The sequence below is a fragment of the Phascolarctos cinereus genome, unplaced genomic scaffold (genome assembly GCF_003287225.1).
Source record: "Phascolarctos cinereus isolate Bilbo 61053 unplaced genomic scaffold, phaCin_HiC Scaffold_9;HRSCAF=440, whole genome shotgun sequence".
Classification (NCBI taxonomy): domain Eukaryota; kingdom Metazoa; phylum Chordata; class Mammalia; order Diprotodontia; family Phascolarctidae; genus Phascolarctos; species Phascolarctos cinereus.
Window position 1 is genome coordinate 1,361,494 of NW_027556402.1, and position 144,179 is coordinate 1,505,672.

Here is a 144,179-nt window from a genome sequence, read left to right on the forward strand (position 1 = left end):
AATTTTCTCCACGAAAGAGAGAGCAAAGATGGAAAAAAAACCCCTTCCTTTTCTTTGAGTCCCAGATGGAAAGTGGCTGAAACTCAGATTAAACACATCGGCCAGCAGCCGGCCCAGCAGGTGAGACAAGTTCTAAATCAGAGCATGAAAGAGTTGGTCTACAGAAAATAGAAATCAGAAAGCCTACAGAAATCAATCATGGGTAATGGCAGGCTTTCTGAGAAGCACCAGAAACCACTTTGGAGGGGCCAGCTGGAAAGCTGCACCTCTGGACAATGAAGATTGACTGACTCCTTGGGGACCAGGTGGCTTGGAGACAGACTCTGGGGACGCTCTACTGAATCTCGGCTTCGTCGAACTATGCTGGGTCAGCAGAGTCTTGAGCTGTGCTGCCTTAGATGAAGAAGCACAATTTAGGGGTCATTCTGACCCCTTCAAAGCAACCTGAGATACATTAATTGTGAGGTGTCATTGGTCATGCTTGGTGCTAACCGGGTCACTGCTCAGGGGCTGCTTTGGGGTCCTGGTCTGACACAATAGCAAATACTTAGGAAGTGTCTGCTGTAGAAAGAGCAGCATCATGGAAGTCCAAGGGAGGAGGTCTTCGCTTAACAGAAGGATTAGGGTGGGCTCCCCTGCAGGTGGCACTTGAAGTAATAATAATTATAGTAATAGTAATTATAACAATGGGACAGCTAGGTGTCACAGTGCATAGAGCACTAGGCCTGGAGTCAGGAAGAGTCATCTTCCTGAGTTCAAATGTGGCCTCAGACACTTATTAGCTGCGTGACCCTGGACGCTTAAGTCATTTAACCATGTTTGCCTCAGTTTCCTCATCTGTAAAATGAACTGGAAAAAGAAATGACAAACCACCCCAGTATCTCTGCCAAGAAAACCCCAAATGGGGTCATAAAGAGTCAAAAAATGAAACAACTGAACAACAACAATGATAATAACAACAATAATAGCTAGGAATTCTGTGATGCTTTAAAGTTTGTAAAGTGATTTACAAATATCTCATTTGATCCTTAAAACAAACTTGAGAAGTACATGCTATTATTATCCCCATTTACAGATGAGGAAATTGAGGCAGAAAGTGATGAAATGATTTGCCCACATTATTCGATGTCTGAGACTGGATTTGAACCCATGTCTTCCTGACTCCAAAATATACTGTGCCATCTAGTTACCTCTAAGGAGGGTTTTTCATATGGGCCAAGGTACTAGTCAATTATGAATTCAACATATATTGCTGGCAGGGAACTGTAATATGGGTGTAAATGCCCAGTCTAGAAGACCATGTGACACCAAAACCACATTGATATTTGAAGGTGTGAAAATTATCTGTAATACTCCAAAAGCTGGAACACAAACATGGCAATTTATCTGAGAATTTGGGACTTCCATCAGCCAACTTGCCAGCTGGGTATGTGAATACCACTTTTTACCTCAGTTTTCTGAGGATGGTTCATGAAGGGAACAGATAGCAGACAACGGACTGTGTAAAGTCATACTAGCTAAGAAGAAAGGTGGGAATGTCAAGGGCTCCCAACATCAGTTTCTTGAAGGAACTCGACCATCAAGATGTTGGCAAAAGTTGAAGCTGTGAAATGGGGTACTGTCCCAGACTATCATGAACCCCACAAATGGTGCCAGGAAGCCCTGCCTAGGGCACAACATTGTTGGCTATGTATGCTCTACGTGATACCTTTAAATGGGTCAATAAAAGATCCCAGATCTGCTAAGAAAGCAATTTTACTGACTAAAATGACTTCATGCACCAATGAGAAGTGTAAGATTGTGTGCAAAGAAAAGGGCCGATAACTGGCACCCCATGTTTGGAACATAGAAGCACCACAGAACCTTTGAAGCTTGTCTGCATTGATTTGCAATCTTGGGAAGGAGATTGCAAGAATCTAAGTCACAAAATGGTGGTCACTGACCATTTCACAAGGGATGTATAGGTCTGCTGAAGCAGGGAATAGAAAGCTTCCATGGATAGTTGTTAAAATATGGCAGGAGAATATTATTCCTTGTAATATGTTCATTGTTCTATCTTTTAATTGACACAAATCCAATCTGCTCCTGCTTTATTATTTTTTAATCTCGTATGTTTCTTTGCCTTGTATTAGTATTGTGCATCTACTTCATAGTTTGTTGACTATATTTAATGTTTTCTTAGTGACATGTACCTAATCTGGCTATTTTGCGTAGCTTACCAATGTTATCACCACTTTGGTTTTGTTTGCTATTATGTGTATTTGTGTTATGTAGAGTTGCAGGTATGGCTGAGCATGTGGCTGTGATATATCCTGTTTGAGATGGTAGACCTGGAATTCTCTTCTTTGTAAAAAGTAAGTTTCTTAAGAGCAGGAATTTTCTCACTATTTTTCATTATATGCCCAGTACCCAGCAAAGTATTGGTTCTAATATGCTCATTGAAAAGAATCAAATTGAGTTGAACTGAATTTTTTAATTGCTTCTGGTAGGAAGCAACAAAGATGGAGATATGGATTTCAGTACCAAGGACAGATCCATGGCTTGGCCCAAAAACCTCAACTACACAGAAGCTAATTACCTCATTTGTGGAGGGACATCTGACTCATTGTGTCTTCTCCCTTTGGCTTCCTTTTTCATGGCCACTTTCACAGAATATTGGAACTACCTAAATGAGGAGATGGGAAAATGATAGTAGGTGAATCTCACATGAATTAAAACCTGCTATTTGTTAGATCTGGTAAGAGATATGAGAGGAAGGGAGTTGGAACTTTTGAATTAGTTGAGTCTCTTACATATATGAAAGGTATAAAGAAAATCTCTAAAAATGTGTCAAAATGGATGACAACTCACATTCATATGAGTAAAAAATACTACTATTAGGAGAAATCTTTAAAAATTGACACAAATTAAGAAATCTTGACAAAAACAAAAACAAAACTGAGAACCATGGGACATAGATATTCTCTTTCTGTCTCTCCCTCCCTCCCTCCCTCTCTCCCTCTCTTTTCCTCTGTCTCTATCTCTGTCTCTATCTCTGTCTTTGTGTGTGTGTGTGTATGTGTGTGTGTGTGTGTGTCATTCATTGAAAACAAAAGATGTAGACAAGAAATTGATCTGGGGAGTAAACACTGGTGGAAGGTGGTATCTGAGAATAGCATTAGGATTTCTGGACTAAGGCTTGAAAAAAGAGGCAGCAAGAGAACCAAGAAGAATAAGTACCATGCAAACGCAGAGAGGCCAGAGTATCCAAAAGAAGAGGGTGGTGAACAGTGTCAGATGTGGGAGAGAGGTTCAAATGTGGTGGCCCCTTTGGGGCTCAAGACCAGTGACGGGCACCTCCAGCTCATCATTGTGAACTGTACCTCTGTGCTCTTGTTAGAGTCTAAACGTATCTCTATCCTGAGGACATGTACTGCTGCTCTCTGTCCCTCAGAACTCCAACAGTCATAAATGAAGTTCTACATTCAGAGAGCTTTGCTCCGGCTTGTGGATAAATGCCACAGGCTTATAGCGCATCCACACCACTACTGTATCATCTCACCAGCAGGTTTTGTGGCCATGCTTTCCTTGTGATTCCCACTTCAAAAGTCCAAAAACTGTTCCATTGAGGTTTTCCATCATGAGGTTGTAGACCTGAATGAATGAAACCTTCCATTCTCCTCTTTTTAGAAATACTACTTTTGTATTTAGTATGTTTGTTCATTTGAAACTTAATACATGACATTACATGTCATAAAAGTAAGACAGTATTTGCAAAGCACTTAGCACAGTGCCTGACACATAAGCACTTGTTCCCCTTCTGTCTTCCCTTCAAGACTGGGATAGAATTTTCCCAGAAATGTTTGGTGTTTAAAGTATCATTTACTATTATGCAAAGATTTTCCCAAATGCTTTTCTACTTAGGCTAACACTTTCCTTAACATTGAATCATCCTTTTTTCTGGCATAAATGCAACATAGTCAGAATGTATTTCTTTAAATTTTGGCGTAAACTTTGGGACGATATTTTACTTAATAATTTCCATCAATATCAATTAGTAATGCTTGTTTTTATCTCTCTGGATCTACTTTTTTCCTTTTTTGCCTTGGTAATCAGAAACATATTAGGTTCATTTAAATATTTTATAGAGTACCTTATTTCTCTATTTTTAAAATAATTTATATAGCTTAGGGATGACTTGTTCTTTTGATAAAATTCACTTATATATCTGTGTGAATATGGGATTTTTCCACCACATGGGAGGCCTGTTTAAATTACATGCTTCCCATTGTGTCAACTAAAATATTTTTTTATAGCCATTCAGCCATTTGTATTTTCAGTTGTATTGCTGAATAATTCATGATAGTAATCTTCTGAAATTTTCTTTTTTGAGAAACTCCATGTTGGCCTTGCATTTGTTAATCTGATCAAATCAGCTAATTTTGCCACCTTAAAAATAGCTCTTTGTTCGGATAATTTCCTTTAAAATATTCATTCCTTTTATATTGCTATTTTTATCTTTCTCTTCAACTACCTAATTTCAAAACTACCTCTTTTGTTCTTGTTTGGGGATTATTAATATATTGTTTTTCTAGTCTGATAAATTGTATGATGAATTCATCTCTCCTGTTTTCTCTCTCATTAATATTTGTGGTCAAGGACTGCTTTAACTGTACACCATACATTTTGGTGTATTATGTTATCATTTTTGGTACATTATATTATCATTCTTTTAAACATATTTATTGATCATTTCTAAGATTCTATCTTTGATCCACTGAGTGCCTGCAATGTCATCTTTCAAAAATTCTCCAATGAGGTCTGAATCTGTTGTCTTCTTCTCAGTTTGTGTCTTGCTCTTCCTTGCCACCATGGCAGCTTTTTATGCTTAAGTTCTCTTTTTTTTGTTTGCTCATTTTTCCAGCCTATTTCTTGACTTAGAACTTTAGGTTAAAGTTGGGCTCTGCTCACCTAGGAGTGGGGAAGCAGTATCTCAAGCTTCAGGTTTTGGTGCTGCTCTTTTCAGAGCTAGTTCTGGGGATCTGTAAGTTTTTGGTGCTTCCAAGAGGATGTTCTCCTGGGAAAGAGGTCATCCCTGCTCTCCTGCTCTGCATTCTGGGCTTTATCCAGGAAGGTCTCCTGCTCCCCTGAAGATGTGAGTTCTAGAGTTCCTCTAGCTCTAGAACTGGGGCTAGATCTCTTGCTCTGCTGCAGCCACAAGAGCTAAAGTTTGATTTTTTCCTCTATTAGATTAGATTTTATATGTGTGTGTGTTGGTACATATGTACACATAAATATGTATGTACATATACATATATACACACACATAAATACATATCTGTGTATGTGTATATACTTTTTGTTAGCACAAGACAGGCAACTTCATGTTTGGGTTTTAATAGCCCAGAGTTATTTGGAGCTACTATACAATCCTTCCTACAACCATCTGTACACACAAAACATAGTTAAAACTTGCATTACATTGTAACAATCAAATCTTAACCAGCTTCTAAAGCTGTCACTTATGTTATAAATATACTTTTACTGATACACTCTTTCTTTAAAGTTTTCTTTTTTTTTTCCAGCTTATCCTAAGTAGGAATGTGATCATCTTCTCTTTTTCACTACTCACCTCCTAGCTTTCACCCAGGATTTCAAGAAATAATATTTTGCTTTTCCTCTTATTATTTTCCTTCAGTCCAAATTGTTTGCATGTCTGTTTTTTTCACAGGTCCATTCCCAGTATTTAAAAAAATTATCCTTATGCTAGTCAAAATTTAAAATCTACAGAAAAAACCCTTACCATTTCTTTCCAGCATGTTAATATTGAAAATGCCTTTAGTCCTCATTTGCATTCAGTTCAAGATTATCATGTTCATGATTCCGCTCTTCACTTGGTCCATTCCAGGCCTTCACTTTCACATAAGGAAGCTCTTGAGCTTTGTTGCTGAACTTTTAAAGATTAATTGAAAAATAACCTTTTCTGATGGTGGTATAGTCTCAATTTGACAGGTGATCTGAAGGCATAGGCTCATTTCTCTTGCTTTTTAGAATATTCTGTGTCAGTCTTTTTGTTAATTTATAATCACCATTGAGTAGACTTGCGCAATTTAAATTGGTACTTTGGGGCATGTAAATTATTCTCTCCTTGACCATGGGGCATATCAAATTGGCATTTCACTTCTGAGTGACTTACATGCATAGTTCCTCCCTATTGGCATCCTGTGAGTTATTATTATTTTGCACTCTATTCTCCATTTCCAAAACCTCCAGGCAATTTATTGTGTTATATACTGGACTACATTATTAAAACTATTTTTCTGTATATTATTTTTTCCCATGGGGGAATTTTTTTCAGTTTTTCATCATTGAATTCCATTGCTTTGTTATTTGATATATGGAAATCTGTTTTATTTGAGTTTTGCAAAATAAAAAGATAATAATTTTCTGAATTTGTCTGTTGTTCTATTTCTAGTTTTTCCTCATTCTGCCCAAGGCCTTTTGCTCCTCAGAGAAGAGAAGAGCTTCATTGAAATTTTCTTGTACCTTTCCTGCATTGTCATTTCTCACATTCATGTTCCTGAAGTCTTCCATTAGTAACTTTATTTCCTACGTTGCCCATGCTAGAGCTTCCTTTTTGTGTCCCATTGTCACTGTAAGCCACTTTTGATTTCTCAGTATATACAAGCTATCTCTTGCCTCCTGGACATAACTTTTCATTTGTAGCATTTCTTCATTCTCTTGAAGATTCCTTTGTTCGTCTCTCTTTTAGTTTTCTTGTAAGTTGCTTCTTTTCTGATTTTTTAAAAAGTGTTTTTCTTTTATTTTCTCCTTTTTTGGGAGGCAATTCGAGTTAAGTGACTCACCCAGGGTCACACAGGTAGCAAATGGCTGAAGTCAAATATGAACACAGGTCCTCCTGACTGCAGGGCCAGTGCTCTACCAATAAAAGTGCTTTTCTATCATCTTCTTTTCTTTTTTGTTTTTCTTTCATTTTATTTAATCTGTTACTGTTTTGAGGTAGTACAGGAGATCATAGATTAAGGCTTGGAAGGGACTTCTGATGCCTTCTAATCCAATGTCCTAATTTCATAAGTCAGAAACCTGAAACCCAGAGTGTTCAATTGGATTCCATGAGGTCATATAGGCAGCAAAGCTGTGGTTTGAACTTACTTCCCTTGACTGCTAGTCTGACACCCTTAAACAGAACCACTCCCTTCACAATCTTACCTGAAGACCAGTGTGCCTCACAGAGTGGCATTTATTCCACTTGTCAGTTTAGAATTATTCTTAAGACAATTGTATGCACCTCTGCCTGGCTCTACCTAGCAATGGGAAGACCATAGGAGGGCCGTCCTTGAGGGACTTTTCAGAGGAATTCTGTAGGAACTAAAGATGAAGCCATGGGCACTTGTACATCCTTCTAAAGCTGACTGATCCTTTCGATGGTTGGTGTCCATAGGTGTATGGCCAGGAGTGAGTGGTGCGTGTTTGGGTCAGGGGAATGAAAATATGTGAGGAAGTCTTTCTAGGTGGTGATCTGTGCTAAGTTTCCTTTTGGTGTTTGGGTTTATCTATAGAAGCATGGCTACTAGCACAGAGTTGTTAGGGGCAGCCTTTGAGCTGGACCCTCCAGAGAGACTTCCTGACATGAGAAATGTATGGACTAGCACACTCTCCCACCTCCCCTGCTCCTTTAGTGGTGGAGTGAATTCAGGAAGGAGCCCCCAAGGAGGAGTGATGAATCTTTCCCCTTTCCAGAGGCCATTTGGAGTATTTGTGGATGGAGCTTTAATTGAACAGAGCAGCAGCATGCATTTTTTTCCTCTCTGCTGAGACTGAGGAAATTCTGTTTACTTCCAGCCCTAAAAAAAGTTCCTGAATGCACCAGGCCCTCATTTTCCTCTTCGTTATAGAATATAATTAGGTAGCTGAGCTACTCTTCTCCTCATCTACCTTCCACTTAGCAGGTAAATTGCTTTACATCAGATTTCATTAGCTCAAGCACTGTGTGAGGGATCTGACCATGTTCAGAGAGCCCTGCTCATCCGTGCTGGTGCCAGTCCTCAGGAGAGGTTCTGAGGACCTCAACAAAGCAAATGCTTAAACATGCTTTTTATGAAACAGAGAACTTTGAAATAAAAGAATTTCAAAACACCACAGCAGTAAAGAAAGCTGCTGCCCAGGTTGGGTGAACAAGGCCCTGCACAGGGAGGGAAGGAGGGAAGGAATAAGCATTTGCGTATTATTGTCCATGTGCCAGACACTGTGCTGTCTTAAGGAATGAATGATAATCTTTCAGCTGATCACCCCCCAAGACCCCATCTCTTCAAAATATCATAACCCCTGAATATGATGCAGAGACACCCCCCTCCAACCCAGGACCTCAGTGTGATCATATCTGTGAGTGAAATTCGCAAAGGTGTGATGGTAGATGTTTAGCAACTGACTCTCTCACAAAATGCACAAAGGACACACTTTTAAGTGGAATCTGCCTTATTAAGATTTGTTCTATTATTTCCTTAAATCTAGATAATCAACAAGATAACCAGCTGAGCCCTAATTGGTCATGTGTGCTGATCTCCAAGGTGCAGGCGCTCACACTGAAGACTGAACAGCCAGCTCATGAAAGCCAGTTCAAGATGGCTCCAGCACACCTCTTCCTGAAGGACGTTGGAGAGATTCATGGCACGTGTAAGTAGATTGCAAAATTTCAGTTCCAATCAATTTTATTCAATAAGCAAGCACTCACTAGGTCCAAGGTACTATATTCAGTGCTGATATACAAAAAAAAAATTGACATCTTGTAGACCTGAGTTCCAGCAAACATAGAATTGAATTTCAACATGAACAAGTCCATAAATAACTAAGATACTGGAGAGTGGGATTCTATCAAAAAAGAGGGACAGGAAACTGGATAAGGCAAATTTCAGGAAGGAGAGAGCATTTCTATATGGGGCGTTCATGGAAAGATTCTTAGCTTTGTAATTGGACTTGCACCAGAGAGAAGGACTTCAATGGAGGGAGGGTGTGTGTGTGTGTGTGTGTGTGTGTGTGTGCATGCGCGTGCATGTGTGTGTGCGTGCGCGCGTGCATGTGTGTGTGTGTGTGTGTGTGTGTGTGTGTGTGTGTGTGTGTGTGTGTGTGTGTGTGTTTTGGAAAGGGAACATTCCAGGCACGGTGGCAGAAAAAGGTAGGAAGAGAACAAGGAACACAGATGAGTCTAGCTTAGGTGGAAAGTGGTATGCCAGAGGGGAGGAGACTGAAAGAAGCCCACAGAGGTAGGTTGGAGTCAAATTGTGGACGGCCTTTGATGAAAGACAGAATCAAGGGTTAATACCACATTCGTTAGGTGATGTGCAGACATGGAAGGTTTTTGAGTGACATGCTCAGGAGGAAATACAATGTGACAACATACACCTTGACATGAATTGATTTAGTCTATTACCCCTCCCAAGATCCTTTGCACTTTTTAGAGAGCTTGGGCACAGAAGAGGTCAAAGGAATGAAACTAAAGGTAGAATTTAAAATGTTTGGGCAGATAGGGACTAATGCCCTTTAAATCATAGCACAAGGGAGTCCCCTCCCTTGACTTATAAGATTAGTCCTTTGGCCATGAAGGAAAGCAGAAAGATCACTGGTCTTGGAAATGGATTGGCTCTGCCAATGTGCTGGGTAGATTATTGGCTGGGTGACTTGAGCAAGGCACAGAGCTTCATTGGGCATCAGCCTCTTCACTGGCATTCTTGCGAATGCAGGATTGTCAGGTTGTTTGTAGCTCTCTGGCTCATGGTCCCAGGAGCTTGGGGCTTAGGTGCCAATGCTTTTAGGCTCCAAGATCACCTGACACCTTCACCAGCCCCAGAGCTTACCATATGTTTTATGTTTTTAAAGTCAATGCCTACTTCAAAAGGTTATTTATTATGAGGGAACACTTGCAAAGTTCCAGGACATGAATAATGCTGGGACACCAGCAGGGTCTGTTCATCAGCCCAGGGAGCCTCCTCCACCAGCCGTCAGTCTGTTGGTGCTCTGAAGATGGGTCCTATCGAGTTATCTGTGTCTCAGAGAGTTTATATGGATTGCCCAGAGCCACCCAGCTGGTAAATGTCAAGGGCTGGATTTCAGACCAAGCCTTCTTGGGCCCAAGGCCAGCACTTTAGACTCATGGCATGCTTCCTCTTTGTAAATCTCTGTAGAAAAGTGAGTTGGGAGGGAAAATCCTGCATAGATGGAATGTCCTGCTCAGGTAAGTTCCATTGATGTGGGGATGAGATTGGGCTCTTCCAAATGAGGTCTGTGGAAGGAAAGCTCTGTCAGGTTCAAACTAGCCAGAAAGTTTTTGTGTACAAAGGTTGGCCAATAAGTCCAAGTTGTACAGAAAAAAAATACTTTCATTAAAGGTATTTGTTGTATGAAGTTTGGATTCAGTAAAAGAGCTGCACTTGAGGACCTAGAGGGCCACATGTGGCCTCAAGGCTGCAGGTTTCCCACCCCTGTTCTAGAACCATCTCCAAGATGCTCATGGGCAGTCCAAACTCTTTTGACCTTTCAAAGCTGATGATGTCATTCAGTGATTGAGTGGGGAGGGGAGATAGAGGCTTTTTCTTCTCCCAATAGATTCACTTTCAGGGATCTGGCTCCTCTGCTCTCTCCCCTCTGACCAGCTGCTTGGATGTCTGAGTTCTGAAATCTCGCTATTTTCTACAAGTCCAAGATGGCAAAACTGAGTCTCTTCAGCCAATCCCAGTCTACTTCCTCTATAGCATCACTTCATTTCTCTCTTTCCCAATTGACTTAGGCCTTTTTGAACTTAGTTTGATAGACTTGATTCATTCATTCATTCATTCATTCATTCATTCATTCATTCATTCATTCATCCATTCAATAGTTATTCTCACCTCATCAGTAAGATCTTGTTTAGTTTCTTTATGGTAAGGGGTGTGTGTGTGTGTGTGTGTGTGTGTGTGTGTGAGTGTGATGGACCTATTCAATTAAGCCCTACTCTTGCACTGCCCTCATTCTGTCGTATTTAGTGTTCAGTGGACCATTTTCAAAGGGGGAAAAAATGACTGAAGAAAACGAAGACAGGTAGTGGCTGTCACCACACGCAGAATGCTGGCCTTGAGTCAGAAAGAACTGAGTCCAAATCTACCCTCAGATACTAGCGTGGAACCCTGGGCAAATCTCTGTTTGCCTCAGTCTCCAAATCTGTAAAATGAAAATAATAATAGCCCCTGCTTCCCAGGGTTGTTGTGAAGATCAAATAAGATAATATTTATAAAGTGCTTAGCAAAGTGTCTGGCACATAACAAGTACTATATACATGTTAGCTATTATTATTATTTTATCATTCCTCTTTGTGATTGAATAAAAGCATTTACATCTAAGTCCATCTTACTTAGACTCAATGGTAGCATCTTAGGGACAATCTGGGGAGCAGACAGGTTGACAGCACTAGGATTGGATTCTTCCTTTTCTGACCGTTGATTTTTCACACTAGGTCTCTCTATTCTAAAAGCCTTTAGTTCCATGTATTTGAAATGTTAATAAGTATTTGTCATTACACAATCTATTCACAATGTTGTTTTGATCAGTCAGTGTTAAGTCCAGGTGATGGTGGGTGATGGTTTTCTCTGGGACAGTTTGTTTGTTGAACCCTCAAGGACATCTTGGGTTTGGCGTTTGCAGTATGGGGATGTACCATCTGTCAGTTTATGAAGGCTATTGAATTTCTGGTGTGTGGTTCTGGCCACCAGCTCATGCCTTTCTCATGTTTGGTAAGTGCTAAATTTTGCTGAGTACTTCTAGGGAAATGTTGCAGTTTCTAGCATTTCCCTGCACAAAGCAGTAAATTAGGTTCCTTAAGGATGACTTTTCCATAGTTTCTTATGGCAATGACCTGGCACGCTCACTATCTTCAAACACTTCATTTCCATGAACAAAGCCTCCCAACAGTCTGGAGCACAAAATGCTCCCAGCATGATAGTTACTCAATGAAGATTGGGGATTAACAGACAAAGGGATTAATGACTTGAGCGAGGACTTTGGCAGGAATAATCAAGCAAGGGCCAACTTTGAGTCAATCAATCCTGATCTCTTTCTGAGGTGGAATGAGAGTGTGATAAAGAAAGAAAACTGAGAGGAACAGAGTTACTGAAAGAAAACCACAGGCATTAAAGCTGAAAGGACAAATGACACCTGAGCCGATATTGTTCCATTTTCAGAATGTTTCATCCCATCCTCTCCCATCCCATCCCATCCTATCCCATCCTATACCACATCATCCCATCCCATCCCATCCTACCCCGCCTCATCCCATCCCAATCTTGATTCAGAAACCTCTAAAAATGTACCTTCTATAGACAAAACTGTGCTGGGTGCTAAGGGAGGTACAAATTTGGGTAGGTCAGAGGCCTCTCCTCAAGAAGTCTTGTAGATGACATGATATACACAAAAGATCATAATACAAAGTCAAATGTCAGAAATGTGTGAGAGGTGCAAGAAAAGTGGATCAGTTGAAATCATGTATGTGAAGCGCATTTGGCTATTGTATTTAACGGACTAATCTGAGGTCCAAGGATGTGCCCTTCGATAGGATTTATTTATTCATTAATTAACATAAGTTTTACTGATTCCATTTGTCTTTGCCTCAGTTATTTCCTGGTGGTAGGGGATGAAAGACCATTATTCTGCCTTCCAAAATGAATCCTCTATTCCAACCAAATGATTGTGTGTGCGAGTGCATATACCATTGTTCCCTGGGAGTTGCCATCCTCTCTCCAGTGAGAAAGAAGCTGTGTGTATTTCCTTATCTTTTCTTTGACACTATCATTGCTTTTTAATTTCCTCAGAATTCAACTTTTCTTCAGTCATCTTTTCTCTTCCTTTGCTGCAGCAAGTGCATTTTTCTTTTGGGTATAATACTACTAATAACTGACATTTATAGAGTGCCTACTACATGCCAGCACCATCCTAAGCACTTTACAAATATTCTGTCATTTCATCTTCACAACAACCCGGGCAGGTAGATTCTGTTGTTATCATCCCTATTTTATAGTTGAGAAAACCAGGCAGATACACGGGAAGTGACTTGTCCAGGGTCACACAGACACTATCTAAGGTAGAATTTGAATTCTGGTCTTCCTGACTCCAGGCCCAAAGACCTATTCCCTGAGGTGCTGCCTAGCCTCCTGCAGTAATTGCATGGCACATGAAGTTTTTAAAAGAGCTTTACTTGTGTTAATGCCTTTGATCCTCACAACAGATTCTGCCTATTTTACTCTGCATTGTCAGGCCACTGTGTTATCTGCCAACATTGCTTTTGCAGCCTCCCCTCTGATGCCGATTATTTAACTCCCCCTCCCCACATCATTGCTACAGAATTTATGTAACTATGTTCAAAATAATGGTGATGATGGACAGGACATTTGCTTTTCCATTATTCTTACTGAGAAATATTTGAATGTTTCTTTATTTAAAAAAATCATGGCAGTCGGCTCCTTCCTTGCTGCCTAGGAACACATGTATGCCTCCATCATCTTTAAAAACAATAGCCCTTATTGATCTGACTATTGTTTCTAGTTGTTGTCCTCCCTTCCATGGCTAAACTCCATGAGACCCCAGTCCTCCTTGCTTCCTCTGCTACTCCTCTCAATTTCTTCTAAATTCTCAGCTATCTGGCATCTGACCTCATCAGTGAACTCAATCTATTCTCTCCCAGGTCACCAATGGTCCTTCAATGGGCAGATCTGATGTTTTTTTGTCAGTACTAATCCTCTTGGAGCTCCGGGCAGTCTTGGACACTGTTGACCACCCTCTTCTCCTAGATACACTTTCCTATCTAGGTTTTCATGACACTGCTTTCTCGTGGTTCTCTGTCTCCTTGGCTACACATTCACCCATGTCACACCCATTAACGGTAGATATCTCCCTCTTCTCCATCTCTACTATCTTGTTTGGTGATCTCATCATCTCCCATGGGTTCTACTGCCATCTCTATGCTGGTGACTCTCTGATCCATTTATCCAACCGTAACTCTTTTCCTGAGCTCCGTCTCACATTGCCAACTGCCTGTTGGACATCTTGTTGCCCTAGCACCATCTCAAACTGAATATGAGCAGAACAGAATTTATTAGCTCCTTTCCCCAGTCCTCCCTTCTTCCCAACTTCCCAATTACTGATGAGGACACCACCATCCTCCTGGTCACCCAGCCTCAATATCTCAGTGTTATCCTTAACTCTTCATCTATATTTATGCCACACATCAACTCTATTTCAACTCAGTATATCTCATCTTTGTCCCATTCCAAGCACTCACACCACTTTATGCTGGTGTTATCTCAGGCCTGGACTATTGCAATAGCCACTGGTGGGTCTACCAGGTTCAGGCCCCTCCTCACTCCAGTCTATCCTCCCCTTTGCCACCAAAGTGATTTTCCTGAAGAGCAGATCAGGCCATTATACCCCAGCTACCCATTCAGTCAACTCCATTGGCTCCCTATTGACTCCAGAGTCTAAGAGAAGATCCTTTTTGTCATTCAGAGCTCTTCATGATCTACCCTCCTTGATTCTTTCCTACCTTTCCAGTCTTCTTACCACTTACTCTCCTCCCCATACTCTTTCATCCAGGAACACTGGGTTCTTTGCTGTTCTTCAAGTCAAATGCTCCATGTCTCATCTCCAGGCATTTCCTGTGGCTGGCCCCCATGCCTGGAATGTGTTCCCTCCTCAGACTTACCTGGCTTCCTTCAAGTCCCAGCCCAAAACCCACCTGCAAGGAGCCTTTCCTGGTCCCCTTTAATCTCAATGCTTTTCCTCTGAGATTTTCTCCCATTTAGCTTGCACATGTCTTGTTTGTCCCCAGCTGTGGGCATGTCACCTCTCCCATCTGACAATGACCCCGAGGTGGGTAGGGATTGTTTTTACCTGTCTTTGGATCTCCAGTGCCTAGCACAGTGCTTGGCACTCAGCAGTGCATAGAGACTGACTATCTCTTCATCTTCAGGTTTTTTTTTTTTGCAGGGGGTGGGGTGGGCAATTGGGGTTGCATGACTTACCCAGGGTCACCCAGCTAGTAAATGTCAAGTGTTTGGTCTGAGGCTGGATTTGAACTAAGGTCTTCCTGACTTCAGGGCTAGTGCTGTATCCACTGTGCCACCTAGCTGCCCCTTCATCTTCACTTTTTAACAAATTAAAGAGGAAAAAAAAGTTTTCTATGTCTGTAATTGAGTATGTAACCTAAATATTTGGGGGAACTTTTTAATGAAGACTTTTATGCATCTCCTGATGTGGTCATATGATTTTTCTGGTTTAGATGATCTATTCTGTTATAAGATGTCTTAGGGTCTAGCATGCTTGCACTTCAGTTACAGATACAAATTGGCAACAATTTTATAATTTTTATTAGATATTCTATTGGCCAGCATCTTAGTGAATATTCATCATTAACACCAGCCCAGAATCATCTTTCACATTGCTCTCTTCTTTCCTGCAGTGACAAAGATAAACAGGATTTGGCCCATAGAAAGAGGGGCAATCTGAGAACTTTCTCAATTTCTGAAAATAATTTGTGTAGTAGAAAAGGGGTAGTTTTTTTAAAATCATTTGATAAAATTCACTTTTAAACTAGTTGAACATGATAACTTTTTTCTTGATGGGTTATTTATGTAGTATTTGATTTCTCTCTCTCTCTCTCTCTCTCTCTCTCTCTCTCTCTCTCTCTCTCTCTCTCTCTCTATATATATATATATATATATATATATATATTATATATATATATATTCTTTTTTTCTTTTTGGTGAGGGCAATTGGGGTTAAGTGACTTGCCCAGGGTCACACAGCTAGTGAGTGTTATGTGTCTGAGGCCGGATTTGAACTCAGGTCCTCCTGACTCTAGGGATGGTGCTTCAATTTCTCTTTCTGAAATCAGTTCATTGATATTATCTATTTCCTGTTTTGAGTATTTTGTATTTTTGTAACTATTCATCTTATTTCATTTAGATTCTCAGTTTTTCTGGACTATACCTCTATGCAATAATAGTTCTTCATAATTTTCTGTTTCCTCTTAAATCATTGTGATTTCCCCTTTTCTCATTTTAAAAATGATTTATTATACTTAATATTAAACATTAATAAAGCATAACTATTAAACATTTAATATTAAATTTGACATTAATTATAATGCTGATATAATTTTAATATTAAACACTTAATTTTAAACATTAATATAACCAATTAAATTGCTTTGAATCTACTTATACTTAAACTATGAATTTTCATGCAAAAAATGTCATAAAACCCATTAGCCTTCCTACCCCCAAGTCATCACTAGGATTCCTTCGTGCCTGTTCATTCCCAATCATTTTTCTTGGCATAGAATAATAGCCAACATTTTTACTAGCACTTTAAGGTTTCAGATTATATACATACATACGTGTGTGTGTATACACACATATATTAATTATACACACACACACATGCACACGTACACATATACATATCCTCATTTGACACTCTTATTATCTCTATTTTACAGATGAAGAAAATGAATCTGAGAAAGATTCAATAACAGCCAAGGTCATATACCTTTTAAAATTCTGAGGCAGAATTTGAATTCATCCTTCTTCCCCCAAGACAAGTATTTCCCCCCTACTTTACCACCTGGCTTCCTATCAGTTATGGTAATCATTTGTATTTTATCTTTCTGTCTCTACTTTCTATGTTTGATTATTTCATAAAGACCTTATAGTTTTTCTCTATATTCATTTTGTTTGTCAGCCTGAATTGCACTGCAGGATTCCATTAAATAAATGGACCGCAATTTATTTAGCTATTCCCTTATTGTTGCACATTTAGGGGGATGACAGATTTTTTGTAATTACAAACAAATACTACTAAGGAAATCTTTTTTATTTTGTTAATTTGGATTTCTCATTTCCAATTTCAGTTATCCAATGGTTCATCAACTTTATTGTCCTTTCCTTTGTTTATTGAAATGTTTTGATTTGACACAAGAGATACCTCCCAACAAATACCTAAAAGAATGTTCTCCTAAATACATCCTCTGAAAAGAATGAAACCAAACAGCCTAATGGTGTGGTTGTGGTAGTCGGTCATTCCTCATGAAAAGGAAAGATGGAGGATATAACTGGCATTATTGGGTGCTAGCATCATCTCAGGGTTCATCAGACCTGAGTGTCGTTCTATTCTCACATTGACTTTATTAGCTTGGGTGTAGTCAGTTTGTGTCTTGTCCTGTTGACTCCACTTTCTTCACTTGGTATCATTTCATACATCTCTTTCCTTCTGTCTCTGAATTCCTTGCGGTACAACAATACTCCATTATTTTTGTACTTCACAGTTTATCTATTCCTCAGTCATCAGGTATGTATTTGGTTTCCAGTTTTCCGTTATTGACACGTTCTATTATAAAACTACAAATAATAGTAATGTGTTTTTTTTCCTTATGCATCTTTTTTTTTTGCTGTAATTAACCTCCATAGAGTATAATCCTATTAGAGCATCAAAGGGCATGAACATTTTAATATTCTTTCCTCTGTAATTAGAAATTGTTTTCTAGAAACTTCAGACCAATTTGTAACTACATGAAATGAATGTGTCTGACCTCCCACAGTCTTACAGACATTTCATTTTTCCATATTGTACTAACTGTTCTGATCTGATTGATATAAGACAACCTCAGTGTAGTTTTACTTTGCATCTCTGATTATTAGTGAATTTGACCAAATTTCCACATGGTTATTGGGTTTGCATCATACTTTTTGTTCATGTTCTTGGACTACTTTCTATTTAGAAATGACTTTTAACCTTACTGATTTTTCCTTTTTCCTTATACTTCCATGATCTCAAACTTTTACAAGTGAAGTTTAAGGCAAAGATTTTCCTCAATTCATTTCTTTTATTCTGATTCCTAGATGTATTGATTTTATTTCTGTAAAAAAAAATTCTGTGTAATTGAGATTCATACATCATTTGTAATTTCTTCTATGTCTGGCTAGAAATTCTTCTTAGAGGAAATTCTGGCTAGAAAGTAATGGCCTTCCATTCTTTTCTGTTTTTTAATAACCACTTTTATAGTTAGACTATTTTATCTATTATTTTATTGGAATTTATTGTGGTTTATGACACATCATACATATCTGATCATACTTTTTACTAATTTGCCTTCCAGATTTCCCAGCATTTCTTTTAGTTTTTGCAGTTTTTTTAAATTTCCTCTTCATTTTTTTCAGAATTGTCTCCACATTCCCTTTGGCTCCTTAGTCTAATTCTTACCTCTAGATCTAACATGGGTTTTGTCCAGAGGACTTCTGTGATAGGTAGACCAGACCCAGGATTGTCCCCTGTTAGTCTTAGGTTCAGTGTAGATACCCACTGGTCATTCAACAGGTACCAGAAGCAGGTTTACTTAGCCATAACACAGAAGAATGAGTCAGCTCCCTGCATCAATAGAGTTTCATGGACAGCTTTGTTATTTTCAAAACAAAACAAAATAAAAACTACGCTAACTTACAGGGCAGAGGGAGAGGAAACCCTGGTGCCCTGAAAGATAGTGATGCTAATGTTTGTGACCAGGAGACTTCACATTAATAACAGGCAACTCATCAGGCAAAATCCATTGTCATACACTTTGGTCAGTTAGAATAATAATGATAATAATAATAATAATAATATTAATAACAATAATAGCATTTATATACCACTTTAAGATTTGCAAATCAATATACACACACACGTGTGTGTGTGTGTGTGTGTGTGTGTGTGTGTGTGTGTGTGTATGCATTCTTAATCTCTGGTCCATGGATCCCCAAAGGTTTTTAGTTAAATTTCAGAGGATCCATATTTATAAACTTTGATGGGAATATTTCCTTCAACACAAAGTCTACAGTCTCATTATTACACCCAGAATCCAGGTAAAGAGAAGGGTGGGCATGGAATTGGAGTACCATAGTAATAAGGCACAGAGGTAGTGAATACATGTGACTAAGGCAGACACCTCAGGATGTGCAGGTTTGCCAAGTCCTTTCTTTCTCCAGATAGCTTTCTCTTCTTTTGAAAGGGTCTTAATGGCGTTCCTTTTTTGCTTCTTAATATAATGTAAGATAAGGTAATAACACCATTCTTTATCTTTTTTTCTTTATCTCCCATGATATTCTTCACTTTTTATTCTTCCATATGATTTTTTAAAAGTATTTGCCTAATTGTAAAAAAGATATCTCTTTGTTACTTTGTCATTTGGGTATTATCATAATTTTGTTTTACACTATTGGCACAGTCCATCCATGAACATTGACTACCTCTCCAATTTTTAAGTCTTCCTTTACTTCTACAAAATAATTTTTGATGTGTTTAATGTGACTCATATGTAGTTTAAATCCCTAATATTTAATGCATTTTGCTGTTATATCAAATGAAAATTTTCTTCTTATCTCTTCTGCTGAAGGGTATGCACTGAGAAAATCAGATAGTCAGGAATTGAACTCAGGGCATCTGATTCCAAATCCAGTACTTTGATTTTGGGGGAAAATTTTCCAAAATGCTGATAAATTTGTTGGTTTATTTTACATCCTGTTACTTTGATAAGCTATTGTTGGTCTTTATTACTCTTTTATTGATTATCTAGGATTCTTTAATTAAATCATCCAATTATCTTCAAATGCAGGTAATTTCATCCTCTCTTTGCCTGTGCTCATTCTCCTAAGTTATTTTTACTGACTTTTTACTATAGTTAGTCCTTAGAGCACTAAATAAAATAACTGTAGATTGACCCAGCAATAGCACTTTTAGGGCTGTATCCCAAAGAGATCATAAAAATGGAAGAAGGATGCACACGTACAAAAATATTTATAGCATCTCTTTCTGTGGTGGCAAATAATTGGAAATTGAGGGGATGCCCATCCATTGGGGAACAGCTGAACGAGTTATGTTATGTGAATGTAATGGAATACTATTGTGCTATGAGACTTGTATGGTCTGATGCTGAGTGAAGTGAGAAGAACCAGAAGAAAATTGTACACACTAACAGCCATATTGTGTGATGACTAACATTGATATACTTAGTCCTTGTCAGCAATGCAAGGATCTAAGACATCCCCAAAAGTCTCATGATGGAAAATGCTATCCACATCCAGAGAAAGAACTACGGAGTTTGATTGCAGATTGAAGCATACTATTTGCTCTTTTTTTCTATTTTGTTTTCTCTTTCTTGTGGTTCCTCCTGTTGGTTCTAATTTTTCCTTACAACATGATGAATGTGAAAATTTATAAAACAAAAACAAATACAAAAACAACAAAAAACTATCTCCATTGCTTAGCACAGTACATGGCACATTCTCAGTGTTTAATAAATGTTAATTTAAAAATGGAAAAAATAAAATAACAATAGAAAAAGTGATTATGCTTTTATTATCCTTGATTTCACTAGGAAAGCCTCCAATGTTTTTCCATTGCACATTATGCTAACTCTAGCTTTTCAAGAAGCCTTTGATTAAATCCATTAAGTGCTGCCATGGAACATACGTAGTAGAGCAATCATTTTTTTTACTCTCCCATCCCAACAGGGAAAATGGTGAATTGTCTCTGCTGAATTGTCCCAGACCAAGCTATTTGTATGTTTTGGGTGTGTGTGTTTTGGGGTGGCAAGGTAACCTTTCCTTTGGTCACTACTTCTTCCCTGTCCCTTCCTCTTCAGGCCAGAGGCTGTGGAGACTCCTGCTTTCTGACAACCCAACTTGTTTCTAGGCTAGGGGCAAGATAGATCTCATTTAACATGGCTCACTTTCTCTGCTATTGTAGAGAAGTCCTTTAGGACAAAAAAAAATAATAAAATAATAGCATTTGAGAGGCCCCAGTTACAAAATATTCCTAATGATTGGTCAGAGATTTGCATCTGTTCTGTTTAAATTCTGTATGTTTCCAGCCAGCCACTCTCTTCCTCCATTTCTGTTTTGCAGAGGACAGACTCATTACATGGATATGCAATACACATCATTCATAATAGACTATGGATTTTGTACAATGGGAAAGTTCTTTTAAATATGCAAACTCAATCAAAAGTTGTAAAAGGCTTTAAGAACAGGGGGAAAAAACCTTAGGAATAAAATTCCTACCACTTGCATGTGGAGATAAAACATAGAGGAAAGGGTAATTTTAAGCATGTTACTAATTCCAGTACCTTCTCTATCGGATTCCTTGAAAAGGCAGAATAGCAAGCAGGGGAAATTCCAGCCACGTCAACATCCATTATCCATGCCAATGCAAATTGTTTGAAGTGCCGATCTCTGGGAGGTCACCACTCTTGTGAGTTTCTTGCAATTACTACAGTCTCTCTCCTCTGTCTCCTTTTCCAACTCCAGATAGGTACCCAGCCCTTCTCCTTCTGCACCCTCACGTCCCCAGTCTCTAATACCCATGAAAGGTGATCCAAGCCTACTGCTACATGATCCTATTAAAGGAATATTTATTTCATTACTAAATTTTTTTAGTATTTTTAGTATAAAAAAAACCACTGTGTTTGGTTGAAGACTTGCCCCTTTAATCTAGAATATAATCAAATGGGTTTTATTAGATTTTTTGGTTTCTTATGTAAATTATATTAAATTTGTCCTAATGTTGAAAAGACTTTGTAGACAGAGAGACAGATTTAGAAGCCAGAAGACCCTATATAAATTGCTTTTCTTTTTATTTTGGAACAATAAATTTAGTTTTTGTTTGTTTTTAACATTCTTTTAAATTTTAAGTTCCAAATTCTCTCCCTCCCCTCCCAAAAGGATATTATATACATGTTAAATCATGTAAAACACATTTCCATGTTAGCCATATCACAAAAAGCAATGAAAAAAAAGCAAGAAAGTCATACTTAAATTTGCATTTACAATTCATCAGTTTTCTCTCTGGAGGTAGATAGCATTTTTCATCATGAGTTCTTTGGAATAATCTTGGATCCTTGTATTGATCAGAGTAGCCAAGTCTTTCAAAGTTGATTATTATTACCACAACAACATTATTACAACATTACAATGCAGTTGATCATTATTACAACATTTCTACCTGTGCACAATGATGTCCTGATGCTTCTCATTTCACTTTGAATCAGTTCATATGTCTTCCCATATTTTTCTGATACCACTTCCCTTGTCACTTCTTTGTGTGTGTGTGTGTTGTGTGTGTGTGTGTGTGTGTGTGTTGCACTGTAATTTTATTTATTTGTTCCCAATTACATTGTAATCTCCTTCAGTCCTCAGGTGAGTTTATTTTATTTTATTTTATTAATTTATTTTGATTTATCAGCAATCACTTCCATATGCTTTTGAGTTTAAAATTTTTCTCCCCCTTCCTCCCCTCCCCAAGATGGCACACAATCTGATATAGCTATACATATACATTCCTATTAAACATTTTTCACATTAATGATGTAAGTAAGAATTAGAACCAATAGAAGGAACCATCAGAAAGAGGAAATAAAACTCCACAGAAGAGAAAAAAACTAGCAAATAGTATGCTGCAATCTGCATTCAAATTCCATAGTTCTTTCTTTGGATGTGGATTGCATTTTCCATCTCAAGGCCTTTGGAGATGTCTCAGAACCTTGTATTGCTGGGAAGGATTAAGTTTATCAATATTAGTCATATAATGTGGCTGTTATTGTGTAAACATTCTCTTGGTTCTGCTCACTTCACTCAGCATTAGACCATACAAGTCTTTCTAGGTTTTTCTGAAGTCAGTCTGTTCATCATTTCTTCTAGCACAATAGTATTCCATTACATTCATATACCACAACTTGTTCAGCCATTTCCCAATGGACGGATATCTTCTCAATTTTCAATTCTTTGCCACCACAAAAAGGGCCGCTATAAATATTTTTGAATGTAGATCATTTTCCTTTTTCTCCTATCTGTTTGGGTTACAGACCCAGTCATCATATACGTAGTTTTATAGACCTTTAAGGATAGTTCCAAATTGTTCTCTAGAATTATTGGACTAGTTCATGACTCCACCAACAGCTTGTTAGTCTACCTATTTCTCCTCAACTCCTCTGGCATTTGTCATGCCTGATAAGTATGATGTGGTACCCCAGAGTTCTTTTAATTTGTATTTCTTTAATCAATTGTGATTTAGAACATTTTTATATAACTATAGATAGCTTTAATTTCTTCTTCTGAAAGCTGCCTGTTCAAATCCTTTGAGCATATATTAATTAGGGAATGATTCTTATTTTTATAAATTTAATTCAGTTCCCCATATATTTGATAAATGAAGCCTTTATCAGAGAAACCTGTAAAAATTTATATTACCTTTTAGCAAAATGTAGTTTCCCTGAATATCTCTTTTAATTAGGTTTATTTTTGCTTTTGCTTTGTCTGAGATCGTGATTAGTACGCCTGCCTTTTTTTCACTTCAGCTAAAATGTAATAGATTCTGCTCCAGCCTTTTAACTGCGCATGTCTTTATGTTTCAAGTACATCTCTTGTAAGTAACATATTGTTGGATTCTAGTTTCTAATACCTTCTACTATCCCCTTTCATTTTATGTGTGAGTTCATCCCATTCATATTCAGTTATGATTACTATTTATTTCCCTCCAACATATTTTCTTCTGTTTATCCTTCTCTCTCTTTTTATCCTGTCCCTCTTCAAAAGCTTGTTTTGTCTCTGACCACTGCCTCTTTTAATCTGCCCTCTCCTTTATTATCCTCTTCATATTTCTTAACCCCTTTCCCTCCTATTTCCCAATCAAATGAGATTTCTATACCCAACTGTGCATGTGTGTGTGTGTGTGTGTGTGTGTGTGTGTGTGTGTGTGTGTGTGTGTATTCTTTTCTCTTAGAACCAATTCCAATGACAGTAAGGTTCAAATATTGGCAACCCACTCCCATTTTCCCTTCCATTATGAAAGCATTTCTTTGCATGCCTCTTTTACATAAGGAAAATTTCCCCATTCTACCTCTACATTCCCTCTTCTCCCAAAGTATACCTCTTTTTCACCCCTTAATTTTTTGTGAGATCATCTCAACATAATCAACTCACACCCTAAGGTACTGGGGCAGTTTTCCTTGATAATTTATTTTTCCTTTTTTTTTTCCTTCATGATTTCTTGATCATGGCTTTCACATAATCCAAAATTCTTAAATTACCTCTCATCAGTCTATGTTCTAGGTAAGTTGTTTTTTTTCTGATGAAATATTTCAGATTTTCTTCTTTTTTATTTTTATTTCATTTTATTTTATCATCTCATAATGTTTCATGAAATCATGAATCAAGCTTTCACTTGCCCCACTCTAATTTTTAAAGAATTATTTTTTTCAGTGAGCTTTTATACCTCCTTTTCCATTTAACTTGTTCTGCTTTTTAAGGAGTTCTTCTTTCAGTGAATTTTTGTGCCTCTTTTATCATTAGGTCAACTGGTTTTTTTAAAAAGGTGTTATTTTCTCTCTTTTTTTGTATCTCTTTTACCAAGCTGTTAATTCCCTTTTCATAATTTTCTTTCATTACTCTCATTTCTTTCCCCAATTTTCCCACACCACTCTAAGCTCTTTAATTTCTCCGGAATTCTTGTTAGGCTTCAATCCAACTAGCATTTTTCTTTGAGGCTTTGGTTGTAGTTGTTTTCATGTTGTTGTCATCACCCGATTTTGTGTATTGGTCCTCCTTGCCACCATAGTAGCTTTTTATGATCAAATTCTTTTTCACCTGTTTGTTCATTTCCCCAGTCTATTTCTTGATTTTTAACTATATGTTAAAGTTGGGCTCTGTTCATCTGGAGGTGGGGAGGCATTGTGCCAAGCTTTAGGTTTTTCCATGCTGTTGCTTTCAGAGCTGCTTCTTGGGGTTCTGCAAGTTTTGGGTGCTTCCAAGGTGGTATGATGTGGGGAGAGGTGTAGTCACCATTCTCCTGGTCTATGCTCTTGCCTTTATCCAGTAAGGGCCCCTGGTGTCCTGCAGCCACAAACACTAACATTCCTTTGGGCCCTGAACTGTGACTAGGTCTCCTGTTCTCCTAAAGCTGCAGGTTCTAGTGTTTCTTTCTGTGTTGGAACTGTGACCAGGGCTCCTACTCCCTTGTGATTGATGACAAGAAATCCTATCTGCCCTGAAATTGTGACATAGAACTGCTTATTGGCAATAGAGTTGCCTATCAGTGCCAAATGTACCCAGTGCCAGCAAATGGTCACCTGTAATCTCATTCTGACCAGTTGTCCAAATCCCTTACCATCTCTGGGCTGAGAGGTCCCAGAGCTGCTGTTGGTGCTGTTACCCTGTGCGTATACTCTGGATAGACCTCTACCCCAGTGTCACAGACCTCTCCTGTAGACCTCCCAAGTTGTCTTGTGTGGAAAATGTCTACCTCTGACCTTGCGTTGGCTCTGCCACTCCAAAATTTGATTCAAGGAGTTATTTGAAGGTTGTTTGGAGGGGTATGTTGGTAGAATTCAGCTGGGTTGCTGCCTGTACTCTACCATCTTGGCTCTGCTCCTTTTCTTTTTAGGATGAATGACTGGGATTTAGTGCAATGGGCATGACCAAAGCTCATCTCAATCTCTTGACCATTCAGGTCAATAAAACCAGAAAGGTCATTAGAGTACGATGTAGTGAAAAGAGATTTATGTGCTTAGGCCAAGGTCTTGGGTGCCAGCCTGGATCTGACATGTAGTTGGTGTTTTCATGGGTGAATCCGTTGCTCTCCTTTCACCTCATTTTCCTAATGTGTGTAAGATGGAGACAACAATTCTCACTATACCTGATATGAGCCAAGCTCTTCTCCAATGCCCCAAAGTACTAGAGAAATGATAAGGACTTTTTACAAACTAGAGTCTGGTGATAATTTCCATCAGCTATACTAGTTAGTCAGTAAGGCACCTAACATTTATTAAGTACCTACTAGGTGCCAAGCACTATGCTAAGTAAGTGCTGAGGATACAAAGAAAAGCAAAGAACAGGAATTCATATTTGACTTAACATTTACTCAATGACTACTATTTGCAGGGTCCTATCTTTGGTACTAGGGATAGAAAAGCAAAAGCAAATCAGACCCTGTCCTTAAGTAAATTCCATTCGCTATTCAACCAGAAGAGTCAAATTGACGTGCCCTTCAAAATGTAGGTGGCGCCCTTTAAACAATTGGGTCATAGAGCAGTGCCAGGGGTGTTAAAAGGAGCCAATGGCAAATGGCAAAACCATCCACCAGGACTCTCTAGGCAAAACTTCTTCTATCAGTCTCTTATACCTCTATAAAATATGACATGGTGAAGGATTTCCATGCCAAATTGGAAAAAAGAAGTGCTTTTGAAGGAGGTCCTTGTGCTCAATTTAGGAGGAAGAGGATGGTGTCACACCTTGCAGGTGACCCCAGCATCCTCATTGTGGTTACAGTTTGTCACACCCCAACCTTTGAACAAGCACTTCTCGAGAGACAGTTCTTTTCCAAAGCAGAGAACTTCATTCATCCATATGATACCAGTACCTGCAATGTCCCAAAAAACTGAATCAGAAAAGACTAAGTCAGCAGGTCATCCTTGAAAGAAACAAAAGCAGCTAAACATGTTTATGCCAGGTGCCACCAACTCACTCTGTATATGTGTGTGTGTGTGTGTGTGTGTGTTGTGAGTGAGGGAGAGAGAGAGAGAGAGAGAGAGAGAGAGAGAGAGAATCAGAGAAAAGAGACAGAAATAGAAATACAGAGACAGAGAGACAGAGAAATCCTATGATCTTCCATCTCCGTTTCTTCTTCTCTTCATAAAGACTCAATCATTTGAGGACGTACTTACCTGAACTCAGGAAGGGAGACATGGGAAATACAACTCAATGGGGTTCAAAAAAGATCAATATTGCTAATGAATATTGATTCCAAAATTTAAAATAAAATCATGACAACATAGAGATGAATTTTGCCTGTTATCAAAGGTCTTTTTTTGTATAAATTGATATATTCATGCAATCTGGGGTATTGTTTTCTATTATGATTAATTATGATAATTGTTTCCTTAATACTAAAATATTCTTGCATTTTTGGTAGATACTCAAGTATAGCGAATAATTAGGTATGTTAATGTAGTTGGGGGGGAGGTGGTCAGGATTTTATTTTAAATTTTGGAATCAATATTCATTAGCAATGTCAATCTATAGTTATCTCTCTTTGCCTTATCTTTCCCAGGTTGAGAAGGAAGAAAGGAAATAAGTATGTATTAAGTGCTCATTACACGTCAGGCATTGTGCTAAGTGCTGGGGATACAAAAACAGGCAAAAAGAGAAACAGTCCTTGTTTTCAAGAAGGTTACAATGTAATGAGGAAGACAATATACAAAAGGGAGCTGAAAGGTGGAGTGGGAGTGCCAATAAAGCTATATGGCTATGTTTTTAAAGTCTGGAAGTCTGGAACAGGATGAGAAGGAGAATGAAAGCATGCCAGCCTGGACCCCATTCACGACATGAAGGCCCCAGAAGGAAGTTACCAAGGGGGAGCCAGAGACACAAGGCTAGTCTAGGTTGAGAAAGTAATTGGAGGCTTCTCGGTGGGGAGGCCCCAGGTGCTGAGGTATTAGAACTACAGTTATGCCTTCCACATCTCTACTTTCCCCATCACTGTTTCTATATATTGCAGGTTGGCATAAGAAATTAAAAGGGGGTCTTGGGGGAGTTCTGCAGAAGTGGCAGATAATACGCAAAAGCCAGCAGATGACAAAAAAAGTTTAGAAACTGAGAAATGCATAAAATATAGGTACAGCATTATTATTATATAATATCAACATATTTTATCTTTTAACACCATACTAATTCAGACTTCTGTGGTATGAAGGGAAGGCCAAAAAGTATTCCAGATCATGGGGGTGCCACACCCCAAACCCCTGTGATATGGAAGAGATAACTGTATGTTTATCTCACAAAACAAATTTGGTAGAATTTTTTTTTAATTTTAGGCACAATTTGTGTAGTATAGCCACTAATTATTTTCTAAAACTTTGATATAATTAACATGTAAACCCTTCTGGGCCAGAGTGTTTCCTCTTCCCTTTTATAATTCCTTTACAACTAATAGGATTTCTTTTTATGAAATTTGGCAGTTCTAATATTTCATATTTCATATTCTGTTAATGGGCATTTTATACTTTATACATATCCCTGTATTTCTTTTAAAATCTTTTTTTGTGAATTTTAGCTTCTGATAGTTATTTTCTTTCATCTCTGTTGTGATTTTCTTTGTCTATTTAAATTGTTTTTGGTAATTTGATTTTTTCCCTTTTAATTAGATTATCTAATGACTTTATCAGTTTTTCAGTCTTTTCAAAGAACAAACTTGTAATTTTTATTAGTTCTATATTCTCTTTGTTTTCAGTTTATCTATTACTTCTCAAATTTTCAACATATCCTCTTTTGTGATCATTTTAAGCTTATTCATTTGTCAATTTCAGAATTACAAAATTGCATATATAGCACTTAATCCTATTTTTTTGTTTTCTTTTTTAATTTTAGGTTTTATTTTATTTTGAACTTGAGATAAAACAAGCATTTCCATGACATAGTATAATAGGGGAAAAAAAGATGATTGTACATGAAACTACAAATCTATTATGTATAACTTCCTATTCCTTTTAAGTATATAATAAAGTTATCATATAATTTTTTTCTTTTTGTTTTTTTTCCTTTTTTTCTCCCCCTCCTGCCCTAGAGATTATTAGATACAAATAGGTGTGTGTGTGTGTGTGTGTGTGTGTGTGTGTGTGTGTGTGTGTGTGTGTGTGTAAAGTTGTTCTATGCATACTTCTATTTATTAGTTCTTTCTCTGGATATAGTCTCTCTTCATATATACTTTATAGTTAATTTGGGTATTTAGAACAGTCAAAACAACTTATCCACTCAAAGTCATTCTTAAAACAATATTGTTGTTACTCTATACAGCATTCTCTTGGTTCTGCTCATTTCACTCTATTTCATGCAAGTTTCTCCATGCTTTTCTAGGATCATCGAGCTTGTCACTTTTTATAACACAGTAGTATCCATCACAATCATATACCACAACTTGTCCAGCCATTCTTCTACAACCTCATCTACCACATTGCTGCCCTGAAAAAACTCCCGCCCTGGGATCTGGCTGTCCTGATTGCTTCTCTATACCAATGTTTCAGGAAAGCCCCAACCACATGTTTTAATTACCTACCTTCTCTTTATCTCTATTTTCCACAGCTTTACCAATCTCATTGCATGGATACCCTTCCTACCTAGCTGTTCATAAAATCTGGTGTTACCAGCATATTTGCCCTTGCACTCACCTAACAATACATTTCCTCTCTCCCAAGCCCTGTGCTGGTGCCAGGGATACAAAGACAGAAATGAAATGACCCTTGCTCACAAGGAGTGTTGTAGTGTCCTAGGGGCTACAAGGTGTATACACATAGATATAACAGAGGGGTGAAGGGGCTCTTCACCTGGTGGGATCAGGAATGGCTTTGAACAGGAGGTTCACTCAATCTGAGACTGAAAGGAAGCTAGTGATTCTAGTTTCAGAAGTGGGGATATGGAGCAAGTCAGGCAAAAACATGGCAGCAAGAGTTGGATTTCCAAGCTTGGCAAAGAATAAATAGGTCACATGGTATGGAGGGAGTAATGGGGAAGAATCCAGCACAACTCACCTGGAACCAGGTCATGAAAAGCTTAATACTAAATGGAAAAGCTTATACTGGATCCTAAAGGCAACAGGGACTCACTGTAGCTTCTTGAGCAGAATTACATGAGCCTTGAGGAGACCTGTTTGGCGGCTACATGGAAGATCCTTGGAAAAAGGGGGAGCCTGGAATCAGGATGACCAATGGAGAGGCTATTCTAATATTTTAGGGGAGAGGTGACCATGACACAAATTGGAGTGGCAATGTGTGAATCAAGAGAAGGGGCCAAACCCAAGAGATGATATGGGGGTACAATTAAGGATACTTGACCATTCACTGAATATGGAGGCCGTGGGAAGATTCCAAATGGAAAAGGCACAGAATGAGCTGGGAAGGCTCAGATCAGGGTCAGACCAATTCACCAGACCATCCAGCTGATCCACTGCCCTCATCTTGGTCATCATCTTATATGAGAATGTGCCAAATTATTGCAAGATTTGTCCTGACAGAATCCACGATTTGTTGGGTGTGTATGAGCTCAGAGATGGTGTAGACTCCATCCAGAAGGAGTCTTGTGGCGTCATCTTTGTCTTTGCTCCTGTATGCCTGGTAAATTAGGGTCAGTTTTGGACTCATTAGAATCTTCATATTGTCCACAGGCAGCAGCAAATAGGAGGTGCAGGAGGAATGTAGTATGTGGTCTTGCACCTAAACCTTTACATGCAGCTTTGTTCTCTCTCCATTGTAACAGCTTTCCTGGACCAGCAGAACCCTTTGAGGTTCTGAAAACCAAGAAGCAAAATTCTCATTTTGTTTAAAGATGTGCCTGAATCAACTCTCAGACTTGGAGGAATGGGAGGAAGGAGGGCTTCCATTTCCATGATTTTAGCTGCTGGGGAACCGGGCTGAGGTGGATGTAACCAGACCAATGTCTATTTAGAACCCAAAAGTAATCCTGGGACCTCCCATTTCTTCCTTCAAGTCCCACCTAAAATCCCACCTTCTATAGAAAGCCTTTGTCTGCTCCCCCAAGTGCAAATGCCTTCCCTTTACTGATGACCTCCAATTTATTCTGTGTGTCTCATCTGTACACGATTGTTTGCATGCTATCTGTAGGATTAAACTGTGAGCTCCTTGAGGCCAGGGACTGTCTCTGGGCTTGTTTTTTTTTTTATCCCTAGCACCTAGCACAGTGGCTGACGCTGAATAAATACTTGTTGACTAACATTTTAGTCCAAAGTTCAATATTCCCGAGGAAAATGTCTGCCCCCAAGTGAAATGCCATTCCTCCACCTTGAACGTCATCCATTTCAAGCCAAGAAACAATCTGGAGCAGGCCCCAGGGTGGTGGATAATCCCTAAGCAGGAAGAACAGGCCTTGCAAATCACTGAGTTGGCAGTCTGGTTCATTTATTCAACTCAGGATTTCACTGCCCATTTCAGTCTATTTGTTATTCTTGAATCTATGCCTTGAGCTTGTTTAATTATGCACAGCAACCCACTGGAAGCAGCTCTGAGCTTAGAACACTACTTCTTATTTGCATATTTCCAATGATCTTTGTTTGAACCCCAGGGGCTGTCTCTCCTCATCTTTGTCAACAATTTCATGAGTAAAATGGTCAGACCTTTCTTTGTCCCTGGTAGCTAGCCACGTGGTGAAGTTTCTTTGTTCGTGGCTGGGCAGGTCCTCAGGCTACAGGCATGCTATCCACCTCTGGAGCAGTAATTGAACCATTTTTCCACTGGCAGGACCTGCTAGAGCTTTTCCTCTATTAATCTAGCCCTTGAGAGCCCAGGGTCACCATCAGGGCCCAATGAGACTCAAATATATAAATCTCTTTGACATGAGTGTTTCTTCAAACCATGCAGACAGAGCTCAAGCTAGGCATGAGTTCACAACAGAGAAGTCACCCAACATACTGAGGTCTTCCTTGATTTCTCTTGACATGGGGAGGGGGAAGGTTACCAATAATGCTATCTTCTGGTTACCCCTAGCTATCACTGTGTGATTGAGCCCTCTTCCTTTTCACTTATGCATTTCTTTGCTGACATCCCTTATACAACTTTGTCAAATGTTCTCGTTTGAAATGTGTTTTAGACTCTCCATGCCCACCATATTCCTCTCCATTGTCCTTGGAATGAAACTTGATTTTTTTGGATTCTATAGTATTCCCTGACTCAAAGCCATGCAATAACACTGGAAGGATCTTTGTCTTAAAAAGGTGAGCTGCTTCAAGGAGTTTGGGGTCATGATAATAATAATCATGATAATAAAAATTGCTACCACTTATGTAAAAGGCAGCTAGATGTCACAGTGTCTAGAGCACTGGGCCTGGATTCAGGAAGACTTATCTCCCTGAGTTCAAATGTGGCCTCAGACTCTTATTAGCTGTGTGACCCTGGGCACATTCAACCCTGTTTGCCTCCGTTTCCTCATCTGTAAAAATGAATTGGAAAAGGAAATGACAAACCACTCCAGTATCTTTGCCAAGAAAACCTCAAGCTGGGTCACGAAGAGTTAGATGCAACTGATAGGACTGAACAACACATTTATGTGCATGGTACTTAAATACATTAATTATATCAATTAGCCCTCTAATTTTCCCATTTCACAAGTGAAGAAAATCAAATGTTCATGTGACTATTTCATGAATTTTCATCCTTAAATTTCTTCGGGGTGACTTTGCTTGGCTGAGTCTCTTTTCAAGGATAGGGAATCCCTTGGCTGCTACATCCCTCCATTAGGGTCATGCTTTGGCAAACAGGCCAGGATTTCCCCAGCCTTCCTCATTCCTTCCCTTCCCAGTTCCTTTTCTGTCCACTCACAGCTTCTTAGGGCTTGCCTTGCCCAACTCCTCCCTCTGTCTCATGCCTCCCTCTCTCCTAACCCCAAAGCAAATCAGTTGTTAGGCCATGTTATCTTTACCTTCAAAATTTTTCTCATAAATACTCCCTCTTCTCCTCTGGTGCCCCCATGGTGGTATAGGACCTGATCACCTCATACCTGGACTATTGCAATAAATGCTGGTGGGTCTGCCTGCCTCAATTCTCTTCCCTCTCCAGTTCAATCTCCATTCATCTGTCAAAGCGATCTCCCTAAAGCACAATTTTGACTATTTCACACACCCCATCCTCATTCAATAAACTCTAGTGACTCTCTCACTTCCAGGATCAAATATCATAAATTCCTTCATTTCTCTTTTAAGCCCTTCATAACTTGGCCTCTCCTCTTTTGCAGTCTTCTGACACCTTGCTCCATGTGTGTACTCTTTGATCCAGTGAGATTGGCCTTTTGTTGTTCCTAGAACACAGCATTCCATCATTCAGTTCTGTGCCTTTTAAGGAGCCATGCCCCATGCCTGGAATGTTCTCTCTCCTCATTTCCATTTCCTGACTTCCCTGGCTTCCTCCAAGGCCCAGCTAAAGTTCCACTTTCTGCAACAAGCTTTTCCCTGCCCTCCTTCATCTCACTGCATTTTTTCTGAGACAACCTTCAGTTTATCCTGTTCATACATTGTTTATACATAATTGTTTACATGTTGCCTTGCCATTAGACTATGAGCTGCCTGAGGGCAGCTGCTGTCTTTTGCCTTTTCTTTGTATCCCCAGTGCTTTGTGTGGTTGTCAGTCAACAGTAAGCCCTCAACAAATGCTGTTTGGCTGGCTGACTCATTGAGGAGGCTCTGCCATGTTTCGGGGTTCAATGCCATCCACAGAGGATCACCTAAAGGACCTCATCCTCCATGGATAATCCCTCCTTGACTTGCACTGCCTTGGATTTCCTTCTTAACTGTGGCAAACATGGCTGGCAAACACTATCCCCCAGTTTTATGCCTTGTCTGATGTCAAACATTGGGAAGGGGGAGGGCAACAAACAAGATTATTTCTGTTGTTTTATCTTTCAAAGAACTTTGTTGAATGTTCTATCTGGAAGGGAAACACCTTGTTGGGCAAAGTCTTTATGCCAATGGTTTTCTCTACCAAATGGTTTTTTATACTCAATGATCCAAAAGCCCAATTCAATCTTGTGTTTTCGCCATCTTTCAGCCACTTGTGTGACAGTAAAGATGTAGCTTGCTGTGGAATATGGCTTTGGAAAACCAGCCACTTCCTTCTGTAAACTAAATTAAGTCAGAATTTAATCTGATACCCAGGGACTGTAACTCAAAGGCAGAAGGCAAGGATGATGAAAAAAATGTTGGAAAACAGTGAATCAGGAAGTAAGGAATGAGAGAGGCTGGAACAGAGAGAGCATGGAGAAGTCTTATGCTGAAACATGGCACATACTGTCCTCAAGAAGATTCAGGACACATCCAGCACAATATTATAACGTACCCACAAACACACACCCAGGCACAGAAGTTAATTATACTTTAACCCTCAACTTTAACACCTTATTACTGAAGCGGCAGTCAGCCCTGAATCAGCCATCAGTCCACTAGTAATCAGAAGCCAGATCACTGTTGTTAAAGAACAGATTAAAAAAGAATACAAAGCTAGAAGAAAAAAATAAAAATGAGAAAAAGATATGGCATGAAACTGCAGTGACTCCAGCCAAACCTCTTTTAATCCAGGGAGGAGTGGGAGCAGATAACAATGTACGTGGCCATAGAAACAAAGATGGGTGCCACGTAATCCCCTCTGCTGCCCCTGTTGTGAATGCCAGGACTCAGTGTTTTTTGAATGCTGTTCATGTATTTGTCAAGTGGAGAGCTCTCCATGGTGGGAAATCTTACATTAAATAGAATTAAATGGACTCACTGCTCAGATATGAAGAGGCAGAAAAGCCACACAGGAAACATCCAAGAGTTTTTCTGTTTTTTTCAGGGGATTAAGCAGGAGGAGGAGACCTCTCCATCCTCCCTATCTGGCTTCTGTCAATCAGGAAGAACTATTCTCCTTTAAGACGAAGCTGGTTGGAATCAGCGATGTGCTAAATACAGATAGCAGACTGTTCAATGTTCATTGTGAGCGTTTATGCCTTGGAAATAGGCCAATGCCACAATCTAGGGCTTGTTTGATTGTTTTGTTCAGTGTCTAGACTTAAGAGAATAATGGAGAAAATGTAATAACACAGATTTAACTGAAAAACATGTCCTGCTTACTTTTTTCCCCCTAGAGAATCAGTTGTTACACTCATTCATCTATATCTATCTATGGACCTACTGTCATCTCTCTTATCAATCTGGCTGGCTGTCCCACCCACCCATCCATCCATCCTATCCTATCTTCTTCTATCTATATATCTATCTATCTATCTATCTATCTATCTATCTATCTCTCTATCTATCTATCTATCTATCTATCTATCTATCTATCTATCTATCTATCTATCTATCTATCTGTCTGTCTATGTATCTGTCCATCTAATCTTAGTTGCAACAGATTTCCCATAAAGGGCTTACCACTTCCGAAGTAGGCATCCTTATGCACCTTTTCAACCCCAGAGTAGCCCAAACTCTTACACACAACCAATCCATTTCGCATCTCCCAACGGTCATCACAGACAGTGCCCCAGTGGCCATTGTGGAAAATCTCTACCCGGCCTTCATTGGGCTGGCTGCCACCCACAAGTCGGACAGTTTTGATTGGAGCTGCAGCTGTGAAAAAGAAAATCCCCATGAGACATCTGCAACTTATTTGATACCAAGAGTAACTATTTTAGCCAAATTCATTAGTTTTGTATTTGGATGTGGATGTGGAATTTGCAAATGTCCTCATTCTGGTCAAATTTTGAACTGCAAACTGTGATTGATTAGAGAATGGTCAATTGTACAATTAATTTCCTTCTGTTTAACAATTTAAAACAGTTTAAAGAATCATAAACAAAATAAGTTTTAAGCACAGGATGAGAATGAAATGGAATTAAAAAAAAACTTGAGGGCTTTCCATGAAAAGGAGGATTGATTGCATTGTTTCAAAGAAGATTCTCTCTCTCTCTCTCTCTCTCTCTCTCTCTCTCTCTCTCTCTCTCTCTCTCTCTCTCTCTCTCTCAACCCCCCGTCTTTGTCTCTCTCTCTCTCAGTCTCTCTCCCTGTCTCTGTCTCTCTGTGTCTCTGTCTGTCTGTCTCTCTCTGTCATTAAAGCTATGGCAGGTGAAAGATGAAATGACTGAGAAAACAAAGGTTTGAGCTTCTAAACTTCTCAGTTTCTTACATAATGAATACTAACTGTATAATAAACCAGGACCATGTCTCCTTAGCTTGGGCACTGGACCCTGACTATAGGGAGAGACAGATCTTTATGCATTAAAAACAATTTAATCAAATAAGACCACCTAATTAAAAGAAAACAATTAACTTGGATAACCAGGTGATCTGATTTCTAATTGGAGGAAAGATTAGAAACTGTCCAAATTGGGAGGGGGAGAGCAAACAGGTGCAATTGCCTGCAATCAGAACAAGAGGTGTCTCACTTTCCCCCTCCCCCAAGTATGTATGTATTCAAGCAAAGGAACATGAAAACAATAACTGATCAGACAGAACAGGGCCAGTTTTCAGATAAGACATGTGGCGCTTGAGTTATGTAATTGTGAGAAAACCTCTTGCATCAATCTTTGGATTTGACTGAGTTTCTAATCAGCATAATGTTGGTTCTTGGTTAAGGGTCTCTAAGCAACGGGGAGAGGTGGTCCAGTTTCCCAACCATGCAGGGCTAGGTTCAAACAACGCAATAAGGTTTTCTCCCAATTCTCACAAGTGAATACAGTTCTCTCACAGGACAGAAATAGAACTAGACCCATAATGGAATAGAAACTAAGCTAGAGCCATATTGAGTCACAAGATGGAGTCAGTGTGGTTCTGTTAATTCTCACTGCCACTTTCTGTTTTAATTCCCTCAAAGCCTTGCTGTTCCCCATGTGTGCTGCTGACTAACTGGTCCCCATACCTCCATCCCCCACCCTTTGTGATGAATTGTCCTCACCACCACGCCATTGAGTAAACATTGTCCCAGGACATTCTCTGATCAGTGCTCTTCCCTGCTGCAAACCCTTCATTTCTATGTTAGTGTTCAGTTGTTCAGTCCTGTCTGACTCTTTGTAACTCTATGGATCATACCAGGGTTTTCTTGGCAAAGATACTGGAGTGGCTTGCCATTTCCTTCTCCAGTGGATTAAGGCAGACAGATGGTAAGTGATTTGCCCAGCATCACACAGCTAGTGAGTGTCTAAGGTTGAATTCAAACTCAAATCTTCCTGAGCTCTATCCACTGAACCACCTAGTTATAGTTATATGTAAACTCTTGATCCTTTCATTCCTTCATTCAACAAATATTTATTAAGCACCTACTCTGTACCAGGCACTGTGCTAAGTACTGGGGATACAAAAAAGAGGAAAAAGACAACCCCAACTCTTGAGGAGCTCACAGTGGAATGAGCCTGACATTCAAGGCTCTCCCATCACAACGGGACCCCTAGATGCCTTTGTGTATATGTGTAGAGGAAGCTCAGTGGCACAAAGGATACCATGCTGGACTTGGAGTCAGGGAGATGCGAGTTCAAATCCACCCTCAGACATGAACTATCTGTGTGGCCCTAGGCAAGTCACAACCTCTGTCTGCCTCAGTTTCCTCATCTGTAAAGATAATAAGGCACCTACCTCCCAGGGCTGTTGTGAAGACAAAATGAGATAATGCATATAAAGCACTTCACAAACCTTTAAGCTCTCTATAAATGCTAGCATAGTAGGTACAAGGTTGCTGCACACACTGAAGGCCAGGGTCCCAGCTGGGAGCTTGAGTGCCCAGTCAGAGATACAGGGCTGCATGAGGATGGGCCAGTGCTTCTTGAATAATGGAATTAAATTAGTTCATTGCAGAGTAGCAGAGGGCTTCCTTGGGCACAACACTAGGATAACTTTCTCTCAAGTGTCTTTCTTGAAGAAGGGTCCACTTACCAAGAACAATAACCAAGTTCCTTTGATTACTTTAAGAAAGCATTTCTTAACACAAGGGGCTATAATTATCAATTCCAACTGACTACAGTCCAGAAGTCTTCTGGGGGAAGGATCACAGCTCTTTGCATAAGATTTTGTGAATGTTCCATGAAAGCAATGACCCCAGTTCTTCAAGGAGCTGAGATCTCCTTAGGGTGGGCACTGACTACACTAGCTTAGATGACAGTCCTTGTGCCACTCCTTATCAGAAGGTTCCTTTCCATTGCCTCTAGCTAGTAGCCTCTTTGGCATCCTCAGGGCACAGCCATGCTGTTGTATGAACAGAGCATGAGCTGGAGGACTCCACTGTGGCAGGAGCAGTTGGAATGGAATGTTTTCTCCACTGGCACATTTTTCTGGAGCCCTCAATCACAACTTTGTTCTGGGTGGTGAGAACATGTGTTTTACAAAAAGGGTAACCCAAAGCACAAGAGTCACCCCACTGGCCTTGGGGTGTGTGTGACTAATTATTATTGTCAGAGAGCCTGTGAGGCACCAGAACTCTGCACCCATACCCACTGAAGGCTGATAATGAATGGAATCAGATATAGAACCACAGATCTAGGACTGGAAGGCTCTTGGAGGTCCCTGAGTGTACCATGCTTGTTGGAAGATGAGGGCTTTTTCCAAGGTCATTGTTAACATCTGTGATGGGATTTGAATCCATGTCTTCCTGACTCCCAAACCTGCCCTTTGTTTCACTACAGCAAAGCTAAAGGGGTCCTCAGAGATCAGCTGAGCCGACCCCATTTGATTGGTAGAGGAGGAAAGGGAAGCTTAGAGCAAGGCCTGTTTTTGCCAAGGTCACTTGGCTGGAAATGGACAAGAATTTGAATCTAAGTCAAAATGAAGATAAAACATGTCTGGAATTATCATGTCAGTCAATTGGGAAAAGAATCAGTTCCGCCTCCCAGGTCTCAGTCACCATCTCGCACAAAAGGAGGTCTGCCTTATAAGAACCATGGCTTCTGCTGGGCAGAAGGTAAAGGGCAGCAGTGGAATTCTCAAAGTGGACTTTCAAAGCTCAATTAATGGAGAGTCATGAAGATTAAGCTGTCCTTTATACCTAGGCTGGCCTAGCTTTTGGCACAGACTTGGCCAGTCAAAAATCTCCTTAGCAATGGAAGTTCACCCAGCTAGCATACCCTGATATTAGAGGTCCTTCATGCCTGGGAAGCAGGAAAACCCCTCTGTAGACTTCTGGATCTGTCATCCAAGGAAGCCCAGTTTGGGGGGTGCAAGGGAGCCATTTTTAGCTTCTTCAAAAGGGGCTTATCTTGGCCTGGCTTTGGAACCTGGCTACTGATACCTTCTAGTGCTGGGAAGTAAGGCCAGGCCAGATGACACTGGAGTGGTGGGCCATAAGGAATTGTTCTCCTTACCTCCATATTCACTGATGGGGGAAATCTGCTGGGATAGCCAGAGAGTCAGTCTCAGGGTAAGAAAATGGTGGCGGGGGGGGGGGAAGGAAGAGAACAGCCATGACTGACTCCTTCCAGCAGGGTAAGGTGCTGAGGGTGAAGGCAAAGGCTCTTTATTCCTTCTCTCCCTCCCTGCACTGGCCTCTCCTACAGATGGAGCTAGTATGTACTGAGGGACCTGGCCCCAGAGAGCTTCCCCAGCTGGCCTGACATAGAATCAGAAGTGGTTAATTTGGTTTGACAAGAAGCCCTCACCATGCCTCCTACCCACACTCCTTCCTAGGCTGATTGCACAAGGAACTTCATTTGGCAAGACCTTATTTATAGGGTTGCAAAAACTCCTCCCCTCCCTCTACTCCCCCCCCCATGCCAGAATGCTCCCCTTCCCAGTTCAACTGCTGCCAAAAGCCCTTCCTGATTCCCTCAGGTACCAGCCCCTTCCCCCAATGCTGGATGTAGATCATGTATGTATGGTCGAACAATTCTCCCGGCAAGCTCCTGGAGGGTGGGAGGCTTTTGTTTGGTCTTCAGCACCAAGTACAATCAATGCCTGGCATGCAAGAGGCAGGTGACAAATATTTATTGAATGGTTATAACCCTATGGCCTAAAAGACAGAGATGTTAACCATTCACACCTTAGACTGAATGAGTTCAATCTCTAACCTTTCTTGATGGTAAGCTGCTCAGAGGGAATCACATTTTTTTTTCAGTTTTGATATTTAGAGAGAGCAAAAGGCAGCAAAGTTTTGGAGCCTGGAGCATTGGAGGGAAGGATACAGGGGGCAAGTTTTGGGTAGCCAGAGGACTGGAAGAGACTGGGGTGGTGGAGGGGAGAGAGAGAACCAGGAGGAAGAAGAGTCTAAAAGGGAGATGAGAGGGTATTGGGAGCTATCTTCCCCTACTCAAAACCTTCCCCCCTCCAGAGGGGGAGAAGCCCAGGCCCCCTAGCCAAGATGCCATTTAACTCAGATCAGTTTACCTACCCCCTTTCTCTTCCCCACCCCATCATCCTTCCTGTTCTGTCTAGAGGTACGAGCCTGAGGGAGAAAGGCAGCATGGAAGAGGGGAACATTGAGATATGGAGCCAGAAAACCATGGCTCAAATCCCTCTTCTGTGACCTTATGACCAATGTGACCTTGGAGAAGTCCCTGGCCTCATTCTTCTCCAGGGTATAATGAAGGGGGTTGGACTGATTGAGCTCCAAAATCCAGAGTGGCACCAGGTGCAAGATGAAGAAACACCCCTACCCTGAGAACAGAATCAGTGAGCTCCCAGCAGAGAACTGAGAGACTCTTCTAGAGCCCTCCTGAAAAGGGGGTGAAAACATGCCCCCAAACCATGGGATTGTCTCACTTGGCCATTCTGTAAGACTGCAGAGTAAGGGCTGGTCCACACCAGGAGGGTGACACAAGGGTGAGGGTGATTCCTCATTGGGTGTTTCTTAAATGAACACACACACACACACACACACACGCACACAATATACACATATACATATACATACATACGTGTGTATGTTTAAGACATCATTAGGCACAGGATTTGGGGCAACCTAAGCCTTTCTCAGTTTAATCTGAGAGTGTCACAACCACAGTGGGCAATGGTGGAAAGAGCTCTGAGGGGACTGGGGCAGGTGGGGGGGATACCAGGGTTCAAATCCCATTGATTTTTTTTAACCTTATACAAGCACCTTCTCATCTCTTGGCCTCACTTTCCTCATCTGTAGTAATGGGTTTTTTGGGAAAGATGACCTCTACAATCCTGTACATCTCTAATCCCCATGAATCCACGTGGTTTTCCTCTCTTGCTGACTCAGGGTGGATAGATTTGTAACATCCTGAAATGGAGAACTAAGATAACTCAGAGACAACTTTTATTTTTTTTAAATTCCCCTATGCCTCAAAAAAGTGTGTATGTCTGATAATTTGGGGTTTTAGTTTTCTAAGGTAAAGGATTTGTCCCCCTTTAAATGGACATATTTCAATAAGTTTTATTTAATTCAATAAACATTAATGAAGTGCATGATATGTGCCCTCTGGGATCCCTGTTCCTTGGTTAAGAAGCCTCTTCTTAAATCTCTCCACCCCGTGTTCTTTCCCTCTCCTGACACCCTCAGAAGCCTGTCTCTCCCCAAAAGATAGCCCCTCCCTCCCTCCCCTTCCCTGCCTAGTCTCAGGGGCACCTTCTCTCCTGTCCCTGAGCCACTGGTCATGCAGGCTGACTTGGCATGTCCCTGCTTTCCATGATGACTTCCATACTCTCCTTCTGCTGACCTTTCCTCCTTTGAGGTTCATTCCACCCAGCTCTACCTCCCAGTCCAGATACTGGGGACAGTGTTTGGTCCCCAGGTTATCCCTCCTCTGTTCTCAAGGAATTCTGTGCCTGGCTCACAGGCTTCCTCTCTGTCTCAACACCTTCCCTTATTCCAGAGGGCTTCAATGTACACATTGATGTCTCCCAGTTCCTCACCCTCACCAACTCCTGTGATGTACCCATCAGCCACTCCAGGTATGGTCACATCCTTGATCACTCCCAAATGTTCTACTTCAAGAATTCTTAAATTCCTTTATCTTTTTGTATATCCTTTTATCGAGCCTCCTCTCATTCCATTTCTCCCCATGTCTTATTCTTCCTCTCTCAATTCTTTAGCCTCACTATTACCTCCAAGCCTTTAATCCATCAGTAATCTTCTGCATCATCACCAGTGTGCTGCAGTGCACACAGTGCCAAGCCTGGAGTCAGGAAGACCTGAGTTCAAATCTTGCCTCAGACACTTACTACCTGTGTATTCTGGGGCAAGCCACTTAATCCTGTTTGCCTCAGTTTCCTCATCTATAAAAATGAGCCGGAGAAGGAAATGGCAAACCACTCCAATGTCTTTGCCAAGAAAACCCCAAATAGAGTCGCAGAGAGTCAGACATGACTGAAAGTACTGAACACCAACTCCAAACTTGAAACTATACTTAACCAATTCAAGTTGATCCATCTTCAAGCCTCGAATCTGTAACCGCCTTGCCCTTTGGTCACTAGCCCTGGACCGTGCCTGCCGTTGGCCCTCTCTGCTGCTAGGCTCCTGCCGCTCAACAGTCCTGGAGAGATCACACAGTGGAACTGAGTGGGGCCATGACAAAGTGCTCTGATCTCAAGTGGGCCCCCACTGCAATGAACAATTATTTTCCTCCTCCCTAACTGACTCTCCATCGCACTCCTCATAGTGATCGGATCGACTTTTTCTTCTTGCCTCAAGGTCCTCACGTGGAAAGCTCTGCCTTCATCCCAGCTCTTCATCAGATAACGCATTGATGCCACTTCTCCCTCCCATTCTCTTCTCTCACTCTGGTATCTGATGCTTGATTAGATGCTTGCTGATTGACTGACCGATGCAAAGGCTGTCCTGTATCCAATCTCTCCCGCCTCTGACTCCTTCTCCATCTCCTCTCCTGGATCGTAGTCCATATCCTGCCTCTCAAAGTGGTGGCTATGCTTTAGAGTCTGGGAATTCTCCCTTCTCCCTGATCTCTCAGTGGCTTCAATCAGAGTCCCTTGCAACTCGTTGGCTCACCGTTCACTTTAACGCTAACAGCTCATCTTATCCCCCACATAAAATCAATAGTCATTATTTGAACATCCCTTAGTCTCCAAAGACTTACATGATTTTTTCCCCACTTTGTGAGTTTTACTATCCTGTCTTAAAACAGTTACATGCAAATGAGCCAAGGGACCATTCGGCCCTGGAGCTCTCTGTTCTCAATGTGGTCCATAATTTAATTCTGGGCCTTTGAAACTGCTTCCTCATGCTCACATTTTTCCAGTTTTTTAATAATAGTTCATCGTCTGCCTCTTTAAACCATAAAATCTTCACATACATACGAGTGATCACCCTACATTTTACATAAGGTGATTTATGTCTCTACATTTATGCTACAGTTTACTTTCTGTCTCAAACTGCTTATATCCCATCTGACAACTGTGTTTCTTTATACAAATGTTTTAGCAATTTTTATTAAACCAAAGGTATTTTACTACTCCTTTAAGGCGTTAAAATGTTCAACTATGACAAAAGCAATATCCTATTTTCTTTACCATTCTATGTAGCTCTTTTCTTTACACAAAATCACTTTTAATGTTCAGGATGTGAAAAGGATATAGTAGAAAATGAATAAAAATAATGTTGTGGGTGGAGAACATTTACAGCTAGAGAGATCAAGAAGTGCCACTTGTAGGAGCTCACCTGAGCTCTTTAAAGGAAGCCAGAGAATGCTACAAAACAGAAACGAGCAGGCAGATGGTTCTAGGTCCTGGAAATAATGAAGGCAAACCAGATGTGATATGGAATGTCGTATGTGTGGAACAGGAACTAGGTCAGTTTGGGTGGAAATGGAGGAAACGACAAGGAGAAATGTGATAGCGGTGCAGAAACATGGGTTGGATTTTTAATGTTGAGCAGAGGAGATTGTAGTTTATCCTAAAGGAAGTGGGGAATGATAGAAGATTCTTGAGCAAGAGAGTGACATGGTCAGATCTGTGCTTCAGGAATACCACTTTTACAATTGTGTAGAGGGTGGCTTGGAGAAGAGGGAGACTTTTGCAATATTCCAGGGTGTTGGCATGTGAAATGGCAGGAAGGGGCCAGACTGAAGAGCTGTTAAGGAGGGGCAGCTGATTAGAGGGAGGAAATGAGGGACAGTGAAGAGTCGAGAATGATTGTTGTTCATTGCAATTATCCATGTTGATGTTTGGTCTCTGCAGCTCCTGGTGGAAAACAGGAACATGACAGACTGTGCCCCGTGACTGAAATGCTCTCCCTCTTCATTTTCCATCCAGAATCTCTAACTCCCTTCAAGGTTCAGTTCAAAATACACCTCTTACTCAAGGCCTTCACTACGACTGTATTTTATAAAGCCTTATCTGGGCAATGCTGTTTTCCACCAGGAGAATCTAAGTTCTTCAAGAGAAGGGACTTTTGCTTTTTATCTTTGTATTTCCAGCACCTAGGACAGTGCTGGCCCATAATGGGTGATTGGTAAATGCTTGTTAAATTTAACTGAAGCACAAAAAGGAAATCAGATAATTCTTGTGTAGTTTTAATGGGAGGACTAAGGAAGTAGCTTGGATTTGAATGTCTTGCCACTGATGACCTCGCCTCATCCCCAGTGAGTTTTAATAGAGCCATCTTGGAGAATTAGCCACAATAACAAACACCATGTCAGAAGGCAACAGTGCTCAGGGCACATTTCTGGAAGGATACTGACCACCTGGACCAGGTCCAGAAGAGGGCAAGCAGGACAATGAAAGCCATAGAGACAATGAGGATCAGTGGAAAGAATTGGGACTGTTTAAACTCAAGAAGAGAAGACATGGGGCCAAGTATGTGCTTGGGAACAACTGTCTTCATGTATTTGAAGGGTTGTTATGTGGAATTGATACAGTTTAGGAAATCTTTACTTAGCGTTTTCTACATGGAAAGTACATCAAGCTAGAGATACAAAAAAGACACGAGAATCATCTAGATGGACATTGTTGCAAAAGTCTTTCATCATGAACACTTCTGGCCTAGCTAAATATTACCAACAATCCTAATTGGACAGATTGACCCTCTAAGAAGAGAGATAAGACATGGCTAGGAGCTAAGGCATGCACTTAGACCAAGGACAAGGTAAATGCTATTCTTAATTTCTGTTTTGTTGTTTTTGTTATTTACTTTTTCCTTCCATTCTTGAGCTGTGAGCTGTCTTGCCTAGGTTTCCAAATCCTAAACTTCTTCATGTATATAGATAAGTGACCTATCAGCAAGGGCATCCATGAATTCTATGCCATCCAGTTACTCCAAATTTTCCCTTATTTTCTTTACCATCTCCCTAGTTAGAATGTCCAAAGATCCCAAAGCTTATATTTTAGAATAGAGACAAAGAAAATCCTTAGTCTCCCCAACAATTAAATGTTGGAAAATCCAAAGTGAGATTATAAATCTGGAGAGTAGCTACTAACTCCCCAAATTTGACATCTTAGATTGTAAAGACCTAGAACCCTTGTCATCTCATGTGCTTACTATCCTGTACATGGATTCATCACAGACTTGGGAGAAAAATTGAAGGCAGGCACATTACAAGGCTCTCCCTCATTATTATTGCTCAGTAGTAGACTGGGCTACATCTCAGTAAAGCTCTTAAATGTATAAGTTATGAGTGTCGTGTTTACCTTTCCTATCCTGGTGAGGATGTGGGCTACTGATCACCTCTGACTTACAAAGCATTTGCTATAAAAATATTGATGGATTATGCAGGAGAGAATGATCAACTAACTCTGCAGCCTCTCATTCATCCTTTGAACCCACCCAGGTCAGGTATGAATAGACACTGTCTTCTCTAAACTTGGCATCATTCTCATTCTGGGCTCCAGCTGGAACTTTCACCTGAGGTGCTATCCTTTCCTCCTACAAAGAGCAGGGGCTCTTCCATTCCTGTTTTAGCTTAAAGCCCAGAAGCTTAAGACTCAGCTTTTTCAGTGAGGGTGGGAGGTCCTTTACAATCTCAGACCAAAGACTAGGGAAAAAAGAAACCTTTAATTGTCCCCCCCCTCCCTTATCCTTAATGAGAGTTCCCAGTGTCCTGGCTGTATTCAGCTTTTCTCTCCAGAAGAAAAGTCTCAGAATTTTTATGCAGTAGGGGCGATGAGGGAAGACTTGAGACACCTCCTATGGAGCTAGAAATAAGTGCCTTGAATCTTAGTGGTGGGACCCATGTTCTAGTCCCTTAGTAAATGAAATGGAAGGCTAGTGGGTCCTGTGTGACCACAGGTGTGGGGAAACTCTGGCCCTCTGGGTCCTTGAGTGTGGCACTTTGAATCCAAACTGCACAGAACAAATCCCCCCTTTTTTTAAAAAAAGGATCCCTTTGACCTCTTGAGGACCTAGAGGACCAATATGTGGCTCCAGGGCCACATGTTCCCCACACTTAGAAGCCTCTGTCATTGCAGACTCTGCCAAAATGATTGGCTACCCAGCCTAGCAAAGCCATTGACTCTCTGGACTTTAAGTTGTGATGCTGAGAGAGCTTCAAGGCTCCAGGACCTGGTCTCTTTGTAGATCTCACCCAATACCAGTTTCTTTTTTTTAGACTTCTAGGGAGAGTGGGAGGGGGAATTCTTTAACTTCACCTCCCCCCCCCACCACAATGGTAATCACACAAACATGATAGCAAGAACATCCACTTGCCTAGGAGAATATGAAATTTTCTGCTTTGTCTCTTTCCCCAAGCTCAAGTCACCCCATGGTGATCCTGAGAAACAGATGTTTCCAGCTCTTTAAGTAGCCTTGTCCAATAAGAAGTCAGAGCTTTTTACCCAAAGGGAGGTGGTTCCTTCAGCAACTTCTCATCTCCAGGAAGATCCTATAGCTGAAAGAACTAAGAAAATCTACATCTTGTCATGCTTGATCTGGAGACCTGGACTTGTGAGCTGATTGGTCAGTGCAGCTCTGAGCTGAATGTGGCCTACCTTTGGAATAGTACTAGAAAGCTGGATAATAGGGGCTGAGTTCTTATTATGCCCTGTGGAGGGTTTTTGTTTGGTTTGGTTTAAGCATTTCTGCTATCTCCTTTGTTGGTGGAGTATCTCTTCTAAAAGGGGTTCTGTTAACCTACTTTTGGGAGACTCTGATCATGAATTATAGCCAGACTTTATTTAAGAGTTTTACCCAGGGCTCTGGTCTGGAGAAAATGAGTCAGAAATATCAAGTTAAGCCTCATTCCACTCTCTTTTGGGTCGAGCTCCCTCAGGACTAGACAAAATTGTTGTGAGTCCAGAGCAGGAGCCCCTTTGTGGAAAGAGTGGGGGTTGGCATTTAAAAATCCATTTACACATTAATTTCCAGTTGTCTCTGGATAAAGCAGGGAGTGAAAACCCCAAATCTGAATGTCAAGTACTAGGGTTCAAATCCTGACTTTGCTACTTTCTACCTATATGCCCTTGGCCAAGTCCCTTGCCTTTACTAGACTTCCATTTCCTTATCTGTAAAATAAAGGGGTTGAATAAGATCACAGATTTGGAGGTAGAGGACCTTGGAGGCCATCCAGTCTAACTCCATCATTTTATAGATGAGGAAAGTGGGGCTCAGAGACATTCAATGGCTTTCCCATGGTCACATAGCTAGAGGCAGAATTTGAACCTGGGTCTTCCTGACTCTCCTTCTAGCTATGGCACTGTGCTTCCTCTCTGACCCAAAACCTTTGTTCTGAAGAATGGTTCTCTTACTTACCTAGATTGACCAGAATTAAAGAAATATACTATATTGGAAAGAATACTGCAATTGGGGTGAGAGACCCTGTGTAGAACCATGGCCTTTGAACCCAGTACCTGTGTGACACTGGACAAATCTCTAATCCTTTTGAGGTTAAAAAAGAAAAAGGTATGACGGTATCCTGGCTGGAACACTGGCCCTAAAGCCACATCAGATTCCAGTCCGACTTTGCCAGATCAAATAATCAATAAGTCAATTCTCATTTACTAAGCATTCATTTGATGCCAGGTCCTTGCTTTGCTGGGCACTGCAGATTCATCAACAAAAGTGCAACAGGCCATTCCTGCCCTCAAAAAGCCTTTACTCTGTGGGGGCGGGGGGATGCAACACCCTCACATGGTAATAAATACAAGGCATGTACAGAGCAAACTCAAAGCAAGTGGAGAAAAGTCACTAGGAGCTGGGGTCAAGAATGCTCATTTGAAGATGGCATCTTAATTGGGAGCTTAGGTGGGACCTACGGATTCCAAAGGGCAAAGGTGGAGGGGGTGTGGGTTCCAGGCACACAGATGGGGCAGACTGTCCAAAGGAAGGGAGAGGTACGCAGCGGGTCATGTCCAGTGATCCTGAAAAGGTGGAGGATCCAGGAGGTGGAGGGCTTTAAATGACAGAGGAGTCTGCAATTTAATCCTAGAGTCAATATAGAATCACTGAGTTTATTGAGAAAGGGTTTGGCTTCATCAAATCTGTGCTTTAGGAAAATCACTGACAGCTGAGTGTGAGGATGAATTGGATTGAGGAGAGACTAGGTGCAGTGAGGCCAGGCTACTGCAACAGTGCAGGCATGTGTTGATAAGGGCCTGCACCCAGGGGTGCCTATGTGACTGGGGAGAAGGGGACACATAGGGAGAGGCTGGGGTGGGAGAAGCAAGATTTGACCACAGATTGGATGCAGAGGAGGGGTGGTGGTGAATGAGAAAAAGAAGTGAAAAATGACTTCGAGATTGTAAACATGGGTGACCTGAAGGATGGTGGTGCCCTCTCTAGTAATAGGAATGTTAAGAGGAGGACAGGGCTTGGGGTAAAAGATAAATTCCATTTTGGAGATACTGAGTTTGAGACACCCATGGGATCAAAAGCTCAGAGAGAAGAGAGCTTCCAGGAAGAGGATGGCCAGCACTGACAAAGGCTACAGAGGTCAAGAAGGACGGGCCATCTGTGTGTCCCTAAGCAAATCCCTTCCCCCAGCTGTAGGCCTCAGTTTCCTCTTTTATAAACAGGGGGGCTTTTGACCCTTAGGCCCCATAAGCTCATGCAATGACATGTTTGCCAGCCAAGAGAGGGGAGAGACAGAGATAAGCAATGACGTTGAAGAAGAGAAGAGCTTGTAGATTACAAAATCACGTGTGAAACACACAGCCCTAACACACCCACACTCCCAGTCTCATTCCATTTGAGAGGATTCATAAGTACAGAAGTAATTCTCTTAGGCCATCATGGAGCCTTCCAGCATGAGTGGCTTCCTGGGAAATGTATTTGAAGAAGACTTCAGGTAAAAAGCTGGGTCACCAGACAAATATGAATTTAAAGGGAAGCTGAGACACCACAAACCTTGTTGGAATCTGTCCCAAGAGAGGGTGTCCTTTCAGGGGCATCTCGTCATTGGCCTTGGAAATGATCAGAACACTGGACTTGGAGTCAGGAAGACCTGGTTTCAAATTCTGCCTCAGATACTTGCTAGCTATAATTCTCTATGCCTCAGTTTCCTCATCTGTATATGAAGAAGGCGATTTTGATGACCTCCAAAGCTCCTTCCAACTTTGAATTGCAGATTCTATAATTAATAAACTGTAGCAATAACTGGCTTGTAGGGGCAGCTAAGTGGTGCAGTGGATAGAGCACTGGCCCTAGATTCAGGAGGACCTGAGTTTAAATACAGCCTCAGACACGTAGCACTTACTAGCTGTGTGACCCTGGGTAAGTCACTCAACCCCATTGCCTAAAAAAACAAACAAACCAAAATAAAATAAAATAACTGGCTTGTGATAGAGCACATCTCCTAGGAAAGACCTTTATCAAGGTTGGTCCTGAAGTGCAGAATGAAGGCTAGTAGAACTCAAACTGAAGGAAAAGTCATGGAGTTCAAAGGTCAACCCCTTAGTGACATGTGTCAGGTGCCCAAGATGGTGCCCATTGGCTCTGGCATACTCTGCAGTGCTCAGCCCCCCTGGGTCAGAGCTGACTGCAGCAGAGAGTGCATCAATGCCGAGGGTCCTCTGAGCCAGGACAGCTCACACCAGGCCAATGTTGTGGCTGGATAAAACACAGACCCCTCTAAACCAGAGAGAATGTGACAGGCCACCAGCTTTCTTCCATCGCTACCATTTAAAGTGCTTACCCTTCTTTCAAGGCCCAACTTAAATGGTACCTCATCCAGGGCCCAGAAATTCTCTCTCCCTTCCGGGCACACTCAGAATATGGCCCAATCTTGCTATGAACCTATCACTTTCTCCTTCTTTTGGATTTGGGATAGTCTTTCCCGGACAGCTCAAGGACAGAGGCTGTGTCCTGTTTATCTTTGTATGAGTCACTGCTCAGTGACCTTGGCCAAGTGACCTTCATGAATCCAGCTGTCCACCCTGTGACATCTTGCAGCCCATGTTGCTGACTTCTCCCCACTTGGAATAGAACCTCGAGAAAAGATGAGCTGAAAAAAAATGGCCCCCAGTCTCGGGGGAAGTTAATCCACCCAGCTTTGGACCTCTTGCCTTGGGGAAAACAAGGTGATTAACAAGTAAGTGGTGCAAACTCTGCTCTAGCAGCTCCTTAGAGCCAGCTGGCTTTACCAGCTCCTGCTTCACATTCCAGCTCTCTCTGGACATCTCCATTCCCCACCCAGCCCACCCCGCAACTTCCACCTCTAACTGAGCTCAGTGATTCACTCAAAAATCCATTTATCTCTGCAAAGCAAGTACCTCTTAACTGCCGTACTGAGGGAAGGTGATGTCTAAGAACTCAGGCACCAGGAAAGGCCTAGTGTTGGAGGAGGCCAAAGAGCAGATGATGACAGTATGGAAGCAGCAGGTGAGACGCCAGGTTTAGGGAAACCAAGGTAACCAGTTTGGCTGACACCTAGGATGCCTCAAGGATAGAAAGGTACAATACATTGGAAAGGTACTCTGGAGCCCATTGTGAAAGGCTCCCTATCTGTAAAACGGGAATGATAACACCACCTTCCTCAGTTTGTTTGTTTGTTTGTTTGTTTTAAAGAGGAAAGCAGTTTGTAAACCTTAACAGGCTAAGGAAAGGAAAGCTACAGATGGGTTGACCTAGCCGAGTACTCACAGTAAATAATTGCTGCTTGTGTAATGCAATTACAATGCTGGGAATGTTCTAACTCACTACATAAGAATGTAAGTTCCTTGGGGCATAGATGCTCTCTTTTTCATCTTTCCATCCCTATGGCCTAGGAACTGTCCAGTCACAAAGTAGGTAATTAGATCTGCCTGCTAAATGCCAGAGAGTGCCTTTTCCGGTGAGTTTGGCTAGAATAGGGATCTTGGAGACCCAACTCTTCCCTGCCTCTGTCACCAAGGGGAGGTTACTTCCCTTCCATGACTTCCATCTCCCTAGCAAATGAGGGGCTGGATGCTATTATCATTCAGGTCCCCTCCTAAGTCATCCTCTAAGCTTTTTTCCCTTCTTGTCTTCCTCACCTCAGTTTCCTTATCTATAAAATGTCACCTTCAACACACAGAGGGTTCAGATTTTTGAGAGCCACTCTGGACCCAAGGAAATTTGGAGAACTTTACTTGCCAGGGTGACCAGGACTGGGGCAAGTCTCGTCCTAGTCTGGCTGCTTGGCAGTGTTGATGGTTGATATGTATTCAACATGCAGATGCCAAAACTGACTGAAGAACCCTGGGCATCTCATATTCTGCTCAGAAGTATGGACTGTTCTCTGGAGTGTATGGGGTATTCAGAAGCACTAACACCTCTGGTGTGAAGACTCACCTTTCTAGGGCTATGCCTCCTAATTTGGTGTCCACCTAATTCATCCAATTCTCACCTGTGGATCAAAGAAGCTGTGATATGCACAGTAAAACCATCTCAGCAGATGAGTTAAATGAGGTTGACCTCAAACCCACTGGTGAGTTAGGGGGATATCTACCCCAAACCTGTGAAGACTTCCCCTAGTGGAATGGGCAGATGAGAATAACCTGTTCCAATGGCAATGAAGGCAGCTAAAGCAGGTGCTGTGGAGTGCTCAGAGCTTGGGCAGACATTGAAGATACCAAGGTCACCCACTTTCTGCTGGGCCATTGCCAAGCCATCTTGACTTTTACCTTGTGATTGGACTTTAATGACTTTGGAAGAGAGAGTGAAGCTGAGGACTTTTCCTAACTCTGCCTCACTTAAATCCAATTCACATGCAAGTTAAGACATCATCCATGGTGCCACTGGTTCTCTCAAAAGTGAAGGACAACAACAACAAATGTTCTCTGAGGTTCTTTCATGCATCCAGATACCGAAACATCTCTGGGCAGTTGTTTGCTCCTTCCCTTTTCCTCCTGATGATGGTGATGGTGATTTTCTGATGTTGATGTGATAACCCTAACTCATATGCCTACTGAGCTTCAACATTTACAAGGGTTTCCCTTGCAATTAGCTGAAAGTGAAAGGAGTTCAAGTTTTATCATCTCCATTTTTCAGATGAGGAAACTGAGGTTCAGGGAGGTCCACAGTAACATGATTACTAGGTGTCAGGGCTGGGATTAAAGCTTAGGTCTCTTGACAACTGATCAGGATATTTTCAGCTGCTTTACAGCCTAACCACCATACTTGCCAGCCAGATGATCTAATTTTCCTTCAACTTTCTCCCCAGCAACTTCCTGGGTATGTATTTTTGTCCTTGAGCTCCCCTGACACACGTTTTATTAGTCTGACATTTTGTTCTGACCTCTGTTGATGGCTTCTGCCCTTTGAGGTGTGCCTTGTTTAGTCTTTCCCTTGATTTATGTCTTATACTCAACAGCTGCACTCAAACTAGCTCTGTGATTTGTGATCTGGCCACACTTGCGTTACCTTATCTACTGCAAAATCTTGGCTTATTCTTTGGAATCTCTCTTTTTTCTTCCATGCCTTTTGTTTGGTTTCCATTACAGTAATGTATTTCTCTTTCATTTTTAGTCTGATCAAAAAATTACAATAGTGACATAATTTAATATCAAATTATTCTAATGATGAAATGAGGGTCTGAGTTCAAACAGATTAAAAAGGTTCTCATTGAAGCTTCCTCCTAAAGCCAAAATAGAAGATTTAGGGGCTTTGCTGATGAAGGTATTGGGAAGGCAATAGTCTGACAATTATTGAGTGAGTCCAGCCAATGTGGCGTCTAGTCAGGATAATGTCAGACTCAGCCTATGTTTAAAAAAAAAAATCAAAGCATTCCTTATCTTCCTTCCATTTTCAGAGCTTAGGGCATCCTCTTTTGCACTTCCCTCATCCCTCAAAAACTACCCAAAGCTCAAGATACTGTGTAGACTTGCATCCACTCAAAACCATAGCTGATGAGCCCCTACCAATGTGTTCATTTTTATTAGTTGGACAAAAGATGCAATTAATTCAAAGTAAAGGTATTTAATGAAATAGCATGGTAATAAATGCCATAATAGAATACTCTGACCGTAAGTGCGGCACATGCTCTCCTAGAAATATGTACACCACTAGTGGGAAGAGTAGAAATGAATAGGGATTTAAGGTAGAGGAAACATATGGCCAGCATATACACATAGAGGGACAAAAGTGGGGATTGCCAATGCAAATGTGTGTGTATGCACACAAACGCACACACATACAAACACACACACACACACACACACAAGGGTATCTGTCACCTGTGACACTGCTGGGCCATCAATGTCTTCTGGTTTTCAACACATGACATCAGATGTTGTTATATCTTTATTATGATGTGGAATGACACCTCAATGCTCCTTGATGGGTGTGGTGTTGTGTTCCCAGATATTCCTCCCTTTTCCCTGGATTCTTTTTGATGCAGCTTGTAGTCTTCAGCTAAAGTCTTCCCATAAGAGAAGGAATTATCTCTGTGCCAAGCACAGAAGCTAAACATTAGCTCTTATAGTGAGAAGAAAGGCCCTCATGTACTATTCACTAGACTATAGAAAAGAGACTTTCTGTAAGAGAAAGGTTTGTCCATTCTCAGAGTCTTAGCACCAGCCCTAATCCCTCTCTGAACACAAACCAACTGGCCAACTTAGGTCCCTCAAACATTTTAGACATTCTCCCTTTCTAGCAAGATCAACATCCTTAAGTAAAGCCTCTGTTTGACTTAGAGTTAGAAAGTCCCCATTAACTCTAGTCCATTTTGGATTGTTAATCTGAATCCCTTCTCAATTAGGCATAGGAAGGTTTGCATTCTAGAAACTGAGAATTAGCATTGTGTGGTTCTGAAGCATCCCATCCTCTCTCAATACCCCACCCCTCCCCAAATTTTCTAAGTCCACTATACAGTGAACAGGCAGGATAAAGAAGGGACCAAATAACTAGGGAGTACCACAATAAAGTTATCTTTTTTTTTTCAAGTGGTTGCTTTTAACTTTAACTGTGTGTGATAACAAATCTCCAAGGCTTTTAGCAATTTTTTCAGTTCCTACTTCTTCCTTTCCCTTTCCCTTTCCCTTTCCTTCCCTTCCCTTTCCTTTCCTTTCCTTTCCTTTCCTTTCCTTTCCTTTCCTTCCTTTCCTTTCCTTTCCTTTCCTTTCCTTTCCTTTCCTTTCCTTTCCTTTCCTTTCCTTTCCTTTCCTTTCCTTTCCTTTCCTTTCCTTTCCTTTCCTTTCCTTTCCTTTCCTTTCCTTTCCTTTCTTTTCCTTCTCTTTCCTTCTTCCTTTCTTCCTTCCTTCCTTTCTCCTCTGTATTTCTTTGACTCTGACTCTCTGTCTCTCTATGACTCTCTCTCTCCCTCTCTTCCTTCTTCCCTCTTATTTTTCCTATATATGCAGCATCTCTAATTTGAATCTTACTTTCTCAACTAGCTCTGAACTTGGCAAAAGGAAACAACATAAGGGGAGTGCTCACCATGATTCTGGTCACTATGTGCTTTTGCTTGAAATATTTGGACAATCAAAAAACATGTTTTTGTTCTTTTTGAATGATCTGGTTAATTGTCTTAATACATTGCCTTTGCTAATGCAGAGCTTGCTCCCAGAACCAGTAATAGCAACGCTGAAGTAAACTCCAGCCAAGGTTGCCAGTTTCTTACCCAAGACTTTGCTATATTCCAAAAGGAGTCTGCAGTTGTTTCTGGTCATGTTACTCGTGCCCATCTGAATCATCAGACTTGCACTTGGTTGGGAGGGTCTATGCCATGTCATAGACACTTGGAGTGGAAAGACAGTGAGCCCCTCCCTCTGCTGCTGTTATCAAGCCAACCAAAAGGACCTCAATGCCTTTCTGCAGGGATTTATCCTCCTTGTCTCTAATATACACAACTCCTCTTGTCTCTTTGTTCTCAGAAGATTAATGGGTAATTATATAACAAAACTACCAAAAGTGGAAAGCATCTCTAATGAAGGAAATTTCAGGATCTCTTGTGGTATTCCTGCATACTTCAGAAAACAGATGCTAGAGCCTGCCTTTAAAATCATATATGGATGTGTTAATGTCCATTCAGCACTTTGAAATAGAACCCACAGCTTGGGGTCAAATATCCCTTTTCCTTCCAGGATAATAGTTCTCAAGCTCTTTCTTTTGGTACCATTAAAAAAAAAAGACTATTTAATTGAGATGATTTTGGAGTATGATACTATTTTAGTGACATGGGATTTTTATTGTTTTCAAAATGTGTTAATAGAACAATGGATATACCTTTTCATGTCAGGATAAGAGGATGACAGCGTGGGGAAATGGGAAGGGGGAGTTCCCAGGAGCATATGTAAAGCTGAATCAGAAGGCCAATAGTTAGAGCCAGGATGGCAGGCGCAAGAGAGAGGAGATATTGGGAATCAGGAATTAACAAGGCCAAGGCCAGACCTTGTAACAAGTAGGGGGTCAAGGGGGTGGAGAGTGAGAGGCAGAGGCAAGGCCCACTGAAGCATCACGTAAGGAGGATCTGAACTCTCTGGAAGCCATGAGTGCACAAACCAGAATGGGACCCTGGTCTGGCCCATTGATTGATGGGCTCAGCACAGGAGCAGGAAGAAGCATCTTGGACTAAGAACCACAGGTATCAGGCATGTCCCCGGATCTGAGAGGTGGCTGCTGACTGTCAGGGCCCAGTCTCCTGATGTTGAGAAAAAATATACTTTGCAGAATGTGTTGTGTATCCTTCAGACTCCAAAGCAAAATAGAAAAGTTCATTCCATGGCACCAGATGTGGCCAACACAACCCCCTCCTCTCCAGTGGACACCATTTTGGGCATCCAGCAAGCCTGATGGGTAGGTGTGAGCAGAAGGGAGGAGTGGGGGCTGGAATTCTGCCCTTGGGTTGGTTCAATACCAAGTTGTCTAGCTGGGCCTCCCTCTCCTTAGATGGAAAGGAAGTAGTTTGAGCTAAATTCTCCTTCCTGAGGTGGAGGTGGGGGCCCCTTCCATTTCTAAAGGATGACCCTAGGGACACCATTTTCCCATTCCACAGGGAGCTAGGGTACACAGTGCAGAGAGCACTGGGCCTGGAGTCAGGAAGACCTGAGTTCAAATGTGGTCTCAGACACTTACTAGCTCTGGGACCCTGGGCAAGTCATTTAACCTCTGTCTGCCTCAGTTTCCTCTTTTGTAAAATGGGGATAATAGTAGGCCCTACCTTTGAGGGTTGTTGTGAGGATCAAATGAGATACTATTTGTAGAGCACTTAGCACATAATAGGCACTCTATAAATGTTAGCTTTATTATTGTTATTATTATTATTATTGCTGGAGGTCAGGCATTGCTTCCTTTTTTTCTCCAGCCTCTCCTCACAACCACAGGAAATCCTAGGGCAAAAGTCCTGGTCAGTCAGTCAGTCAACAAGCCTTTAATGAGCACCTATTGTGTGTGCGGCTCTAAGCACAATCCACCAGGAGAAATTCCAAAGGCCACACCTGCAGAATGTCTCCTGGGCCTGATTGAAATCCTGCTCCTGTGGACCAGGACTCCTAACCTGGGGGAGGGGGGCAAAGTTTTCTCTTTCCTGTTTGGTATGGGAAAGTCCTACTTTCTGGTCAGTATTCACCTGGAAGCTTGGAGGGCTGAGGCTGCAGAGGCCACTGGGGAGCTCATACTCCTGTCACTGCCCAAGAAAGAAGGATCGTGTTTCCCCATCCTTCTATAAGGAGCTTGGAGGGAACATTTCTAGGAATCGGATTTTCAAATAAAATGCAAATGGACAATTTCCATTCAAGCTGGGTCAAGCTGCCTCACGCCTTGGATTTCTTCAGTCACCTCATTATCATTTAGAGAACTCTGGCTGGTGTGGTAGACTTGGGTGGAGCCGGAATGAGCTCCGAAAGACTCTGCCTAAAATCCCTACCACAGCTCAGCCAATGCCCGAGGTGACTGCAGTGAAGAAACCCAAGCCAGAGACGGACCCTGACAGATACTTACAGTAGTGTCTCCAATTCCCCTTTTCGCCTTTTTGCCCTTTCGGGCCAGGAAAACCTTTAAAAGAAATCCATATTTGCTTTAGAGGAATGGGGGTGGTGAGGTGTGGGTGGGGTGGGGATTACAAGTGGGAAGGTGCTTACAGCACCACCAGAAGGACCCTAATCAAGGGCAGACCTTCAGAGCCTCCCAGAGGGTGGGGAATAACTGAAGAGGCAGACAAAGTTGGCTTCTCCTCTGCCCCACAGGGCCATCCTTCCCTCCTCCTGACAGCAGATGGGACCCAAAGCCTGAGCCTGTCCCCTTCCTTCTGTTACTCAAAACACTCTAGCCCTAGACATGGTTAATATTAGGGAGATAGAATGGCATTTAGGTCAAGGTCTGGACTGCAAGGCGGCTGTGTGACCCCAGGCAAGTTACGTAACCCTCTGGGCCTCAGGTTCTGTATCTATAAAATGGGGCTAATAGCTGTGATATTGATCTCACAGGGTTGTCTCGATCATACTTTTAAAAGGTATCACAAACTTTAAAGGTTCTGCATGAATGTCTGCTATCATTTTATGAAGCAGTGAGTACAGCACTGGGCCTGGAGTCAAGAAGACCTGGGTTCAAATCCAACCTCAGACACTTACTAGCTGTGGGACCCTGGGCAAGTCACTTCTCCTGTCTGCCTCAGTTTCCTCATCAGTAAAATGTGGATAATAATAATAAGAGCACTGACCTCCATGGGTTCTTGTAAGGATCAGAGGAGATAAGAAATATAAAGAGGTTTGCAAATTGGAAAGCATAGTATAAATGCTATTATTATTATTATTACCATCATTGAAAGCAACCCGTGCCTCCAGATCCCTCTCCTCCTGGGTCTGGAAGTCATCGGAAGGTGACTTCAGTCTCAACAGGGCCTCTGGCCCTTTGACTAGGCTGTTTTCTCCAGGAGACTTTCTGCACATGGCAGAGCAAGGGAATAATTGGGGAAGGACACACGAGGTTGAAGTTGCCTTTAAGCTTTCTTCAGTTAGCCATGGCTCAGAGGGTCTAGACAGAGTGCTGGGAAGAGCACATGTTTTTGAACCAGAGGACCTGGGTTCAAATTATGGGATCATAGATTTAGAGCTGAAAGTGACCTTAGAGGCCATTAGCTCCAACCTCCTCATTTTACAGATAAGGAAACCGAGGCTAAGAAAGGCTCAGTGAATAATTGCCCTGGCTCACATAGCTGTCAAACTCAGGTCTTCCTGATTCTCATGGGCTCCAGCATTCTACCCACACAGATAGTAAGTGTCTGAGGTTGGATTTGAACTCAGATCTGACTCCAAGCCCAGCACTCCATTCACTGAGCCACCTCATTGACTTCAAAGGTGATGCCATTTGCATCCTCAGTATACTCATCTAGAAAATGGGGATAATAATCCTCACCACCTCCACCCCCCAAACCCCTCAAAGGGATATGGTAAGGAAATCCTTAGAAACTTGCAAGTGCTCTAGGACACAACTATCACCAGGATCACTGACCACTACCCTCATTTGTGCCCAAACCGACACTCCAGTTGTTTTTTTCTCTCCTTCCTTCTCCTCCCCTCTTTCTTCCCCCCAACTCCCATATTATGTTCCATGTGTTTCGATGTGGTGGCTGCACGATCACAGTACCTTGTCTTCCCACAATCCCTGGATGTCCAGGATTGCCTTGGTTCCCTTGAGGGCCTGTCAATCCCCTGTCACCTTTTAGACCTGGAAGACCTGAGGAACCCAAGGAAGAAAAAGAAAGTGACCCAATGTCAGTAATTTGTCCTGAAGAGGTCAAAGCATGCCATGACAACTCACCAACCTGGGAGTCTGAGCTGGGAAGGGTGTACATTTCTAAAGGCTAACATGTCATGCACATATAAGTTACAACTGGCATATGATAAGTAGGAGTACAAGTGGAAAGAAATCAAGTGCAGAACCCCCAGCTCCCATTGTCTTTCCAAACTCCTCGGACAGTTTCACTGAGTAAAGTGAGCCTCATTCTTCTTGTACTCAGATGTTTAAGAAAGAGAGAATTCAGCTTCCTAGCCATTAAGAGTCATCTAGAAATGGAAGGGGCTGCCTTGGGGGATCTGTGGAATGCAGAGTTAATAGCAAGACTTTTCTGGATGACATTTTTCAGTTGGCAATATAGCTATGACCTCCCACCCCCAGATCCCTGAGAAGATTTCTAGACATTATAACCCCATTTATTGGCTTTTTAAGCTGAATGCTAGGAAGGTCAGGCAGGTGCCAAACTCATGCTTTTCATTTGAAAAAAGTTTTTTTCTGATGAAACCTGGACTGGTCAATACATTGATTACAGGAGAGCCTAAAAAAAGGCAAATAAAGCATAGAGAGAATCCCAGAAGATTAAACACACAATTTTGGTTACATAAAGTTAAAAAGTTTTGCAGAAACAAAATCGATGCACTTAAAATTAGAAGGAAAAGTTAACTGGGAAAATTCTTTCAGCATTTTTTTAAAGGCCTAGTACATATAAGGAATTAGTACAAATATATAGGAAGAGCCATCCTCAATGGAAAAAATGTCGAAGGATATGAACAGAGAGTTCTCAAAATAAAAAAAGGCAAGCTCTCCACAATATGAAACAATTTTCAAAATCACTAATTATTAGAGAAATGCTTAAAACAATTCTGTAGTTACAACTCTTAGCCTTTCCCACCCAGGTGTGTCTTCTAGACTTGGTCTTGCCCCTGCACCACACACTCCACCCCACCTCTACACACTCCTCCTTTGTAGCTTCCTTTTAGGTGCTGGTTTTTCCCATTAGTTTCTCAGTTCCTCTAGGGCAAGAATTATTTTGTTGCCCTTCTTTGTATTCCCAGTGCCTGACAGAGTAGGTGATTAGTAAATGTTAGCTATTAATAATAATAATACATATTTATTAATTAATAGATTGATAAAGATGACAAAAAATTTTTTGAGTGGATGTGGGAAAACAGGTGCACTAATGCAATACATTGTTGGCGAGGCTAAGAAGTGATCCAATCATTCTTGGAAAGCTGTTCAGAACTATATCCAAGAGTTTGCTGTGTATTCCCTTTGACTCATCATTCCCACTATTAGTGTGATACTCCAAAGAAATCAAGGATAAAAGGAAATGACCTATATATCAAAAATACACATAGCCATTTTGTTATAGAAAAGAACTAGAAACTAAAGGGGATGCCCCAGAATTGAGGAAGAGCTGAACAAATAATGGCAAATGAATATAATGGGATTTTCTTGCACCATAAGAAATGACAAAAGTGATGGATTCAGAAGGACCTTGGAGGAGTCATATGAACATAGTGAAATGAGCAGGAATAGGAGAACAATTTGTGCAACATATATAAATCTGACCTTAAGCTCTTTGGGGAAGGAAGAAGAATGTCTGAGGGTCAGTGGATAATAGCCACCATGACGTAGACTGGGTGAGAGTATGAGTTTTAGTGCAAATGGGAGAGGGAGAATTTGGAAGTAGCATAGGGGGCAAGGTGGTATTCTGATTATCCACAGTGACTGTGGGTCAGGGATTACGAGAGAAGGCACAGCCAGTAATGGAAAGGGTGACAAGAGATACCATAGCATCAGGAGGGAACTATGTCTCAGTGAGGGCTAGAAGATGAAAGAAGTCTGAAAGAAAGAATTTTAAGATAAAAGGAAATTTATTCATTATGTTGCAGGCATTCCAAAGGGCACAATGCAAAGGAAGACCTGCAGTGGGATATTGTCAGGGTCTGGGGGTAGGTGTAAGGTTGAGATCAGTAGAGGTAAGTGAGTGGGCAGCTGGGGATGGGAAATGGAGTTTGTACATTCATAACTGAACCTTCAGAATCACTGGGATGAGGTGAATATAAGGGGATGGGAGCATGCTAACCACTGAGGAATGAGTCCAGGCAGAATATGAGTGGATGGAGAGGCCCAGTGAGGGAGGGAGGTGTCACACTTCCCTCCCTTGATGAGGAGGTGAGATTTTGTGGCCTGGGAGACCCATGGAACAGGAGTCAGGAACAGGCACAGCTCTGCACAGGAGCCTGGCTAGGAGGTGAGTGTACTTTGTCCGTCCTAAAGAAGGCTCCAGAAATGAGGATCTTGCCTCCCTTCCATGCAGCCTGGTGCCAAAGATGTCCCTGGAGCAGGGCTTGATGGAAAACAGTGTATCTAAAGAAGCCAGTTTGGCTGGGATATACCATAAAGGAGAATAATTTGTAATCAGCCTGGGAAGACATATTGAAGCCAGATGTTGATGGAATTTAAATGCCAGACACAGGCACATTTGCTCATGTGGCCACACCTCTGCTTTAGGAATTTTAATTTGCCAGGGATCTGGAAGATGCAATGGAGGAGGGATATATTAGAAGCAGGGAGAACAGTTAAGAGACTATTGCCACTGTGAATGGAGCCTCTGTGAATGGAGAAAAGGAGAGGGTTGCAAGAGGTGTGGAGGAGGAAGAATTGATAACACTTGACACCTAACTGGATGTGGAAGGTGAAAGAGTGAAGAATTGAGGATGGCTCCAAAGGCATGAACTCAGAAAACGAGGAGAATGGTGGTTCCCTTAACAGAAACAAGAAAGAGAGGAGCAAGGGTGGTTTTAGGGAGAAAGACAGGAAGTTGTGGGTGAGTGACTAATTTGAGATACCTAAGGAATATCCAGAGGGAGCTGTCCAGTAGTCTGTCAGCAATGTGAGACTGGAACTATGTAAGTCAGGGAGGCTTCAAGCAATCTTTCACACTCTCCTCATACCAGCTGGGATCAATGATGGAGCAGACTTGGGGCAGCTGGAATTACCTTTTGCCCCAGAGATACTGATCTGAGACCCAGCACTGGACTCTTTGAGAAAAGAGCATGTGGAGACAGCTCTTAAGCTCTGGCGGGAAGCTTTGGAGACCCCAAAGCTTCCATCTGAGCTCATTGTTTCCATGATCCCATTTGAGGGTGGGATCTGTGTTACTGTTATCTTTTTATCTCACAGTAGTATCTCCAAACCTAAACGCCTTCCTTGCATTCAGCAGGCACTGGAAAAATGTCTGTCAAATTGAATCCTGAGTCACTCTAATGTGTGTTAATATGAGCTCCTTGATACTCATTCAGAATGGTTTGGATTCTCCCAAAGCATATCTCTCCCATATATAAACATATATACATATAAAATATTGTAAACATATGTACATGTATGCACATGTATGCGTATGCTCATAAGCTTTGCCAACTCTCCTCCAAACCCACACCACCTTAAAGCCATTGAAATAACAATAAATCTGGAGTTAAAAGACTTGCATTTGAATACCAGTTCTGCTCTGTGTGACCTTAGAAAATCATTCCAGCTCTCTGTGACTCAGTTTCCTCATTTGCAAAATTCAAGGGCTTGATTTGATAATACCTAAAGCTCCTTTCACCTCAAGACTCTATTACCCCAAGACCTTAGTTTGATTCTGGGGGTACCCATAAGCTACCCCTTCCAGGGTCCAGTCTGCCAATAGTTACCAACCAGTGGAACCAAAACTAAACTGAATGCCAAGGTGAAGGGTGTTGCGAAGAAGCATGGAGCCATTGCCCAATGTTCCTCCCAAGTATTAGATGCCTACTGTCAGTATGAAGCAGACCCATATGTTCCCACTGTTTTCCAGGGTCCTAAAGATCTTACCATCAATGATAATACTTGTAAAGCACTTAGCACAGTGCCTGGCACACAGCAAGAGCTTAATAAATGCTTATTTCTTTCCTTCCCCTGCTACTTTACCTGCCATAACCCAGTTATTGCTGGGCCTCTCCAAACAACCCTTCTTAATGTGCTGTCTCCCTCAAATTAGAGGGTGAGCCCCCCAAAGGCAGAAGCTGTCTCCTTTTCCTATTTAAGTCTCCAGGGCAAAAATCCCTTAACCCAGCTTAGCCTCAGACATCTTCATCCTTCTTGAAGGATGCAGGTGTAACTGTGGTCACTGGCTGCTCTTCTCAACCAGGTCCCCTGTTCTCTGTTTCACTGTGTGGAATATCCAGGTAGTATCTCAGTTTCCATTCACATACCTCTTGGGCCAGTGATGCCAGGAGCCCCCACTTCTCCTTGGGGGCCTCTGTCCCCTCGTTCACCTTTTGGTCCAGGAGGGCCTTGAAAGGAAGGGATGATAATTCCTGGTCATGACTGGTGATCAGACACACACACACACACACACACACACACACACACACACACACACACACACAGCCCTAGTACTGAGGGGAAAGGGCAGACCTTCCCCCAATGGAGAGTAATCTCCCTATCTTGAAATGTGTAAGAACCTTTCCAAGTCCCACTTTTGCTTATATTCCATTCACTGAATGGAAGATTGAGGCAGCTAGGTGGCATCATGGCTAGAATGTTGGTTAGGGTCAGGAAGATCCAAGTTCAAATTCTGCTTCTGCCATTTACCAGGCCACTTCACTGTTTCCTACCTCAGTTTCCTCTTGTAAAATGGAGATAATAATAGCTCCTATCTGCCATGTTGTTCAGAGGATCAGAAGAGAAAACATATATTTTGTAGTCTTAAAGCTCTTTGTAATGTTTGCTTTTATTATTACTATTATTGCTGTTGTAATTAACTCATCCAAGCATTTGAGGCCTTCCACTAACAGCTTCTAACTTTCTAATCCACTTTTATTTCCTACCACTACAAACCCCACCATTCCTATTTGTGGAGTCTATCTTCCAGACAACATAAACTGCTCCTCCTGTCAGCAAGACCTGAGTTCAAATCCAGCTTTAGACATTTCCAAACTGTGGGACCCTGACCAAGTCACTTTAGCCCTACTTGCCTAGTTTCCTTGATTGTAAAGTGGGTGTAATAATAGCACCTGCCTTGCAGGGTCATCATGAATATCAAAAAAGATAATATTTGTAAAGCACTTAGCATGGCACCTGGCACACAGTAGGTGGTAAATGTTTGTTCCCTCCCCTGCTGTTGTGATTAGCCCACCTACTCAGCAACCCTGGTCAATGCCATACTAACAATTGACTCTGGGTGACACCAAGCTGTTTGGAATAAGGGGAAAAGAGAGGATACAAGAACTCTCCTTTCCCTACCCAGCTGCAGTCAGTACAACAGTTCTCATGAATGAATGATTCCCCCAAAACCAATGTATTAAAAAAGCAACTTTCTGTCCTGAATGCAGAAGGACCTGTTTCCCTATTGGCACCTTTCTTGGAAAAGAGGGAAGATACTCCATCCTGTGACCCATATCAGGCAGAGATTGGAATGGTGGAACAAAGATGCTGCTTGAGAGCCAGCCTGGATCCAGCTGTGACCTGTCCTGACTATTGGTAGTCAGTGGGACTCCCTGACACAGTCTTCTGGGGTCCCTCTCTTGGCCTTGCTCTCTTTCTCCCATGTGATCACGAGAGCCTCAGCACATTCCTACCCTCTCCTCTGCCTGGTGGGCAATGGAGCAAAAGTTCTTTGGATCTGTCTTCTGGGTCCTGCTGCCAAGGAGTCCCACCCTCTCTCTGTGCTGCTCCTATTCTTTGGCTGGGGTGAGGGAGGGGCTCATGGAGCTCTCCTAAGACCTTCTGTGCTTCTTGCATGGCAGGCCACACCAGACCCATGACATATACTGATGGGCATCCTCTTGTCCAGAGAAATATCAGGACTCATTAAGATTTCAATATTCCTCATATGGGACTTAGTTTTTAGAACTTTGTAAATTTGTGCTGAGCTAGAAATGTCCCTCAATGAACCATGTCCCTGATGGGTTCCAAATTATCCTAAGCCTGTATGTTTGTTTTTGAGCTAAGCACTGCCCTGAGAGTTCATGGACCTGAAAATCCTCGTTAAATAGCTCTGTGTGTGTGTCCCTGTTTCTGTCAGTCTGTCCATCCATCTCTCCATGTCCCCCTGTCACTCTTTGTCTCTGCTCTGTGCTTCAGTTTCCTCATCTGTAAAAGAAAGATCCCTCTCGGCTCTAGACCTACGATCCAGGAACCATTGTAGACTTGAGTAAAAGGGCAATAAAAGGAAGATGGAAACATTCTGGACCATTAAATAGCACATAATGATCTAGAACTCCCCACCCCTACCACACCCCAACAGCTCCTATTACTGTTTAAGTTTTAAAATGCCAGGAAGTATAGTGACATTTCCTGATAGAAGAGTCCAGAGGGCAAAGAAGTAGAAATCAGGAGATTTCAGTCTGAATTCAGTCTTTTTGCCAGCCCTTCATTACTGGGTGACCTCAGATAAATCACTACCAAACTGGGAGAATAAGTCATATGTCTAAGGACCTTGGGACATCCAGGCCATGCCAAGCCTTGCTAACTCCCATCCTGGGAGTTATCACTAAATTCCTGAGGATAGGAGAGTGTGTGCTTGTCTTCTGTTCAAAGAAACTGGTAACCCCCCCCCATCTGTAAGCACTGTCTTATCCCCAAAATGTTTGATGATCTCCTACTCACTGTAGCTATGTGGGATGAGAGATACTGTTGGTTAACAGTATTCTTCACATTTCACGGATGAAGACAGGAAAGGGGAAAAGCCAGGATTTGAACCCAGGTCTTCTGTTTATATCCAGATCTCTTTCCACTACACACAGCTACATACAGAATCTTGGAGAGGTCACAGCTCCTTTCTGGGCCTCAGTTTCCTCATCTGTAAAATGAGGGCTCTGAACTAGATGACCTCTAAGGTCCTTTACAGCCCTGCAGCTTCTGCTTTATATTTTCTTCCATAAAATACACAAGCATACCAAATTTCTATCTTGCCTTTACTTCATCAGCAAAGGAATCAGAAGACCTCAATTTGTAAATATTCTTGGGGGATCTGAATGGCAGTTTAGTCCATTACAAATTTACTTCACCATGTATTCAGATGTATCATAGGCCAGATGGGTCCAATTATGTAAGAAATAAGTGTTGGCATATTGGCCAAGTTCAGGGATCACAATAATCCTCTGAATGGATGCTGCACATCTTTGGGGAGGGGGATGCCTCTTGAACACTAGACCACACTGGGGGAGAAGACTGCCTGTCCTCTCAGCCCAAGGCCAGTCCAGTAGAATGGCAATGGCCTCAGAGCCAGTGGGTCTCTCCCTTTGCTGTTGGCCCTCTCACTCATGGTCTTTCTGCCCACTCTTGCCCAACTCTTACCCTTACTCACCTTTCCCAAAGCCATTGGAAAAAGTTTCCCTTTTTCCTGCACTTCCCATCTACTGCTGTGAATAAATTGGAGAATCCCCAAGTGGAAAGGAGCCTGAGACACCATCAAGCTCTCTCAGTGCTGGTCCAGTGTCACTTCCCAACATCACTCTTGCTTATGCCTCTGGGACCAAGCAGAACAAGGTTGATCTCTTTCTCCTTGACAACCCATCAGATCACTTGGAGATAGTGATCATGGCATCCTTGCCTGTTTTCTGGGTCAAACATTCCCAGTTCTATGACTTCATCCAGGGGTGTCATAGCCTCTAACTTCTTCACTTTGCTGGCCACCCTTCTTTGAATTTGGGGAGTCTTTCTTCATGTGATGCTTCCAGAACTGAACTTGGCATTCTATCAGTGATCTAAGTAGGGTTGTGATACAGGCAAACACCACCTCCTCCTTTCTGGACCCTGTCACTTTTGGTACAGGCTAAGATCCTGTAAGTTTTTTGGCCATCCAGTGCACTATTGATCTTGCATTGCATTAACCCTCCCCCAACCCTCCACCCAGAACTATTTTAGAGGGGCTGTTATCTACCCACAGCATCCTCATAACTTGATTACAAAGTTGACTTTTCTAACCCAAGTGTCAGACATTTCATTTATCCCTATTAAATTCCATTGTATAAGATTTCATCCTTCCTTTTAGCCTGTGGAGATCTGTGAAATCTCTCTGTTATCCAATATGACAGCAGAGACTGTGTTTATCTTTGGATCTTTGTGTCAGATTTCTGCCCTACTTAGATTTCAACTTTGGTAAGCACTGACCAGAACTCTTCAAAGATCTCCCCTTTAGAGGATTACTTCTCATATCAGAACGCCCCCGGGGAATTTTAATGACTCTGCTCCAGCCCATTGGCAAAGGGTCCCTTTTGAACCAGGCAACCCTTTCTTGGGATATAAGTGGCTCCGAACTCAGCCATCTTTAGACAATTCCAAGATGGTGTCTGTTGGGGAAGTGAAACAACTTGATATTACCTTGAATTAATGTGATATTTCTCAATGTCATTGAATGCTCCCAGTCCTTTAGTCTGAGGTCATTTGTGATGTTAGCCAAAAGTTTCATTTCTCCTTTGATTTCCTGATTCAATGGATCTGCTGCTCTTTCAAGGTCATGATTTCTGCTGACACATTGTATACATGCTCCTCCAGCCTCTCAGTCTCCTGGAAAGTATCACAGAGGGTCAGCAAAATTATTTCATCAGATGAAGAAATGAACATGTTGTTTATGGGGGATTTTTTCTTTAAATACTATACCATGTATAGATAGATATCTTTATATAGCTTAGACTTTCTCTTGTCATTCTGTAGTCTACCAGTCAGTCAGTTAGTTAGTCAGTATTTGTTAAGTACCTACTATGTGCTGGTACTCTAGTAAGTGCTGGTTACAGCACTTTCTTTACACATACAAAGAATAGTTATTAAAATATGATTTTCAAAGGAAATGATAGGAGAGATGATTAAAGATTAAAACATTAGTGTGTGCAAAGTACATTTCTGTATATATGACCTCATTTGATCCTTACAATATGCCTGGGAGGTAGGTGCTTTATTATGCCCATTTTGCATATAAGGAAACTGAGGCTGGAGGTATAAAGCAATCATAAAGCTAGTAAGTGTTTGAGGTTGCATTTGAAAACAGGGCTTCCTGAGAAGGCCAGCACTCTATTTACTGCCCTCTCCCTGTCGCCATATTGGTCTTGACTTGCAATGGAAACTTCTTATTTTTATCACCTCCCCCATTATAATATCACCTCCCCAAGATCTATCTTACTTTCTTATTTGTCTCCATAATGCTTAGCACTTGTATACAGTTAGGACCTAATAATTTTTCTTCATTAATTCATTCATTTCCTACCGAGGAAAGAAAAGGAAAAGGAAAATGATGAGAGATGGTGGAAAACCTTACAAGATCATGTCCCTTTGACAAAAGAGATTCAAGGGGCAGCTAGGTGGTGCAGTGGATAGAACACCGGCCCAAAGTCAGGAGGACCTGAGTTCAAATCTGGCCTCAGACCAAACATTTGACACTTACTAGCTGTGTGACCCTGGGCAAGTCACTTAATCCCAATTGCCTAAAAAAAAAAAGAAAAAAAGAAAGAAAGAAAAGGAGATTCAAAATATGTTGAATCTTCTTCACATCAGTCCTCTGCCTTTTCTAGAAACTCTTTCAATGGATGGAGTTATTGTTAATAATGTCAGTGAAGGTGCTCTCTCTGCTGACAGAGAATCACAGGCCTTGAGAAAGATAGAATCTTGGGAGACCCCCTAGCAGAAGCCCTACCAGAACTGGGATTTCCTCAACAGCCCATTTTAGTCAGAGATTCTGCTTGGACACATCCAGTGAAGGGAAGCTCATCACCTCTTGTGGCAGCCCATTCTTTAATGAAACCATAACCAACAAAGAGTGCTTCCAGAGCTAGAGTGGGACAGAAAGGGGGACACAGCAAGGGCTAGAACTTCTGCTTGGCATGGATGAGCTAATGATAACCATCAACAACAAAGAGAAAGCAGGGCTTCTCCATTCTCCATTTGATTTCTGTTTTCACTACCGAAGATGATAATCCCTACATGGAAAATGTCAGAACAAAGATAACTAACTAGTAGTTGAGGCCACAGATAAGAAAAGAGGTATGATGAGAGCTCTTAGCTATCCTTCATGAATTCAAGTACCCTTGAACTACATCCTCAGATCCTAAAAGAATAGCAGCTGTGATTGCTAAGTGACTGTTAGTTCCTGTTGATGAATTTGAAAGATGGTGGAAAATGAGAAAGGAGTCACAAAATGCAAAATCCCATGTTCCACCAATTTTCCAAAAAAGAGAAGAGTGGCCAAAAACTATAGACCAGTGAGTCTTTCTTTGGACATTCTCATTTCATTTTCATTCTTTGGACAATTCTCAAGTAGTTCATTAAAGAGACAATTCATGAATATCTAGAAAGGGAAGGGGTCATTACAAAGTGCCAGCATGTTTTTCACAAGAACAGGACATTTCAGATTTACCTCTTTCCCCTTTTTTAGATTTCTTAATAACATAGACAATGAATGAGATGCTGTAGAATTAGTTTTTATTTTACTAAAGCATTTGATAAAAATGTCTCATAGTAATTAGACTATGAACTCCTTAAGGGAAGAGACTCAACTTTTTCTCTGTTTTGTATCCCCAGTGCCTAGAACAGTACCTGGCAAATAGTGGGCATTTAATAAATGCTTGCTAATGGACTGATTTAGGAATCAAGAGCAATGGGTAAGATTGGAAAGAGGCCAATTCATCCTTGAAATCAGGAAAAACTTCCTAATATGTAGACTTTTCCCAATATGCAATGCACTGCTTCAAGAGGTGGTGGCAGAAGCTGGATGGCCACTTGTCAACTACATTTTGTCCTGGTTCGAGGGTAGAGAGAAGCACTAGTGCTTGTGGCTACAGGAAAGACCAGAGTGAAGACTAAGATCACATCTCTTCTTGGATCACACCACCTTGGAAACACCAAAAACTCACAGGTCCCTAGAACTAGCTCTGAAAATAGTAGTCGGAAAACGCCTGAAGCTTGGAATAGTGCCTCCTCACCTTCACATGATCATAGCCCAACTTTGACATAAAGTTCAAAGTTAAGGTGGAAAAGCTGGGAAAAATGAATAAATAATAAAAAACCTGAAGATAAAAATCTATATGGTGATCAAGACACAAAACAAGAAGACAACAATGTAAAAACAGTTACAAGCAAAGCCTTAAAAATGCAAATTGGACAGAAGCCCAACAAGAATTCCTGGAAGTGCTAAAGAAAGCTATAAGAATGATAGAGGAAAGATTGGGGAAAGGAATGAGAATGATGTGAGAAAATTATGAAACAAAAATCAACAGCTTGACAAAATAGGCACAAAATATTACTGAAGAAAATAACACATTAAAAAACAAAAATGGTCAAATAGTGAAAGAGGCACAAGTATTCACTGAAGAAAAGAACTCCTTAAAAAGCAGAGCTAGCCAATTGGAAAAAATAAATATAAAAGTTTAATAAATAATTCCTTAAAATTAAAACTGGGTGAGTGGAAGCTAATGATTCCACTAGACATCAAGAAACAGTAAAACAAAATCAAAAGAATGAAAAAAATAGAAGAAAATGTGAAATAGCTCATTGTAAAAACAACTGACATAGAAAATAGATTGAGAGATAATTTAAGAATTATTAGACTACCTTAAAGTCATGATCAAAAAAAGGACCTAGATATCGTATTTCAAGAATTGTAAAATAAAAATGCCCTGATATCTTAGAATCAGAGGATAAAATAGAAATTGAAAGAACCTACTGATCATCTCCCCAAAAATATCCCAAAATTAGAACTCCCAGGAATATTGTAGCCAAATTCCAAGGCTCCCAAGTCAAGTAGGAAATATCACAAGAAGACAGAAAGAAGCAATTCAGATATCGCGAAGCCACAGCCCATAGGACACCAGATTAAGTAGCTTTTGCTTTAAAATAGCAGAGGGCTTGGAACATGATATTCCAGAAGGAAAAGGCTGTAGGATTACAATCAAGAAAAACTTATTCAACAAAACTGAATATAATCCCTCAGGAGAAAAAGTGGATATTTAATGAAGTATATTTCAATGATGACAAAATGACTTTTAAGCATTCCTGATGAAAAGACCAGTGCTGAACAGAATGCTTGACTTTCAAAAACAAGACTCAAGAAAAGCATAAAAAGGTAAACGGGAAGGAGAAATCATAAAGGATTCAAAAAAATTGTACTGTTTACCTTCCTACATGAGAATATAATACTTGTAATTCCTAAGAACTTTACCATTAGTTAGAAGCACAGCTGTGAGTTGATTACATCAGGATGATCTCAAAAGAAAGTGAAGGGATGAGAAAGAAGGATACCCTGGGAGAAGGAGGGAAAGACAGATGAAAGGGGGAAATTATCTCACAAAAAGAGGGGGCAAGGATGAGCTTTTATAGTAGAGGGGGAAATGGGATCTTGGGCAATGCTTGAACGTCACTTATAGAAATTAGTTTAAAGAGAAAAAAATATACACACATACACACTTACACATACACATACACATACTGGGTATAGAAATCTAGGTTACCCTACTAGGAAGTAGGAAAGGAAGGAGTAAAAAGTGATAAAAGGTAGGGCAAATTAATGGAATCAGTGGTCAGAAGCAAAACAGACCTTAGAGGAGGGATAAGATAAAAAAAAGAGTGAAGGATAAACAGAAGAAAATAGGGTGGAGGGAAATACACAGTTCATAATCAAAACTTTGAATGTGAATGGGATGAACTTATACATAAAACAGAAGTGGATAGCAGAATGAATCAAAAACCAGAATCCAACAATATGTTGTTTACAAGAAACATACTTGAAACAGAAAGACATGTACACAGAGTTATAACAAGGAGACGTAGCAGAATTTATTATGCTTCAACTGCACTAAACAAGGCAGAGATAGCGATCGTGATCCCAGACAAAGCAAAAGCAAAAATAGACCTAATTAAAAGAAATAATTAGGGCAGCTAAATTTTGCTGAAAGGTACCATGGAAAGTGAAATAACATCAATCCTAAATATATCTGCACCAAATGACAGAGTACCCAATTTCTTAAAGTGAAAGCTAAATGAGTTAAATGATGAAATAGTAAACTATATCAGTTGGAGACCTCAATTTCCTCCCCCCCAGAACTACATAAATCTAACCATAAAACAAGAAAGAAGTTAAGGAGATTGACAGAATTTTAGAAAAGTTAAACATCGTAGACCTTCTGGAGAAAACTGAATGGGAACAGAAAATAGTACTGTAAACCCTTTGCTCAGCTGTACATGGCACCTTCACAAAAATTGACCACATATCAAGGCATAAAAACTTCACAAACAAATGCAAAGAATCAGAAATATTAAATGCATCCTTTCAGACCATAATACAGTAAAAATTACATTCAATAAAGAACAGTGGACACACAGATTAAAAATTAACCAGAAATTAATCTAATCCTACAGAATGAGTGAGTCAAAGAATAAATTATAGAAGCAATAATTTCATTGAAGAAAATGACAACAATGAGCCATCATACTGATGTAGTGCTTGGGTCTTGTACTCAGACCCAACTTCCAAGACCATATTTCTCCCTAGCCTCAAGACACTATCCCTGACAGTTTCTCTCCAGCCCAAGGACCCCATCTATGGCAATGACTCATGAGTGGGCCCAGTGAGGCAAATTATCTCCTCCTGTTACAAGAACAAGCTGACCTCTGTAGGATTTCCCTTGTATGAACAGGACTATCTTGTACCAGCAGAACTACCAAGTACTGATGCCCACAGTTACCATATACAAGTCAGAGGTCAAGCTATAGACGTCAACTCCTGAAACTATCTTGTTATAGACATAACATACCAAAAATATGCCCTTTAGGAGCCCCCTCTTCCCGCCCTACCCCCATTTCCAATACAGAATGACACCTGTGACCAAGGTTGTAAGTTATCACCTAATTAGCATACTTGGCACATAATTCATTATTTTTCCTCTATAAGCTTTAGCATCATTCTTGTTAGGTTGCAAGTTCTCTAAGGAGTTCTGCCCACTGTGGTAGGTTCCTTCAGAATCCTTGTCCACTGTATAGCATAACAAAAAATCTTTTCCACCTTGACTTAAAGAATGCTTCAGTCTGTGAAGTCATCCCAGACAACCTGGTTCTATATTCAGGTCCTTGAGGAATCTCTCAACCTCTCAGATGACAACAATACCAAAATTTGTAGTATGCAGCCAAAGCAGTAGTTAAAGGAAAATTTATACCTCTAAAGGCTTACATCAATAAAAAAGAGAAAGAGCAGATTAATTAATTGGGCATACAATTTGTAAAAAAAAAAAACTAGAAAAAGAACAAATTTAATATTCTCAATTAAACACCAAAATTGAAATCCTGAAAATCAAAGGAAAGATCAATAAAATCTAAAGTAAAAAACAAACAAACAAACCCCAAAACACTGAACTAATAATTAAAACTAGGAACTGGTTTTATGAAAAAATAAAATAAAGTAGATAAACCATTGGTTAATTTGATATTAAAAAGAAAGAAAGAAGGAAACCAAATTACCAGTATCAAAAATGAAAAGTGTGAATGTACCACCAAGGATAATGAAATCAAAACATTATTAGGAGTTATTTTGCCCGATTATATGCCAATAAAACTGATGATCTCAATGAAATGGATAAATATTTATAAAAATATAGATTACTTAGATTACCAGAAGAGGAAATAGAATATTTAAGTAACCCTGAATACTTAAGTGATGACTGAAAACCAACAAAAGACAACAGTATATTTGTTGTTGTTTACTCATCTTCCCGTTATGTCTGACTCTTCATGAACCCCTTTAGGGTTTCTGTGACAAAGATACTAGAGTGGCTTGCCATCCCTTTTTCCAGGTCATTTTACAGATGAGGAAACTGAGGCAAACAGGCTAAGTGACTTGCCCAGGGTCACACAGCTAGTAAGTGTCTGAAGTCAGATTTGAACTCAAGAAGATGAGTCTTTCTAATTCCAGGCCTGGCCCTCCATCCACTGCACCACTTAACTGCCCCTAGTATAACATAACATGCATCTAACACAACATGTCTATTCAGCAAAGTGTTATCCATATGTGTATTTTCTTGTCTTTTAACATGTGATTTCTCAATATTGGGCACTCCTTCCACTGCTGAATCAGACCATAATTCCTCTAACTTAGCTGATGGTTGTAGATCATAATTGAAATTGAAAACATCCATTCCCCCTCCTGTGACCAATTTGGGGATGAGCACCTTACTCTGAGCTCCCCAAGCCAGATATATCTGATCCATTACCAGGCATGGACCCAAAGCATTTCCAGTTTGGCAGGATATCATAGAACTTCCAAACTGTCAGCACATTATTGAAGAATCCAGGGTCACTTCTAAGTCTTGAGGAGACATTATTTGTGGGACTCCAGTGAAGGAATCACTAGCAATATTATTCCTTAAAGATGCAGCCAGAGACTGACGTAGATAGTCCACCTCTGCAATGCTATGAGGTTCTAGTCACTCTGGTAGTGTTTATATTATCATTGTTTCCTTCTTGTCTTATTTGGGCAGTGTGAGCAAGTTGTCTGAGCATCAAAGTACCTGGCTGAGTGAGCAGACCTGACACGGAGGAAAGCAGCTTTTGAGCCACTGATTTGCAGGGATTTTTGGAGCTAACCTGGCCTGATTCTAGACACTCAGTCCCCTTCTGAAGCAGGCTATCCTTCTTCAATATGACCTTTAATGTACAAACACTTACCTCTCGCTGTTTGTGCATGTTCCCTCGATAGCTGCCTTTCCAGCTCTCTATATCAAGCTGAATTTCAAGTAACGTGGAGTTCAGCTTTGCCACGGAGTTGGTGACAGCATCTAGCACTCCTCTCTGAGTGTGGACAGCAGAGATGATGGAGCTGACCTGAAGGAGGAGGTCCTCAAATTTCTGCTCAGTCTTCATGCTGATGTTATGGAAAAGTTGGGAGGGCAGATTTGCTTCTGAATCAAAGATCTGTTGAATCTCCATGTTCAAAGTATCATTGTAATCTGATATCATTTTCCTCAATCTCACTTCTTCCTTTGGATTCTGCGCTCCGTATCTCAGGGTCTGAACTGTGGAGTCAAGGAAAATGACAATGATCACTGCTCCTATCACTAAGTACGTAGGTAGAAGAAGTCAATTACAGTCACTGAATTGCAGATGCTTGGAATCAGTCAATCAACAGCATTTCTTTTAGCACTCACGATGTGCCAGGATTTGGGTTCAATATTCAAGACACAAACACAAAAACAGAACAGTGCTTGACCTGAAGGAGCTCAAATGCTAAAATGGAGGGTGTAGTATGTTCATGGATAAGTATGGAACCTGCATTTGGCCACCCCTGAAGAGGGCAGGGAGACCAACCAACTGGATGAACAGCCCCCAGGCTCCCCATGCCTGGCTCCCTCCTCAACTTTTGGTTAAATGTTTATGGGTAGCAGACCAGGGAACCAGCCATGTAGACAGAAGGAAGAAGCCATTGTGCCCAGGAAGAATGAGTTCAGATTTGCCATGGATTCCTACACACACACACACCTCTTTATCTCCCTCTGTCTCTCCCTCCCTTCCTCTCTGTCCCTGTCTCTCCCTTCATCCCTCTCATCTATTCTGTCTCTCTTTGTCTCTATCCTTCTCCATGTTTTCCTTCTTCTCTGTCTCATGTTGTTTCTATCTCTCCCTCCCTCACATCTTTTCTCTGTCTCTCCACCTCTTCCTCCCTGTTTGTCTTTGTCTTTCTCTTAGTCTGTGTGTGTGAGTGTTTGTGTGTGTCTCTGTCTGTCTGGCTGTCTGTCTGTCTGTCTCTGGCTGTCTCTCTCTTTGTCTCTGTCTATGTGTTTATGTGTCTCTATGTCTGTGTCTCTCTCCTCTTCTCTCTCTCTCTCTGTCTCCCCCTTCTGTTATTCATCTTCCCTCCTCTCTTTCCTCATTCTTTCTTTGTCTCTCTCTCTCCTTGTGTCTCTGTCTCTCTCCTCTTGTCTTCTGCTTCTTTCTCTCTCTCCCCAATCTCTTCCTCCTTAGTGCCTCCTCTCTCTCCCTCCCTCTACACCCTTTCTGTTTGTATAACTGTCTCTCACTCTGTTTTTATCTGTTTTTCCTTTCTTCTCTGCCTTTCTCTGTCTTTCTCTCTGTATGTCTCTTTCCATCTCTTTCTCTCTCCCTCTCTGTCTTTCTGTCTCTGTCTCTTCATCCCCTTTCTATATCTCTCTGTGTCTCTCTCTTTGTCTTTCTTTCACTGGGTATCCTCTCTGTCTCTGTCTGTCTCTGTCTCTTTTCCTGTCTCTCTGTCTCTCTTTCTCCCTCCCCCTATCCCTTGCTGTCTGTCTGTGTCTCTTCTCTCTCTCCTCTTTCTATCTCTGTCTTTCCTCCCCTACTCCATGTGTGTATATATGTTTGTCTCTCTCTCCTCTTGTCTGCCACCTCTCTCTCTCTCTCTCTCTCTCTCTCCTTCTCTCTCTCTCTCTCTCTCTCTCCCTCTCTCTCTCTCTCTCTCTCTCTCTCTCTCTCTCTCTCTCTCTCTCTCTCTCTCTCCCTCTCTCTCTCTCTCTCTCTCTCTCTCTCTCTCTCTCTCTCTCTCTCTCTCTCTCTCTCTCCCTCTCTCTCTCTCTCTCCTCCCTTCCTTGGTGCCTACTCTCCCCCTCTCTCTCCCTCCCTTCTTTCCTCTCTTCTGTCTCTCCTTCTCTTTCTCTCTCCTTCCTCTCCCTCCCCTTATTTTTCCCTTTCCCTCCTCTTCTGGTATTTCCCTCCCTCTCCCTCTCCTCCTACCTCTCTAGGGAAGAAATTGAATGTCACCACTTATTACACACTTTATACTCACTGCTCCCCCTGGCTCAGGTGATGTCAGCCTTTGTTCTAAATGCAGATTTTTGTTTTGAAGGTTTTAACAAATGACACAAATGTTGGCCAGCAAAAACTCAATCCGTTTGTCATATTTGATGCATGGCTCATGAAAGGGAGAAAAAGCATTCTATATTTGTAAAATGAAATATTTGGCTCCGAGGAAAAGATCTGAACCTAAGGTCTGGAGCCATTAGGGAAATGTAGGGTTACTAATATTGGACTTTTGCAAACTGGATAAAATAATCTGAGACTCAGATGTTCATAATACAAAAAATCCCAAACCAAAATAACATCAGCAGCAAAAGCACAAGTCTGACAAAAGGTTCAGGAAGATTGAGGAGGAGTCATTTGTAGGGGGAAGGCAAATAGAGTTTGAAAAGGAAGCCAGACATCTGGGAAGGGAAGGGCACTAAGTTACCAGTTAGGCTCCACCCACATAAAATCTGGATCGTGATAAGCACTTGTAAAATGTTTGTGGATGGATGGATGGGTAGGTGGGTAGATGGCTGGCTGGCTGGATGGCTGGGTGGGTGGAAGATCCAGTTCCCTGGGCATATTCAGGCTAGTCCTTTGACTTGTGGAGGATTGACCCTACCCCATCATACCTTGCTTGCCATCACCATCAGCTAGTTTTAAGTACATATGGTATATATACAAAATAAATGCACAGTGATTAATGCCCAGCCCCAGTGATTTTCAGACAAATTCCTATCTCCCCAGGCCTCCTCCCTACTGGATTTGCAAAGGTGATAAAAATCCAAAGAAACAAACCTTAAAATTTAGTCTTTGCATTCATCATGACTGAATTCCACCTCACTTAATCTCAGCCAAGGTTCTAGGCTATGGAAGCCTTTAGGGCCCATGGTTCTCATGGTTATTCAGGTTTGCCCTGTTGAGGTAATTCTGGACTCTTCACTTATACCTCACATTCAAAACCTTGACAGATCTTGCTGATTTGAGCTCCACAAAGTCTCTTTGCTCCCTCCTGTCCTCTCCGCTCTAGCGGCCCCCACTCTAGGTCTAGCTCTCATCAGCTCTCACCCAGACTCTCCTTACGATAACTTCCTGAATTGTTTTCCTAGCTCAGGTTTCTTTTCTTACCAATAGAAGGGCAACAACGACCTGGATAAGTGGATGGGAGCTAGAGTAGGAAGAGCATGAGATGCCAAACAGAGGAGCTGGGATTGGATTTCCTATAACAACAGGGGGCCACTTGTTTGCTTTGCTTTGCTCTTAGCTGCCACTTGGCAGCTATTTGTTTGCTTTGCTTTGCTCTTAGCAGGTAGTGACATGGTCAGCTCTGTAAGACTCAGATGCCAAAGTGACATTCTGAGAGAGGAAAGGGGAGAGAGGCAGAGAATGAGAGAGAGACAAAGACAGAGAGACAGAGATAGCTAGAGAAGAGAGACAGAGGCAGGACAGAGAAACAGAGACAGAAATGGGGGGGAGATGGAGACAGACAGACAGACACAGAGACAGAAAGAGAGACAAAGATAGAGAAGTAATCAGACTGAGACACAGAGAGACAGATTGAGTAGAGAGAGTGGAAGAGACAAAGGCATAGAGGGAGACAGACAGACAGACAGACAGAGACAGAGACAGAGAGAAAAGCTGGCTGGCTTGTTCCCTTCACCACGGATCAAGTGGAGTCTGCTTTTAGTTTTTGTTTTTGTTTTTGTTTTTTTCCACCAATGAGGCAGAAGTCACATGTGAAGATAGAGGGCCGCTCTCTATACTCCTCTTCCTTCCTCTGGCCTTCCCATTTGTACTTCTTTGAGAGGGGAAGAGCATGCAACCAGACACTGAAGACATCTTGGCTAGATGTGGCCAGAAGCAACTGAAGTGGCGCAGCTACCATGACTCCCATGGACTGAGGGCTTCACATAAACACATACACATGCATAAAATATATATACACACACATATGAAATACACTTATGCTGACACATGGGACCTGCCTAAGTCCAGAGAGACAGCGGCAGGAAAACTGAAGAAGCTGATGTGGCGCTGTTTCCTGGAGTACATGTTGCTAAATCATTGCTCTCATGAATACTTTACCTGTAACAAATCCAGTGATTGGGATCAGAACCCCAAACACAAAGAGACAAAGCCCGACCAGTGCAATTTTGTGCCACTTCAGCTTTTCTTGCAATCCAGAGACAGTGCAAAAATCTATTTAAAAAGATGTACAATACAGAAAACTGGTTATGTGGCCCAGACAGATCACACTTAACTCTTACTGAATATTAAATATGGAAAACAATTTCATGTTATCATTCTCTCCAAATATATTCCTTAAGTCAAAGGTAAATCTAGAATCAAAGAAAGTGAGCAGGTGGAAGTGAGTTCAGACATCATTCACACAGGGCTAAAGGTGTCAGCCATTCTAAGCTATGCAGGTCTCAGAGAAATCAGTGGTCATGAGCTTCTTGTGGAAAGGGCAGGGATGATGGGGTTGAGGCTCAGGCCACAGAAATCCCAGAAGCTGGATATACTCAAGGCTTCCATTTCATGAAATGTGACTCACTTTCTGGAAGCTTTGCCATCATGGTCTTAGCATCAAATCGCACTGAATCTGAGCAATTGTCTGAAGGACAGTTTTCTTCCTGTTCATTGAGAAGTCTATTCCAATTTTCCATGACTGCCAAAAAAAAAAATAGATGAAAAGTGGATTTCCATATGCAACACGAGCGAAATGTTTACAGAGCAAGCCACCTTGGAGTTATTTTGGCATAAAATGCTAAATTATGATTTATTATTATGATTCAGTTTTCACGGCTTGTAAAATGTAAAAATTAATGTACCAGAATTAAGCATATTCATTCTCCTAGCCAACTGTTATATTTATGGTAAAAGGCAGTATTATTTTCTTCATTAAAGAAAATATTAAAAAAAATTATGTCCTTATGGGCTCATAATCCCCTTAGTGGGGTTGAGGGAAGTATAATTGTCCCATAAGTGTAAGAAGACAGAATATTCACCCATTTCTTGAGGGATGGGCAGATAGGCACCCTTAGGTTTTCAGACACATTGGTGTCTCCATTTGTTGCTTGACTGTATTTATTTGCTACAAGGAAGGGATTTTGATAATCATTAACATTAATAACAAAAATAAAATAATAAGACAAATGTGTATCCCAGACAGAATATGGCTAATAACACTGCCCAATATGACCTGAACCAGATGAATATGTGATTGGGAAATACTTAACAAAAAAATAAAATAAAACATAGATAATGTTAATTTATGGCTTTCTAAATCAATCTGTATAACCTCCTTATGTATGGCTTAGTGACCTCAGTTTCTATTTCTATTTAAATCATTGATTTAAACCAACAATGGAATGGAAAATAACCCTTTGGATTAAAAACAAAACACATTCATTCATTCATTCATTCATTTCATTCATTCATTTATTCAACAAGCATTCATTAGGCTGGGTTAGGAAGGAAGGAAGAACAATGATGTTCTTGTGACATTTGCAATTGATTGGCACGGAGTAAGAAGGGCAAAAATGAATGCTAGATGCAAGCCTGTCCTGAAGACAAAGGAGAAGTCCAAAGAAAAGATATTTGAAGGAGAGAACCTTCACCTATGGGGTCCAGTGGTGTGTGGATGGTGCTTCTTTCAGGTAGGAGGGACAGTGTGTTCAAAGGCATCCTCACTCTCACTCTCCCCTCCTTTCCCAGCTATCCCTTGCCCTCATGCTGCCCTTCTCACCCCCAAGATATTGCAGGGAATATGTTCTAACTTTTTCTTAGCACATCACATATCCATTGCCCTTGAAGTAACCAAATAACATTTTTTTTTATTCCAAATCCTCAAATGTTAGGACTAAACAGAAACCTTGGGATCATTGTGTTTGGCTTTCTCTCTCTTTTTTTAACAAATGACAAAACTAGGCCCTTAGAGGTTCAGTACCAACAAAGCTTGTAAGTGGCAGTGGCAGAATTCCAGCCCAGATGTTCTGACTCCAAGCCAAATGAGCCTTCCAGTGGACCACACTTGCCATGGAAAATGGTTAAAACCTTGTGATGTCTAAATTTGTAGTAACCCTGGGATCTTCTGACCATTTCTCATGTCCTTTCACTGAAATAAGGAAATGAGCACTTTTGAAAGATTTGACAGCGTGGACAGTCAGCTCTGGGAACTCAGCTCAGTCCTTCTTCTGCCACATCCAGCCCCTTCAACTTTGATTTGGCTGAAAAACAGTCAGCTTGACTTTGCCAATTTCCTGTCATTCCTTATTTTCATAAGTGGTTATGAAGTTCCCACTTGTTCAATTTTTGTGAATTACTTTCACTTCCTATAATCATTTGTTGATGACTTTAAAATCAGCCTTGTTATTTCTCATAGAAATATTGCTTTCAGATCCCTTTTCTGGCAAAGAGAAACAGGGGTTTCACCAGATCTTTGGTGAGATTGAGGAGCAGAAATAGCCAATATAAATCTTCTGGCCAGTTTTCTCCACTTCCTAAAGCATCCCTCATTCACCAGTTTTTAAAGCTAAAAAATTTCATCTGAAAGGGAGACAATCCCAATGACTGTTTTCAGAGATGACAGGTCTGGGATCATAGGACTGAGAACCTGAAATGATAACACCCATGTTTTCAAAGCTTCAAATCCAGAGACCTTTCCTTGCCCCCGGCTACTGGCTCAGACAAAACAGAAACCCTACTTTCTCTGGCTTCCCCTCCTTTCCTCCTTCATGACCAAACATCAAGGCACCCCATGAGCAGTGTGTAGATATCCAAGGTTTCTCAGAGTGACAGATACATTTCCTTTCCTCTCCGCTTCCTCTCAGATCTTTACTAATCTGTAAACAAACTTGGATGTGCCTGGGGAGGTAGAAATTTATTTGAGGCCAGGTCTGACTCAGGCCAGTCTGCTGGCTGAGGTTTGGGATTGAAATGAAACATGACACTCATAGACCATCCAGAGTTAACAAAAGAAGGTTTCCTTTACTTTAGTGTGGAAAGGATACTCAGCAAGGATACAGCATTGGCTCACAGTTTCTTTGCCATGGCAGTGTGCTGGTCAGAAGCATGTGCCAAGCTTAAGGAGCTAATGACTCCTCATGTGCTAGCTTTTGTACTTAGAGTGTCAGGTAGCTCCAACTCCTGGACCACTTCATGGTGGAGAAAGGTAATTTGGGGATCATTTAAGAAAAAACCCCTAGCTTCTTCTTTGGGGAATAGATGCTGTTCCTTTACCAACATGGAGACTGGAATGGGGAGTCACATTGTAAAGACAGTAACCTTTTGCTGTGCATCTAATCACACTGGGCTTGCACTTAGTTAATGTGGCTTAATGTTAAAACAGTAGGTATTCCTACAGCTAAAGCTGAGGGGAGCAGGATGCAAAGCAAGGTTATGTCTCCAGAAAGGTTCCCATATGGCTCATTACTTCCATTCCAACCCTTCCTTTTCCATCAGTCCTGGGGACTTCACTATCAGTGTTGCTGACTAATCTAAGCCAGAAGCACACAATTCCTAAATGCCGATAATCTCACTATTCACCTCACTTGGACCACCTACCTGCGTGGTTTCCTAAGAGCTCACCAGCTTTCCTAATGGTCTCATCCCCAGCAGCCTGAACTTTGCTGTTGGTAAAACTCAAAGACATCAAGTTCAATGCTTTCATTTCATGGAATAAGACAGAAAGGTGGAGTCCCACAGCTAGTAAGTGTCTCAGGCAACATTCAACTCCAGCACTTCCTGCCTCCTAGTTCAGCACCACCCACTATGCCATACCATCTCTCTTAGTTCCTTTCCTAAGCCACAACCTTTTGTCCTTCCAGCTCCCTTTCTGTCCTACACCTACCAAACTTTCCACAGACTGTCCCAAGCTGTCGAAGCTTAGAACTGTTCTAAGACTTTTGAAGCACTCTGTATTGGTGTTTATGTTGACCACTGACCTTTTAACCAATCCATATTTTTCCAGTCCATCTCTCCAACTTTGATTTCCTGTGCCTCCACACCCACCCATATCTAACTCTTTAGGATTTCATTTTCCATCTTTCTACAATCCCTAGACCTTCATGTCAGTAAGTCAACAAGCATTTGTTAAGCACCTACAGTGTGCCAAGCACTGTGCTAAGTACTGAGGATGCAAAGAAAAGAAAAATTAGTCCCCAGCCTCAAGAAGCTCTCAAAGGGACCTTCCACCATTCCTGATTAGTCAATAGCAACCCCTTGAAAGGAGAAATGATACAAAGGATGCCCTCAGAGAAATACATACAGAGAAAAAGATGGCCCAATCACACGTGAGTGAATGAATGAAAAAAACATTCATTATTACACACTCACCACATGCCAGGCACTATACTACATGCTGGTATGTGTGTAGGTGCTTGACAAATATTTGCTGACTATTGAACTAGCTAGCCCCTGAGGTCCCTTCAAGCCCTGAGTCTGTGTTGCTATCAGTTGGGCTGATTGTTCCTTGTTAGGGCTGGCTAATGTCCTGCACCTCAGACACCTGCCCTGTCCTCTACAAACAGCACTCAAGGTCAAGGAATCTCCCTACATGCCACATTGCAAATACATTTCTAGATGACTGGAGAGTGTCTGGGGAACTGGCTGGTCAAAGCAACTTACAAATATAAGCAAGCAAAACAGTCCTTGACCTTGAGGAGCTTATATTCTAATAAAGGACATTGTCTAAAAAGCAAGGGACAACCAGTGGACAGCCCCTATGCTCTGTTGGTATCTGTGCAATGTTGATAGACTGCGAAGGAAGCACTCAACATGTGGGGTGGAGTTGTGGGAGAACCTGGGAAAGAGTCTCACAAGATGAGCAGACATTGATGGCTTGTCATCTCCCCTCCTGGAGGGAAAACCCACCTTAACGAGATCACAGGTCCATTAGAGCACTGGCGTACCCCCAGGTCATCCTCACAATCTCTTCCTACTCCTTAACTGCTGAGGGTCCTTGGAAAAAATATGAAAATCGTATTGGTTCTAGCTACTACCAGCTTGTGGCATGGCACCTCAACTTAGCCTTGGCTCCTTGAATATTTAAGTAAATCTGTTATCTCCTCAAATGGAAACTCTTTCCTTTGGTGCAGATTGTAGCCCATGCAGATGCATATATCATCCCGTGTAATTCTTGCCTATGTCTTTTTTGTTTCAGCCAAACTGGGCTGTGGCATCACTGAACTAGTCAGTCAGTCAATGTTCTTGTTTGTCCTTTGTTCTCAAAGAGGACCATGGCATCAGGAAAATGACTAGCAAATGAATTGCCATGACTTAAAAGTGAATTGAATTTAAGTGAGGGAGGGCTGTGCAAAGTCACCAGGTTCATTTTCTCCTCCAGAGCCATCTGAGTCCAGTGGCAAGATATAAATCAGGATGACTAGAGATGGCCCCTGATGCAGTGGGAGACCTTTCTAAGTTAAGATCTTTCCCAGGTCTCAGTTTGACTGAGGGCTGGGACCTATTGTTGACCAATCAATAAGAGCCAGAGTGAGTTGGGTTTAAGTCATGGACCTTAAGAAAGAAATCTAGCCTGTAAGCCACAAGCTATCTTTCAAGGTTTCAGGGATCAAAATTTACATTCCTTTAGGCAGAGCACTGGCCTATGTAGACAGAGGGAGAGGATGGGGAGGGGAGGGGAGGAGAGGAGCTGCATTGCCCAACTGGAACTGGCCAGTTGGGTTCCCAGTGGGGCAGCCCGTACTACTCACAGGTTATTGTTTATCCTTCATTCTCAAAGAGGACCATAATGTCAGGCCCATCTCTGGGTCTTTAGCTGTAGCCCTTGTCAGCCTGCACTCCCTTGTCCCCTCTGGCTCTCAGAATCCCTAGCTTCCTTTAAAACTCAGCTGCAGCACCAGATTCTATAGGAGGCCTTTCCTCATCTCCTCAAGCTTTGCCTCTTCCAGAAAATGTCCTTGTATTTATTTTGCATAGATTGTGTGTGTGTGTGTGTGTGTGTGTGTGTGTCTGTGTGTTATTGCCCTTGATAAAGTAGAAACTCCTTGAAGGCTGGAACTTTTTTTCATTATTTTGTCTTTGTATTGTCAATGGCCGAACTCAGTGCTTAGCATAAGTAGGCATTTAATAAAGATTGGCTGATTGATAAGTGGACTTAAGTCCCTCCCCATTGTACTTCTAACCTTCCTGCCAGGCTTGTATCACACTTCACATACACTGACTCAGCCACATTGCAGTCCTCTTCATCCCCACACCCACATCACCTTCCTTCAATATTGAGCTCAGATGCAAGCTCCATCAGGCATCATCAACGGTACTTATCAAGACCCTGCTATATTCCAGTCACTGCTAAGTGTGGAGAATTCCAAGACCAAAATGAAACATTTCTACTCTCAAGAACCTTGACTTTCTGGGCACAAGAAAGGGCACACCAACTACATATAAATGAAGAAATACAAGGCCAAAAGCCTAGCTCCTTAGGGAGGGAGGCCCGTAGCACTTGAAGGGACCAGGAAAGCCTTCATGTAGAGCAAAGGTTCTTAATTTTTACTGCATCATGGTGCACTTTGGCTGTCTGATGAAACCCATGGCCCTTCTTAGAAGAATTTTTTTAAAAAAAGTAATTAAAAGAAATATTAAATTTTAGTTTGAGGTTAGTGAAAATGACGGCATGTATTTCCCATTTAATTTCATGAGCTCCTTGAAATTTATCTATCAACTCCTGGGTCCCTGGATCTCACTCAGATTGAATCCTTGGTGTCAAAAGTGACGCTTGAACAGGTTCTTGAAGGAAGTGAGGTATTCAATTCAGTGGAAGTGAGGAGAGAATGTGTTCCAAGTTTGGGGGAAGGGCTGTGCAAAGGACAAGAGATGGGAGACGGAGTACCCCAGGCACAGAAACACTTAATGGACAGTGACTAGGTTGCAGCAGTTCCTATGATCCAGGCACTATTGCCCGGGAATGTTCCAGATTGTTACAATCTACATGCTGAGGAATCAAAGAAAGGCAAGGTTCACATTCTACTGGAGAAGATAACGTGCTGATAATTATGCAAATGCCTCAAAACTTCAGAAGGGCTGCTTTGAAACTTAATCCACAAGACAGAGGCACCACAAGATAAAATCACATGAAATAACAGCAGAGAAATTGACTATTCAAAACTGCCAGTAACCCAACCTCAAACCCATTCCACACATTAGGTGCAGTGAGCTCCAGTGGCCATGCAGGATTGTGACACAGTCTCATTGCAGGGACCCTCCCTGCAATCCCACCAGAGACTCTGTCTGGGTCAGGGAAGGTATAAGGAAAATGGGAGAGAGGGGGAATGATGAGAGCCGTAGGCTAGAGGAGAAAGAATGTCTATGATGAATGGAAAGGGGGCTGGAAAGCCAATTGGGGCCAGCTTTCTGCTCCAGGGTTTTCTCTGCACAGAAGCACAGGGCCAGACAGACCATATACCCTGCAATGGAAGACGCTGAGGAGAAATAGCAGCCCAGCCCCAAGTGTATACATTGCAACAGAAGTAAGATAACTGCGCTTAATCCTAAAGCATCTGTGGGTCAAAGAACAAATCACTGAAGCTACAGATAATTCACCCAAGAAAATAACAAAAGTGAGGCAACATAACAAAGCTTTTGGGGGACACCAAAGGAGGTCATTCTTTAGGGAACAGTTAGATATCTAAACACTTTGTAATCAACAAAAGAAAGAATGGATCAATGAATTGGGTATGCAACTAAAAGCATAGAAGCTCAACAAACATAAATAACCCAATTAAACACAAAATGAGAAATTCTGTACACCAGAGAAGATATAAGCAAAAAGAAAACTCAGACGCACACAACATAAAACATTGAATTGAAAATTAAAACTAGAGCTGGATTTTTGAAAAAAAAAAAAGAGTAGATAAATCATTAGTTTACCTGATAAAAGAAAAAGAGAGAAAAACCAAATTGTCACCATCAGAAATGAAAAGAAGGAGGGTTCACAACAAATACAGAAATTGTTTTACTCAATTGTGTGCCAATAAAACTGATAAACATAAATGGAATGAATGAACATTTATAAAAATATAAAATGTTCAGATAAATGAAACAAGGAATAGATAATTTAAATAACTCAAAGAAACATAAATTGAACAAACCTTAAAAGAACTTCAAAAGGTTTCTCCAAAGTAGGGAAGAGGGTCTGTTTACAGACAGATTTATCAGTGAATTCTATCAAACATTCAACTACATTAATATCAACATCACATAAATCATTTGCTTTCCCTACACAAAGGAAAGAAGGGATCCTCCCAGATTCATTCACTGAGAAAACTATGATCCTGGTATCTAAACCATGGAGATGTGAAATCAAAGAAGAGAAGCTATAGATTAAGATCTGTACTGGCCATTTATGCAAAAATATCTATTTAAGTGCAGGAATACAGGGTTGGCTAAATATTAGGAAAACTTAAATATTATAGACCACATTTATAAGACAATAATAAAAATCACTATCATGCCAACAGCTGCAGAAAGAGAAAAAAAACCCTTTTTGACAAGATCCAGTGCCTGTTTCTTTTTGGTTTTGTTTTTTTATTGAAAACCATAAAGGAATAAATGGACCATCCCTTAATATGGTAAATAGTACCAATCTAAAACCAAGATCTGAATTTCTCTGTAATGGAGAAAAGCTAGAAGCTTTTCCAATAACCCCTTTGGGGAGAAAGCAAAAATGTCCATTGTCACCACCATTCTCTGATATGGTTCTACATATGTTAGCTATAGCAATAAGACAAAAAAAAGAAATTGAGGGAATAGGCAAAGGCAAAGAGGAAACAGAACATAACCTTTTACAGATAATATGATAGTTTCCTTGAAAGACTTTAGAGTTAACTAAAATTAACAGAAACTTTTAATGTTTGATAAAATAGGATATAAAACAAATCTGTATAAATTATCAATCTTTCTGTATATCCTTCCCCCCTCCCAAAAAAAGAATAGGGGAAGGAAAAGAGAAAATCCAATCAAGATAACTACACAATGTATAAAATGTTGGGAAGCCTAACCAACCAGGTAAATGAAATGCATCTTAAGTGTTTACTGTGTGCTAAGCACTGTCCTATGTACTGGTGATACAAATAAACTTAAGGTCCCTGAACTCGAGGGACTTACATTCCAAAAGGAAAAGACAATACATAAAGGAAAGCTGGGAAGATGGGAGGGGGCAGCATAGCTGGAAGTATTCAGGGAGTTCAGTAGATGCCTTAGCAAGATAAGACCAAACCTGAACTCTCAAAGCCTAGGTGATTGGTTGATAAGTTATTAATCTTAATCACCATGTCAGCAGACTTTTTCATCGCTAATACTCTATCAGGTTTTTCTTGGAAAGAGTCACTCCACGTGCCACCTCAGTAGCAGTTTGCCTGAGAAACTAACCACCTCTTCTTTTGGAGAACAGTAAGGAAGTGGTAGGCAAGGGGAAATGTCAGCAGGGAGCAGTGATAGAGTTGTAGATTACAGATGTGCAATCATGTAAAATGTATTTCTATGTTCATCATGTTGTGAAAGAAGAAATAGACCGAAAGAAAAAAAATCCACAAAAAAGTGAAAAACAGTATGCTTCCATCTACCTTTGGTCTCTATCAGTTCTTTCTCCAGATGTGAACAGCCATTTTCATCATAAATCCTTTGGAATTGTCTTGGATTTTTGTATTGCTGAGAACAGCTAAGTCATTCAGCGGATCATTCTACAATATTGCTGTTACTGTGTACAATGTTCTCCTGGTTCTGTTCACTTCACTTTGCATCAGTTCTTGTAAGTCTTTCCAAGTTTTTCTGACATCCTGTTCTTCATTTCTTATAGCTCAATAGTATTCCGTTATAATCATATACCATAACTTGTTTAGCTATTCCCCAACTGATGGGCTTCCTCTCCATTTCCAATTCTTGGCCACTACAAAAAGAGCTGCTATAAATGCCTTTGTACAAATAGCTCCTTTTCCTTTTTTAAAAAAAAAATCTGTTTTGGGATATGGACCTAGTACTGGTATTGCTGGGTCAAAAGGTATGCCCAGTTTTATAGCTCCTTGGGCATAGTTCCAAATCATTCTCCAGAACAGATGGATCAATTCACAACTCCACCAACAATGCATTAGTGTCACAATATTCCCACATCCTCTCAAATATTTATCATTGTCCTTTTCTATCATATTAGACAATCTAATAAGTATGAAGTGGTACCTCAGAGTTGTTTTAATTTGCATTTCTCTAATCAATGATTATTTAGAACATTTTTTTCATATGTCTATAGATAGTTTTGATTTCTTCATCTGAAAACTGCCTGTTTATATCCTTCTATCAATTATTGATTGGGGAATGAATTGTGTTCTTACAAATCTGACTCAGTTTTCTCTATATAATGTGCTTTTCTCTAACAACTACAAATATATCCTATAACCAATAATAACCCGATTGATATATAATGTACATTATAACAATACCAGTAATATATGAGAGGTTATTTGGTCCTAATAATACTAACAATACACAAGTAACTTAAACTTGATCCTATCCTACTTAATTCACTAAAATAGGCACTGATACCAATCAAATAATAATAAAATGAGTAAATGGTGATTAATTTTAATGGGAGGTATCAAATTATCATTACACAAGGAAAGAGGGAAAAGAATCATAAGCCCAATGAAAATATTTACACTAGCACTTAATATTAACATCTGGAAACAAAGCAGATGACTATCAGTTGCAAAATGGTTGAAAAAAATATGTTTTATTACAATGTAATTTTTTATGCCATAAAAATTATGAAAGGAAAAAGATTCACAGAAATCCAGAAGGATTTGTTCAAAATAATGTGGAATGACATGAGAAGAGAATCAAGAATAATTTATATGATGACTACAACATTGTGAACTCAAATATTGTGAAAGATTTCAGAAAGGTGATCCAGGTGATTATTCATCATGACTTCAGATGACTGCTAACATGGCACGTTTTAACCTCTTCACAGAGAGATGAGACACTAAGGGTGTAGAACGAGACATGCGTTTTCAGATGAGGTCAATGTGTGGATTCATTTTGTGTGACTACATTTATTTGTTACAAATAAGAGTTTTTTGGTGGTTTGAGGGTTTGGGGTATAGGGATAATGATAATGATACTAAGAAAAAGGAAGAAGAAACATAAGACTTGGCTGTGACTCATTTAAAAAAAACAAAACAAAACAAAGGAGAGCAGAAAGAAATTCTAAAAGGGCCACAGCTAAGCAGAGAAGTATCAGCACTGATACGTTTGATTTCAAATTGAAAGAGAGTAGTGCTTACTGAAAGTTCCCAGATTCTTGTTCATGTTCTTTGGATAGGGAAATGGTCATGTTTTTCAAACTCATAATAAAGAAAAGAGATGTTGGTCTGAGTTTCTGCCAGAATACTTTCTTGTTTTCCCAGCAGTTTTTGTCAAATACTGAGTTCTTGCTGCTATAGCTGGGACCTTTGGATTTATCAAAGCCAATATTAGTTTGCTTGGCCGCTTCTGCATTTTGTGTACCTAATCTATTCCATTAATCACTCACTCTGTTGCTTATCTAGCACCAAAATGTTTGGATGATTTCTGCTTGATAGTATAGGGTGAGATCTGGCAGTGCTAGGTTCCTCATCTTCATAGGTTTTTCCATTGTTTCCCTTTATATTCTTGACATTTTGTTCCAGAAAAATTCTTGAAATATAAAAGAAATAGATAATTTAAAAAATTAATCAATTCATCAGTCAACAAGCATTCACTGAGCAGGAAAAATATGTTGGGAACTATGGAAAATCCTCAAGTCACAAAGAGAAATGTGACATGGTGCCTGCTCATAAGCAGTTCACAATCCAGCCACAGGACACATGTATATATTTAGTTACATACACATTATATATAAAATTGACAGGAAATAATCGGGGTGGGAGAAAGAGAGAGAGAGAGAGAGAGAGAGAGAGAGAGAGAGAGAGAGAGAGAGAGAGAGAGAGAGAGAGAGAGAGAAACTCATAACTGGGGGGAAGACCAGAAATGACTTCATATAGAAAATGAGCCTTGAAGGAAACTGATGATTCTAAGGGATGGGGAGAAGGGAAGAACACATTCTACATCTGGGGCATGACCAAAGTACAGAGATTAGGCATTGAGTGTCGTGGACAGAGATCAGCAAATCAGTAAGATCATAGAGTCAGAAAAGGGTAATAATGCAGAGTAAGGACTGATAAGTAGGATGGGACCAGATTATGAAGGTCCTTGAAATCAAACCAGGGAATTTGCATTTTATCCCACAGGAAATAGGGAGCCATTGAAATATATTGAGTAGGAGAGTGAGGGGAAATCATCAGTACAAAAAATATTCTTTTAGCAGTGGTGTTGAAGATTGAATTGGAGTGGGGAGTCACTTGAGGTAGGGTGGGAAATTGGAAAGCCATCACAAGAGATTAAATCAGAGGTGATGAGGACCTGAACTAGGGTGATCCTGGTGAGTAGAGACAGATACAAGAGATGTTGTGGAGGGAAAATGACTAGAGCTGACACTGAATGTGTTGGGTGGGAGCCTGAGGAACCAAGGACAATGTGAGATGATGAGATCACTAGAAGAAAAAGCTGAGACAGGGAAAGTAAGGAAGAAGACCTAGGACAGATCCTGCTGTAAAATCAGCAGCTGTGGCACGGGCAACAGTCCAGAAAAGGAGACTGAGAAGAAAGAGGCATGCAGCTAAGAAGAGAACAATGCCATGAAAACCTAGAGAAGAGAGAATGACTAGGAGGAGAGGCTGGACTACATTTCAGATATCACAGAAGGGCGAGGACTGAGAATACGCCACAAGATGCAACAATTAGGACTTCAGATGAAATACCCAAATTCCTGGAACGTGAAATAGAGATCTTAAAACACAGTCTCAAAAAATGAAATTGCAGGGGCAGCTAGGTAGTGCAGTGGATAGAGCACCGGGCCTGGATTCAGCAGGACCTGAGTTCAAATCCAGCCTCAGACACATAACACTTACTAGCTATGTGACCCTGGTCAAGTCACTTAACTCCATTGCCTAGTCAAAAAAGAAAATGAAATTACACTGGATATAAAGGAAATAGTCAGTGGGAATAGAGACAAGCAACACTGGTTCCAGATGCATTTACAGAAGAACTGTAGCAAGCTTTTTATCATGAATGGATGTCATTCTAGAAAAAAAAATGAAAATGAAAAAGCCCTCCCTGATTCCACTTATGAGACAAATATAGCCCTAATACCTGAATTAGTGCAGGCTAAAGCAAGGAAAGGGGCAATCTCACTAATGGATATTAATCCAAACATTTTAAATAAAACTCTCTTCACAAGGCAGCAACGATGCTGCCCAAACATTATTCGCTAAGATCAAGTGGCATTTATACCAAGGATAAGAGAACAATTCAACATTGGGAAAACAATTAATATAATCAATTACATTCCAAACAGAAAGCAGCAACACTGGAAAAACAATTAACAGAATCAATCACATTCAATACCAAACCAAAAAAGCCCCACTGTGATTATATCAACAGCAACTGAAAGGCCTTTGAAAAGGCGTAAAAAAAAAGGTGAAGTTTTGAAATGGGTGGGAGAGGGTGCCCCATGTGGATTTCAGCCCTAGCTAAAGGTATGCAGGGATGTAAGAGACTTTGACACGTAAAACAGGGGCCTAAAGATGCTGGGAGGCTTAAATGCCTCAATTGCATATGATAAAGCCAGTAAGACAAATGGCCTTATCTCTAGCCACTCACTTCTATAGGATTCTCATAGGTGGATTTGAGTGGAGATCATCACCATCACCATCATCATCATCATCATCATCATCATCATTATCATCACAATAAAAATAACAATAGCTAACATTCATATAGGACTTAGTATGTGGCTGGGTGCTATTATTTTCCCCATTTTTCAGATGAAAAAACTGAGGCAAGGGGGTGTTAAGTGACTTGCCCACAGTCACACAGCTACTAAGTGTCTGAGTCTGGATTTGAACTCCTGACTCCAAGTCCGGTGCTCTATGCCTCAATGGTGCCACCTAGCTGCCACTACTTCAATTCAAGGTAAGGTGGGGCAGGTGATTGAAAAAAGAGGGTTTGGGGCCAGAAAAGATTTGTAAAATTGGAAAGTAAGCCCTATCCCATCTCCTGCCCAGAGGCAACAAACGAGTCCACATCTGAGGCTTCTGCTGATCCTTCCCACCATCAGACAGCCCTGGTCTAGCAGCAGTGCCACTGACCTGCCAGAGACCGTCCAGCAGCTACTGCCTAGAAGCAGAGCAGCTTGCCCGGTCCTGGCCAGCACAGACTGCTCAGCAGCTCACCCATCTCCAGCCACTGGACTAGAGGACCAGTCTGGCAGCACAGCCTGTGAAGGAACCAGCACAGACACTCATGAAGTGGCCAGTAGCAGATGGACTTATCCAGCCAAGGTACTACTCCTAGAAGGAGACAGCCCAGCTGAGCAGACAGTCTGTCAGAGACACAATTTCTTGCAAAAAAAAAAAAACACCAAAGCAGTCCAACCGAACAGTCAGCAGTTTGTCTATCACCCAGTAGCCCCTCAAATGAATGTCAGAAGGACTGTGCGCAGAGAGAAAAGACATCAAAATGCTACTGTTCCATAGCTCTGACTTCCCTTAGCCATATTTCTTCCTACACCACCAAAGTACAAATAATTTGTACTTCCAATTTATGGCCAGTCTTCCTCCCTCCTGGACTCTGGTTGTTTGTATGAGAAAGCGTGTCCCTGTTTTTAGAGGAAAGTTGGTGTAACTACTGTTCTTAAGATGAGCATCTTTACTAGAGAATTTAAGTGCACTGGCTGGTTGTTATAAGGAAGGACACTGGGGGTTGGTTGGGGTTTGTGATCTATGGTTGAGATGAATGGCCACCCACAGGGTTACCCCTAGAACCCTAAAAATTATAGCAGTATCCCCTCTGTTTCTGGGGACATAACCTGCCAGCAGCAGCAAGTTGGACAAGTGAGCCCTGCAGGGATTATCACGTTAATGTGATTTTTAAAAAGAAAATTATCTAAAACCAAAAGGTAGCATTATTTCCAGTGGGAAATGCTAGAAACTTTTCCCAAGTAACCTACGAGCAAAGTAAAGATGATCCCATTATTCTTTGACATAGTTTTAGAAATGCAAGTGGCAGCCATGAGAAAAGAAAAAGAAATCACAAGCATAAACATTGTCTAAGAGGAGAAACAATTATCCCTATTTGCTGAGGACATGAAGATTTATGGAGAAAACTGCAGAGAATCAACAAAGAAACTAATTGAGATCATCAGTACACAAAATAAGTCCAGAGAATTGCTAGCATTTCTATACATCCAAATATTCCAGTGGATTTACGATCTCATTGCTGCAAGAGGTCCCCTTCAGTGATGCCCAGTGAAGTCCATCCAATCCTGCCCATCCTGTGTGACTCTTTTCCATGCCTCTCCCTACCCCATAAGTTTACCACTGAGAGTCCACCCAAAGTACTAAAGGTCTTTCTCTCTTTCTCCCACTGCTAAATGGGTACCACTCATGCACTCTGGGTGTCCATCTGTCTCTCCTCATTATTGCCACATGACCAACCCATCTTCTTCTCTTACAACAGATGACTGATGGAATCTCAAACTCCTACTCTTCAAAGTTGCTGAATGGTTACACAGCAGAGCCTGCTCACACCTACCGCCTGACTTTCTACTGCCTTTTGTGATTATTTGGAGGTGGTCTCATCACCATACAGAAACACTTGTAGGATGTTCCTATGAAATAGGAGAATATTTGCTTTCATAAGAAGCTGAGGATGTAGAAGAGCTTTGCCATTCCCAAAGACAGTCCAGCCCACTCCCCTCTTGGCCAATTCCAGGCTCCACCACTTATCCATCTGCACTACCTGCCCAAGATAGACAGATGGATAACCAAGCTCTACAAAGGTTCCTTCCAAGTACATGTTGAAATCTGGGCAATAAGCATTCAATGCATTTTTACATAGAAATAATAAAATTCAGGAGAAAATAACTAAAAGGGAAATCCCATTTGAAATAACTATAAATGCGCAAATGTTTGGAAATCAATTTACCAAGGCACACTCAAGCTATATAATTATGAAACATTCTTTATTTTTGTTTTAAGTAGAAGGATCAATTTGCTAATGATTGGGGCATACTAATATAGTAAATACAATGCTATCATGTAAATTAATTTACTGATTTCATGAGATATCAATCAAACTACTGAGGGCATACTCCATAGTCCTAAAAAATCAATAACAAAATGCATATAGAAGGAAAAAAAATCTAGATCTCATGAGAAATGATGAAAAATCAGGTTATATTATAAAGTAGTAATCACCTAAGCTATTTGTTACTAGTTTAAAAAATAGACAATAAATCACTAGAACAGACTACATAAGGAAGAATCATTGAATTTCATAAACCATATTTGTTAAACTCAAAATCATAATTATCAAGGTGAGAAATTCCTAATTTAGCAAGACCTGCTGAAAACAATGGGAAGCAGATTGACATAAATTAGGTATAGACAAATATTTTATACCACACATGCTCAAAATGGATATTTGATATAAATATTAAGGGTCACAGTATTAATAAAAGAAAATTAGAAGAAAATCAAATCAGGAACCTTCACAGTTATGGCTTGGGGTAGAGTTGTTTAGCAAATGAGAAAAGGCCATATAAAAATTAGAATCTAATTGCAATAATGAGCTTGCAGAAATGCAGAGGAAAAACCAAAGCAAGCTGCTCGAATGAGGAAACAATGCATCAAATGTTACTTCCATATCCTGATTTCTCTAGCTTCCTTCAAGTGCCAACTACAATTGTCCCCTCTAGAAGAAGCCTTTCCCAGTCCTCCTCAATACTATTACCTTCCTTCTGTGATAGTCTCCAATCTGTCCTCTCTCTAGTTTGTGTTAAGGAAACAACAGACGCGAGCTTGAAAAGACTTTGAGAGACAGCGAAGGACAGAAGGATCTGGTGCGCTGTGGTCCGCGGGGTAAACAAAAAGTCGGACACAACTGAATGACTGTGTCATAGTTTGTCCGGACACACTTGTTTGAAAGTCCTCTTCTCCATTACACTGTGAGTTCCTTGAAGGTACAGATTGTTTTTGTCTTTCTTTGCATCGCCAGGGCTTTAACACAGTGCCTGACCCGTAGTAAGTGCTTAATACACGCTTCTTGACTTGTCTTAATAAAGTTTTGACATGTGAGATATGTAGCGAAAGAACACAAATATATGAGACCAAGAGACACTCTCCAATGGATAAGAGGTCACAGGAGATGAGCAAATGGTTTTCAGGGGAACTACAATCTGTTAACAGCCATGAAAAGATGACTCTAAATCAGTAATAATAAGAGAAGTGCAAATCAAAACATTAAGATTGTAGCTTATGCCCCCAGATTGGCAAAGATAATACAAGATGGAGTGCCTATGGTAGGACAGGTACACAAATACATTATTGGTAGAGTTGTGAATTAGTCTAGCCATGCTGGAAAGCACTTTGGAATTATGAATTTAAAAAACAATAATTTAATTGGTAGCACAATGGATAGGGCACCGGTCCTGGAATCAGAAAGACTTGATTCAAATCCAGCCTCAAATCCATCTTAACTGTGTAATCCTGGCAAATTGCTTAATAGCTCCTTGCCTCAGTTTCTTCAACTGTAAAATGGGGATAATAATGCTATCTACTTCTCAAGGTTGTTTGGAAGATCAAATGAAACAATATTTGTTTAAAAACAAGAAGAAAAACTTAGCTTAGCACATAGCAGGCATTATATAAACGGTTATTCCCTTGTCCTCTCTGATCCAGAGATCCCAGTGCTTGGCATATACCCCCAAGATGGTTTCTCATAACAAAAATGAAACATGGAAATAAGGCAGATAGACATCAATTGGGGAGTGACCAAACAAATGAAGGTAAAGGGATATAATGTAATGTTATTGTGTCATTAGAAACAATGTATCACATGAGTTGACAAAAATATGAGAAGACTTGTATGAACAGATGTAAAGTGAGGTGAGGAGGACCAGGAAAGAATCTACTAAATGACTACAATAATATGAATAGGAAGCAGAAAATAATTAAAATGAGCACTGTTTAATTAGGACAAAGTTGGTCCTCATGTTAAAGAGAGGCAGGTTGGTGTTATAAATAGAGTCATGAATGTGACAGTGGAAAGATATGTATTCATATCCCACCTCAGATACTTACTAGCTCTATGGTCCTGTTAGTCACAACCACTTGGCCTCAGTTTCCTCATCTGTAAAATGGATACAGTATCAGGCCCTACCATCACAGTGTCTTATGAGGATCAAATGATATTATCTAAGTAAAGGTTTTTACCAGTCTTAACAAGCTATATAAAAGTTAGTTACTGTTACTGCTGCTGCTACTGCTCCTACTACTACCATTCCTCTTATCATTGTCACTATCATCACTGTTGCTGTTGTCCCTAGAAAATAGACATGATTCTCACTTTTCATTGAAGAAATGAAGAACTATAGGTGTGGAATACTGTATATACTATCAGACTTGGCTAATATATTAGCTAATTTTGTGAAACTTTTCTTCCCATTTCATTATTATTCTCTGTTACATAGGATGGCTCACTGGGTAGGAGAGGTTCTCTGAACTTGTTTCTAAATGAAGATAATGGTTAAATATATATGTGTGTGTATATGTGTGTGTGTGTGTGTGTGCATGTGTGTGTAACAACAAGTAGAAAAGTAAAAAAAACATGACAAGCAATGGGAAGGACATTCATTGATCATATTAATACAATAAAAGTGATTAACTTAAATGAACTTGGAGATTTCATGCTATACAAAAGTACCAAGGAAATACAGAACTTTACAAACCAAAACCAAATCTTTGAAGGAATAGAAATGTCTGGAATCTCAGAGGAAATAATGTAAAGGAGGAAAAGAGGATTGAAGAGATTTGTACTTCCAGCTTTCACATTATATCTTAAGGCAGAAATCATCACAATTTTTTGGTACTGATTGAGAAACAGAAAAGATCAATGAAACAGACCAGGCAAGGAAGAATCAGGAAAAATTAAATTCGATAGCCCAGGGTTCAAAAAGTCTAAAAACATAAAGTGTTTGGGGGAAGGACTCCCTGTTTGTCAAGAACTTACAGGAGAAGTAGAAAGCCATTTGAAGAACTTTTCATTTAACTAGTATCTCACATCATATCATACCACCACCTTACAATGGATACTCAACTTTACTAAAGTTACAAGAGAATGAGACTGGTTGTCTTTCACCACTCTGGTTGGGGAATAATTCTTAACCAAACAAAGATTAGAGGAGACCATAAAAGAGGAAACAAGTATTTTAGTTGCACCAAATTGGAAAGCTTCACATGAACAAAACCACTGTAGCTTGGATGAAACAGCACAGTGCCAGGGGCAGCCTGGGGTGTTAGAAGGAATGCTAGGTCTGGAATCAGAGGCTCTGAGTGCCTAAGGCCAGGTTGGTGACTGACTCAATCAGGAAGCAGATTTGAGTGCCTACTGTATGCAATGGATTGTAAGAGGTGTTGAGGATATAGGTGGGTGTGCTGGGTATGCTGAGCAACATCCGAATGCAGGAGCACACTGGAGCAGCTATAACTGGCTCTCAAGAACTAATTGGGAAATTCCTGTGTGACCTGAGAAATCAGCAAATGTTACAAATCAAGGCTTAACTGCTTGGTTTATTGATTGTCTAAACTTAAGGAAGTGACAGAGAAAACTTTAATAATGCATATTCAACTTCAAAGTGTGAGCCGGGTACAGTTAGCAGCATACTGATGCCCTTATGTCCCACACACACACACACATATGTCTCACATGCACACACATGCAAAAAGAGTGTGTTGCATTTTGTTTGCATTTTAAAAGTAAAATTTAGTTATTAATTTAAAAATAAGTTTACCTCAGTTTTGGTTTCTTTAGTTCAATGAATGAAATAAAGTTCTTTATGATTAAGTCTTCAATAAATGTCTTTAAAAACATTTTTAAAAATAAAACATCCTGGATGCATGTTCTAATGATGTGGGCTGTGTGTTAGCAGAACTAATTATAAATGAGAGATTTTGAGACAAAAAGGAAACAGTCCTTTATCTCCAGGAGCTGACATTCCACTAGGGGAAATGATATGAACAGAATAATAATTGCAATAATAGCCACCATTATTGTTTAAATTACAAATTAACAACTAGCATCTATTATTATTACTGTAAATTAGCTTTCATGATGTACAAAGCAATTTATCAATATTACCTCATTTGATCCTCATAGGTGCTATTATTATCCCCATTTTACAGATGAGGAAACTGAGACGGAGGTAAAGTGATTTGCCTAGTGGCACCCAGCTATGAAATGTCTGAGTCAGGATTTGCCCCAGGTTTTCTTGACTCTTTGACTGGTGTTCTGTCTGCTATACCACCCAGCTGCCCCCATTGTGTGTAAATATCTTGTCATAGTTAAAAGAGGTAAAGATGAATACAGTGGTATGGAGAAGCATGGAAAGATCTCTACGAACTGATGCAGAGCCAAGAAAACAAAAATGACAATAATGGAAATGGAATGAACAGCTACAAGCCAAAAAATCGAAAGGAAATGTAACAAATTTATAAAGGTCCTTGTTGTTCAGTCATTTCCCATTCTTCATGACCCCGTTTTGGGGTTTTCTTGGCAAAGATAGCAGAGTGGTTTGCCATTTCCTTCTGCAGCTCATTTTACAGGTGAAGAAACTGAGGCAAACAGGGTTAAGTGACTTGCCCAGAGTCACACAGCTAGTAAGTGTCTGAGGCCAGATTTGAACTTAAACCCTACTGACTCCAGGCCTGCAACTCCATACCCTGCAAAACCTAACTATCCTTATAAAGATCTAGCAGGATTCAGATGAAGACATATGAGAAGATACCCCCCAATCCACCCCTCTGTGGAAGGGGGAGGTCCACAGGGGTTACACACTGCACAGGTTTTTCAATGTATGGATTGTTTATGTTGATTTTTGTCCTCATTAGAAATACTATTTGTTATATGAGATGGCTCTTTTAATTTTTAAATTTATTGTATTTTTAATCTATGAGACAAAACAAGCATTTCCATAACACAGCATAATAAAAAAAAAAGATGATTGCGCATGAAACCGCAGATCTATTATATACAACTTGTCACTCCTTTGGGGCAATTATGGTGATGCAAGAAATAGAAAATACCAATAAAAACTTATTAAAAAGAAATGTACAAAACATTTGACCTTGAGCAAGTCATTTTAGCTCTTTGTGCCTAAGTGTCTTCCTCTGTCAGTGAAGATGCTGAATTAAATGACCCTGAATATTCCTTCTACTTCTAAGTCTACGATTCTCTGATCTTAAGGGAAAGTACTCATCTTAACATCAAATCTCTCTGATAAAGGTCTGAGTTCCAAATTATACAGACAATTAACACAGATCCATAAGATTCTCCAAGACATCAGTGGTCAGAAGAGACAGTTTTAGGAGGAATTGAAAATCATTAAAAGGTGTATGAAATATTATTCTAAATCATTAATTGTAAGAGAAATATACATCACAATCATAAGGTTTTAACTAATATTCAGTAAATTGATAAAGATGAAAAGGGATTTAAAGGGTCAATGCTATAGCGGCTTGACTGCACAGACATGCTGCTGGCAGAGCTGTGAACTGGTCTAACCATTTTAGAAAGCATATCGGAGGGGGCAGCTACATGCAGCAGTGGTTAGAGTACTGGCCCTGGAGTCAGAAGGACCTGAGTCCAAATCCAGCCTCAGACACTTGACACTTACTACCTGCATGACCCTGGGCAAGTCACTTAACCCCATTGCCTAGCAAAAACAAAAAGGAAAAAATGAAAGCATTTCAGAAACATACAAAGAAAGTAATGAATATTTTCATACTCCTTAAATCCAGAGATCTGAATGATAGCCACGTATTTTGAGTAAGTCCAAGAGAAAAAGAAAAGTTTCAGACGCATCAAACTTTGCAGAACACTCTTTTGGAATAGCAAAGAATTGGTAAGAATGTAGGTGCCCATAAATAGGAGAATGACTTTTAAAGAAAAAGTGTCCTATGAATATAATGAAATCTTATTAAGCAGTGAAAAAAAATGACTAAGAAGAATTTAGAGAAGATCTATATAAACTGATACAGGGAAGTAAGGGAAAATAGAGATCCAAATAACACCAGCACTACACTAGTATAAATGGAGAGAACAGAAACCCCCGAACTGAATTGTATATGATGGTAGCACCCACATATGTGAGCCATTTCTAAAAATTAAAAGGAAGTAATCCCTGCCCGTAAAGGTGATACTTCCAGAGTTAAGCAAATTCAAAGAGGCACAAAGTAATTTCAAAAAAGGCCTACATACTAATAATATGGGAGGTTGGGTGAAGCCCAGGTAGGAGGCCTCTCCAGAGCTAGGCTTGAAGGCCGAGGACTCTGGCCTTCTGGGAGATAGATAATTAGTCTAGGTTTAGCTATTTTTTTTTTTACAGATGCAGTGAGAGGGGTTCAGGGAGAGTAAAGAGCTGATCCCAGGCTAGGAAGAGAGTGGTATATGGAAGATGGGGAATTTAACACTGGCTTTCTGACTCCCAATCCAGAGCTTATTCCACAGTACTACATGTCACTGAGACAGCCTATCTTAAGCCCCTTAGCCACAAACTATTGGAGTCTCTTTAGTAGAAACTTTCCTCTTTGCAGGGCTCTCCCTATGCAAGTGCTTCCCTGCTCCCACAAGTCCTCCTACCAGGGTGGAAAGGCCTGGAAGGTAAGAGCCCCTTTGCTAAGTGACTGTTGGCCAACTGAGGACCAGTTGAGTTATGTTCAGAGATGCTCAGCCCTGGATGATGAAGACTCATAGAGAGGGGAGTCAGACCCACTACAGGAAGGAGGTATTGAACAATTCATTTAATTAGAAAATCCTATGGGCTTTTGAAATACCCACTTTGTGTCAGAGGTGAAAAACAGAAGACTTCCTGCTTTCAAGGAGTGTTCCCTCTACTGGGGAGCTGTGACATGGAAGCAAGCCAGGAACCCTAGAAATGGCAGAGCCACCCTTTGGATCCAAAGCTTTTGAATCCAAGTTCAGTCCTTCATCTCGAAGTTCAGACCCTCATCCCCCAGTTCATCTTCCTTCCGCAAGCTCAGTACTTCCCTCTTTCATTTCAGACCATCATTCTCCAAGGTCAGGCCCTCATCCCTAAGTTCATTCCTTCATCCCTGAATCCAGTCTTCCTCTTCCACTACACTGAGTTTCCCAGGCTGTGTTCCCAAAATGCACCTTTCCTGCCTTCAGTCATATTGCAAATCTCCCAATGACCACTTCATGTAGTTTACCCTGGGTATTTTTTTTTAAGTTTTCATTGTCAAATACTTAAGGAAAGTTTTAGAAAATAGGAACAATGAAGCCCAAGCAAAAAGACATAGTCCTTCCTTACCCACAAAATATTGTTTCCTTCATTCAGTGGTTTAACAACAACAGCAGAAAAAAAAAACCTGCTTGAGGAAATGAGTGATAATCTAAGTGAATCTATGTGGGGGGGTTGCCCTACTTTGTAGTTCTTAAAGCCTCATTGAGAAACAAAAGCTGTACCTAATATAGAGTCAATGGGTATGTCCCTGGTCATTCCCAATGTAACTAATGGGGATATTTTGAACAAGTATGATAACACTGGGGCATCAGCCTTTGGAAAACAGTTATATGTGAAGAAAGAAATCCAGTCAACAGCTACTCTTTGGCTAGAAAGCTGGAAGTAGATGTGTGCTAGTAAATGTTTAACAACTGGCTCTCTGGGAAAAAAATGACCATATGACACACTTTTAAGTTGATTCTACATCATTAACATTTCTCCATCATTTTCCTAATTCTAGACAACCAGCAGAACAATAAATCAAGCCCTGGTTTGTAATACTTGCTGATTTCCATGGTATAAATGCTCACACTAAAAATATAACAATCAGCTCTGGAATTGATAAGAGCCAGCTCCAGCATGCCCCTGCTATGGTAGAACCTTAGAGATGCCAACATAGACAGGTTCCTAAGTTCAGGAAGAACCTCAATGTTTGCTCAATTGAATTAAATACATTCCCCACTGGCATACTTTCTATCTTGCAAAAATTTGTTTTGTCTTTCTTGATAGAAACAGGAGAGATAGCATGATATAATGCATAGGACTCTGGACTTGGAAGTATGAAGGTCTGAGTTCAAATCCTGCCTCAGACTCTGACCAGATTTGTCACCCTGAGGCAATCCCTTCACTCTCTGTGCCTCAGGTTGGATTTAACACCCCTAATTTTTCCTTCAGCTGCAAATCTTTGATCCTAGAGCCTAAAACACAAAGTACACAACTAGTTATAGCACAACATGAAGTAGCAACTTATTTCATGTGATTCAATATTTATTGTCAGGAATTGAGACTGAGGACACCAAACAAAAGTATCCCTCCATTCTGCTGGACCTATCACATGTAATCCATCTGTGCACACAGCAGCCCTGCCTAAACGCATAGAGAAAGCCAGTGAAGGTTTACCTGTTTGGAAGCGTGTCCCAAAGGTCCCTCCTCAGATGAGTCCTCTATTTTCTCCTTAATAATGAAACTCAGCATCTCAGCCTCATCCCTTTCAGCTGGAGACGTGTGACGAACAGAAGCGACACGCGTAGCCTGATTAGCGGAGGTCTGCTGACACACAGGGAAATTTCAGAGCAGAATTTCTCAATCGTGCACTTACCCAAGGGCCAAGACAGAAAATCAAAGTTGAACAAATCTGACTCCTGCCTCCTTCTGTCCTGGGCATGGACTGTTTCTTTATGGTGGAAGGTGACTTCTGAAGCCTGGCTCTCTCCTTGAATTTGTCAGAATGATGATGCCCACCTTACCCCACTGCTTGCCTCCAAGGTAGGCAAAGGCTAGAAAGAGAAGAGGAAGGTAAGTTTTATCCGAGTGGCACTTAAGATCACTCAGTAACACCTAAATTTGCCCATGCTCACCCATATCCATTGATCTGCCCACCCACCTATCCATCCATCCATCCTTCTACCTACCCACCCATTTACCCATCTATCCATCTACCTATTCATTCACCCACCCACCCTTCCATCCATTCATCTATTTACCCATCTACCCACCCATCTGCTCACCTATCCATCCACCCAATAATTCTTTTTAAACTATGGTTTCTATGCAAACTTTCTATGCAAAGTTTGTAATGGGGAGAGATTTAGTGTTTAGAGAAAATAGTCCTTCATGAAGCTGAGAGTCTCATAGAGCAAGGTTCTTAATGTTTTTTGTCATGGACCCCTTTGATAATTGAGTGAAACCTTTGGATTCCTTTCTAGCCTCATGTTTTTAAATGCATTAAAAATATGTAGAATTACAGAGAGAAAGAATTACATTGAAATAGTTATCAAAATGTAATTTTTAAATTCCCTGAAAGTTTAAAAAACTCTACCATAAATGGCTTGCATATACACACACATATGTAACTAACGTGACTACAGCACACCATTGGAAGGAGGCAGCAGATGTACTCTGTGGAACCAGAGGAGACAGGTTGCTACCCGGAAGGCTTCCTGGAGAAAGCTGGCCTTTAAATGATTGAGAGAGTGAGGAGGCCATGAAAAGGTGTTTCCTATGTGGGGAGCAGTAGGAGTCAATGCCCCATTACCATTGCCATCATTGGAATAATTCTCATGTTTGTCATCAGCATTACCACATACACGTTCACCAGGCTGACCTTCCCCCAGGAACACAGGATTCCATGCATACCCGGGTTGTGCCAGAAGCCAGTAAGCTCCTGTGCTCTCTCTCCACCACCAGAGCCAGGTTGTACCTCACATGGACTCCGGGTACGTCTGTGCTAGTTCCAAAGCACTAAAGCTATGAAAAGCTGACTAACTTGATTCTAGGGGCTACCCTTGGTCACTGGGAGCCAAAAATGTACCAGCTGTCCTCAAGGAGCTGAATTCAAGAGGCCACATAGCATACTGGAAAGCACACTGACCTCGGAACCAGGAGACCCTCAGCCTTCCATGGATTATTATTATTGGCAATAGTAGCTAGCAGAACTTGAAGGTTTGCAAAGTTTCTTTGGGGTGTGCTCTCATTTGAATCTCACAATCATCGTGGGAGGGAGGTGCCTTCATTATCTCCATTTTGCAGGTAAGAAAATGGAGGCAGATAGAGGTAAAGGACTGGGATCTGAGCCTGGATCTGACTCCAGGCCCAGGGCTCCCCCCACTGCCCCACCAGAGCTGCCCAAGTTCCTCATTAGTGAGTTAATATGCAGGATACTAATTAACTTCTCCAGACCCCAGCTTCTTCATCATAGGTTCATGGACAGAACGAACAAATGAACAAACAAATGAATGAATGAATGAATGAATGAATGAATGAATGAATGCATGAATGAATGAATGAATGAACTAATGAATGCATGAATGAATTAAAAAACATGTATTAAGTGCTCATCATGTACAAAGCCCTTTGCAAGCATCACAGAAAATTAAGACAGTCCAGGCTCTCCAGAAGCTGACATTCTAATGAGGAGACAGTACCCAGGAAAGGTTTTAGCTACAAGTCAAATTAAAGGCACCCTGCTCTTTAGGGTACATAGGAAGGTAGACAGTGATGATGCCTCAGATTTCATGTCATTTCCACTGCTAAAATTTTATCAGTTTCTGATATTGAAGCATCTGACTAGGTCAAGGACTGGTGACCAAAACTTTCCTTTCTGGTCTCCAATACCCTAAGCTATGGGTCCTTTGTGTTTTGGGGGTGCCACTCCCAGGGCCTCTGTGCCCACCGGTCAGCTACATGCAGCTGGTCAGTGGTTGCTACTAGTCATGATGAGAAAAGTGGGCCTCGCTTTTCAGGCAAAGAAATCAAAACTATCTATAGTTCTATGAAAAAAAGTTCTATATCACTATTAATTAGAGAAATGCATTTAAACAGCTGAGGTACCACCTCACACCTATCAAAATGGCTAATATGGCAGAAAAGGAAAATGAAAAATGTTGGAGGGAATGTGGGAAAATTGGAACACTAATGCATTGTTGGTGGAGTTGTGAACTGATCCAACCATTCTGTAGAGTAATTTGGAACTACCCAAAAGGCTATAAAACTGTGCATACACTTTGGCCCAGCAACACAACTGCTAGATCTATATCCCATAAAGGTTAAAAAAAAGGAAAAGGACTTATTTGCACAAAAATATTTATAGCAACTCACTTTGTAGTGACAAAGAATTGGAAATTGATGGGATGCCTATCAATTGGGGAATGGCTGAACAAGTTGTAGTATATAATTGGGATAGAATACTCTTGTATGATAAGAAATGATGAGCAGGCAGATTTCAGAAAAACCTGGAAAGACTTACATGAACTGATGCTGACTGAAGTGAGCAGAACCACAGAACATTGTACACAGTAACAGCAACATTGTGGGACAATCAGCTATGAATGACTTCACTATTGTCAGCAATACAATGATCCAAGGTATTTCCAAAGGACTCGTGATGGAGAATGCCACCCACTTGCAGAGACAGAACTGATGGAATCTGAATGCAGATCGAAGCATGCTATTTTTCATTTTTTGTGTGTGTTTCCCCCCCCTTCAGGTCTGTGTCTTCTTTCACAATATGACTAATATGTTTTGCGTGATTGAACATGTGTAACCTCTATCAAATTGTTTACTGTCTCAGGGAGGGAGGAGGTGAGGGGAGCAGTGAATTTGGAACTCAAAATTTTTAAAAACAAATGTCAAAAATAATCTTTACATGCAATTGGGAAAAAAATATTATTTTTAGAAAAGAGAGGGAAAGGTGGGCCCCCTCTCCACAATGATTTCTGTCCTCAATGATGGCTGTGGGGACTGGGCTAGAAGCTGGCAGGTCTGAACCTGTTACTCCCCTTCCCCAACCTCATTCAATAAACCCCAGGAGCTTCCAGTCCCCTCAAGAATCAAATGCAAAGTGCTCTGCTTGGTGTTCAAACTCCTTCCTCCCTTCCAGTCTTCTTACATTGCCCTTCTGCTCACATATGTGCTCTAGGATCATGCCACAACCTCCTTCTAGGTCTCACAGAAGAAGCTCCATCTCTCCACCAGACTGTCTGGTCCTCATGCCTGGAATTCTTTCTCTCCTCCCCTGCACTTCCTGGCTTCCCAGGCTTCCTTCTAGACTTCTCTCAAACCCCACCTTCCCTAGGAAGTCTTTCCTTATCCACCTCTCTCCACAGCTTCTCCCCTTTGACCAGTATCTCCTTTGAGATTATCTAATTTGCCTCATATGTTACACATGCACACATAGACACACACACACACACATGCACACACACACACACATACACACTCAGTTACTTACATGTAGTCTCTCCCACTAAAATGCATTCCTCTGCTGTGTATGTCTGGCATCTCAGTGGATTCACAACCTAACTTCCTCCATTATTGGCACTGTCCTACAAAAAAGAACATAAAAATGGTAGACCAACCATCGGTCAGACAGATTTGGACATTTACTCATATTTGATGACCCTTATGTGCAAGTGGACTGTGCCAGGCACTAGAGTCTTGCGACCTCTGACCCCCGGGTCCTGCAACCCCTGGCCCAGGCAGGCCCAAGAGAACCCCAGGTCTCAGAGGGTGCGACTGCCCATCCCTTACCCCACCACAGAATAATCACAGCCCAGTCTTTGGAGGTTCTTTATGACCAAAGTAGCTTCAACAGCTTGTAATCCACCTCAAGTGGAGACTCCCCACATGGAGCCATGCCACATGGGGTGGGAGGCAGGGGAGAACAGAAGGGCAAACACTCACAGATGACTTCCAGCTAGCGAGGTTCTCCAGAATAGTGTAGCCCTGATGTGACCGGTCCTCTGACAGGTTACACTGCCCATCATCAAAGGGATGGGAGAGAATCCCTGGATGCAGCAGAGTCCTATCCATTTCAGAGTCATGGTTCCCTTTCGCATGCTCTGGTGAAGCCAGGCGCATGATGGCGCTGGCTCAGACCAGGAGCCAATTGTTAAATTTTCAATGAGAGTATTTGCACCTTGGCAAATCAGTAAACACGAAAAACCAGAACTTGATTTGTTAATTTGCTAATTGTCTAGAGTCTAGATTTAAGAAAGTGACAAAGAAAATGGTAACAATGCATATTAAAATATGTCTATATACAGTTTGTTTTCCCCACAGAGCCCTTCATTAAACATTTACCAGCACACCTCTACAGCCTATGGGCTGTTTCTCAGAATGATGTTTTAAATGAATAAATAAAATGCAGAGAATCACAAAGGAAACCAATTATTCAGAAATATAGTTAATAATATTTTTTATAAAGAAAAGTCACACAACCTGGGGGTGGGATGGGAAAGAGAGGGACAGAAATGAAGGTGGGTAGAGATAGAGAGGCAAAGAGGCAGACAGAAAGACAGAGACAGAGAGAGGAAGGAAGGAGAGACAGAGATAAAGAGAGACAGAAACTGACAGATACACAGAGAGAGGGAGGAGAGATAGAGAGGAAGGAGAGGAGGGGAGACAGACACCCAGAAACAGAGACAAAGAGAAAGAGAGGTAAAGAGAGAAACAAAGACACAGAGAGAGGGTAGAGAGAGAGATAGAGGAGGGTACAGAGAGAGAGAGACAGACATAGACAGACAGAGAGGGTATTGAGACAGAAGGAAAGGGAGAGGGAGAGAGGAGGAAAGGAGAGGAGACAGGGAGGGAGAGAGCCCTCGTTAGGGTGACATGCAGTAGCTCAGAAGCTGCTTCCTTCCACCTCCACAGAAAATGGCTTTTTCATCCAGATTGTTGAGCCACTAATAGCCAGATGGGCATTTATTGGGAAAGATTGCTGACTTTTATGTAAGAATGACTGTCTACTGCCAGTGTTTAATGGAGAATGAGCTGTTCCCTCAGACCCCCCACATCCAGGATGCAAAAGGGACGCTCATGGAGCAGCCACTGAAGGTCATTACCAGCTCAGCTATTCTCCAAAAAGCAAACTCACAAGTTAATAAAAAGAGAAGGTCATTAATATGAATATTTTCTCCATTTGTCCTTATAACCTCTAATTGCCAAAAGGAAAGCGGAGGAAAGATTAGGTAGATGAGGCGTTACTGAACTTGGAGTCCTTAGACCCCCAAAGTATGTTGGGGCAGATTTCAGGAAAGTCATGAATTTGGGTGGAAAAAATGGCCCTTTTATTTCCTCTAACCTCTAGCTGAAATTGAGAATTTTCCTCGGTTAGTTAAAATGGCCCTCTGAGAAGGGAGCCCCAGGCTTCACCAGACTGACTGGCAGAGAAAGCTGGGACCCTGCAAAGGCCGAGAAACTCAACAGGCCCAAGAAAGGCCTGTCAGTGCTTAGGCCCCTCTTTAAGGGGCATCTTTAAAATTTTTGAAAAGACTAGATTGAAATGAGAGAAGGAAGCTTAGAGGCTGTAGGGAGGGTGTAACCACACTCTACCCCCAGTGTGTCTTTTGGCACATAGCTGTTTGAATGTTGTCTCCCCATTAGACTGGAAGCTCCCTGAGGGCAGGCACTATCCATCTTGTGCCTTTCTTCATCTCCGCAATGCTTATCACAGCACCTGGCACATAGTAGGTGCTTACTAAATGTTAACAGACTGACTTAATCAATGTGACTTACACAAGTCTGAATATGGTGGCTGTCAGTGGGAAACAACTTTGGGGATCCAGATCTCATCCATCCCAGAGCCTTCCATGCTCTCTCTGGACTACACCACAAGTGTGAACACCAATACACAAGGCAGGTGTGTTAATGGCCACAGTTCACACTGGTAAAACATGTTTTGTCATATATAGTACTTTCACACATCGCATATACTTTTATTTTCAGAAAAGATCTGATGAGACAGGGAGATTTGTTCTCACCACTCTGCCAACGAGATTATTAGCCTGTCCATGTTTCCCAGTAAGATGATGGGAAAGAGTGGTCTAGAACCCCAACTCTCTAATGTTCGACTTGGTGCTTTTTCTTCCCTTTCACTAAAGTCCTCCTCTGCTTCCACCTCATGGTGGTTTTGCCCCCAGAATGCCAGCTCTAGCTCTTGCAAGCCAGGAGGACTTTGGCATTGACCTGGCAACAGATGAGGTATCTCATCACCTTGACATGGGAGAAGCTAACCTACATATAAAGAAAACCAATGCCAATGGGATTTCTTCATTTTAGCAATGAAGAAACTGAATCAGGATCATGAATGATAGAGGTAGCTACAGATAGATGATAGATAGATGGATGGATGCATAGACAGATAGTATATAGAAATGATAGATAGATAGATAGACAGACAGACAGATAGATAGAAAGAAATATAGGTAAATAGAGGGGGGAGACAGCTTTCCCAGGCTCTAGGGAAGTCTTGTTGCTAAGCCCAGCTAAAGTAGCCCCTTTTCTTGTTTCCTTCCTCAATTTCCCATTAACTTGGCTTCCCCCATCTCCACCAGGCTCTGATATGGGAGGCAGAAGCAGTGTTTTGATCTCCCCTCCATGGATCAGGGTCCCCTCTCTACCCCCAACTTTCCTGTTCCAGTGGTGCTTTCCATTGGCCAAACCCAGGTGCTTTAAGAGTCAGGCTGGCTGGCTGCCCTCCTCCTTCCTGTGCCCAGGAGGCTCTGACTCCTTCCAGAAACGCCAAGCAACTGAAGCCAGGACAGGGGCAAATCCACTAGACACCTCCCTCCACCCTGTTTTTAACTCTGCTGATTTCTTTGTTTTCTGTGGATCAGTCCATGTGACCCTGGGCCTCTTGTTGATGTCACAAAGAAGGCAAAAGAAGCTGAAATGCTCAAAATTAAGAGTTTGCACTTCACATCACGGAACCATCATGTCCTTCCCAGCCCTCTACAGCAAAGTGCAGGGCAAGGGGACCAGGGTCCAGTTGAAAAGATACTTTGGGAAGGCAAGAAGATGAGGCTGAAAAGGTTCTCTATGTATTAGGATAAGGGGAAAGGTTAGATTAAAAGAAGCCCTTGGCAAAGCTTGTATTTTTTAAATAAAGTTTAGCTGCAAATCTTTAAAAAAAGTTAATCAGTTCAAGTCTTTTTAACCTTTTGTGTGTTCAGGATCCTTAGGCTGTTTGGTGAAACCTGGTGACCTCTCCTCAGTTTTTTAATGCATGAAATAAAATGCAGAGGATTACAAAGGAAACTATACTGAAATAGTTATCCAAATATATATGTGCATGCACACATGTGTACATATGTATATATACATGTGTGATATATTTAGATAACTGCATGTGTATATATATATATGCATGCATACATGTATATGTGTATATACATATATATTTACCTATTTATTTATTTAAACAAATTCATGGATCCCAGGTCAAGAACCCTTGCAATCTGATGAATGAAAAAAATGTCCATTATAATCGAATATTCAATAAATGTTTACCTTTAAAAAACAACAACAAAACCTCAATAGTTGCATTTCCTCAGGGTACAATCCAATGCTCACCCCTCATCTTATCCAGCATTCCTTCCGGGATATGCCCTAAGCTTGTACTTGCGTTAGAGGGCTGGGTCCCTGCAGATTGACTGCTATTCCTGGGCTCTCTGGTCCGGAGTAGGAGTGGCCCTGAGCTCCTATTATGATACTGCTTGAATCTCCATTATTGTGCATCCATTAAAAATCAGTAGGTACAACTACCTCTTAGCAAAAGTGTTTTCAAGGAAAGTGCAGGAAGAATTGTAAAGACAAAGTCTTCCTCACCAGAAGACTGGCCATACTTTCCCACAAATACATACAACAACCATAGGGAGAAGGAAAGAAACTTCAAATACAATTCTCTTGAGGCAAGGCTGTAGGGAGCCTGTGGCAATTGGCGATTCCTGAAACGCAAGGCCTAGAAATTCTTTGTGTCCTTCTATGATGTGAATCTCTGTTGCCTGGGCTGGTGTTCTCTTGCGTCCAGGACACACACTTCTTAGAGCTGCCTCTCCCCTCTGGTGACTGAGAATAACAATGACAACTAACATTGATTTAGCACTTACTATGTGCCAGGTACTATGCTGAGTGTTTTACCAATATTACCTCTTTTGATCTTCACAACAACTCTCAGAGGTAGGTGCTAGTTTTGTCCCCATTTTACAGATGAGGAAAATGAGGCAAATGGAGATGAAGTGACTTGCCCAAGGTTGCAGAGTGTCTTAGGCTGGATTTGAATTCAGGTCTTCCTGACTCCAGGCCCAACACTCTATGCACCGCACCACCTAGAGCTCTCCATGTCTCTCAAGCTCGCTCAACCTTGCCTTTAGCTCCCTCGAACTGAGTCTCCAACTTCTGGGCATGCTCTTCTGGAAAACTAAATGTGCTGTTAGGCCCATGACTGGGGAGGGAAGTGGGAGAATTCTTCCCTCCCCCCTGCCCCCACAGGGATCTCCTGTCAGAACTACTGACAACATTCCCTCTCTGAATCCTGGGTGCCTGTGGCTGGTGACTGATTCTGCCAGTGACTCAGTAGACGGCACCTGTGGTCCAGTGCCTCCATCCGAAGGCAACGGTGATGTAGGCCAGGCTGCCCTGGACAGTCTCAGTTCATGTTCATATTCGGAGGTGCCCTGAAGGGATCATGGCCAGCTTGCCTACCATGGCAGCTGCTCTGGCTGGAGGAGCTTCCTGGGATTTGCAGCTGGCAACTTTAAGAGTGGGGATGCTGAGCCAGCCTGCATTGTCTCTTTTTTCCAGCACTCTCTTTCCATTTCACACTTTCTGTGTCTAGAGGGTAAAGGTCTCAGTTTACCCACAGCGAGGCTTCCATGAACTAAATTGGAGAGAGGCAAAGGACTTCCCTTCCCCTGCTCTCCCTCTTTTCCTCCAACTCCCAGAAATGGGCCCAGGAGCATTTGTTTTCTCTCCGTGTTTTTTGTGCAGCTCGGTTTCAGGTGGCCACGGTGATCCCGAGCGGGCCTGGGAGGGGCCCCGGAGTCTGAGTTACAGATGTAACATAGCCTGTGCCAACCCTCCACCACTCGAAGGTCAGGCGGGTTAGATTTCACCACTCTCCACGGGCTTCTCCAGGACCTTTGTGGTGTGAGTGGCACTCTGCCAGGGGCTCCAGCCCTGACTCACGGCCCCTCAAGTGGAGGGGGGAGCTGCTTCGTACCCCAGGTCCATTTAACCCCTAATAGTTGCATCAGCTTTGAAAAAGGAATATTGACTTCAGAACGTATCATCAAAAACATACAAACTTAGTCCACCATTGCAGAGGAAGCACAATTCTCCTCCTCCCTGTACCCTGCACTACTCCAGTGTATGGGGAGGGAAAAGGAGTTAGGTTCATAATTTGGCTCATTTCCTACAGAGCACAGATCCAGCTCCAAGTCCAAATCCCATGTTGGACTCAAGTCCCGGTAGCTTGCCTGGGCTTCCGTGCCCGGCTGCCTGGTTGCTCTATCCCTCCTGGGCTCCCAACTTCAAGGTTCCAGTGGCTCCGGCTCCCCGTGGGGATCGCCTTTGGCATTGGAACAGGGAAGGGCAGAAGACACTGACTAGAAGAAAGCACCCCCAACCCTGTCTCTGTACACTTCTGGATACCCTTGGAGCAGGGCACACTTCAGGGCGTCTTTGCTGGGAGTAAACTCTGGAAGAGGAAGAGAGTGAGGCTGAGGATGGTGGGAAAAGAGAAAAAGGAGGCTGGTTCAACCTCACCAGTTCTAAAGACACAGGTAGTCAACTGAAGGAAGCTCTCCCCACCTGCGTGGTAGGGAATGCAAAGTCTGCCATGAGAGGCGATCTAGACATCGCCACAGCCCCTCAGGGCACCTCCACGTTAGGTGAACTGGACACGGCCACACACGCCAGGCTTATAACTATGATCCTTGCAATTCAAATATTCTTCCTGTCTTGTTTGGGGATGGCAGAAACATTCCATTATACCTCTTTTATACTCAGAAAATGGAGAATTTAAAAGAAATGGAAGATTATCTCTAAAAATTTAGAATATCCTCTATATTGCTATGTTAAACCCCCCAAAAAATCTCTGGAGATGAAATTAACTAAGCCCTAAAGGAAGTTGGGAGGCTCTCTGTTGGTTCATTTGCATTTTTAAGAGCCTTTCATATAGATGGATTTTCAGGTGAATTCTAGCATACTTTTAAGCACCAATTGATACATGTGCTACCCAAATGAGTTGAAAATTGCTAAACATTCTACCAAGCAACATATGCGATAACTATATCCCCCATACCCAAGCCAGAAAGAGAGAAAGCAAAGAAACAAGAGCATTGGTCAACATCGCTAATGAATACTGATGTGCTTTTGAAAAAGAAATTCTGGCAAAAATATTACAATATGGCCAAAGAAATACTCATTATTACCAAATTGGACTTGTAGATAGATGTGCGCAAATCAGTCAGCATTAGAAAAATAAACACCATAATTAATAATACTGAAAGTAAAGCTCAAAATGACCAGGTTATATAGGCAGCTGGGCGGCTCAGTGGATAGAGTGCTGAGGTCTGGAGTCCGGAATACTCATCTTCCTCAGTTTCCATCAAGCCTCAAACACTTACTACTGCGTGACCCTGGGCAAGTCACTTAATCCCATTTGCCTCAGTTTCCTCATCTGAAAAATGAGCTGGTGAAGGAAATGGCAAACACTCCATTATCTTTGCCAAGAAAACCCCAAATGAGCTTACGAAGACCTGGGCATGACCGAAAAATGACTGAATAACAAAAATTATTCAATAAAATATGATACTTATAGTGATATGCTATCATGCCAGTCACATGGTCTTTATCAGAACACAACAGAATTTATTTCTTTAATTGTTTATAATTTTATTCTTGAGGCCTTCCAATCCCTCTAGACTAAATTAGAGATGAGATTTAAAGCTAGGTCCTTTGCTTCCTAATCCAATGTCTTGCCATGACACCACATTGACTCTGATGATGCAAAGATAATGCTCTCCTGGAATCTGAAGGAAGAACTCCTAACCTTCTAAGGCAGGCAGTCCTGGGTTCACATTCCTTTCATATGACCTGGGACCTGGGAACTATGTACAGGTCCTACTTATTTCAGTCTCTGACTCCAAGGCTATAGCGTACAGAAGCACCTCTGCCATGGTTACAGAGAACACTGTGATCATGTGATGGCAAAAGGACTCACCTCCTCAATTAACCTCTTCTAGTTCCCTAGAAAGGCCCCCTGCTTGACTCCTCATATCTAATCTATATCAAACTGTTCACCTTCTCAATGGGGGGGGGAGAGGAAGGGAGGGAGAGAATTTGGAACTCAAAATTTTAGAAAATGAATGTTAAAATTTTACATCTAATTGAATATTTCTGGACTCATCCTCGGGCCTCAAACACATCCTCAGTTCCCATGGTCCTACTGAAAGCCTTTCTAGCATGGTAGGGAGGCCCTTCCAGAGCATGTGTAGCTTGATATGGCAATACAACTGCCCTTCAATAGAACACAAGTGTTATTCACAAGAACAACCCCAAATCTGAAACAGCTGTAGAAATCAAGTTATTAGGTCATTTGGCTCACAGAGAGTCAGAAAGAAGGGGTGACTCCTGCTTCCCCAGGTTCTGGAAGGTTTATATTATATAGGATTTTGAGAAAAGTTTCTGCACACAAGTCACACACAAATCACATGAAGGGGACCCAAAACACAAGCTTAGGTGGACCCAAAACGAAACCTGGGAGTGAGTACTCTCAAACAAGAATGTTTTGGGTAGATTCAAGACCTGGGGACCAGGGGTTAAAAAGATAAAGACTAGAGACGGGTCTGGCCTAGCGAAGAGAGGATGGGCTGTGGAATAGGAACAGAAGACAAATTAGGAGTGACCGATATTGATCAGATGCCTGTTCTTTATCCACCTCCTTTTTCTTTGTTAAGAGAAGTGATGGGAGCATTTGTTAAGTGCCTGCTCTGTGCTTAGCTCTGCTAAGCACTGAAGATGCAAATAAAAGCTGATTATCATGATAATTAATAAGAATAACAACAACTAATATTTATATGGCCCCTACTATGTACCTGGCACTGTGCTAAGCACTTTATAAATATTCTCCCATTTAATCCTCATAACAACTTATCCTCAACAACAATGATCCTCATTTGCAAATGAGGAAACTAAGGCAGACACAGATGAATGACTTGCCCAGGGGCACACAGCTCGTGTCTGAGGCTAAATTTGAACTCAGGTCTTCCTGACTCTGGGTCTGCATTGTACCCACTGTACCACCTCGATGTAAAAGATAGTCCTTCTTCTCAACGACCTCATAGTCTAATGGGGGAAATAGTATGACAACAACTATGGGCAAACAAGGTATATACAGGGTAAATTCTTGCTTGCTTGCTTAAATGAATGAATCTCCATTCATTGCTTCACTGCTGGGTTTTGTGCATCACATGCTGGAGAAAAACCAAAAATGGGGAGCGTGTTCCCACTCTCTTTCTTGAATGTAATAGCTTCAGCATGCAGTTTTCTCAGGACCTTCCGCAAACTCCAAAAAGTTTCCTTCTCCCTATTATACTTTGGAGTGTGTAATTACTTAGATGTTGGTAGAATTGAAGAACTCTCCAAGGAGCCAATGATATTACTTTGTATATGTCCTTGCTGACTTTCAGATGTATTCCATCTCTTACCCTAGTGGAAACCCAACACTGATGATCCTTGTTGCTGTAAGGATTGTTCTCCATGATTCCTGAGGCCCCAGGCTTCCCACCCAAATTAATTTTTACACTTTTAGGTCTTGTCAAGCAAGGTTAGGCTTCTGTCATGGAACAAGGGATGCAAATCATCAACTCTTATTTCAACTCAGAATGTGGTTCTGAATTTGTTTTCCAATTTTGCCTTATGGGCTTTCTCCTAACCTTATTTTTATTTTTATTATCCAACTTCCTGCTTTTGCACTGATGACTTCCATATTTAAATGTATGGTAGCACTGTTTGGTATCTCTAAACCTGCCTAGTTTCCCTTTTAGGCAAAGACCTCTGTCAGAATGAGGAAGCCTAATTGAAGCTTGACTGGGCTGTAGGTAATAATTCTGGGTTCTTTGAGATGATATACTTCACATCATCTCGTAGCTACCCTGAAGTTCCTTGGAGGATTGGAGGATTTCCAAGTGGGATTTCTGGAAGGCTGGGAATTGTAGAGAGAGGAGGTCCTGGAGGCAAATGGAGACTGGCATGTATATTGGTGCCTGGAGCCCCGAGACTAAACGCGTCTTTTGCCCATTGAGTGAGATTCATATTTGGGGCCAAATCTGAATCGTTTCCATTTGAATTGTCTCAGAAAGATTTTTTTAGGTTTTTTTTTAATTCATTCATTTTCTCATTTATATCTGAATGTTGACCCTCCAGGCTTCTGTGCTAGAAAAACAGAGAGCACAGGAGGTGTTGTGAATAGTCTCAGAGGATGAATCAGGGGATGTTGGGGCTCTGGGTGGGGAGGGGGAGGGGGGAGAGAGGAGGGCATCTACACCACTGGCTGCTGTGAGCATAGTGTTGGTAGTTTACAAAATACATTAATGCATCTTCTCCTTTGAAGCTCAAACTACCCTATGCAGTCAGTAATGATAGTATTATCATCACCAATACCAATTTACAGATGAGGGGACTGTGGAGCACTTTGTCCTACTCAGAAACCTGGAATATGGAAAGCTCTTCCAATTCCTCTTCTCTACCCTCCCATCCCACTCTTTGGTCTGCTCCACCTCCACCTCCACCCTGGCTTGCCTTGGCCTGGGAGGTGTACTCAACAATTGTGAGTCAGTGTCTTAAACTATCACATCATGAGACATTCCACCCTCACTATTGCCTTCCATCATGGCTCTCCTCTGCTCCACCTCCCTGTCTTGCTACTTTGCCCCACAATGTTCTTCAGATGTCCTCCTCATCCTTTTCCCCCATCACAGTATGACCCTGTTCTCCTTTATATGCTGACTTCCCCAATTAGGATTTAAGCTCTTTGAGAATAGGGACCATCTTGTTTTCACATCATCATTGCTTAGCACAATGTCTGGCATACAGTAAGCATATATTAATTGCTCTCTTCTCTCTCTCTCTCTCTCTCTCTCTCTCTCTCTCTCTCTCTCTCTCTCTCTCTCTCTCTCTCTCTCTCTTTCTCTCTTTCTCTCTCTTTCTCTTTTTCCCTTCCTTCCATTACTCCACTTGCCCCCAACCTAATTGGTCCACAGTACTAACATTCAACCTTCTGATTTGACTTCTCAGTTGTCTAAAGACAAAAGCCAGCCAGGAGGTGTCAGGGATCTGATACATCAGGCTGGTGCAAAAGTGAACCCCACTCTTCACATTTTATATGGAAGGAAAATGCAGCTACGACCATCCCCAGTCTACAGATGAGGAAATTCAAATTCTAAGAGTTGGGGTGACTAGTCTATAGCCCCTTGGCAAAAAGAGCCAGAAACAAGTGCCTAATTTTTTTGAATCCAAGGGCAAAGCTTTTTCCCCTACCACATACATATTATTTCAATGAATAGCATTTTTCTTTTTTAAAAAAAGTAATTTGCCAGATATTTTTAAATTAGGAAGGAGCTAAGCTGTCCTTGGAATTTTTCTCTGTTACACATCATTGCCCAGTATCTGTTCTTGTGGTTAGCTTGTCTTTTTAAATCTAGTTTTCCTCCTATCTACTTGAATTATGAAAATTCATTTGCTAACTGAATTTCACATTGCATTCTATTGTTTTTTAATCAGAGAGGCACCAACTGTATTTGCAGCACTAACATGAAAGTCCATTTAAAGTAGATTTGCAGACGTTTTTGGTCAGGAAATGGCCAAGTTTTTCAGCTCCTCAGAACTGACTGAGTGGTTTGAAAGCCTAGAGTGGGGACTGCTCCCAAATGGTGTCTTCCTCCTCCTGAATCTGCGAGGAACAGGAGAACTCAGGGGCCAATCAGCCCAGCCTGTCCTTGAACTGTTATTGCCCTGGTAGCATCCACAACAAGTTGTCACCCAGCCTGTTTGGAGATGTCCAGTGACCAGAACATTGGCCAGCCCCTCATTCCATTCCTCCTTCAGGCTCGCCTCCCTACCCCTACATCATCCTCCTTCCCAAGCCAGCCCTTCTCATACTTGAAGACAGCTGGAGTGCACTCTCCCAGAGTCTCTCTTCCTGAGCCCAAATGTCCTCATTGCCTTTAGCTGACCTTCATTCACCATGTTCCTTGGCAGTTCATTTTTTTTTTGCTCAATTCTTCTATAATTATTTTCCCCTTTATTTTCCCTTGTGAATGCATTCTCTCTCCTTCTCTTTCTCCCTCCACCTCTCCTCCCCCTCCTCAGCTTCTCTTTCTCTGTATTCTCTTTCTCCTTCTCCTCTCCCCTCTCCTTCTCCCTCTGACTTCCCCTTCCTCTCTGTCTTTCTCTCTCTCTGTTTCTGTCTCTGTCTCTCTGTCTCTCTGTCTCTGTGTATGTATCTCTCTCTGTCTCTGTCTCCTCCTCCTCCTCCTCCTCCTCCTCAGCCTCCTTCTTCTTCTCCTCTTCCTCCTCCTCCCCCCATCTCTCTCCCAGCAGCTGATCCGGAGTAAGGAAGATCCTGCTTCAGATGCTTACTAGTTGAGTGACTACAGCCTCACGCCTTTGTCTGCCTCTGCTTTCTTACCCATATAAAAGGGATAATAATAGCACCTGCCTGCCTACATTGTTGTGAGACAGCATTTGTAAAGCATCACACAAACCTGCAAGCATGATACAACTTGTGTGCCATTATTGTTATGAATCCTAGTTCTTAGGTCTATAATAGCTATTTTCATAGTATCATATTTAAAGCTATCTAGTCTAATCTCATTTTACAGAGGAGTAAACTGAGGACCAGAGAGGATAAGTGACAGAGCCCAGATCTCTCTGTAGCAGAACTAGGACTCAAACCTAGTTCTTTTAACTCCAAATCAAGTTTTCTTTTAGTTTTTATTAATTTATTTTGATTTATCAAATCAAAATTCAACAATCACTTCCATAAGCTTTTGAGTGTAAAACTTTTCTCCCCCTCCTTCCCCACCACCCTCCCCAAGATGGTGCACAATCTGATATAGGTTCTACATATACATTGCTGTTAAACATATTTTCACATTAGTGATGTTGTAAGTAAGAATTAGAACCAATAGGAGGAGCTACCAGAAAGAGGAAACAAAACTCAACAGAAGAGAAAAAAAATAGCCAACACTATGCTTCATCCACATTCAAATTCCATAGCTCTTTCTTTGGATGTGGACAGTGTTTTCCATCATGAGGCCTTTGGAGATGTCTTAGATCCTTCTATTGCTGGGGAGGGTTGTTTATCAGTATTCAGCATCATACAACGTGGCTGTTATTGTGTACAATGTTCTCCTGGTTCTGCTCATTTCACTCAGCATCAGACCATACAAGTCTTTCCAGGTTTTTCTGAAATCAGCCTGTTTATCATTTCTTATAGCAAAATAGTATTCCATTCCATTCATGTACCACAACTTGTTCAGCCATTCCCCAATGATAGGCATCCTCTCAATTTCCAATTCTTTGCTACCACAAAAAAAGCTGCTGTAAATATTTTTGTACCTGTGGGTCCTTTTCCTGTTTTTATGATGTGATTGGGACACAGACCTATGGCACATTTTTATAACCCTTTGGGCATAGTTCCAAATTGCTCTTCAAAATGGTTGGATCATTTCACAACTCCACCAACAACATATCAGTGTTCCAATTTTCCCACTTCTCCAACATTCATCATTTTCTTGTTTGTCATGTTGACCAATTTGATAGATGTGATGTGGTAACTCAGAGTTGTTTTGATTTGCATTTCTCTAATCAATAGTGATTTAGAACATTGTTTCATATGGCTTTGATTTCTTCATCTGAGATCAAGTTCTCTTTTCACTCTACCAGGAGAGAGAAAAACATGGGAGAAATGGGTACCTGCCGGTAACCCCAGGTGTTTAAAAAAAATCTATCCCTCTTTCTGCAGGTAGTTTATTTCCATTTAGAGCCTAGTGCTAGCCAACTTAAGGGTCAGTTACTTCCTTCATCTTATTTTCTAGATGGAAACTGGGAGCCAAACTAGAGTAGTGCAAAGTAAATGTGGGCCTCGGGCACAGCCCACACTTTTGAGCTGCTGCTTTACTTTATTAGTGGGTTTGTGATCTCAAGGATGCTGACACTGTCTCAGCTGGAGCAGATTGCAAACCATCAGTGCTTCCTTGGGGTGTGCAGTAGGTGCCTTTTCAAGCGGATTGGGAAGAAAGAGGGCTTGCTGGTGAAGTTGAGGCATTGGAAAGGCCTCAGGAAATCAACCTCAATGCAGGGCTCACAGTCGCTGGTCCTGCCTAGGAGAGAGAACGAGTGAGGAGCCTGACAGCCTAGCCTGCTGCTGCCCTGTCTTCTAATATAAATTTTTTTATTTTCAGTTCTCAATATTTACTTCCACAAGATTTTGAGTTCCAAATTTTCACCCCATCTCGCCCCCCCCCACCCCAAGATGGCATGCTTTCTGAACATCCCTTCCCCTAGTCTGTCCTCTCTTCTATCTCCTCCCCCCTCTTATCCCCTTCCCCCTCTATTTTCCTGTAGGGCAGGACAGACTTCTGTACCCCATTTCCTGTATTTCTTATTTCCCAGTAGCATGTGAAAACATTTTTTTAAACATATGTTTTTAAAACTTTAGGTTTCAAATCTTCTCCCTTCCTCCCTCCCCACCCACCCTCATTGAAAAGGCAAGCAACTCAATATAGGTTATACATGTGCAGTTATGCAAAACACTTCCATAGTAGACATGTTGTGAAAAACTAACTCTATTTCCCTTAATCCTATCCTGCCCTCCCATTTATTCTATTCTTTCTTTTGACCCTGTCCCTCCTCAGAAGTATTTGCTTCTGATTACCCCTTTCCCAATCTGCCCTCCTCTCTATCATCCCCCTGCTCTCTTGTCCCCTTCTCCCCTATTTTCCTGTAGGGTAAGACAGATTTCCTTACCCAATTGAATGTGTATGTTATTCCCTCCTTAAGCCAAATCCTATGAGAATAAGATTCACTCATTCCCTCTCACCTTCCCCCATTTCCCCTCCACTGTAAGAGCATTTTCTTTTTGTTTTTTTTGTGAGATAATTTACCCCATTCTACTCTCCCTTTCTTCTTCTCTGAATATAATCCTCTCTCATAGCCTAATTTTATTCTCCTGATATGACCCCTTACTCTTCAACTCACCCTGTGCCCTCTATCTATCCATCTGTCTGTCTGTCTGTCTATCTATCTATCTATCTATCTATCTATCTATCTATCTATCCACCTATACATACATATAATTCTTCTCCTACAACCACTGTAATACTGACAAAGGTCTCATGAGTTATAAATATCATCTTTCCATGCAGGAATGTAAACAGTTCAACCTCAACAAGTCTTTTATGATTTCTCTTTCCTGTTTACCTCTTCATGTTCCACTTGAGTCTTGTATTTGAAAGTCAAATTTTCTATTCAGCTCTGGTCTTTTCATCAAGAATGCTTGAAAGTCCTCTATTTCACTGAATGACCATTTTTTCCCCTGAAGGATTATACTCAGTTTTGCTGGGTAGGTGATTCTTGGTTGTAATCCTATCTCCTTTGCCCTCTGGAATATTATATTCCATGCCCTGCAGGTCCTTTAATGTAGAAGCTGCTAAATCTTGTGTTATCCTAATTGCGTTTCCACAGTACTTGAATAGCTTCTTTCTGGCAGCTTGTAATATTTTCTCCTTCACTTGGGAACTCTGGAATTTGGCTACAAGATTCCTAGGAGTTTTCCTTTTCTCTTTCAGGAGGAGATTGGTAGATTCTTTCAATTTCTATTTTGCCTTCTGGTTCTACTATAAGAGGGTGGTTTTCCTTGATAATTTGTTGAAAGATGATGTCTAGGCTCATTTTTTGATCATGGCTTTCAGATAGTCCAATAATTTTCAATTCTCTCTCCTGGATCTATTTTCCAGGTCAGTTGTTTTTCCAATGAGATATTTCACATTCTCTTCTACTTTTTCATTCTTTTGGATTTGTTTTACAGTGTCTTTATGATTTCTCATAAAGTCACTAGCCTCCAATTGCTCTATTCTAATTTTTAAGGAAGTATTTTCTTCAGTAATCTTTTGGACTTCCTTTTCCATTTGGCCAATTTTTCTTTTTAGGGCATTCTTCTCCTCATTGGCTTTTTGGACCTCTTTTGCCATTTGGGTTAGGCTATTTTTTAAGGTGTTATTTTCTTCAGTATTTTTTTGGGGGTCTCCTTTAGCAAGCTGTTGACTTGTTTCTCTTGATTTTCTTGCATCACTCTCATTTCTCTTCCCAGTTTTTCATCTACTTCTCTTACCTGCTTCTCAAAATCCCTTTTGAGCTCTTCCAAGGCCTGGGACTTATTCTAATATATTTTTCTTGGAGGCTTTGGATGTAGGAGTTCTGACTTTGTTGTTTTCTTCTGGTTGTGTATTTTGATCTTCTTTGTCACCAAAGTAAGATAATATAGTCTGACTCTTTTTATGCTGCTTGCTCATGATCCTGGCCAGTTACTTGAGTTTTAAACTCTTTGTTAAGGTAAGAGTCTGTTTCCAATGTGGAGAATGTACTATCCCAAGCTTTGGGGGTTTATATAGCAGTTTTCAGAGATACTTGTAGGGACCCATAAATTTTCAGCTCTTATAAGGTGGTATGATAAGGGGTGAGGTGTTTACTCCTTTCCTAGCCTGTGCTGTGGTCTATTAGTGACCACAAGCACTCCTTTCTGTCCTGGAACTGTGAGGAAGGTTTCCTGTCTGCAGCCATTACAAGCTCCACTGTGCCAGCGTTCCTCCTCACCCCAGGACCCCCGCCCAGAACTATGACCCAGATCCAAGCACAGGCAAAGCAAGAGATTCCTGCCTCAGCAACAGCAGAGAGATTCATGCAATCCCCTTCTGATCAGCCGCTCAATTCCCCCTCAATCTGTGGGTGGGCCAGAAGCTCAGGAAGCAGCTGCCCATCCCAGGGCCATGCTCTTGGGGAACTGGAGCTGAGACCCTGCCTTCCTCTCTCAGCACCTCAGAAACAGACTTTTCCCATTGACCTTCTAAGTTGTCATTGGCATTTGTGAATTGAGGAGTCTGGAAACCACCACAGCTGCCCACAATTCAGTCCTCTGAGGCCTGCTCCAGGTTCTGTGCGGCCTGCGCGCCCACACTGCACTGCGCTGTGCTACCAGCCTGGCATGATATGCCTTTCTGATCAATCAACCACGTTGTCTTGGGCTAGAAATTTGTTTCACTCTGTCTTTTTATGGGTTCTGCTGCCTTACAATTTGTTTAGAGCCATTTTTATAGGTATTTGGAGGGGTTTGGGGGACAGCTCAAGCAAGTTGCTGCTTTCACTCTGCCATCTTGGCCTGCCCTATCTTCTAACACTGGGCTCCTACAATGCCTGGAGTTTTACTAGTAGATAATACACTAAGTCCCTCTCTCTCTGGTTTTCCTCCCCTCTCTCTACCTTGCAGCAGCCCAGCCCCCACAGCTGGCTGAATATTCTCCCACCCTGTATAGCCCTGCAACTGGGTCCTGGGTCCCTGGCTGAGATGCTCATTTCCCAAGCCTCTCTGCCTCAGACACTTGCACACTTAGCTCAGAAAGAACAATGTGGTTAGCATGCTAAACCAATTTGATATGTGCACACAGAGAGACCAATAGCTCCTGAGAGGAGAAGAAACTCATTAGAATGGACATGGAAGCCACTGGGCCAGAGGCTTTCTGAGTTCAAGAGGGAGCAGGGGTGCTTCCAGACAAGGCAGACAATTGGGACCTCCCCCTTTGTGTGGCAATGGGGAAAAGGAGGAGGGGGAAAGATGATGATGAGTTTGGGAGGGGCTGTCACACCCAAGTCCAAGATGCCTGGTCCATACCCTGAGCAGCATCTCAGCACTCCTTGGTTTTCACAAGGCATCTAGATGCAAGGGCTGTAGACCCAACCCCCTGTCCCTTCCTCAACATAAACCTCTGCCCTCTCCTACATTGTCTTTCTTCTCCCCAAAAATCTGTTCATTGATCACTGGTCCATACACACATACATAGCCTCTGGAGTTTCTCCAAAGCAACTGGTGTGGTGCATTATGGGAATCTGAGCATTTCAAAGCAGAGCCACAGGTGAAACAGCGAGAAGGGAGAGGTAGATGCCCTTGCTGTGCTGTGGTTGTGCAGAGTTAACACTTGTCTGTTCCTCTGTGGAGGTGATGAGGGGATGGGATTCAGGCTAGATGAATGGTATGGGGTGGTTGTTAAGGATGCCCACAGTCATAGCCTGAACCCCAGTCCCATGGGACTATTTTGCTTCCCTGTAGAGTGGGAGTGTGGGGAGGAGGGGGACTCAACCAGGCACCATGTCATTATGCCATTGCTTTTTCCACTGTGCATGGAGTTTTTCTTTCTGGAAGATTCAGCTTTAGTTACTCTGGTACATAATTCATTTTTTCCCCTGAGTTTTGGGTAGCCAAGTCTTAGCAAGAACAACTTCAACACTACCTTTGCAGTCCTTTGATGTCTCATTGGGTCTTGTTTAAGAGTTACTGATAATGAGTTTTCACCATCTCCCAGAATGCTGCTGCTCTGGTGCCCATGCCATCTCCATTAGAGTCGATGCCTTCTAGCCACTATGAAACTCCATGGTCATCCACATGATGGATGAGAGCTCTTGCTATGGTCTCTTTGCAGCTGATCCATGCTCATGAATATCCAGGAGTGATTCCAGATAGGTGAACATGGTAGCCAAAAAATCTCTCTGTCTGTAGATGGGAGGGGAAGGTCAATTCTATCCAGGCTAACCAATAAAGCTGTCAGCTAGGCTTTCAGAAAAAGACAGTTTCAGACCCAGTTGATTTAACTATGGAGTTATTAAAAAAAAAACACACACACACACAAAGATGCATGGACATTCTCATACACCCCCATGATATGGGGGGTGGGGTGGGGTTCTACCTCATGGACACCTCTGATTGGATCCTTCTCTTTTTCTACCTCAGGGAAAGGCAGCTGCCTATGTCCTCACTCTCGGAAAATGGATTCCATCTAGACATAGGCAGACCTCTGGCTGGCCCAGAGCAGTTAGGGTCTATATGGTCAGACATCACTTTCTATTCTCTCAGGTTGCAGTCTTCCATTTTGATGAGGTTGATAAAATTGTAGGCAGAGAGTGATGTCACCCAACCAGGATTGTGCCCTCCTGAGAGAAGGGCCAATCAGTGCCCAGTTCACCTTCCTTCTTGTACGATTTAGCTGATACTATTAGCAGGTGCCTCTAGACTCTGACAGCCCACACAGTTGCAGGACTATCCGCCGCTGTAGGCTATTTAATGTCACCATCTCATACCCTGGCATTCCTATTGCCAGGGACACAAAGCGATGGGAGCATTTCATGATGTGAGCAATGAGTAATGATGCATTCAATACTCAGTGTGGGGCCAATTGGAAGAAGACTGATGTACATCCCAAGCCAAGTCAGCTCTATGGGTAGGTAGAAATGAATTGCCTTGGTAAGAGCCTCTCACAAACATACGCACATTTTCCCTCATTTTTTCTTTCTCCCCTGATGTGTTCTTGGCTAGCCTGAGACTTGGCATATGACTTTTCTATTCATTTTTACTCCTGCATTAGTTCCTTCTAGGAGACCTAAACCTTCTCCTCTCCTGCCTACTGTCCCATGCAATGACCTTTCCTCTCTCCCTGCCTTCCTTGGCCTACTGTGAATCTGGGATGGCCCATTCTCCCAAAACAAGATCTTACAGTACAATCTTATAAAAGTAGCCTTTCTGATTATTCAAGGAGATGAAGGGAAAGGAAGAAGGGAAGGGAGGAAGTAAATGAAAGATTTTTTTTAATGTCACCTTGATTTCTAAATACATCTTCCTCCCAAAAATGAGGAGCAAAACTTCATCATTAGAATCACGCAGTGTAAAGGTTGGTTCTTTCCATTTTCATTGTCATAATGCACATTGTATGCTTTGTCTGCTTACTTTGTATCAGTTCATATAGCACCAATGCTTCTCTATATCCTTAATATTGACCGTTTTTATGGTATGATGATATTCTATTACATCCATATGCCACATTTTCTTTAGCCTTTCCCCAACCAACGGCCATCTTCTTTGTTTCTAGTTCTTTGCTACTATAAGAAGTGATGCAGTATTGTGCACAGTAACTGAACTGTAATGATGATCAACTGGAAAAGACTTGGCTACTCTAATCAATACGATAATCCAAGACAATTCCAAAGGACTCGTGATGAAAAATTCTATACATCTCTAGATACAGAATCCAGACTAAAGCCTAATGTTTTCACTTTCTTGATTTTTCTTGCTTTCATTTTTGTGACACAGCCAATAACAGAAGAGGCAGCTAGGGGGTGCAGTAGGCAGAGCTCTGTGCTAGGAGACAGGAAGACCTGAGTTTAAATCCAGACTCTTACCAATTGTGTGACTCTGGGCAAGTCACTTAAACCCTATTTGCCTCAGTTACTCATCTGTAAATGAGGACACAGTTGAAAAGGAAATGGCCAATCAGTCCAGGATCTTTGCCAAGAAAACCCTATGGAGTTATGAGGAGTCAGATATGACTGAACAACAACTAATATGGAAATACATTTTTCAGGTATAATTGATATCACGTTGCTTACTTTCTCAATGAATGGGGAGGAGTTGAAGGAGAGAGAGGATTGAGAACTCAAAAAAATTTAAATGAATGTGAAATAAATTTGAAAGAAGCGGTGATTTCATGCATACGTTGATATAGATGGCCCTTCTCTTTCCATCTTTGGCTCCTTGGGAGATATGCCTAGAACTGGGACCTCTGGGTCAGCGGGACGGACACGTTGGCCCCTTCACATAATTCCAAATTGCTTTGCAGAATGGTTGGGCTAATCTCACAGTATGTTACTGTGCCTGATTGTCTTTCATCCAGTCAACATAGATTACTCCTTTCTTTTGACATCTCTGTGAGCCAGGACCCTTTTTTGTTTGTTTACACCCTCAGCTTAATTTCTGGCACACAGCAGGCCCTCATCAAATGCTTGCCGACTGACTCAGCCAGTTATCAGGGTGGGAGGAGAAACATCAGAGCTGGTGTGAGTCACATTTTTCTTGTCATTGATGATTTAGAGAAACCTTTCACATAGTTAAAAGCCGGCAGTTTTTCTCTTGAGAGTTGTTTGCTCATATCTTCTGACCTCTTAGCCTTTGAGGAATGGCTCTCTGTCATATATGTATTAGTCCCCTCTCATAGGTCTTGAACTTTCATCAGAGATGGTTAACGCAATGATCTTTCCCAAACAGTTTTCTTTTGTCTTACTGACATTGGTGGGTTTTCCCCCTATAAAAGCTGTGCAATTGAATGTCATTAAAACTATTTATTTTATCTTTTGTGATCATCTCAGTCCCTGGCTTGGTGAAGAATTCTCCCCCTAGATAGAGCTATGACAGGAGCTTTATCACACAGACACAACTTCAGAAATCAGTGGATGCTGCTTCCTTTTCTAATCTTTCTATCCAATCTTGTTCCCCTCCCCATTTCCTTTGCCCAATGGTGTTTAGCATCTGATTCAAACACACAACCCCTCACACACACCCCATGTCCATTAGGGCCTTACCTCATCCTCGTAAATATTTCTCCAGCAGTGCAGGAGTTTGTAGCTGGTACCAGCTACAAACAACATCCCTGATTTCCTTATCAATTTAATTTGAATTACCTGTAACCCACCTTCACTGCTGGATAATCAGACAGGGTCACAAGGGATGAAATCTTTACACATTCAGCCCAAGAGTACTCAAGTACAAAAAGGCCAACGTCTCCAAAAAAGGTCAATGTCTCCCACTGCTTCCACAGCCATCTCCACTTGTCCAGATCTATATTTTGCTGCTGGACCCAGGAGGAGAGAATGAGGCTAGTGACTTTGCACAGCCCTCCCTCACTTAAATCCAACTAACCTGCAAGTCAAGACATCACCTTCTGATGTCAGGGTCCTCTTCAAGAACAAAGGGCAAGCAATAACTCAAGTAATGTCTTCCCCTTTTCTGCCAGTGCGGCCATGTGGCAAACAGACAAAAATGCTACCTAAGCAACAACTGTATCACACAACATGAAATTACTGCAAACAGCTGAGCAAAATATATATGCCAAAAGGATGCCCCTTTGGACACTAATAGGATACCATCAGTTGAGGGAGGGAATGGGGTGGGAAGGAGCAGCTAGGTAGTTCTGTGGATAGAGTACAGAGCCTGGAGTGAGGAAGACTCATATTACTGAGCTCCAATCCAGCCTCAGACATTTGCTAGCTGTGTGACCCTGAGCAAGTCCTTAACCCTATTTGACTCAGTTTCCTCATCTGTAAAATGAGTTGGAGAGAGAAATGGCAAATGACTTCAGTATCTCTGCCAAGGAAACCCTAAATGGTGTCACAAAGAATCAGACATACATGGAAAAAAAAGTTATTTACAAAGACTAATGTGGAGTTGCAGGAAACAAGAACTAACCTAGATGTTTGAAAAAGTCATATTTAAAAGATGGAAGGAAGGGCAGGATGGAGACCAAAGTATGACCTTCACCTGTAAGAACCAGCTCAGGAGCACTAGTATAGCACAAACAGAGGCTGCCAAGAAAAGGCTTTCTTGGGAAAGAGAAAAAAATACAAGAGATGGGATTACTCTTCAGGGTGGCGAGATAATGACCAACTTCTGGAAGAAGATCCAGCTGTTCTCTTCGTATTTGCATTCTCTTTAAAATTCTGGGAAGAATAATTTTGGCTCTGGAAAATACGGGATAAATGTGATTGATACCCAAAGGACCTAGTAATAGCACCTAGCTACTGGGATAAGTCAAGTCACCTGGCTTCAATGAAGACATTTTGGAACCGAAAGGACAGACAAGACATGGCTGTTGGATTACTTAGTAATCTTTGAAGGAGCATGGAGTGGGGACAATTACCAAAAGATAGAAGGCCAAATGAGGCCCCAGTATTGAGAAAGACAGAGAGAGAGAGAGAGAGAGAGAGAGAGAGAGAGAGAGAGAGAGAGAGAGAGAGAGAGAGAGAGTGTGTGTGTTTGCAAGCCATACACTAATGATGTCAATTTGGGTGAAGTGATAGAATATCAATATTTTGAAAGTCATTCAACATTTACAGAAGAAGTGGCAATCCCTGCTAGACATCATGGCTTCATCAAGAAAGGATTCTTCAGGGGCAGCTAGGTGGTACAGTGGATAGAGCACCAGCCCTGGAGTCAGGAGAGCCTGAGTTCAAATCTAGCCTCAGACACTTGATACTTACTAGCTGTATGACCCTGGACAAGTCACTTAGCCCCTATTGCCTTGAAAGAAAGTATCCTGCCATTTTAATCTGATTTTGTTTTATTATATTGTGACTAAAAAAAAAAGTACATGGGGGGAATGTAAATAGAGCACCAAAAGGTTTTAGGAAAGCATTTGAGAACATCTCTTATGCTATTCTGGTAGGAAAGAAGAAGAAATATGGGCTAGTGCATAGGGCAATTAGATTGCTTTGGAGCTGGCTAAATGACCAAATCCAATACCTCATCATTTCTGGAAGGCCACGTCTCTGGGACCTGGCTTCAAATCTCACCTGACTCTCACTTTGTGTGTGACTATGGACAAGTCCCTTAACCTCCCTGAGTCACTCAGGAAGGTCTGTTGTAAAGGGGGTTTGAGTTTTGTTTTGTTTTGTTTTGGTTGGCATGGGTTGAACTGGATGGCCAATGAGGTCCTGTTCACCTGAGAAATTCTCTAAATTAAAATGATACTGAACAGCTGTGGAACAAAGAGTGAAGGCAGTAGACAGAGCCAGTGGGGGCTGGGCAGTAAGAATGTTAGGATCCTGTGAGTACTGGCTTGTGACATAGCCACATGTAAGAAGTTGGTTTGCTGTTCCAGAAACAGCTGACTCTGCAGCCAGGTGAGCTGGGTTCTAGTTCTACTGCCTAGTGCCTTGGTGATCTTGGACCAGTCACTCTAGGCATCAGTTCTTCATCTGGAAAATGAATAGTTTGAACTTCCTGGCAGCTAGCATCTCTTCTAGATGTAAATCTGGGTCTACGAAGATGTGGACAATTTTGCAGCTATAATTGGCTCTTTGACACATGGTATCTTTCCCACAGGCCCTTGGGGCACTCAGGATCTAATGCTTCACATGGATTGCAACACAGTCACATACACAAATCTAACAAGGGCAGACAGACAAGACACATAATGAAAGCTAGCCGGGTGACTCCCCAGAGCCATGCTGTCAGTCCTGTTGAGTCTCACGTGACTGAATCTCTCTTCAAATAAAGATGTAGCTCACTCATTAGCTGCTACCACAAGGCCAGACTTCCTACGCATGGCTCCAGACTGTCCCTGCTTATGTTAGCTGATGGTTGCTTCCTTCATGCCTTCTTGCCCCTTTGGCTCACCTGCCCTTCCTTTCTGACTACACTAGCATAGAATGGAGGCCAGGAAAAGAAGAAGAGGGCCTTCAATGGAGGAACCATTGGGGACAGGCTCAGATTAGCAGTCAGCTTCCACGGGCATGAATTCATGTGTCTATCAGGTGGCTGCCCCTCTACAGGCTGACGATACCACTACTTACAATTTCCTAGCAAGAGTAAAGGAAATCCTTTAATCCTACCTTTATTATAACCATGCTAAACCAATACCCAAGGGCAAATGAGTAAAGACTCTGGAGCCCATTGACCAGAGGCATACCCAAAAAGACAGGACCTGCTAGCTGTGGATGGAAATAAACCAATGTTGAGTTAAAGGTAGTTTTCAAAGCCAAGGTCAAGGTTCCAGATGTTGAGGACAGAATACTAACTTCATTGGGATGGTGGATGGATCCATGCATGAGCAGGGGATAGCACTGGATATTTTCCTGGACATATGGATGTATGTGTATATACAATAAGCTTATTTTCATGGAAATATAAAATTGTATTCTGACAAAGATTGGTTCTCTGTGAACTGGCAAATAACATTTCTCTCCTTCTAAGAGATCCTAAGTAAGCAGAAATGGCAGAATTGCAGATGATGATAAGCAAGTCGAGGAGATGGAATGTGCTTCCATTTTCAAGGCTGGCAGGAAATCCAATCCAATCCAATGCCTGACAGATAGCTAATACCATCTGCTAGACCAAATCCCTGGCAGTTGATACTGTTTGCTGGAGCAGAATTTCTAAATCATGGGCATAGAGAAGCAGAATCATAAATACACCCCATAGTGTTGGTTTGTTCTGGGACAAAAATGTTTTCCAAAAGAAGCAAAATCTAGGATACAGCTTGAATTACATGACATTGTCATCCACCTTTCCCTTCCTTTTCCCTTTAATGGGAAGTGTCTTCATTTCATATGGGGGACTTTGGTACATTCTCTGTTAACTTCTGATTCATTGGCCAATGGACAAAATGAGAGTTTTCACTGACATCCAGTTAGTCACTTTCTGGAGAATCATTTTGTAAGCAAGTTGCTGCCTCCAAGCATTTGAAGCAGAACCCCTTGGAGTAGAGATGGCACTCCCTTTGGTCATTCCTAGGTGGCAGAAGCAACATCGGGCTATGGAAGTGCTAAAGAGACAAAGGTTGAGTCAGAAAGAGGACAACTCTTCCCAATAACAAGAGCCCTTTCCACATGGCATGGCACCTCAGCAGGGGCTGCACTCTGTCTGCCCCAGGAAATGCTGGAGGCCACTCACTATGGAGAGGATTCCTATCGGGATATTCAGTAGGAGAGATGACTCTGGGGTCTCTTTTGATTCTAGGACTCAGTAATCCTTTGAAACAAAATATTGTTTGAAGATAATAATAATGGGAATTAGAGTTAGGTGGGAAGATGGGAAAGTGTTAGAACCCGGGCGGGGAGTCGGGGGGGCAGAATTCTGCACTCTCCTCAGGAAACCTTTCCACACCATGCTCCTCACTCATCTCCACAGGACTTTCTCTACTGTGCCACAGACACTTTTTCTCCCTGAAAGCTCACCCCACCCCCCTTCACCCAGAACTGCTTCTCACAAGGGAAGGACTCCATCCCCAAGGCTGCTTGGCTGGTCCTGCCCACAACCTCCAATTGAAGGAGGAGGCCTCCTCTAAAGACATCTTCACTCCTCTTCAGGCACACTGCTGACTCATCTGCACAGGACTTTCTTTTCCAGACTGGGCTCAAATGCCACCTCTTCTCCTGCTCCCTCCCACCCCCAGTGCTTTTCAGCTTCCTTTCATGTCTTCCCTTCCCCAATTAGAATGTAAGCCCCTCAAGGGTAGGAACTGTTTAGCTTTCTGCTTATATTTGTATTCTCAGCACTTAACACAGTGGCTCACACATAGTAAGCATGCAATAAATACCTGTTGACTGACTGATTGAACCTTGGAAAATGCAGCAGAAGATGCAGTGATAAACAAAATGACGGGGAGCTGCTGTAAGCTCCTCCGCAGTCCATGGCAGCAACAGAGAAAGGCCAGGAGAAGCCTGTGGAGGCTCTGAGCAGAGAGGGCCAGGACAGGCCCGAGGCAAAGCCTACAGGCTTTGCAGACCCAGATCAGGGGACTGGCCAGAGCAGCACTGAGGCTGCACTCAGTCAGGCCCACTAGAAGCACACTGAGCAACAGGGCCAGAGCAATGCCCAGGCAGGACAGGGGAAGTGACTTGCCCAGGGTCACACAGCTAGTAAGTGTCTGAGACCAGATTTGAACTCAGAAGGATGAGTCTTCCCAACCTCAGGCAGTGCCACCTACCTGCCTTTTAAAAGGAGTAGTTAGACACAATGACTTCTTGGGTCCCTCCCAGCTCTCAATCTTTGGTCCTCCAAGAGGCTGAAACCAAAAGAACAATGCACAAAACGACTTCAACAAGGCACATGAAGACAATTTTACCTGGCATCAAAATGCAAGGGAAAGACTGTCTGTCACCAGCTCATTCCACTGGGCTAGCAAACAGTCACCTAGTCAAGTAAACATTGGGGACCTAATGCCTTCTCAGCTACAACTTCTCTTCTTGAATTTTTTTTTTCAATTAACTATACGTCTTAGGGGGGAGGGGTTCCATATTTATGGTGACTGGGCAGACTGTGAAAAACAATAAGTAAGTTTGTTTGTTTGTTTTTTAAGAAGAAGATTCAGGTGATACAGCCTCACGCCAGCCCTGCATGCTCCCAAATTGAGGCATTTTTTCTTTCTGCCTGATTTTGTTGTATTCTATATACGCTGTGTTTGCATGTGATCTTGTATAGTGTGACAGAGGACTCTTGAAATCAGATGGCGTCATTGATAGGGTGGCCTTTATTGCTGGTCTCATCCCATTTGATGCCCTACATGGCCCACAGTGATTTTCACCCACGTCTAAGCTGTCTTCAGTATTGGTACAAATACAAGTTGTGAGCTCCTGTTCTTCACCTCCGCCTCCTCCAAACTGATTGTCAATACGTTTGTGCAGAAAGCTTTGACTTATAGACTGATAGACTGCATCACAGCAAGCAGCCAATTCTCCATTCCAGGGAAAGCATCGATCACTTCGGCACATTTCCGATAAGTCTAACTAGGGACGTGGAAGAAAGACCTGAAGCCAGCAAATGAGAGAGTCTAATCAGGTGAGCATAAGCAAGGTGCAGAATGACCTTGGAGAGACTAAAGGTAAGATAATCCTGAGATGACAATCTGCTCCACGCACATGAAACCTTTTCCTTGAGCTTCTTGAATACTAACAATGTCATGACACATATGAAAATCAGCTCCCTCTCCCTCTCCAGGTTCCTGGAGTGACTCTAAAGACAGAGCTGTCCACATCAAATAAGCCATGGTGGATAGAGTAGGACTTGTATGCAGGAAGGTGTTGAGTGCAAATCCTTCCTTAGACCCTTATTGGTTGTGTGACTGTAGGTGATTCATCTCTTTGAGACTGAGTTTCCTCATCTGTAAAGTGATGGGGTTGGAACTGATAGCCTCTGAGGTCTCTCCCAGTCTGAAATCTATCATCTGTTGACTCATTGTCAACATGAGGAGGGCTGAAATAGTAGTTCTCACTTCCATGTTGAGCCCCCCTCCCCTGCCAAAGTCTTTAGGAATTTATTTCAGAGAAATCCTACATTGATTTTATTTGCCTGTGAACATGTTACATTCCTTCCACCCAACACACACACACACATACACACACACACACACACACACACACACACACAAACACAAGTACAAGCTTCCTGAAGGCAGGGACTGTTTTAGGTGAGTATGTGTATAAAGCTCCAGATACATATATGTATACATACATATATATGCATGCGTAGTGATATGTACATATCTGTATAATGGCATTTAACATGCCATAAGAAAACAAGTCAACTGACACAGTGTATATAGTACTGAATGTCAATGCAGGAGATGAAGCAAAGGATTCCAAAGGTCAGACAGAGAGGTGGGGGAGCACATTCCAGACATGTGGCATGACCCTGAAAAGACATTGAATCAGGACATGAATTGGGAAGTAGCAGAGGCACTGGCTGAGTGGGCAGAGGCAGTTTCAACTTTAGAAAGTATGTGGAGGGAATTAATATGAAGTGAGCCTACAAAGGCAGATAGATGGAAGCCACTTTATGGAAGGCCTTGAAAGCCAACTCAAAATTCTACATTTTATTCTCTACTAAAGAGGAACCATTGGAAGGGTTTTTGGTTGCTTGTTTTTTGATTGGGGGATGGTAGCATGGCTACATCTTTCTTTTAGGAATAACAATTTGTCAATTATGTGGAGAGTGAATTACAGAGAGGAGAGACTGGAAAGAGGGAGCCCAATGAGGAGGCAATTAGAAGAGTCCATATGCTGAAGGCATGACCTAGGGTAGAAAGTGTGGAAGTGCAGAGGAGATAGATACAAGAGATTGTGAGGTATAACCTATGAATTAGCTCATTAACCATGTGGATGGGATAGTATTAACTTATTAGCTATAGGGAGTAAGGGAGAGAAAAAAGAAAGAGATAACCTAAGATTACTAATGTGGATGACTGGGAGAACCCTGGTACCTTCAACCAAAATAAGAAAATTAAGAAAAAGGCTTGGAAAGGGAAGGAATGAGCTCTATTATGTTTATTTTGTTCAAATCTGGCCTCAAACCCCTACTAACTATGTGACCCTGAGCAAGTCACTTAACCCTATTTCCCTCAGTTTCCTCATCTGCAAAATGAGCTGGAGAAGGAAATGGCAAACCACTCCAGAATGTTTGCCAAGAAAACCCCAAATGGGGTCACAAAGAGTCAGGCACAACAGGAAAAACAACTGAACAACAGATGTTTATTTTGAGTTTAGGATGTCTTCTGAACATCCAGATGGAAACATGAAGCTGATGTTTGGTAGTATGGCACTGGTGGGAGAGGTGAGGCTTTCCTATATAGATTAGAAATCAACTGCATGAGAAAATACTAGAACCCGTGGAAGCTTTTGAGATCATCAAGAGAGTGATTTTAAAAAAGCAGCTTGGGAGAGGTCTGTACTTAGGAGGCAGCAAAGGAGTTTGGGAAGGAACAGCCAGACAGGTAAGAAGAGGACTAAGAAAGAAGAGTTGAAGAAAACAAGAGAAGAGAGTTTCCCAGATAGATGGTGAACTGTGTGAAAAACTATAAGGAAATGAAGTAGAATGAGCGCTCAGAAAAGGCCACTGAAATGATCAGTGAAACAATGCCTGGTGACATGGGCAAGAATAGTTTTAGTTGATCTGTGGGATGGGAAGCCAAATTCCAGAGTGAAAAAGGGTATAAACAAATGGGGAGAAGTGAGTGTCAATGACTCTTCTCAAAAGTTTGGTTGTGAAAGGAAGAAGAGCTACCAAATTGCAGCTTGAAGGAATGTCAAGGTCATGCAAGGTTTCTTAAGGATGGTCATGTGGGCATGTTTGTAGGTGATGGTAGATCATATGGACAATTTTCATGGCTCATATGAAAAAAACAATAAATTAGTGACCGTTTTTAAAAGTTTTTGAAATAATTTATTGTAGTTTTACCGAGGAAGCCAAATACGTGCTATTTTATGATTTATCAGAGTTAACTGCTTCCACTATAGCCTACCAACAGGACCGCCTCTTTGTATGGCAGTGGCCTGAAAGTTGATGCAAATGGAACTCACATTCTAGAAGGACCTACCATATTGGAAAGACTAGGAGTGCAGCCTAAGGATTGAAAGTTTGTGAGACACCAGAGAACCAGCCCAGCTAAATTCAGAGAATCCCACCACCAGAATGATGGCCACTACTGAACATACAAGGCAGGGGAAAATAGAGCACAGTCATTTCCTTTGGCCACATCTACCCCAAGTCCAAGGAGAGAATTGAGAAGACTTGTATGTGTGTGTGTGTTGGGGGTGGGGGGAGTGCAAAGTATGTGTGAAGAGAGTGTGAAGAGTGCCCTCCTGGACATAGCAAGGGGAGCTGAGGGGAGCAGAGCTGATGGTGAAGCTAACCACATTCTCCATATGGTGGCTCATATATCATCCACTGCATTCTGCATATAAAGTGAGACGGATTGTGAATTAGCTTTGTTCTCATGAAACAGGGCTCTAGGTGGTTGTTTATGGGGTTTTGTTTTTGAGCAGTCATTTTTATCATCTTATGTTGGAATTTGAATGAATACCTTCTGTCAGCTTAGGAGAAATACGAGTTGAACCAAGTGGATGTGGGTACATATTCCACTGGAAGGAGAGAGTCAGTCTGACAGCATTGTGATGCATGCTGGTGCCTCCCCAGAGACTGGCCTTGTAGATGACCAAGGAGAAAATAAGTTGTGTCTCTAAGGTGATTCATTGAGCTTATGAGACAATATGCCAACTCACAGACACATTGTTGTCTATGATGCTGACAGAGGTGCCTCTGCATACCATAGCCCTGGAGACAAAGCCTGGGATCCAGAACTCCCAGGTGGCAGGCCCATGCCCTACAAAGGCACCATGGACCTGGGGCTGCTTGACTTAGGAAGTAGATGATTTTCCTTCACATTCCAAGGAAGTTTTCTTTGTGTATCATGAGGGTCAATGTGGTATTGTGGCAAGAGGGATGACTTTGAAGGCAGAAGATCTGGGTTTGAATCTGAGTTCTGTTATGTATTACCTCTTACCTCTGGGACCTCCATGTTGACTTCACCTCATGGGTCCTCAGTTTCCCCATGTATAAGATGAGGAGGATATTATCTATTACTATAGATATAATTACTAAATTATACTTATTCTAGCCCTGAATAGGCTTAAATCATATTTTTGTCATCATTCCAACCAGTTTGGGATCTCCCCTCTATGACTAAGAATCTTAGATTTTATAGCAACAAGGGGCCATAGAGGTCATATAACTTAATCTTATCATTTTATAAGTAAGGAACAATAACCCTGAGAGAAAAACAGTTTTTCTGGCATTAGACAGGAAGCTGAATGTCAAACCTGAAACAGTTAATCACTCAGTAAACATTCATTAATCATGGATTATGTGCCAGGCATTGTGCTAAGCTCTGGAGATATAGATATAACCAAAACACCCTTGAGGAGCTTGCCTTTTAATGGAGGAAGACAACAAACAGAATAAGCTGAAGAGGAGGAGAGGAGAGTGGTACCCATGGGGGCAAAGTCCAGAGAATGAAGCATGGCTGGCCTGGGCTTTGCCTCAACATGGAGTCTAGGGGAGGAACCCATTGATGGGAGTAGGGGGTCTCAGCCCAAGTATGATGGCAAAGTCTGAGTTTCCTATTTCTAATTTCCAGAATTCGTTCTTTTTAGCTAGCTCTTCAGTCATGGACTTTGGAGTAGACATTCTTCCAGATTACATTGTCTTTGAAATGTATTTTGGGTGTATGTTCCAATAAATTTGTCATGTTTGTAGGGGATATGATTTTGAGGTCTAATCCAGTACACTTAAGTCCTTGGGTATTTTTGTCTGGCTCTCACTTTTTCCATTTGGTTTTGAAATGTCCAATTCAACTCTAATTGCTTTTCATAATGTAATTCCTTTTTTCTTTCTTGATTCTTGGAGACTCTTTTTTTTCACTTCCTTATTGTAATTCTGTAGTTTTCTAGTTATTTACCCAGTCACCTATGTGAATTGTATTCAGAGTCTCTCAGAGATAATGTCCTGTGTATTCTCTATACTTCAAGAGTATTGCATAATCTCTTCCTCTCTGCCCCCCAAAGTTGCCCTCCCCCAATTTGGCCTTCAAATAGGCTACATATAATTTTGTTTCTTTTTGTTATGAAGACCTTCCAGCTTATTGTTCTTCCATGACCCTAACAGGAAGGGAGACAGGAAGTGGTGGGTGGACCAACACGAGGTGCTGAGGGAAGTAAGCACCTGGGCTGCACCTGGGCGGGATCAAGACAGATTCTAAGAACTCAGTGCAGCAGGACAGGGGAGCTCCAAGTTCTGTAGCTGCAGAAAGAATATTTCCCCTCCTGCAGGTGATTTTAAAATTTGTTGGGTTTTTTTTCCTTTTCTCTCTGTCTCTATTTGTATCTCTGTATTGCTCTCTGCCTTTGTCTTTATCTTTGTCTTTGCATGTGTCTTTCTGTCTCTGTCGGATTCTGTCTTCGTCCTTCACTTCTGTATTTCTGTGGGGATCTCTCTGTCTCTGTCTTTGATGGGAAGAGCCAGTGGCTGGAAAATGTTTTTATTTCATAAATGATGAAGAAGTTTAAGAAGTGCTGGGCAATATGCCAAGTCCTGGACATTCAAATCCCAAAGTCCTTAGAACTTACATTACAATGGAGGAGACAGTATATAAATCTGCAGTAAGCACAGCACCCCTTAAGGACCACCACCTCATCTGTACTTTCAGTTTGGGTCACTAGGGACAACTATCGCAGGCTCAAGCTACCCTGTGGGGCCACACTCCTAAATTATAGCTCATAAGCCCCCACAGTGTATTTATCTTTAATAGTCAGAGAATACAATTCACTTAAAGTAAATATTGAGGGAAATGGCACTTTGAGAGATCCCTATAAACCTGGGATGAGGGACTCTCACAATTACACACAGATCAGTGAGAAGAAAGGGCCATACAGAGAATATATTAGTAAAAAACAAAAAAGCACCTACTCAGGGAACAAGTGTGGCCCTGGTGATTTACATCACTGATGCTATAGACCAAATGTTCCTTCTCTCCTTATGTCGTCCTCTAGCTTCATCCTCTGGGTATCTATAAGACACATATAAAATAAATATGGGACTATTTAGGGAGGGATCCTTTAGCAGCTAGGGCAGGGTGAGGAACAAGAAAGACTCTGCAGAAAAGGTGGCAATTAAACCAAATTTTGAAGGAAACCAGTGGTCCTAAGAGGTACAAGCAATGAGGGGGAACATTCCATGGGTGAAATATCCATTTCAAAGACATGGAGATGGGAGTTGGAGTACTATGGGTAAGGAACAGCAGGCATGCCATTATCACTGCACCATAGAGTATGATGTGGATGAAAATAATGTCTAAGACTAGAAAGAAAGTAGCCAAATCATAAAGAATTGTAAATGCCAGGGAAAGGTATTTATCTTTGATCCTAGAGGTCATAGGGAGTGACTGGTCTTGTAGGGTAGTTTGATTGGGTAGTCAGTCCTGTACTGTAGGAAAATCAAATCTATGTGAGTGATGGATTGGAGTGGAGATACTTGAAACAAGGAGACAAAGAAAAGGTGATTGCAATAGTCAAAACCAGAAGTGATTTAAAAAAATGTAGCTATGGTGGCTGTATGAGTGCAGAGGAAGGGAAGTGTGTGAGGGGTGTTTTGGAGACAGAAATGACAGATTGGGCAGCTTACTAGATATGCAGCAGGAAGGAGAGTAATGAGTTGAAGATGGAACCTAGGTTTTAAGTCGGGGTAACTAGAGGGTGGTGGTCCTCTTAATAGTAATGGAAAACTCGGGAAAAGGTAAGGTCTTGGAGAGAAAGAGTTCTGTTTCAGACATTTTGAGTTTGAAATGCTTACAGGATATTTCATTTGCCTAATGGGCAATTTTAATGAGAGAAGGGAGCTCAAGAGAGACCATGAGTCTACACATAAATTTCAAAGTCATCTACAAGCTGATAATTGAATGCCTTGGAACTGGTGAGATCACCAAGTTAGAGGGTACAGAGAAAAAAGAGAAGTGAATTCAGGATGGTACCTTGGGAGACGCCCACATGTAGTGAGCATGATCTGCATGATAAACTAACAGGAGATAGAAGAACATTTAGACAGATAGGAGGAGAACTAAGAGTGTAACACAAACTCAAAGAAAAGAGAGTATCACAGTGAGAGAGTAGCCAAGAACGTCTAAGTGTGCAGAGCAATGAAGCAGGAGGAGGATGGAGAAAAGGGCAGCTATTAAATAGAGCAGCAAGAGATGGGTGGTAACATTGGAGAGAAAAGTTTCTGTTAAGGGAGATCCAAAAAGCCAGACTACGGAAAGTTTAGAAGAGGGAAAGGAAAAAGAAAAGGAAAAGAGGAAAAGGAAAGAGAATGGATCACCTCAGGAGGGGAGGAGTTCCCCAGACCTAAAAACATTTCAGGAAGAAGCTAAATCTCTACCCACCCCCAACCAATCTATAACATTGGTTACCTTCAGACCTCACACAGCATTGCTTTAACACCTCCATCATGTAATATCATTTATTTTAGTTATCTGTGTTTATATCTTAAACTTTTAAACTATGAGTTGCAGGAAATCAAGGACTATTTGTTATCCAAACTATTTTTCCCCTTCAAGGAAATTGCAAATTAATTGAGATTTATGGATTAACCACACACACACACACACACACACACACACACACACACACACATTTATTTGTTTGTTTACTTATTTATTTTTCTATGAGTAAGGAGGAGACAAGAGCTGTTGGTGTTTCTGAGAGAATGAATGCCAGCTTACCATCTGTCTAACTAGAAAAGGCAACATAGAGACAGTGGGTAATGACCTGTCCTTGCATATGGAAGGGATATAATTAGATAGAGAGAGAGAGAGAGCTCGTCAGCTCAAGGAAGTGAAGAGTAAGCTGCCAGGTCATGAAAGGGCAAAGGCAGTGGGAAATGACTAATTGCCTCATTTGGAAGGGAAGTGAACCAGACAGTAACCAAAGATGAAGAAGAGAGGTCCCTGGTGAGAAATTTGTACCTGTAAGAGAAAAGAGTACAGAACTAGTAGGAGACTCTAGAAAGTCAAATGACCCGGTCAAGGTGGCACTGAGCAAGCAAAAACTTTGATAGCAATATGTAGGACCAATGGAAAGGGAGATAATCAGAATTACAGAGGTTCTCAGCTGATCCTAGGTTCCTCAGAAGCCTGATGGCTAGGTCCAAACTAACAACCCTGAAAACAGCTGGGATCACTTAGTCAACAAGCATGTATTGAAAGGGCTGAACATGCTTCAGAGAGACAAAAACAGTGCAACCCAGCCAAAGTCCTCAAGGAACTTCCAACCAATGAAGGCAGTTACATGTTGTTGCTCTTCCTTCATTTTGAAAGATGGCCAATGGCATCATGATGTAATGGTTGACATCTTTACTTGCATGAGAATTGGATGTCAGTGAGTCACAGCTGCACAAAGTCATCAGCCTCACTTGCTCTTCCAGAATCATCAAAGTCCAGTGGTAATACAGAAGTCAGGATGACTGAGGAGGGCCTGGGATGCAGTGGCATCTTCCTCGGTGTCTTCCATGTCTGCCCAAGCTGTAAGTGTTACATAGTGCCTGCTTCAGCTGCCTTCACGGCCATTGGAACAAATTGTTCTGCTGGGGTGAAGTTTTCTCCTCCTTGGGTAGACATTACCTTATCTCACTGATGGGTTTGAGGTCTGTTGGTTACCTTCAATCTTGTCTAGCCCATCTGCCAGATGGTTTTACTGGGGTGTGGCTGCTGCACATGCTTCAGCTTCTTGGAGCTGCAGATCAGAGTTGGGAGACAACTGGACACCAAAGGTGGATGAGCAGCCCTGAGAAGGCCTCAGGAGGTCCTCACACCAGAGGTGGTGGTCCTTCCTGAACATCCCATACACCCCACATATGTGGCAATGCTATTTAAAAGGACACAAATTTAGCTGTTCATTATCCTGAATGTCCCCATCAGAAAAGGTTATATTTTCCTTGAGAATCCTCTTGTTTCTACGATGTTGGCCACCAAAGAAAACACTTTCCTTACAAATGTTTAATTAGTTCCAAGATGAAAAAAACAATGCTTCACTTGAGAGAAAGTATTCATCATTTCCAGGTTCTGACCTTCCTAGGTCAGAATTCTTTTTCCAAGATGTTGAGTTATCTGTTACCGATGTGTTAAATCTGTGGGTAGGCCCATTGTTTAGGACATGCCTTTAAGTTATTTTGAATGAGAACTGGTCAGAAAGGTCAAAAACACATTTGGAAAGAGACTCTGGAGATAAGGTTATAAATGAGAACTTTTGATTTATTGCGTCTCAGTGATATCTGACAACCCTTACTCTCCAGTGTTACAATTTTCTTCTAATAATTTAGCCTGTCTATTAAAAGACAATTACAAATAATGCATATAGGCAAGTGGTGAAAGATGACCAGAGCATTACTTGTAGAGAGGTTATCAAAACACAATTTGCACCCAAAAGTGAGTGTTGGCATTGATTTTTTAATCATTTCAAAAACAGAGTCGTACAGATTTTCTTAAGAATTGAACAGAACTTAAAGATTGAAATAGATTTCCCCTCTGCTACTTCATTTCTCATAATAATAGATTTTTTTACAGCAATGTAAAAGAGCATAAGTAGCAATTCCATGCCTGGTGAGTTGTGGCTAAAGGTTTAATGCATTATTGATTCATTTTAAGAGTTTTGAACCAATTATTATATTTTAGGATCCTTGACAAAATTTTGAAGAATTAGGGGTAATCTTTTATATTGGTTTTATGCTAAAGGTCATGTGACACTAAGAACTCTCTTTGTGATATTTATTGTATGGTGATAACATATAATCAAGAATGTCTTGTCTATGAGCAGTGCCGTCCAAGTCACGTACAGCCAACTGGGAAAAGTGGTAAGTCAGAACATTGTATGTGTGTCACCTGTTATGATGTTATATCATGCCCTTATTCTTCTCATCTTTTCCATTGGATTCAGATAGAAATGGTGCTAGGAACAGTAGGTACCCTACTTTGATTCATTTTTTAATGTTCTGCAAACAATTGCGTATGTGGATAAAATAGTGGACTTTATAGTTAAACAAAAGTATTAGGGTGAAAGTATCCACGGGGCAAATCCAGGTGCACACAGGATGATGGGGATGACACAGGCCTCATGCTATTCCCATATGACTTAACCATCCTCCGGTACATCTCTCTGCTTAGAAAGCTTTCTATTCCATTGATCTTGGAGATCAGGAGGATTTAAAATGGCAACCACTATTCAAAGTGTTATTCTTTTTTTTTTTAGCCAAAGACAAGGATTATTAGAACATCTATCATATTGGGCAGACTCTTTTTTCGAAATAATTAATTAATTAATTAATTTTTAGTTCTCCACATTCATTTCCACAAGATTTTGAGTTCCAAATTTTCTCCTCATCTCACCCTTCTACACAACCCAAGACAGCATGCATTCTGAATACCCCTTCCCCCAATCTGCCCTCCCTTCCATCACACCCCCCTTCTCTGATCCCCTTCCCCTTCTGTTTCCTATAGGGCAGGATAGATTTATATATATCATCGCCTATATATCTTATTTCCCAGTTGCATGTAAAAGCAATTTTTAACATTTCTTTTTAAAGCTTTGGGTTCCAAATTCTCTCCCTTCCTCCCTCCCCACCCACCCTCATTGAAAAGGCAGGCATCTCCATACAGGTTATAGATGTGTAATCATGCAAAATACTTCCATAGTAGT

The 144,179-nt window shown here is 41.5% G+C and overlaps 1 protein-coding gene across 1 annotated transcript; it reads right to left on the minus strand.

The window, feature by feature from the left end:
• Nucleotides 1–25,985: 25,985 nt before the first annotated feature.
• On the minus strand, nucleotides 25,986–102,994 carry MSR1 (macrophage scavenger receptor 1). Its single transcript, XM_078148130.1, is given in 11 exon segments — nucleotides 25,986–26,460; nucleotides 35,002–35,196; nucleotides 56,789–56,842; nucleotides 58,433–58,522; nucleotides 62,824–62,904; nucleotides 66,938–67,048; nucleotides 67,051–67,123; nucleotides 74,258–74,604; nucleotides 78,428–78,541; nucleotides 78,897–79,010; nucleotides 102,912–102,994. Coding segments are annotated over 10 exon segments (1,311 nt in total). The 5' UTR covers nucleotides 79,009–79,010; nucleotides 102,912–102,994; the 3' UTR covers nucleotides 25,986–26,326.
• Between the last annotated feature and the right edge of the window lie 41,185 nt (nucleotides 102,995–144,179).